At 34.1% G+C, this 144,179-nt stretch overlaps 2 protein-coding genes and 3 pseudogenes across 2 annotated transcripts; all 5 read left to right on the forward strand.

Moving 5' to 3' along the window:
* Positions 1 to 8,427: 8,427 nt before the first annotated feature.
* LOC149570502 (chaperone protein ClpB1-like) lies at positions 8,428 to 11,390 on the forward strand. The gene is made up of 8 exons (XM_089817203.1): positions 8,428 to 8,571; positions 8,797 to 8,847; positions 8,936 to 9,132; positions 9,823 to 9,910; positions 10,115 to 10,256; positions 10,438 to 10,613; positions 10,913 to 11,047; positions 11,112 to 11,390. The coding sequence occupies exons 1-8, from the start codon at positions 8,428 to 8,430 to the stop codon at positions 11,388 to 11,390; spliced, it is 1,212 nt and encodes a 403-aa protein (XP_089673329.1).
* Positions 11,391 to 25,379: 13,989 nt separating this feature from the next.
* On the forward strand, positions 25,380 to 35,720 carry LOC149570503 (chaperone protein ClpB1-like; annotated as a pseudogene).
* Positions 35,721 to 43,557: 7,837 nt separating this feature from the next.
* Positions 43,558 to 107,866, forward strand: LOC149570504 (chaperone protein ClpB1-like; annotated as a pseudogene).
* A 1,310-nt stretch (positions 107,867 to 109,176) lies between these two features.
* Positions 109,177 to 110,052, forward strand: LOC149570505 (chaperone protein ClpB1 pseudogene; annotated as a pseudogene).
* An 821-nt stretch (positions 110,053 to 110,873) lies between these two features.
* LOC149570506 (chaperone protein ClpB1-like) lies at positions 110,874 to 117,096 on the forward strand. Its single transcript, XM_089817205.1, has 3 exons — positions 110,874 to 110,898; positions 115,786 to 115,982; positions 116,836 to 117,096. Exons 1-3 carry the CDS (start codon positions 110,874 to 110,876, stop codon positions 117,094 to 117,096), a joined length of 483 nt encoding a protein of 160 aa, XP_089673331.1.
* Positions 117,097 to 144,179: the final 27,083 nt, after the last annotated feature.

Raw genomic sequence — 144,179 nt, forward strand, 5'->3', positions numbered from 1 at the left:
ATTAGTTGTGAAGAGGGAAAAAAATTGATAGATACAGTTAGAAGATGACCGTACTGTATTGTTCTATTTAGTGAAGTAGAGAAGGCATGTATCTATACTGGACATCATTCTTTAGATGCTTGCTAATTGGTAGATTGACAGATGGACATAGTCGAACGGTTGACTTCTCTAGCGCAATCATTATAATGACAACCATCCTCGAATTAGAGAACTTGTTTGCAGGATATGGACGCAGATTACAAGCTGGCCAGGTGGGATTGATGCAACAAGTATGTAAAATTGAAGAGAACTTGCTTATTATTCTTTCTTGTACCACCACCCGAAGTGATCTTCTTATGCTTAAAGAAAAGATTTGGTGATAAATTATCTTTGAACTTCATTGCAAGTGAGAAAGCACATCAGGCCACAGCTGTTAGAAAGTCTTGATGAGATACTTATTTTTAATCCTCTTCAAACTGAGGAGCTAACAGAAGTTGTCAGATCCCATATAAAAGATGCAACTGAACTGCTTGCAAGGATGGGAGTCACCTTGATAGTCTCTGATGCAGCTCTAGATCTTGTTCTCGACGAAGTCTATGGTCATGTATGTCTATTTTTGAGAGTTATTTTTCCTCTTCATATAAATTTGTGTTACATGGTTCGATGCCTGTCCAAACTATTATTCAATAGGTGAAAAATGAAGCCTAGCTACTTTTATTGAGAGATTGAATTGTGGGCCTTACATTAGAAGGGTCCTCTAAAAAATTAGAGTCACATAAATACCTTAATCTAAGCTAGCTTAGCTTCCATTGATCTTCAACAAAAAGTTGAGGATCGATAATGAAAATTATACTACCTTTTATTAGTAGATGCAAGCGTACCACACTACACAAATTTCGATAAACGAATTGACTTGCTTGCAAAATATTTAGACCATCAGTAATCTAGGACATGCTAAAATAGCTTAAACAAAGTAATCTAAAAATATATAAAAACTCCTTTTTTATTATGCCTGCAAGTAATCAAATAATTGGCAAATTTTACTTAGAATCCATTGCCGTTGTGACCATTTACTTCTTTAGCTCCTCTGTTATTTGATTATGGAAATTCATAAAAGTTTCTAATTTTTCCGCAACTTCCAAAAAGTTTGATAGAAGTGAAAATAGGCTTTCCTGAGTAGCTGGGGTGACATGCATAGGTGACATTGATGCTCGATTTAATTATTTATGGAAGGAGGTGGAATTTTTTTTTTTGATTATTGATGAACTACATTTGGTTTTTCGTGATGATGAGTGACTTTTCTGATTTTTGTTTTTTAAATTCATATCTTTATGTTTAATGCCAAGTGGTTTTTAATATAATTGGTTGGCTTCAAATTGAAAAAGGGGTTTGTTTATTTAAACTAAATTGATGTTGCTAGTTTATTTAAAGGGTTGAATAAATGTTGCTAGTTTATTTAAAGTAATGTTGGTTGAATCACTGTGGTTTTGCAAGGAAGTTTTCTATGAAATACATAAGGAGATTGGTGATTTGACAGAGAATATGATCCCTTTAAAAATGAAATTCTTGAAAGAAGAGTGCATGAAATCAGTTAGCAAAGTGAAGGATTGATCCATAGTTTTTAGGATGTGGCAATAATTGGCAAGATGGAGCAAAATAGCTATCTGAAGGATGATTCAAGACTTATCGGTGCTCCACTTGGGTATGTCTAGTGTAATATCAAGTTGTAGTAGATGGTAGATGTTGGTGCAACAAAATTTCAATTTATGTGTTTTGGTAAGTCAAGTTTAATAGAGAAAAAAATATAAGGCAGGTCATAGCTAAATAATTTTAGTGATGAAGGCATGAATAACTTTCAAGATTTCAATTTTTTTTTCTTTTTTAAAAGCTCAATTAACTTCCTATGTCATAAGTGAGTGATAGCCTCTATACATATTGAATTTGCTAACCAAATTATCACACGTTATGCCATGCTATAGAGGGAAAACATTAAATGGAGATAATGTAGTCTATAATCTCACCAACATTAGAGCACCCTTAACTTCAGAATTATTTACTAAGTTTCACAGAGTTCATAGTTTAGATGATATTTCATTTGATGGAAATTAAGTTCACTTTCTGCATTGTCTTATTCTAGATGGGTATCATTATTTCCTTCACGCTGTAGCCTTAGAGAAATTCCCTAATACCCAATATCATGAATCTGGAGAGGTGTTCCAACAAAACAAATGAAGGTATAGCAGCAAGTGTGGAGCTGGCTTGTACAATTGGCCATGCACAAGTTACAATAGTTCACCTGGCCATTGCCCTCATCAAGGATAACTGTGGACTGCTAAGATAGTTAATCTTATTAAGTACTCCTAGTGGAGACGAAGCAGTGGAGTTGGTCAAGAGATTTCTGTATCACTACCTAGATGTTTACCTATTAATGGCTCCAGCTCTACTACGCAGGAAATCCCTTGAAGCGCTATTGTTACAAATTGTATCTGAAGTGCACAAAGTGTGAGGAAGAAAAATGATTACCATATTTTGGTGGTGCACAACCTAGTTGTTGGTCTATTGCAAGACCTACAAATTATTGAGTGCTTCAAGGAAGCAGGCGTGGACCCTGCCAATGTAAAATTTCAAGTGGAGAGGGAGGGGGACCATAAGAATGTACTAGATGACCTCTTTTCGAATGTAAAAAATTTCCCTGCCCTCAAGGCATATGGTCACAACCTTCTAGAAGACACAGAGAAGCTTGGTCCAGTGATTGGCAAAGATGAAGAAATAGAGCATATCATTAGAATTCTTTGCCAGAAGACAAAGAATAGTCCCTTGCTGATTTGAGAGGATGGTGTTGGTAAGACATCAGTGGTAGAGGGGCTGGCCAAATGGATTGTGAGAGGGAATTTGCCAAAGTAAGTTGTCCAAGTTGAGATTTAATTTCTAGATTAAATGTAGCTATTCAGCTCATTTTTTCTACTTGGAATTGCTCATCTTTTTGTGGTTAGATTTGTTGAGGATAATGTTTGTTTGTAGGAAAATTTATAGATATTATTTTTAAAACAATTTTTAATTTTTTTTTTAGCAAATATATAATTTCAATAAGTAGTTGCTGCTTATTTCCAACCCTTTATTTTTCCACAATTTATTTTAATCTTTTATTAAATATATGTTTCATAAAAGTAGGAAAAGATTTTAAATTATCTTTTTATCAACATTTTAGAAAACAAATTTAAATAGCCACATAAAGACATGACATAAAAGTGCGGACTATGACATAAAAGTACAGACTTTTTCTTTCCTTTTTCTTAATGTTTGATATATAAAAGGTGACCCATAAATTGCAACTCTTTTAATTGGTTTAGGAAGTAATGAACTTGCATTGGGAGAAATTTGAGATTGATGGAATTTCTTTGGGATGTTGCAATAATTTGATGGAGGTTAGATTGATAGCGTTGGACATGGGAACCTTAGTAGCTGGAGTGGGTTGCATGGGTAACTTTGAGGACCATGTTAAGTCTGTATGTGAGGACTTAGAGAAAACTCAATGAAGAGTAATATTGTTTATAGATAAATTGCACTTGGTTCTTGGATCCCGTGCATTATTCTTGTTATTGTTGTTTTGCATTTTCTTAATGATTATAAAGTTAAAACTCATGATAAGAAGCTGTCACTATAACTAGTTGACCAAGAGATTTTTTTAATCTTTAGTAGATGTTGATAATTTATTTACACAAATGCTTGCTCACGGTCAATTGAAGTGTGTCAGTGTAACTGTATTTGATGAGTATAACAAATGTGTAGAGAAGAATTTTGAGTTTAGGCATCATTTCCAGTAGGTTGTTCAATTTATAACTTCTATTTTAGTGCTTCCTTTTCATTCTATGATCATGGATAGCTTAACTATCACATACAAAATCTCATTTGAAGACTAAAAATGTTAAAACAGACTTATTTTTTCCTAACGTAATTGTGTCATGTCATGGCCATATGCCACTTTGTGAATAGTTTACCGTATTGACTATTTTTTGTAGGTGTTCGTGGTTGAACCCAGTGTGCCTGATGCCATCAACATTTTGCACAGTTCAAGAGAAACATACGAAGGGCACTATAGTGTGAGGATCATGGATAGTGCATTAGTGATTGCTGCCCAATTATCCAGTTGTCATATAACTGGTAAGTTCACAAATATATGAGATTTGATCAGATAATTTTGTAAACTTATTGTCTTCATTTTAAATTCTAGACTCTTGATGAGGCTTGAGACCTTAATTTTACTTCAAGAAGAATGCATGCATTTTTTGTGCGCTTTCATGTAAAAGTGTTTCGTTATTCTTTCCATGTTTGGATTCTGAGCAGGTCGATATCTTCCTGGCAAAGCAATTGATCTTCTTGATGGAGCATGCATAAATTTGAGAGCGTGGTTAGATAGTACACAAAAAGAAATTTGTATTCTTGAAAAAAAAAATACTCAACTGGAAGTTGAGCTGCATGCGCCTGAAAAGGAGAAAGATAAAGAAAGGCAGGCTAGGCTGGTGGAGGTTGGTACTAATATTTACTCTCCTTTTCTTTTTTTAATAGTTCAATTTTGATTCTATCTCACTTGAGCATTATGTTTGTAATCAGGAAGGAAACCTTGTGTGGTTTGCAAGGGGGCTTTCTATTGGATTTATGGGAACTTACTATCACATTTTACCAATCGTATAGGTTTGAAAAGAGATTACAAATCTGAGGGATGCGATCATCCCTCTCAAAATACAGTTGGAGAGTGCCAAAGAAAGAGGAAATGAGATCCGCAGGTTAAGGCAAAAATGGGAAGAGTTGATGTCTACCCTACAGGTGGCAGAAAGCCAGATGGATGTGGCGACAATCATCGATTTGAGATACAGGACACTTGAAATTGCAGAGGTATGTGTAATCATGCGAGAGTTCTACTACTTATAATTGGTACTCATGGATATATTGCTATGTCATATAGGTGGTAAGTCGTTGGACGGGTATTCCTGTTAACAGGCTTATGCAAACTGATAAGGAACAACTCCTGGGCTTGGCTGAATGCTTCCATGAAATAGTCGTTGGGCAAGGAAAAGAAATCAAGGTAGTTACAGATGCCTTGGTCAGATCAAAGACATGACTTGGGAGAGCACATAAAACTACTGGATCATTTCTATTCTTGGGACCCATTGGAGTGGGCCAAATAGAGCTTGCAAAGGCTCTTGCAAAATAATTGTTTAATGACAAAAACCAGCTAGTGCAGATTGACATGTCTAAATACATGGAACATAATTTTGTTTCCAGGCTTATCAGTGCTCCGTCTAGGTATGTCGTCTATCATTGCAATAGGTTTCTATCAGATTGTTCTTTTTCCAATTGATTTTCCATGTTTTAGGTAATCAAAATAAGCATTATTTCAATTGAGTTTTAACCAATTACTACAGATATATTAGTTATGAAGAGGGCAAAAAATTGATAGATACAGTTAGAAGATGACTGTACTGTGTTGTTCTATTTAGTGAAGTAGAGAAGGCACATGTATCTGTACTGGACATCATTCTTCAGATGCTTGCTAATGTTAGATTGACAGATGGACATGGTTAAATGGTTGACTTCTCTAGCATATTCATTATAATGAAAACCATCCTCAGATCAAAGAACTTGTTTGCAAGACCTAGACGCAGATTACAAGTTGGCCAGGTGACATTGATGCAACAAGTATGTACAATTGAAGAGAACTTGCTTCTTATTGTTTCTTGTACCACTACCCGAAGTGATCTACTTATGCTTAAAGAAAAGTGTTGGTGATATATTATCTTTTGAATTCATTGCAGGTGAGAAAGCACATCAAGCCACAACTATTAGAAAGTCTTGATGAGATAGTTATTTTTAATCCTCTTTAAACTGAGGAGCTGACATAAGTTGTCAGATCCCATATGAAAGATGCAACTGAAATGCTTGCAAGGATGTGAGTCACCTTGAGAGTCTCTGATGCAGCTCTAGATCTTGTTCTTGCCAGAGATTGTGGTCCTATATGTCTATTTTTGAGAGTTATTTTTCCTCTTCATATAAATTTGTGTTACGTGGTTCGATGCTTGTCCAAACTATTATTCAATAGGTGAAAAATGAAGCCTAGCTACTTTTATTGAGAGATTGAATTTTGGGCCTTACATTAGAAGGGTCCTCATCAAAAAGTAGAGTCACATAAATACCTTAATCTAAGCTAGCTTAGCTTCCATTGACCTTCAACAAAAACTTGAGGATCAATAATGAAAATTATACTACCATATATTAGTAGATGTAAGCGTACCACACTTCACAAATCCTAATAAATGCATTGACTTTCTTGCACAAAATTTAGACCATCAGTAATCTAGGATGTTCTAAAATACCTTAAATGAAGTAATCTAAAAATATATAAAAAATCCTTTTTTATTACACCTGCAAGTAATAGAATAATAAGCGAAGTTTACCTATAATCCATTGCTGCTGCGACTATTAACTTCTTTAGCTCCTCTGTTATTTGATTATGGAAATTCATAAAAGTTCCTAACTTTTCCGCAACTGCCAAAATTTTTGATAGAAGTGAAAATAGGCTTGTTAGACTAGCTAGGGTGACATGCATAGGTGATGTTGATGTTCAATTTAATTATTTATGGAAGGAGGTGGAATTTTTTGTTTCGATTATTGATGAACTAAATTTGGTTTTTCATGTTGATGAGTGATTTTTCTGATTGTTGTTTGTTTCATTCATATCTTTATGTTTAATGCCGAGTGGTTGTTAATATAATTAGTTGACTTCAAATTGACAAAGATGTTTGTTTATTTAAACTAAATTGATGTTATAAGGGTTCAATAGATGCTGCTAGTTTATTTAAAGTAATGCTGGTTGAATCATTGTGATTTTGCAAGGGAGTTTTCTATGAAATACATAAGGAGATTGGTGATTTCATGGAGAAGATGATCCCTTTAAAAATTAAATTCTTGAAAGAAGAGTGCATAAAATCAGTTAGCAAAGTGAAGGAATGATTCATAGTCTTTAGGGTGTGGCAATAATTGGCAAGATGGAGCAGAATAGCTATCCAAATGATGATTCAAGACTTATTAGTGCTCCACTTGGGTATGTCTAGTGTAGTACCAAATTATCACACGTTATGCCATGCTATAGAGGGAAAACTTTAAATGGAGATAATTTAGTCTATAATCTCACCAACATTAGAGCACCCTTAACTTTAGAATTATTTACTACGTTTCACAAAGTTCATAGTTTAGATGATATTTCATTTGATTGAAATTATGTTCACTTTTTGCATTGTCTTATTCTAGATGGGTATCAAAGGCAAGAAAAAGAAGGCATTAATTCAATTGATCAATTGGAAACATTTTGAGCTATAGGATGCTCTAAGTTGTATAAATTATGACACTCATGTGATAAAATTAGAGAATAAGTAATACATAAATCTCTTTTTAAATTTGAGTAGTATGTTTTCGGATATTTTCAGTGAATGGTTTTTTTATTAGTATTTGATATTTTAATGTGTTCATTTTTTTATTTGTGTGAGATGGATGTTCAATAAGAAGTCTAGAGTTTAAAATTATAGTAGATGAATAATAGTTTTTCCAAGAATGGGTTTAAATGATATAGATTCTAAGAATGAATGGAATTGATACAGAGCATTCATCTTTTCTTGTTTTTGTCTAAATAATTATTCTGTATGTAATTTTTTTATAATTATATAAATAATTTAACTTTTATAAATTTTAATTTGATTTAATTAATTCTTCATAACGCCCCCTCCCCTTATAGATTTTCATTTCAGTAACCAATCATGAAACAATCATTTTGACATGCAATAGTTGAAAAGGCCGTGACACACATTTTGGTTAAAGAGAGTAGTGGATGTAATGCAAAACGATGGCTGCTAGCCACCAATTGTTTGAAACTTTGCAATGACATGATAGAGATTTTGATAAGAAGGAATATATCCAACGTTTATATGATTGTATTCAGTAATTACATAGTGTGATGCACAACATGCGTTCAGTAATTCCATAAATGGCTAAGTATTATTTGAGACAGTGCATATTTGATCTGGACTATTTCAAGTGAAAAAACTCTAAATAGATCCTCTATTAAAGTGTGAGGATATTAGAGAGTGAATTCTGACAGTTTGGATAATTTGAATCCTAGCAATTTACTAAGCACCCATAATTTGTCAAAATTTGCAATGGATTCTATGAAATCAATTTATTTTAGCAAAAAAATCTTGTCCATGAAGGAAATTGCAGAGGCAAACTCTTTGTCCAGAATGTCGTATACATATATTATTGTCACCATTAACAAGGCCATATATACATATATTGGTATTGGCGTCTGCAGAAGCAGAAGCTCTCTCAAGAAGCCTGTATACCTATATCATTATTTGCTTCACCCTGTAGCTGTAGAGAAATTCCCTAAAACCCAATATCATGAATCTGGAGAGATGTTCCAACAAAAAAAATGAAGCTATAGCAGCAAGTGTGGAGCCAGCAAGTACAATTGGCCATGAACAGGTTACAATAGTTCACCTGGACATTGCCCTCATCGAGGATAAGCGTGGACTGCTAATACAGGTAATCTTGTCAAGTACTCCTAGTGGAGATGAAGTAGTGGAGTCAGTCAAGAGAGTTCTGTATCACTACCTAGAATGTTTACCTATTAATGGCTCTGGCTCTACTATACACAAGATCCCTCGAAGAACTATTGTTACAAATTGTATCTGAAGCACGCAAAGCGCGAGGAAGAAATATGATGACCATATTTTTGCGGTGCACCACATGGTTGTTGGTCTATTGCAGGACCTACAAATTATTGAGTGCTTCAAGGAAGCAGGCGTGGACCTTGCCAATGTAAAAATTTTAAGTGGAGAGGGAGGGAGACCCTAAGAATGTACCAGAGGACCTCTTTTTGAATATAAAAAATTTCCCTACCCTAAAGGCATATGGTTGTGACCTTCTAGAAGATAGAATGAAGCTTGGTCCAGTGATCGGTAGAGATGAAGAAATAGACCATATCATTAGAATTCTTTGCCGGAAGACAAAGAACAATCCCCTGCTGATTGGAGAGGATGGTGTTGGTAAGACATCAGTGGTAGAGGGGCTTGCCCAATGGATTGTGAGAGGGGATTTTCAAAAGTTAGTTGTCTATGTTGAGATTTAATTTCTAGATTAAATGTAGTTGTTTAGCTTATTTTTGCTACTAGGAACTGCTTATTTCCAACCCTTTCTTTTTCCATAGTTTATTTTCATTTTTTATAAAATTGATGTTTCATAAAAGTAGGAAAAGATTTTAAATTATCTTTTTATCAATATTTTTGAAAACTAATTTAAATAGCCACAGAAATACATGACATAAAAGTACAAACTTTTTCTTTCCTTTTTCTTAATGTTTGATGTATAAAAGCTGACCCATAAATTGCAACTCTTTTAATTGATTTAGGAAGTAATGAACTTGCATTAGGAGAACTTTGAGATTGATGGAATTTCTTGGGGATGTTGCAGTAATTTGATAGAGGTTAGATTGATGGCATTGGACATGGGAGCCTTAGTAGCTGGAGTGGGTTGCATGGGTAACTTTGAGGACTGTGTTAAGTCTGTATGCGAGGACTTAGAAAAAACTCAAGGAAGAGTAATATTATATATAGATAAATTGCACTTGGTTCTTGGATCCAGTGAGTTATTCTTGTTATTATTGTTTTGCATTTTCTTCGTGATTATAAAGTTAAAACTCATGATCAGAAGCTGTCACTATAATTGGTTAACCAAGAGATTTGTTTTATGTTCAGTAGATGTTGATAATTTATTTGCACAAATGCTTGCTTGCAGTCAACTGAAGTGTGTCAAAGTAACTACATTTGATGAGTATAAAAAATGTGTACAGAAGAATTCTGAGTTCAGGCATCATTTCCAGCAGGTTGGCCAATTTATAACTTCTGTTTTAGTGCTTCCTTTTCATTGTATGATCATGGATAGCTTAAATATCACATACGAAATCTCATTTGAAGACTAAAAATGTTAAAATTGTTAAAATTGACTTATTTTTTCCAAATGTAACTGTGTCGTGTCATGGCCATACACCACTTTGTGAATAGTTTACCTTATTGACTGTTTCTTGTAGGTGTTCATGGCTAAACCTAGTGTGACTGACGCCATCAACATTTTGCACAATTTGAGAGAAACATACAAAGGGCACTATAGTGTGAGGATCATGGACAATGCATTAGTGGTTGCTGCCCAATTATCCTATTGTCATATAACTGGTAAGTTCACAAATATATGAGATTTGATCAGATAATTTTGTAAAGTTATTGTCTTGATTTTAAATTCGTACACTCTTGATGAGGCTTGAGACCATAATTTTACTTCAGGCAGAATGCATGAATTTTTTGTGCACTTTCATGTAAAAGAGATTCATTATTGTTTCCATGTTTGGACTCTAAGCAAGTCACCATCTTCCTAGCAAAGCAATTGATTTTCTTGATGGAGCATGCATAAATTTGAGAGCGCGGTTAGATAGTATAGAAAAAGAAATTCATTGTTTTGAAAAAAAAATTACTCAATTGGAAGTTGAGCTGAATGCGCCCAAAAAGGAGAAAGATAAAGCTAGGCTGGTGGAGGTTGGTACTGATATTTATGCTCCTTTTCCATTTTTAATAGTTCAATTTTAATTCTATCTCGCTTGAGTATTTTGTTTGCAATGAGGAAGGAAATCTTGTGTGGTTTGCAAGGGGGCTTTCCATGGGATTTATGGGAACTTACTACTCACATTTTATCAATTGTATAGGTTCGGAAAGAGATTACAAATTTGAGGGATGCAATCATCCCACTCAAAATATAGTTGGAGAGTGCCAAAGAAAGAGGAAATGAGATCTCTCGGTTAAGGCAAAAATGAGAAGAGTTGATGTCTACCCTGCAGGTGGCAAAAAACCAGATAAATGTTGCAACAATCACCGATTTGAGATACGGGGCACTTGAAGAGATAGATGCGATGATAGCTCATTGTGAAAAAAATGCAAAGCTTTTCGGGCCACATCAAATTGCTGACGTATCTGTAATCATGCGAGAGTTTTACTACTTGTAATTGGTACTCATGGATATATTGCTATGTCATACAGGTGGTAAGTCATTGGATGGGTATTCTTGTTAACAGGATTATGCGAACTCATAAGGAACGCCTCCTAGGCTTGGCTGAATGCTTGCATGAAACAATCATTGGGCAAGGCGAAGTAGTCAAGACAATTGCAGATGCCTTGGTCAGATCAAAGATAGGACTTGGGAGAGCACATAAAACTACTGGACCCTTTCTATTCTTGGGACCCACTGGAGTCGGCCAAATAGAGCTTGCAAAGGCTCTTGCAGAACAACTGTTTGATGACAAAAACCTGCTAGTGTAGATTGACATGTCTGAATACAAAGAACAACATTTTGTTTGTAGGCTTATCGGTGCTTTGCCTAGGTATGTCGTCTATCACTGCAATAGGATTCTCTCAGATTTCTCTTTTTCCAATTGATTTTCCCTTTTTTAGGTAATTAAAAGAAGCATTATTTCAGCTGAGTTTTAACCAATTACTATAGATATACTAGTTATGAAGAGGGCGGAAAATTGACAGATACAGTTAGAAGATGACCGTAGTGTGTTGTTCTATTTAGTGAAGTAGAGAAGGTGCACGTATCTATATGGGACATCATTCTTCAGATGCTTGCTAATGTTAGATTGACCTATGGACATGGTCGAATGATTGAATTCTCCAGCAAAGTCATTATAATGACAACCATCCTCTTATCAGAGAACTTGTTTGCAGGACCTGGATGCAGATTACAAGCTGGCCAAGCGAGACTGATGCAACAAGTATGTACAATTGAAGAGAACTTGCTTCTTATTATTTCTTGTACCACTACCAAAAGTGATCTATTTATGCTTAAAGAAAAGATTTCATGATAAATTATCTTTTAACTTGATTGTAGGTGAGAAAGCACATCAAGCCACCGCTATTAGAAAGTCTTGATGAGATAGTTATTTTTAATCCTCTTCAAACTGAGGAGTTGACAAAAGTTGTCAGATCCCATATGAAAGATGCAACTGAACTGCTTGCAAGGAGGGGAGTCACCTTGAGAGTCTTTGATGAAGCTCTAGATCTTGTTCTTGCCGAAGACTGTGATCCTATATGTCTATTTTTGAGAGTTGTTTTTCCTCTTCATATAAATTTGTGTTACATGGTTCGATGCTTGTCCAAACTATTATTCAATAGGTGAAAAATGAAGCCTAGCTAATTTTATTGAGAGATTGAATTTTGGGCCTTACATTAGAAGGGTCCTCATCCAAAAATAGAGTCACATAAATACCTTTATCTAAGCTAGCTTAGCTTCCATTGACCTTCAACAAAAAGTTGAGGATCGATAATGAAAATTATACTACTATTTATTAGTAGATGTAAGTGTAGCACACGACACACATACTGATAAACACATTGACTTGTTTGCACAAAAATTAGACCATCAGTAATCTAGGATGTGCTAAAATAGCTTAAACAAAGTAATCTAAAAATATATAAAAATTCCATTTTATTACACCTGCAAGTAATCGAATAATAGGCAAAGTTTACCTAGAATCCATTGCTGCTACGACTATTTAGTTCTTTAGCTCCTCTGTTATTTGATTATGGAAATTCATAAAAGTTTATAATTTTTCCACAACTTCCAAAAAGCTTGATAGAAGTGAAAATAGGCTTGCCTGAGTAGTTGGGGTGACATGCATAGGTGACGTTGATGTTCGATTTAATTATTTATGGAAGGAGGTGGAATTTTTATTTCAATTATTGATGAATGTTAGAAATAATAACATTGAAATGAACTAAAATAAAATAATTAACAATTAATCCAAGAGAGTTACCATAAACTCATATCCAAGTGAAAATAGTTACCATAAACTCAAATGCAAGAGAGAGTGAAAGAATGAACAACCACCAATGAATCAACAAGAGGAGACAAAGATTTGAAAGGGGAAAGCAAAGAAAACCCCTTGTGAATAATATGAATGAGACAAATGCCTAAAGAATGAAAGAAGGAGAGAGAAGAGAGAAAATGGAGCCATTGGCTCAATACAAGAACTAAATAGTGATTGTATGTTAAGAATGAGAAAGAAGCATCTCTTATTAAGAGATGAGAGTAGGAGTCATTTGTAACTCCCATGTGAATGATTTCCACATTCATAAGTGTGTGCATAACAATTGTCATAATCCTCTTATGGAGGAATAAACTATTTTCCTTAATAAAGAAATTAAAAAAAAGGACTTGTCCTCACATGTGGACTAGAGGACAAACAACTTAAGGGATACCTTGGTTTATCCCATTTAATAAATACAACCAAGGATAGATTATAAATTCTAACACCCCCCTTTAATCTTTACTTGGGGAAATTAGATCAAAGGGTATTAAACCCAAATTTTTACAATGAAAATAGCAGCAAATTGATTTTTGACAATGATTTTTTTAATGCAAAAGGTCTCTTGTGAGTGTAGGTAGATCTTCGTATAGTCGAGAGAGAAGTGGATAGGTACACCAAATCTTGTAAGTGCTGAATGGATTACGTGAAAAATATAGACACAAGAAAAAAGACAACTATCCACAAGAAGTAGTTCATCTTATATTCAAATTAGAAATTATTTTGAATAAAGATAAGAAAATTTTCATGGACAAATAGAGAAGAATAAAACATGTTACCACAAAACAATGGAGATAACCTGATATCAAGTTAAGTTATATGCTAAAAAAAAATTGTCAACAAAGACAAATTGAGTAAAAAGCTTGATCAATGCTCTCATGAAAAATATATTATACTAATGCACAAATGACCATAGACAAGGTCAACTAATGATACTTGCATCAATATTGCATCAATCACGTGGATATAGACAATCCACTTAATGAATCATCCCACTGCAAGTCAATGGGTGATCAATTCATAACATGCATGACTCATGATCTAAGCAATAAAGTATGCAGATCATTATCACATTAATATATGAAAATAAAGTAAAAAGAGAGACATGCTGATCAAATTAGTATTATCATGATTTGTTAGGATACTCAAACGAATGGATTATGAGGGTGTAATAACATAATGCCTTCAAATTGGAATCCATCACGGACAAGCAACTTCATTACCATGAAAAATCATCATGGGTCAAAACAAATTTCTCAAATTGAGTCTCCAATATTGGAGTGCTCCAAGATATGGTAGCCTCGTCACCTATACACTAAAAAATGAGCAAGGTGTAGGAAGTCATACCATGACTAAATCAAAACTAGGGGCACACACCAAGGAGATAAAGAGATAGAAATGGGAAATCCCCATAAAATATCATCCTCGCATTGAGGAACAAAATGGAACAACATGGAGAGAAACTCCATAAATATCAACCTTTCAAAGTAGAGCATATAGAATCAAATGGAGGGAAACTCCATATAAATATTAATCTTTCAAAGTGGAACCAATAGAACCAAATGGAGGGAAACTCCATATAAAATGAGTGCACACCAATATAGGATGAAGGTATACTCCATGGGCTAGATAAGGAAACTATGTATCAGTTATACTGAGGGGACCTACATAGTTATCCTTGAAAAAATTGGCTCCCTATGCAACTCAAAAAAAATGTCACATAAATCATGTATATCAAAGGTATAAAACCATAAAGTGCCAACATGGGCATAGAATGATCAAAATATCACAATAAAGTCGAAGGCAAATGTGTAAGATAACTCATAATCCACTCAAAATGAATTAAACTTAATTTTCAAAATGTAGAGATCCAAGGATGCTCAAAATAAAAAAAATATGTATATCAGGTATAAAACTCCATTGAAGGTAGACATGAGTACTTAATTCATTTTGTCAAGGTATAAATCAAATTCTGTATTATTATAGTCATAAAATTATATATTTATCCAGGTATATATGTGTGCACCCATATATACTTAAATAAATATATGATAAGTCACAATATTGAAAGGATCCTCAATATATATATATATATATATATATATATATATATATATATATATATATATATATATATATATATATATATATATATATATATATATATATCAAGTAGAATGAACAATTTGAATAAAGAAAAAATTTTCTTAAATAGTACTTTTAGATAACAGAATCTAATCACAATTATTAGGAATGATTTCCAAAATAGAGTTCTTTTTTGTATAAAAAAATTGAATTTTCAGAATGATAAAAGTCAAAAAAGCATCTTACATGAACAGATAACGTTGATAATTAGCAACAACCCTTTTTTTTTAGCAATGATTTCTCTTTATCATGTAATGCTACAAATGGAAGACTAAGAATAATATTCTAAACATAATAATCAAGAGTTATAAAAACTTGTCAGAGAATATCTTAGAATAGATGTTGTAACAGGTGAATAATGATGCAGACCTACAGAAAACGTTAGAGGAATAATTCTTCTGCAAATATAGAAATTGTATCTGCCAATGTTTTGTTCAAACATTACTAAAGAATCTACAAATATCCTTAAAATAGAAACTTAAAAATAGATTTTTCAGATGTATCTAAATAATACAAATTATAATTATTAAAACCAAACATACAAGTTATAAATGAATTTCACAACGTAATAATTTATAACTATATAAAAAAAATTAAACTACAGTAGATAACCAAACTTGTAAATTTATAATAGAGTTCTAAATGATGAAAGGGCAAGTATAAAGGTTATAAATTAGTGTTATAACTTATAGTATGATAATAATAATAAGTTTGAAAAAAAAAATTAATGACAAACAAAGAATATAACGAAATAATAATAAAACTATATAACTAAACTGATAGCTTGAAATTATATAAGAAACCACAAAAAGCTTAGAATGATGAAGATAAAAGGCAAAGAACATGGGTGTGATAAACAACAAACCAAAAAAATAGAAAAGAACAAGAGTGAAAAAACAATAACTCAAAGAAAACCTAATTACAAGACAATATGAACATAGTTATAATAAATCTTGCCAAGGACAAATAAAGCATTAAAAAACTTAGCTGGACAAAATACAACAATGAAGGAGGCAACACACAGGTGATAGGAATGATCAAGCCGAAAGGTGAAGGATGATAGTCATCAAATGAAAGTGTGTGCATGGAAAGAAGGGATAAATAGCTTTTCAAAAAAACCAAATGCCTTGGCAAGGAATGGAAGCAGGCGCAAAAGCTAGCCCAGGCAAGCAGCAGAAGCTGGCGTAGAATGAGTTGAAGGAAAACCCATCCGCATTTTTCTCTCTTGTATGGGATAACTTTTCACCGTTGTCCTTTTTGCGTCGTCAGACATCATTTTAGGCAGGTTTTGGACGTGATCATAACCTGTTGGCCAAATGACCCCAAACACTTTACCTTTGATGTAAAGGAGAAGAAAACCAAATCTTCGCAGGGTAAGAGAAATCCATCAAAACACGTGAAAATTTGGGCTGAGGCGCCCTTAATTTTTTTTCATATTATTAGTTTTTAAAAATGTAATTCAAGAGAAAACCCATCCAACACCTTGTTAATGTAAAGATTACAAACCAAACACATGAATAAAATAGTTAAAATTGTATAGAAATGATAAATTTCTTCAACAATGCATAAAATACAGTTGGTTTACAGAAGGCACACTCCTGTGTAGAGTATGAACACACTGCATGACTGTTATATCCTTCAATGAATCAAAAAGATACTCAAAACAAACAGGATAGTTGTGATGCATAGTGAAGGAAATCAAATAAAGTAAATAGCATTTAGCATTTAGTTTGCAAAAAAAAAGATAAATCAAGCTTAAAGGAAAGTTTCTAAAACAAAAGAGAACATATAAAGAAATTTCTAAAAAAAAACTAGAGAGCTAACATAAGTTCTTTTTAGAAATTGTTCATATTAAAAAAAAAAATTAAATATTTCTAGAAGAACTAGAATATTTTAACTATTAAAAAAGAGTTAAAGATTATATATATGAAAAAAAATTGAAATAGGTTTGGCATATAAATTAAGATATAAATAATATTTTAAAATAAAAATTCACATAAGTTGTAATAATAATTTTTTTAAATAATAATATGAATGAAAATCCTAATTAATATTATTTAAATGTTGCCTCCAATCAAATGTTAGGAAAAAATAATTATATATATAAAACTAATAAAAAATAATAATAATAAATACTATTAAACTAAAATTACTAAATGCTACTTGTTAAAACAAAAAAAATTAACAATTTTTTAATAGAGATACCAAGGTAGAGATTATTCAATATGATGTGCTTCCAATGAATGATAACCTTCATCACACTAAAACTCAAAACAAGGATTAGATGTTGTGATACCATGTTAGAAATAATAACATTGAAATAAACTAGAATAAAAGAATTAACAATTAATCCAAGTGAGTTTGTGAAAATAGTTACCATAAACTCAGATCCAAGAGAGAGTGAAAGAATGAACAACCACCAATGAATCAACAAGAGGAGACAAAGATTTGAAAAGGGAAAGCAAAGACAACCCCTTGTGAATAATATGAATGAGGCAAATGCCTAAATAATGAAAGAAGGAGAGAGAAGAGAGAAAATGGAGCCATTGGCTCATTACAAGAACTGCATAGTGATTGTTTCTTAAGAATGAGAGAGAAGCATCTCTTATAAAGAGATGAGAGGAGGAGTCATGTGTAACTCCCATGTGAATGATTGCCACATTCATAAGTGTGTGCATAACAAGTGTGATAATCCTCTCAAGGAGGAATAAACTAGTTTCCTGAATAAAGGAATTACAAAAAAGACTTGTCCTCACATGTGGACTAGAGGACAAACAACTTAAGGGATACCTTGGTTTATCCCATTTAATAAATAAAACCAAGGAAAGATTATAAATTCTAACAATGAACTACATTTGGTTTTTCGTGTTGATGAGTGACTTTTCTAATTGTTGTTTGTTTCATTCATATCTTTATGTTTAACACCGAGTGGTTGTTAATATAATTGGTTGACTTCAAATTGACAAAGGGGTTTGTTTATTTAAACTAAATTTATGTTATAAGGGTTCAATAGATGCTGCTAGTTTATTTAAAGTAATGTTGGTTGAATCATTGTGGTTTTGCAAGGGAGTTTTCTATGAAATACATAAGGAGATTGGTGATTTGATGGAGAAGATGATCACTTTAAAAATGAAATTCTTGAAAGAAGAGTGCATGAAATCAATTAGCAAAGTGAATGATTGATCCATAGTCTGTAGGGTGTGGCAATATTTAGCAAGATGGAGCAGAATAGCTATCCAAGCGATGATTCAAGACTTATCCGTGCTCCACTTGGGTATGTCTAGTGTAATATCAAGTTGTAGTAGATGGTAGATGTTGATGCAACAAAATTTCAATTTATGTGTTTTGGTAAGTCAAGTTTAATAGAGAAAAAAATATAAGGTACGTCATAGCTAAATAATTTTAGTGATGAAGGGATGAATAACTTTAAAGATTTCCAATTTTTTTTTTTTTTAAAAGCTCAATTGACTTCCTATGTCATAAGTGAGTGATAGCCTCTACACATATTGAATTTGCTAACCAAATTATCACACATTATGCCATGCTACAGAGAGAAAACTTTCAATGGAGATAATGTAGTCTATAATCTCACCAACATAGAGCACCCTTAACTTCATAATTATTTACTAAGTTTCATAGAGTTCATAGTTTAGATGATATTTCATTTGATTGAAATTAAGTTCACTTTTTGCATTGTCTTATTCTAGATGGGTATCAAAGGCAAGAAAAAGAAGGGATTAATTCAATTGATCAATTGGAAACATTTTGAGCTATAGGATTCTCTAAGTTGTATAAATTATGACACTCATGTGATAAAATTAGAGAATAAGTAATACATAAATTTCTTTTGAAATTTGAGTAGTATGTTTTCGGATATTTTTAGTGAATTGTTTTCTGATTAGTATTTGATATTTTAATGTGTTCATTTTTTTATTTGTATGAGATGGATGTTCAATAAGAAGTCTAGACTCTAAAAGTATAATAGATGAATAATTGTTTTTCTGAGAATGGGTTGAATTGATATAGATTCAAAGAATGAATGGAATTGATATAGAGCATTCATCTTTTCTTATTTTTGTCTAAAGAATTATTTTGTATGTAATTTTTTTATAATTATATAAATAATTTAATTTTTATACTTTTTAATTTGATTTAATTAATTCTTCATAATGCCCCCTCCCCTTATAGATCTTCATTTCAATAACCAATCGTGAAACAATCATTTTGACATGCTATAGTTGAAAAGGCCGTGACACACATTTTGGTGAAAGAGAGTATTGGATGTATTGCAAAAGGAAGGCTACTAGCCTATAGTTGTTTGAAACTTTGCAATGACATGAAGGAGATTTCGATAAGAAGGAATATGTCCAATAGTTATATGATTGTATTTAGTAATTACATAGTGTGATGCACGATATGCATTCAGTAATTCCATAAACGACTAAGTATTATTTGAAACGGTGCATATTTGATTTGGACTATTTCAGGTGAATTTTTTTTGAATAGATCCTCTATTAAAGTGTGAAGATATTAGAGAGTGAATTCTGACAGTTTGGATAATTTGAATTCTAGCAATTTACTAAGCACCCATAATTTGTCAGAATTTGCAATGGATTCTGTAAAATCAACTAATTTTAGCAAAAAAATCTTATCGAGGAAGGAAATTGCAGAGGCAAAATCTCTGTCTAGAATTTCGTATACATATATTGTTATCACGGTCAAGGAGGCCATATATACCTATATTGGTATTGGCGTCTGCAGAAGTAGAAGCTCTCTCAAGAGGTCTGTATACCTATATCATTATTTCCTTCACCCTGTAGCCTTAGAGAAATTCCCTAAAAGCCAATATAATGAATCTTGAGAGATTTTTCGACAAAACAAACGAAGCTATAGCAGCAAGTGTAGAGCTGGCTCATACAATTGGCCATGCACAAGTTACAATAGTTCACCTAGCCATTGCCCTCATTGAGGATAAGCGTGGACTGCTAAGACAGGTAATCTTGTCAAGTACTCCTAGTGGAGACAAAGCAATGGAGTCAGTCAAGAGAGTTCTGTATCACTACCTAGAATGTTTACCTATTAATGGCTCTGGCTCTACCGCACACAAAATCCCTCGTAGCACTATTGTTACAAATTGTATCCAAAGAGCACAAAGCGCGAGGAAGAAAAATGATGACCATATTTTGGCGGTGCACCACTTGGTTGTTTGTCTATTGCAGGGCCTGCAAATTATTGAGTGCTTCAAGGAAGCAAGCGTGGACCTTGCCAATGTAAAATTTCTAGTGGAGCGGGAGGGGGACCCTAAGAATGTACTAGAGGACCTCTTTTCGAATGTAAACAATTTCCCTGCCCTCAAGGCATATGGTCACGACCTTCTAGAAGATAGAGCGAAGCTTGGTCCAGTGATTGGCAGAGATTAAGAAATAGAGCATATCATTAGAATTGTGAAGGTATAAATCAAATTCTGTATTATTATAGTCATAAAATTATATATTTATCTGGGTATATATGTGTGCACCCATATATACTTAAATAAATATATGATAAGTCACAATATTGAAAGTATCCTTAATATATATATATATATATATATATAGATCAAGTAGAATGAACATTTTGAATAAAGACAAAATCTTCTTAAATAGTACTTTTGGATAACAGAATCTAATCACAATTATTAGGAATGCTTTCCAAAATAGTGTGCTTTTTTGTCAAAAAAAATTGAATTTTCAGAATTATAAAAGTCGAACAAGCATTTTACATGAATAGATAACATGGTTAGTTAGCAACAACCCTTTTTTTTTAGCAATGATTTCTCTTTATCATGTAACGCTACAAATGGAAGACTAAGAATAATATACTGAAAATAATAATCAAGAGTTATAAAACATTGTCAGAGAATATCTTAGAATAGATGTTGTAACAGGTGAATAATGATGCAGACCTGCAAAAAACATTAGAGGAATAATTCTTCTGCAAATATAGAAACTGTATCTGCCAATGTTTTGTTCAAACATTACTAAAGAATTTGCAAATATCCTTAAAATAGAAACTTAAAAATAGATTTTTCAGATGTATCTAAATAATACAAATTATAATTATTAAATCCAAACGTACAAGTTATAAATTAATTTCACAACGTAATAATTTATAACTATATAAAAAATATTAAACTAAAGTAGATAACCAAACTTATAAATTTATAATAGAGTTCTAAATGATCAAAGGTCAAGTATAGAGGTTATAAATTAGTGTTATAACCTACAGTATGATAATAATAACAAGTTTGAAAAAAATAATAATGACAAACAAAGAATATAACGAAATAATAATAAAACTATATAACTAAAGTGATAGCTTGAAATTATATAAGAAACCACAAAAAGCTTAGAATGATGAAGATATAAGGCAAAGAACATGGGTGTGATAAACCACAAACCAAAAAAATAGAGAAGAACAAGAGTTAAAAAACAATAACTCAAACAAAATCTAATTACAAGACAATATGAACATAGTTATATTAAATGTTTCCAAGGACAAATAAAGCATTAAAAAACTTAGCTAGACAAAATACAACAATGAAGGAGGCAACACACAGGTGATAGGAATGATCAAGCCGAAAGGTGAAGGACGACAGTCAGCAAATGAAAGTGTGTGCATGGCAAGAAGGGATAAATAGCTTTTCAGAAAAACCAAATGCCTTGGCAAGGAATGGAAGCAGACGCAAAGGCTAGCCCAGGCAAGGAGCAGAAGCTGGCGTAGAATGAGTTGAAGGAAAACCCATCCGCATTTTTCTCTCTTGTATGGGACAACTTTTCACCATTGTCCTTTTGGCGGCGTTAGACATCATTTTAGGAAGGTTTTGGATGTGCTCATAACCTGTTGGCCAAATGACCCCAAACACTTTACCTTTGACGTAAAGGAGAAGAAAACCAAATCTTCGCAGGGTAAGAGAAATCCATCAAAACATGTGAAAATTTGGGCTAAGGTGCCTTTAATTTTTATTCATATTATTATTTTTAAAAATTTAATTCAAGAGAAAACCTATCCAACACTTTGTTCATGTAAAGGTTACAAACCAAACACATGAATAAAATAGTTAAAATTGTATAGAAATGATAAATTTCTTCAACAATACATAAAATACAGTTGGTTTGCAGAAGGCACACTCCTATGTAGAGTATGAACACACTGCATGACTGTTATATCCTTGAATGAATCAAAAAGATACTCAAAACAAACAGGACAGTTGTGATGCATAGTGAAGGAAATCAAATAGAGTAAATAGCATGTAGCATTTAGTTTGCAAAAAAAAGATAAATCAAGCTTAAAGGAAAGTTTCTAAAATAAAAGAGAAGAACATATAAAGAAATTTCTAAAAAAAAGTAGAGAGCTAACATAAGTTCCTTTTAGAAATTGTTCATATTAAAAATAAAATAAATATTTCTAGAAGAACTAGAATATTTTAATTATTAAAAAAGAGTTAAAGATTATATATATGAAAAAAAATTGAAATAGGTTTGGCATATAAATTAAGATATAAATAATATTTTAAAATAAAAATTCACATAAATTCTAATAATAATTTTTTAAAATAATAATATGAATGAAAATCCTAATTAATATTATTTAAATGTTGCCTCCAATCAAATGTTAGGAAAAAATAATTATAAATACAAAACTAATAAAAAATAATAATAATAAATACTCAAAAGTCAAAACAAGGATTAGATGCTCTGATACCATGTTAGAAATAATAACATTGACATGAAGTAAAATAAAAGAATTAACAATTAATCCAGGAGAGTTTGTGAAAATAGTTACCGTAAACTCAGATCCAAGAGAGAGTGAAAGAATGAACAACCACCAATGAATCAACAAGAGGAGACAAAGATTTGAAAGGGGAAACCAAAGAAAACCCCTTGTGTATAATATGAATGAGGCAAATGCCTAAAGAATGAAAGAAGGAGAGATAAGAGACAAAATGGAGCCATTGGCTAATTACAAGAACTACATAGTGATTGTGTGTTAAGAATGAGAGAGAAGCATCTCTTATAAAGAGATGAGTGCAGGAGTAATTTGTAACTCCCATGTGAATGATTGCCACATTCATAAGTGTGTGCATAACAAGTGTGATAATCCTCTTAAGGAGGAATAAACAATTTTCCTTAATAAAGGAATTACAAAAAAGACCTGTCCTCACATGTGGACTAGAGCACAAACAACTTAAAGGATACCTTGGTTATCCCATTTAATAAATACAACCAAGGAAAGATTATAAATTCTAACAATGAGCTACATTTGGTTTTTCATGTTGATGAGTGACTTTTCTGATTGTTGTTTGTTTCATTCATATCTTTATGTTTAACACCGAGTGGTTGTTAATATAATTGGTTGACTTCAAATTGACAAAGGGGTTTGTTTATTTAAACTAAATTGATGTTATAAGGGTTCAATAGGTGTTCCTAGTTTATTTAATGTAATGCTCGTTGAATCACTGTGATTTTGCAAGGGAGTTTTCTATTAAATACATAAGGAGATTGGTGATTTGATGGAGAAGATGATCCCTTTAAAAATGAAAATCTTGAAAGAAGAGTGCATGAAATCAATTAGAAAAGTGAAGAATTGATCCATAGTCTATAGGTTGTTGCAATAATTAGCAAGATGGAGTATAATAGCTATCCAAACGATGATTCAAGACTTATCAGTGCTCCACTTGGGTATGTCTACTGTAATATCAAGTTGTAGTAGATGGTAGATGTCGGTGCAACAAAATTTCAATTTATGTGTTTTTGTAAGTCAAGTTTAATAGAGAAAAAAATATAAAGTAGGTCATAGCTAATAATTTTAGTGATGAAGGCATGAATAACTTTAAATATTTCCAATCTTTAAAAAAAAAAAAAGCTCAATTGACTTCCTATGTCATAAGTGAGTGATAGCCTCTACGCATATTGAATTTGCTAAACAAATTATCACACATTATGCCATGCTATAGAGGGAAAACTTTAAATTGAGATAATGTAGTCTATAATCTCACCAACATTAGAGCACCCTTAACTTCAGAATTATTTACTAAGTTTCACAGAGTTCATAGTTTAGATGATATTTCATTTGATTGAAATTAAGTTCACTTTTTGCATTGTCTTATTCTAGATGGGTATCAAAGGCAAGAAAAGGAAGGCATTAAGTCAATTGATCTATTGGAAACATTTTGAGCTATAGGATTCTCTAAGTTGTATAAATTATGACACTCATGTGATCAAATTAGAGAATAAGTAATAAATAAATTTCTTTTGAAATTTGAGTAGTATGTTTTCGGATATTTTTAGTGAATGGTTTTCTGATTAGTATTTGATATTTTAATGTGTTTATTTTTTTATTTTTGTGGGATGGATGTTCAATAAGAAGTCTAGACTCTAAAAGTATAATAGATGAATAATTGTTTTTCTAAGAATGGGTTGAATTGATATAGATTCGATTAATGAATGGAATTGATATAGACCATTCATCTTTTCTTGTTTTTGTCTAAGGAATTATTCTGTATGTAATTTTTTTATAATTATATCAATAATTTAATTTTTATACATTTTAATTTGATTTAATTAATTCTTCATAATGCCCCCTCCCCTTATAGATCTTCATTTCAGTAAACAATCTTGAAACAATCATTTGGACATGAAATAGTTGAAAAGGCCATGGCACACATTTTGGTGAAAGAGAGTAGTGGATGTATTGCAAAATAAAGGCTGCTAGCCACCAGTTGTTTGAAACTTTGCAATGACATGACAGAGATTTCAATAAGAACGAAGATATTGAACGGTTATACGATTGTATTCAGTAATTACATAGTGTGATGCACGATATGCGTTAAGTAATTCCATAAATGACTAAGTATTATTTCAAACAGTACATATTTGATCTGGACTATTTCAAGTGAAAAAATTCTGAATAGATCCTCTATTAAAGTGTGAAGATATTAGAGAGTGAATTCTGACAGTTTGGATAATTTGAATCCTAGCAATTTACTAAGCACCCATAATTTGTCAAAATTTGCAATGGATTCTGTAAAATCAATTTATTTTAGCAAAAAAATGTTTTCTAGGAAGGAAATTGCAGAGGCAAAAATCTTTGTCTAGAATGTCATATACATATATTGTTATCACAGTCAAGAAGGCCATATATACCTATATTGGTATTGGCGTCTACAGAAGTAGAAGCTCTGTCAAGAAGTCTGTATACCTATATCATTGTTTCCTTCACCCTATACCCTTAGAGAAATTCCCTAAAATCCAATATCATGAATCTTGAGAGATTTTTCGACAAAAAAAATGAAGCTATAGCAGTAAGTGTGGTGCTGGCTCATACAATTGGCCATGCACAAGTTACAATAGTTCACCTAGCCATTGCCCTCATCGAGGATAAGCGTGGACTGCTAAGATGGGTAATCTTGTCAAGTACTCCTAGTGGAGACAAAGCAATGGAGTCAGTCAAGAGAGTTTTGTATCACTACCTAGAATGTTTACTTGTTAATGGCTCCGACTCTACTGCACACGTAATCCCTCAAAGCACTGTTGTTACAAATTGTATCCAAAAAGCACAAAGAGTGAGGAAGAAAAATGATGACCATATTTTGGCTGTGCAACACCTGGTTCTTGGTCTATTATAGGACTTGCTAATTATCGAGTGCTTCAAGGAAGCAAGCATGGACCTTTCCAATGTAAAATTTCAAGTGGAGAGGGAGGGGTACCCTAAGAATGTACTAGAGGACCTCTTTTCAAATGTAAACAATTAAACTGCCCTCAAGGCATATAGTCTCGACCTTCCAGAAGACAGAGCCAAGCTTGGTCCAGTGATTGGAAGAGATGAAGAAATAGAGCATATCATTAGAATCATTTGCTGGAAGACAAAGAACAATCCCCTGTTGATTGGAGAGGACGGTGTCGGTAAGACATCAGTGGTAGAGGGGTTGGTTGAACGGATTGTGAGAGGGGATTTGCTAAAGTAAGTTGTCTAGGTTAAGATTTAATTTCTAGATTAAATGTAGCTGTTCAGCTTATTTTTGCTACTAGGAACTGCTCATCTTTTTGTGGTTAGATTTGTTGAGGATAACGTTTGTTTGTAGGAAGATTTATAGATATTATTTTTAAAATAATTTTTTATTTTTTTTTATAGCAAATATCCAATTTCAATAAGTAGTTGTTGCTCATTTCCAACCCTTTCTTTTTCCATAGTTTATATTCATTAGTTATAAAATATATGTTTCATAAATGTAGAAAAAAAATTTTAATTAAATTTTTATCAATATTTTTGAAAACTGATTTAAATAGCCGCATAAAGACATGACATAAAAGTACGGACTATGACATAAAAGTATGGACTTTTTCTTTCCTTTTTCTTAATGTTTGTTGTATAAAAGGTGACCCATAAATTGCAACTCTTTTAATTAATTTAGGAAGTAATGATCTTGCATTGGGAGAACTTTGAGATTGATGGACTTTCTTTGGGATGTTGCAGTAATTTGATGGAGGTTAGATTGATAGCATTGGACATGGGAGCCTTAGTAGCTAGAGTGGGTTGCATGGGTAACTTTGAGAACCATGTTAAGTCTGTATCCGAGGACTCAGAGAAAAATCAAGGAAGAGTAATATTGTTTATAGATAAATTGCACTTGGTTCTTGGATCCCATGAGTTATTCTTGTTAATGTTGTTTTCCGTTTTCTTCGTGATTATAAAAATAAAACTCATGATCAGAAGCTGTCACTATAACTAGTTGACCAAGAGATTTGTTTTATGTTCAGTAGATGTTGATAATTTATTTACACAAATGCTTGCTCTCGGTCAACTGAAGTGTGTCGGAGTAACTACATTTCATGAGTATAACAAATGTGTAGAGAAGAATTCTAAGTTTAGGCATCATTTCTAGCAGGTTGGCCAATTTATAACTTCTACTTTAGTGCTTCCTTTTCATTGTATGATCATGGATAGCTTAAATATCACATACGAAATCTCATTTGATGACTAAAAATGTTAAAATAGTTTAAATTGACTTATTTTTTCCAAACGTAATTGTATCGTATCATGGCAATATGCCACTTTGTGAATAGTTTACCTTATTGATTGTTTCTTGTGGGTGTTTGTGGCTGAACCCAGTGTGCCTGATACCATCAACATTTTGCGCAGTTTGAGAGAAACGTACAAAGGGCACTATACTGTGAGGATCATGGATAGTGCATTAGTGCTTGCTGCCCAATTATCCAGTTGTCATATAATTGTAAGTTCACAAATATATGAGATTTGATCAGATAATTTTGTAAACTTATTGTCTTCATTTTAAATTCTTAGACTCTTGATGAGGCTTCAGACCTTAATTTTATTTCAAGCAGAATGCATGCATTTTCTGTGTGCTTTCATGTAAAAGCATTTCATTATTGTTTCCGTGTTTGGATTCTAAGAAAGTCGCCATCTTCTTGGCAAAGCAATTGATCTGCTTGATGGAGCATGCATAAATGTGAGAGCACAGTTAGATAGTACACAAAAAGAAATTCGTAGTCTTGAAAAACAAATTACTCAACTGGAAGTTGAGCTACATGCACCCAAAAAGGAGAAAGATAAAGCAAGGCAGGCTAGGCTGGTGGAGGTTGGTACTAATATTTACGCTCCTTTTCTTTTTTTAATAGTTCAATTTTAATTCTGTCTCGCTTGAGCATTATGTTTGCAATTAGGAAGGAAACCTTGTGTGGTTTGCAAGGGGGCTTTCCATGGGATTTATGGGAACTTACTGCTCACATTTTACCAATCGTATAGGTTCGGAAAGAGATTATGAATTTGAGGGATGCGATCATCCCTATCAAAATACAGCTGGAGAGTGCCAAAGAAAGAGCAAATGAGATCTGCCGAATAAGGCAATAGCAGGAGGAGTTGATCTCTACCCTACATGTGGCACAAAGCCAGATGGATGTGGCGACAATCACCGATTTGAGATACGGGGCACTTGAAGAGATAGATGAGGTGATAGCTCATTGTGAAACAACTGTAGAGTTTGTTGGGCCATATCAAATTACAGAGGTATCTGTAATCATGCGAGTGTTTTACTACTTGTAATTTTTACTCATGGATATATTGCTAAGTCATAGAGGTGGTAAGTCATTGAATGGGTATTCCTATTAATAAGCTTATGCGAACTGATAAGGAACGGCTCCTAGGATTTGTTGAACGCTTTCAGGAAATAATCGTTGGGCAAGGCAAAGCAGTCAGGGCAGTTGTGGATGCCTTGGTCAGATCAAAGACAGGACTTGGGAGAGCGCATAAATCTACTGGGTCCTATCTATTCTTGGGACCCACTGGAGTCGGCGAAACAGAGCTTGCAAAGGCTCTTGCGAAACAACTATTTCATGACAAAAACTTGCTAGTGCAGATTGACATGTCTGAATACACGAAACAACATTCTATTTCCAGGCTTATCAGTGCTCTACTTGGGTATGTCGTAAATCACTGCAATAGGTTTCTCTTAGATTGCTCTTTTTCCAATTGATTTTCCCTTTTTTAGGTAATCAAAATAAGCATTATTTCAGTTGAGTTTTAACCAATTACTACCGATATATTAGTTATGAAGAGGGCAAAAAATTGACAGATATAGTTAGAAGACAACTTTACTGTGTTGTTGTATTTAGTGAAGTAGAGAAGGTGCACGTATCTGTACTGGACATCATACTTCAGATGCTTGCTAATGGTAGATTGACAGATGGACATGGTTGAATGGTTGACTTCTCCAGCACAGTCATTATAATGAAAACCGTCCTCGAATCAGAGAACTTGTTTGCAGGACCTGGATGCACATTACAAGCTGTCCAGGCGAGACTGATGCAACAAGTATGTACAATTGAAGAGAACTTGCTTCTTATTCTTTCTTGTACCACTACCTGAAGTGATCTGCTTATGCTTAAAGAAAAGGTTTTGTGATAAATTATCTTTTAACTTCATTGTAGGTGAGAAAGCACATCAGGCCACAACTATTAGAAAGTCTTGATGAGATATTTATTTTTAATCCTCTTCAAACTGAGGAGCTGACAGAAGTTGTCAGATCCCATATGAAAGATGCAATTGAACTGCTTGCAAGGAGGGGAGTCACCTTGATAGTCTCTGATGCAGCTCTAGATCTTGTTCTTGCCGAAGACTGTGGTCCTGTATGTCTATTTTTGAGAGTTATTTTTCCTCTTCATATAAATTTGTGTTACATGGTTCGATGCTTGTCCAAACTATTATTCAATAGGTGAAAAATGAAGCCTAGCTACTTTTATTGAGAGATTGAATTTTGGGCCTTACATTAGAGGGTTCCTCATCCAAAAGTATAGTCACATAAATACCTTAATCTAAGCTAGCTTAGCTTCCAGTGACCTCCAACAAAAACTTGAGGATCGATAATGAAAATTATACTACCATTTATTAGTAGATGTAAGCGTACTACACTAAACAAATCCTGATAAACGCATTGACTTGCCTGCACAAAATTTAGACCATTAGTAATCTAGGATGTACTAAAATAGCTCAAATGAAGTAATCTAAAAGTATATAAAATCTCCTTTTTAATTACGCCTGCAAGTAATTGAATAATTGGAAAAGTTTACCTAGAATCCATTACTGCTGTGACTATTTACTTCTTTAGCTCCTCTATTATTTGATTATGGAGATTCATAAAAGTTTCTAGTTTTGCCGTAACTTCCAAGAACTTTGATAGAAGTGAAAATAGGCTTTCTTGAGTAGCTGTGGTGACATGCATAGGTGACGTTGATGTTCGATTTAATTATTTATTGAAGGAGGCGGAATTTTTTGTTTCGATTATTGATGAACTACATTTGGTTTTTCGTGTTGACGAGTGACTTTTCTGATTGTTGTTTGTTTCATTCATATCTTTATGTTTAACGCCGAGTGGTTCTTAATATAATTGGTTGACTTCAAATTGACAAAGGGGTTTGTTTATTTAAACTAAATTTATGTTATAAGGGTTCAATAGATGCTGCTAGTTTATTTAAAGTAATGTTGGTTGAATCATTGTGGTTTTGCAAGGGAGTTTTCTATGAAATACATAAGGAGATTGGTGATTTGATGGAGAAGATGATCCCTTTAAAAATGAAATTCTTGAAAGAAGAGTGCATGAAATCAGTTAGCAAAGTGAATGATTGATCCATAGTCTGTAGGGTGTGGCAATAATTAGCAAGATGGAGTAGAATAGCTATCCAAGCGATGATTCAAGACTTATCCGTGCTCCACTTGGGTATGTCTAGTGTAATATCAAGTTGTAGTAGATGGTAGATGTTGGTGCAACAAAATTTCAATTTATGTGTTTTGGTAAGTCAAGTTTAATAGAGAAAAAAATATAAGGTAGGTCATAGCTAAATAATTTTAGAGATGACGACATGAATAACTTTAAAGATTTCCAATTTTTTTTTTAAAAAACAAGCTCAGTTGACTTCCTATGTCATAAGTGAGTGATAGCCTCTACACATATTGAATTTTCTAACCAAATTATCACACGTTATGCCATGCTATAGAGGGAAAACTTTAAATGGAGATAATCTAGTCTATAATCTCACCAACATTAGAGTACCCTTAACTTCTAAATTATTTACTAAGTTTCATAGAGTTTATAGTTTAGATGATATTTCATTTGATTGTAATTAAGTTCACTTTTTGCATTGTCTTATTCTAGATGGGTATCAAAGGCAAGAAAAAGAAGGCATTAGTTCAATTGATCAATTGGAAACATTTTGAGCTATAGGATTCTCTAAGTTGTATAAATTATGACACTCATGTGATAAAATTAGAGAATAAGTAATACATAAATTTCTTTTGAAATTTGTGTAGCATGTTTTCGGATATTTTCAGTGAATGGTTTTCTGATTAGTATTTGATATTTTAATGTGTTCATTTTTTTATTTGTGTGAGATGGATGTTCAATAAGAAGTCTAGACTCTAAAAGTATAATAGATGAATAATTTTTTTTCTAAGAATGGGTTGGATTGATATAGATTCTAAGAATGAATGGAATTGATATAGAGCATTCATCTTTTCTTTTTTTTGTCTAAAGAATTATTCTGTATGTATTTTTTTTATAATTATATAAATAATTTAATTTTTATACTTTTTAATTTGATTTAATTAATTCTTCATAATGCCCCTTCCCCTTATAGATTTTCATTTCAGTAACCAATCATGAAACAATCATTTTTACATGCAATAGTTGAAAAGGCCGTGACACACATTTTGGTGAAAGGGAGTAGTGGATGTATTGCAAAATGATGCTTGCTAGCCACTAGTTGTTTGAAACTTTGCAACGACATGACAGAGATTTTGATAAGAAGGAATATATCCAATGGTTATACGATTGTATTCAGTATTTACATAGTGTGATGCATGATATGCGTTCAGTAATTCCATAACTGACTAAGTATTATTTGAAACTCTGCATATTTGGTCTAGACTATTTCAAGTGAAATTTTTTTGAATAGATACTCTATTAAAGTGTGAAGATATTAGAGAGTGAATTCTGATAGTTTGGATAATTTGAATCCTAGCAATTTACTAAGCACCCATAATTTGTTAGAATGTGCAATGGATTCTATAAAATCAATTTATTTTAGCAAAAAAATCTTGTCCAATAAGAAAATTGCAGAGGCAATATCTCTGTCCGAAATGTCATATACATATATTGTTATCACCGTTAGGAAGGCCATATATACATATATCGGTATTGGAATCTACAGAAGTAGAAGCTCTCTAAAGAAGCCTGTATACCAATATAATTATTTCCTTCACCCTATAGCCTTAGAGAAATTCCCTAAAACCCAATATCATGAATCTGGAGAGATGTTCCAACAAAAGAAACGAAGCTATAGCAACAAGTGTCGAGCTGTCTCGTACAATTGGCCATGTACAAGTTACAATAGTTCACCTGGCCATTTCCCTCATCGAGGATATGCATGGAATGCTAAGATAGGTAATCTTATCAAGTACTATTGGTTGAGATGAAGTAGTGGAGTCATTCAAGAGAGTTCTGTATCACTACCTAGAATGTTTACCTATTAATGGATCCGACTCTACTCCACATGAAATCCCTTGAAGCACTATTGTTACAAATTGTATCCGAAGTGCACAAAGTGCAAGGAAGAAAAATGATGACCATATTTTGGTGGTGCACCACCTGGTTGTTGGTCTATTGCAGGACCTGCAAATTATCGAGTGCTTCAAGGAACCAGGCGTGGACCTTGCCAATGTAAAATTTCAAGTGGAGAGGGAGGGGGACCCTAAGAATGTACCAGAGGACCTCTTTTTGAATGTAAACAATCTCTCTGCCCTCAAGGCATATGGTTGCAACCTTCTAGAAGACACAGCGAAGTTTGGTCTAGTGATCGACAGAGATGAAGAAATAGAGCATATCATTAGAATTCTTTGGCAGAAGATAAACAACAATCCCCTGCTGATTGGAGAGGATGGTTTTGGTAAGACATCAGTGGTAGAGGGGCTAGCCCAACAGATTGTGAGAGGGGATTCGCCAAAGTAAGTATTCCAGGTTGAGATTTAATTTCTAGATTGAATGTAGCTGTTCAGCTTATTTTTGCTACTAGGAACTGCTCATCTTTTTGTGGTTAGATTTGTTGAGGATAATGTTTGTTTCTAAGAATATTTATAGATATTATTTTTAAAACAATTTTTAATTATTTTTTATAGCAAACATCCAATTTAAATAAGTAGTTGTTGCTTATTTCCAAACTTTTCTTTTTGCACAGTTTATTTCCATTTGTTATAAAATATATGTTTCATAAAAGTAGGGAAAGATTTTAAATTATCTTTTTATCAATATTTTTGAAAACTGATTTAAATAGCCACATAAAGACATCACATAAAAGTACAGATTATTTCTTTCCTTTTTCTTAATTTTTGATTTATAAAAGGTGACCCATAAATTGCAACTCTTTTAATTGATTTAGGAAGTAATGAACTTCCATTGGGAGAACTTTGAGATTGATGGAATTTCTTTGGGATGTTATAGTAATTTGATGGAGGTTAGATTGATGGCATTGGTCATGGGAGCCTTAGTAGGTGGAGTGGGTTGCATGGGTAACTTTGAGGACTGTGTTAAGTCTGTATGCGAGGACTTAGAGAAAACTCAAGGAAGAGTAATATTGTTTATAGATAAATTGCACTTAGTTCTTGGATCCCGTGAGTTATTCTTCTTATTTTTGTTTTACATTTTCTTCGTGATTATAAAGTTAAAACTCCTGATCAAAATTGGTCACTATAATTGGTTGAACAAGAGATTTGTTTTATGTTCAGTAGATGTTGATAGTTAATTTACACAAATGCTTGCTTGCAGTCACCTAAAGTGTGTCAGAGTAACTACATTTGATGAGTATAAAAAATGTGTAGAGAAGAATTCTGAGTTCAGGCATCATTTCTAGCAGGTTGGCCAATTTATAACTTCTATTTTAGTGCTTCCTTTTCATTGTATGATCATGGATAGCTTAAATATCACATACGAAATCTCATTTGAACACTAAAAATGTTAAAATAGTTAAAATTGACTTTTTTGTTCCAAACGTAATTGTGTCGTGTCATGGCCATATGCCACTTTGTGAATAGTTTACCTTATTGACTATTTCTTGTAGGTGTTTGTGGCTGAACCCATTGTGCCTGACTCCATCAACATTTTGCATAGTTTAAGAGAAACGTACATAGGGCACTATAGTGTGAGGATCATGGATAGTGCATTAGTGGTTGCTGCCCAATTATCCAGTTGTCATATAATTGGTAAGTTCACAAATATATGAGATTTGATCAGATAATTTTGTAAACTTATTGTGTTGATTTTAAATTCTTAGACTCTTGATGAGGCTTGAGACCTTAATTTTACATCAAGAAGAATGCATGCATTTTTTGTGCACTTTCATGTAAAAGAGTTTCATTATTGTTTCCATGTTTGGATTCTGAGCAAGTCACCATCTTCCTGGAAAAGCAATTGATCTACTTGATGGAGCATGCATAAATGTGAGAGCACGGTTAAATAGTACACAAAAAGAAATTTTTAGTCTTGAAAAACAAATTATTCAACTGGATGTTGAGCTGCATGCACCCAAAAAGGAGAAAGATAAAGCAAGGCAGGCTAGGCTGGTGGAGGTTGGTACTGATATTTATGCTCCTTTTCCTTTTTTAATAGTTCAATTTTAATTCTATCTCACTTGAGCATTATGTTTGCAATGAGGAAGGAAACCTTGTGTGGTTTGCAAGGGGGCTTTCCATGGGATTTATGGGAACTTACTACTCACATTTTATCAATCATATAGATTCGGAAATAGATTACAAATTTCAGGGATGCAATCATCCCTCTCAAAATATAGTTGGAGAGTGCCAAAGAAAGAGGAAATGAGATCTATCAGTTAAGGCAACAATAGGAAGAGTTGATGTCTACCCTGCAGGTGGTAGAAAGCTAGATAAATGTGGCGACAATCACCGATTTGAGATACGGGGCACTTGAAGAGATAGATGCAATGATAGCTCGTTGTGAAACAAATGTAGAGTTTGTCGGGCCACATTAAATTGCAGAGGTATCTATAATCATGCAAGAGTTTTACTACTTGTAATTGGTACTCATGGATATATTGCTATGTCATACAGGTGGTAAGTCGTTGGATGGGTATTGCTATTAACAGGCTTATGTGAACTAATAAGGAACGGCTCCTAGGCTTGGCTGAATGCTTGCATGAAATAGTCGTTGGGCAAGGCGAAGCAGTCGAGGTAGTTGCGGATGCCTTGGTCAGATCAAAGACAGGACTTTGGAGAGCACATTAAACTACTGGACCCTTTCTATTCTTGGGACCCACTAGAGTTGGCCAAACAGAGCTTGCAAATGCTCTTGCGGAACAACTGTTTGACGACAAAAACTTGCTAGTGCAGATTGACATGTCTGAATACACGGACCAACATTCTGTTTCAAGGCTTATCGATGCTTTGCCTGGGTATGTCATCTATCACTACAATAGGTTTCTCTCAGATTGCTCTTTTTCCAATTGATTTTCCCTTTTTTAGGTAATCAAACTAAGCATTATTTCAGCTGAGATTTAACCAATTACTGTCGATATATTAGTTATGAAGATGGCAAAAAATTGACAAATATAGTTAGAAGATGACTATACTATGTTGTTCTATTTAGTGAAGTAGAGAAGGCGCACATATCTGTACTGGACATCATTCTTCAGATGCTTGCTAATGGTAGATTGATAGATGGACATGGTCAAATGGTTGACTTCTCCAGCATAGTCATTTTAATGACAACCATCCTCAGATCAGAAAACTTGTTTGTAGGACCTGGATGAAGATTAGAAGCTGGCCAGGCGAGACTGATGCAACAAGTATGTACAATTGAAGAGAACTTGCTTCTTATTCTTTCTTGTACCACTAGCCGAAGTGATCTTCTTATGCTTAAAGAAAAGATTTGGTGATAAATTATCTTTTAACTTCATTGCAGGTAAGAAAGCACATTAGGCCAAAGCTATTAGAAAGTCTTGATGAGATAGTTATTTTTAATCCTCTTCAAACTGAGGAGCTGATGGAACTTGTCAGATCCCATATGAAAGATACAACATAACTGCTTGCAAGGAGGGGTCACCTTTATAGTCACTGATGCAACTCTAGATCTTGTTCTTGCCATAGACTGTGGTCGTGTATGTCTATTTTTGAGAGTTATTTTTCCTCTTCATATAATTTTTTTTTACATGGTCCGATGCTTGTCCAAACTATTATTCAATAGGTGAAAAATGAAGCCTAGCTAGTTTTATTGAGAGATTGAATTTTGGGCCTTACATTAGAAGGGTCCTCATCCTAAAGTAGAGTCACATAAATACCTTAATCTAAGCTAGCTTAGCTTCCATTGACCTTCAAAAAAAAGTTGAGGATCGATAATGAAAATTATACTATTGTTTATTAGTAGATGCAAGCATACCACACTACACAAATCTTGATGAATGCATTGACTTGCTTGCAAAAAATTTAGACCATCAGTAATCTAGGATGTGCTAAAATAGCTTAAACGAAGTAATCTAAAAATATATAAAAACTCCTTTTTTATTACACCTACAAGTAATCGAATAATAGGCAAAGTTTACCTAGAATCCATTGCTGCTGTGACTATTTACTTCTTTAGCTCCTCTGTTATTTGATTATGTAAATTCATAAAAGTTTCTAATTTTTTCGTAACTTCCAAAAAGTTTGATAGAAGTAAAAATAGGCTTTCCTGAGTAGCTGGGGTGACATGCATAGGTGACATTGATGTTCGATTTAATTATTTATGGAAGGAGGTGGAATTTTTTGTTTTGATTATTGATTAATGTTAGAAATAATAACATTGAAATGAACTAAAATAAAAGAATTAACAATTAATCCAAGAGAGTTTGTGAAAATAGTTACCATAAAGTTAGATCCAAGAGAGAGTAAAAGAATGAAAAACCACCAATGAATCAACAAGAGGAGACAAAGATTTGAAGGGGGAAAGCAAAGAAAACCCCTTGTGAATAATATGAATGAGGCGAATGCCTAAAGAATGAAAATGGAGCCATTGTCTCATTACAAGAACTACATACTAATTGTTTGTTAAGAATGAGAGAGAAGCATCTCTTATAAAGAGATGAGAGGAGGAGTCATTTGTAACTCCCATGTGAATGATTGCCACATTCATAAGTGTGTGCATAACAAGTGTCATAATCCTCTTAAGGAGGAATAAACTATTTTCCTTAATAAAGGAATCACAAAAATGACTTGTCCTCACATGTGGACTAGAGGAAAAACAACTTAAGGGATACCTTGGTTTATCCCTTAAAATAAATACGTCCAAGGAAAGATTATAAATTCTAACACCCCCCTTTAATCTTTACTTGGGGAAATTAGATCAAAGGGTATTAAACCCAAAATTTTACAATGAAAATAGCAGGAAATTGATCTTTGACAATGAGTTTTTTAATGCAAAAGGTCTCTTGTGAGTGTAGGTAGATCTTCATACAGCCGAGAGAGAAGTGGATAGATACACCAAATCTTGTATGTGCTGGATGGATTACCTTAAAAACATAGACACAAGAAACACGACAACTATCCACAAGAAGTAGTTCATCTTATATTAAAATTAGAAATCCTTTTGAATAAAGATAAGAAAATTTTCATAGAGAAATAGAGGAAAATAAAATATGTTACCACAAAACAATGAAGATAACCTGATATCAAGTTAAATTATATGCTCAAAAAAAATTGTCAACAAAGACAAATTGAGTAAAAAGCTTGATCAATGTTCTCATGAAAAGTATATTATACTAATGCACAAATGAGCATAGACAAGGTCAACTAATGATACTTGCATCAATATTGCATCAATCACGTGGATATAGACAGTCGACTTAATAAATCATCCCACTGCAAGTTAATGGGTGATCAATCCATAACATGCATGACTCATGATCTAAGCAATAAAGTATGTAGATCATTATCACATTAGTATATGAAAATAAAGTAAAAAGAGAGAGATGTTGATCAAATTAGTATTATCATGATTTGTTAGGATACTCAAACGAATGGATTATGAGGGTGTAACAACATATTGGCTTCAAATTGGAATCCATCATGGACAAGCAACTTCATTGCCACGAAAAATCATCATGGGTCAAAACAACTTTCTCAAATAGAGTCTCCAATATTGGAGTGCTCCAAGATATGGTAGCCTCGTCACCTATACACTAAAAAATGAGCAAGGTGCAGGAAGTCATACCATGACTAAATCAAAACTAGGAGCATACACGAAGGAGATAAAGAGATAGAAATGGGAAATCCCCATAAAATATCATCCTTGCATTGAGGAACAAAATGGAACAACATGGAGAGAAAATCCATAAATATCAACCATTCAAAGTAGAGCATATAGAATCAAATGTAGGGAAAATCCATATAAATATTAATCTTTCAAGGTGGAACCAATAGAACCAAATGGAGGGAAACTCCATATAAAATGAGTGCACACCAATATAGGATGATGGTATACTCCATGGGCCAGATAAGGAAACTATGTCTCAGTTATACTGAGGGGACCTACATAGTTATCCTTGAAAAAATTGGCTCCCTATGTAACTCAAAACAAATGTCATATAAATCATGTATATCAATGTTATAAAACCATAAAATGCCAACATGGGCATAGAATGATCAAAATATCACAATAAAGTCAAAGGCAAATGTGTAAGATAACTCATAATCCACTCAAAATGAATTAAACTTTATTTTCAAAATGTAGAGATCCAAGGATGATCAAAATAAACAAAATATTTATATCAGGTATAAAACTCCACTGAAGGTAGACATGAGTACTTAATTCATTTTGTGAAGGTATAAATCAAATTTTGTATTATTATAGTCATAAAATTATATATTTATCTGGGTATATATTTGTGCACCCATATATACTTAAATAAATATATGATAAGTCGCAATATTGAAAGGATCTTTAAAATAAAAAAATAAATAAATAAATATATATATATATATATATATATCAAGTAGAATGAACATTTTGAATAAAGACAAAATCTTCTTAAATAGTACTTTTAGATAACAGAATCTAATCACAATTATTAGGAATGATTTCCAAAATAGAGTGCTTTTTAAAATTAAAAAAATTGAATATTCAAAATGATAAAAGTCGAAAAAGCATCTTACATGAACATATAACGTGGTTAATTAGAAACAACCCTTTGTTTTTAGCAATGATTTCTCTTTATCATGTAATGCTACAAATGGAAGACTTAGAATAGTATTCTAAAAATAATAATCAAGAGTTATAAAAAGTTGTCAGAGAATATCTTAGAATAGATGTTGTAACAGGTGAATCTTGATGCAGACCTACAAAAAACGTTAGAGGAATAATTCTTCTGCAAATATAGAAACTGCATCTGCCAATGTTTTGTTCAAACATTACTAAAAAATCTGCAAATATCCTTAAAATAGAAACTTAAAAATAGATTTTTTAGATGTATCTAAATAATAAAAATTATAATTATTAAAGCCAAACGTACAAGTTATAAATGAATTTCACAACGTAATAATTTATAACTATATAAAAAAAAATTAAACTACAGTAGATAACCACACTTATAAATTTATAATAGAGTTCTAAATGATCAAAGGTCAAGTATAAAGGTTATAAATTAGTTTTATAACCTACAGTATGATAATAATAATAAGTTTGAAAAAAAAATTTAATGACAAACAAAGAATATAACGAAATAATAATAAAACTATATAACTAAAGTGATAGCTTGAAATTATATAAGAAACCACAAAAGGCTTAGAATGATGAAGATAGAAGGCAAAGAACATGGGTGTGATAAACTACAAACCAAAAAGATAGAAAAGAACAAGAGTTAAAAAACAATAACTCAAACAAAACCTAATTACAAGACAATATGAACATAGTTATATTAAATCTTGCCAAGGACAAATAAAGCATTAAAAAACTTAGTTGGACAAAATACAACAATGAAGGAGGCAACACGTGGGTGATAGGAATGATCAAGCCGAAAAGTGAAGGACGACAGTTAGCAAATGAAAGTGTGTGCATGGAAAGAAGGGATAAATAGCTTTTCAAAAAAACCAAATGCCATGGAAAGGAATGGAAGGAGGTGCAAAAGCTAGCCCAGGCAAGCAGCAGAAGCTGGCATAGAACGAGTTGAAGGAAAACCTAGCCGCATGTTTCTCTCTTGTATGGGACAACTTTTCACCATTGTCCTTTTGGCGGTGTCAGACATCATTTCAGGAAGGTTTTAGATGTGATCATAACCTGTTGGCCAAATGACCCCAAACACTTTACCTTTGACGTAAAGGAGAAGAAAACCCATCCAACACCTTGTTAATGTAAAGATTACAAACCAAACACATGAATAAAATAGTTAAAATTGTATAGAAATGATAAATTTCTTCAACAATGCATAAAATACAGTTGGTTTACAGAAGGCACACTCCTGTGTAGAGTATGAACACACTGCATGACTATTATATCCTTCAATGAATCAAAAAGATACTCAAAACAAACAGGATAGTTGTGATGCATAGTGAAGGAAATCAAATAAAGTAAATAGCATTTAGCATTTAGTTTGCAAAAAAAAAAGATAAATCGAGCTTAAAGGAAAGTTTCTAAAACAAAAGAGAAGAACATATAAAGAAATTTCTAAAAAAAAACTAGAGAGCTAACATAAGTTCTTTTTAGAAATTGTTCATATTAAAAAAAAAATTAAATATTTCTAGAAGAACTAGAATATTTTAACTATTAAAAAAGAGTTAAAGATTATATATATGAAAAAAAATTGAAATAGGTTTGCCATATAAATTAAGATATAAATAATATTTTAAAATAAAAATTCACATAAGTTCTAATAATATTTTTTTAAAATAATAATATGAATGAAAATCCTAATTAATATTATTTAAATGTTGCATCCAATCAAATGTTAGGAAAAATTAATTATATATATAAAAATAATAAAAAATAATAATAATAAATATTATTAAACTAAAATTACTAAATGCTACTTGTTAAAACAAAAAAAAATTAATAATTTTTTAATAGAGATACCAAGGTAGAGATTATTCGATACGATGCACTTCCAATGAATGATAACCTTCATTACATTAAAACTCAAAACAAGGATTAGATGATCTGATACCATGTTAGAAATAATAACATTGAAATGAACTAAAATAACAGAAATAACAATTAATCCAAGAGAGTTTGTGAAAATAGTTACCATAAAATAAGATACAAGAGAGAGTGAAAGAATGGACAACCATCAATGAATCAACAAGAGGAGACAAATATTTGAAAGGGGAAAGCAAAGAAAACCCCTTGTGAATAATATGAATAAGGCAAATGCCTAAAGAATGAAAGAAGGAGAGAGAAGAGAGAAAATGGAGCCATTGGCTCATTACAAGAACTAAATACTGATTGTGTGTTAAGAATGAGAGAGAAGCATCTCTTATAAAGAGATGAGAGGAGGAGTCATTTGTAACTCCCATGTGAATGATTGCCACATTCATAAGTGTGTGCATAACAAGTGTGATAATCCTCTTAAGGAGGAATAAACTATTTTCCTTAATAAAGGAATTACAAAAAAGACTTGTCCTCACATGTGGACTAGAGGACAAACAACTTAAGGGATACCTTGGTTTATCCCATTTAATAAATACAACCCAAGAAATATTATAAATTCTAACAATGAACTACATTTGGTTTTTCATGTTGATGAGTGACTTTTTTGACTGTTGTTTGTTTCATTCATATCTTTATGTTTAACACTGAGTGGTTGTTAATATAATTGGTTGACTTCAAATTGACAAAGGGGCGTGTTTATTTAAACTAAATTGATGTTATAAGGGTTCAATAGATGCTGCTAGTTTATTTAAAGTAATGCTGGTTGAATCACTGTGGTTTTGCAAGGGAGTTTTCTATGAAATACATAAGGAGATTGGTGATTTCACGGAGAAGATGATCCCTTTAAAAATGAAAATCTTGAAAGAAGAGTGCATGAAATCAATTAGAAAAGTGAAGGATTGATCCATAGTCTATAGGTTGTTGCAATAATTAGCAAGATGGAGTAGAATAGCTATCCAAACAATGATTCAAGACTTATCAGTGCTCCACTTGGGTATGTCTAGTGTAATATCAAGTTGCAGTAGATGGTAGATGTGGGTGCAACAAAATTTCAATTTATGTGTTTTCGTAAGTCAAGTTTAATAGAGAAAAAAATATAAAGTAGGTCATAGCTAAATAATTTTAGTGATGAAGGCATGAATAACTTTAAAGATTTCCATTTTTTTTTTATAAAAAAAAGGCTCAATTGACTTCCTATGTCATAAGTGAGTGATAGCCTCTACGCATATTGAATTTTCTAACCAAATTATCACACATTATGCCATGCTATAGAGGGAAAACTTTAAATTGAGATAATGTAGTTTATAATCTCACCAACATTAGAGCATCCTTAACTTCAGAATTATTTACTAAGTTTCACAGAGTTCATAGTTTAGATGATATTTCATTTGATTGTAATTAAGTTCACTTTTTCCATTGTCTTATTCTAGATGGGTATCAAAGGCAAGAAAAAGAAGGCATTAATTCAATTGATCAATTGGAAACATTTTGAGCTATAGGATTCTCTAAGTTGTATAAATTATGACACTCATGTGATAAAATTAGAGAATAAGTAATACATAAATTTCTTTTTAAATTTGGGTAGTATGTTTTCGGATATTTTTAGTGAATGGTTTTCTGATTAGTATTTGATATTTTAATGTGTTCATTTTTTTATTTGTGTGAGATGGATGTTCAATAAGAAGTCTAGACTCTAAAAGTATAATAGATGAATAATTGTTTTTCTAAGAATGGGTTGAATTGATATAGATTTCAAGAATGAATGGAATTGATATAGAGCATTCATCTTTTCTTATTTTTGTCTAAAGAATTATTCTGTATGTAATTTTTTTATAATTATATAAATAATTTAATTTTTATAATTTTAATTTGATTTAATTAATTCTTCAGAATGCCCCCTCCCCTTATAGATTTTCATTTTAATAACCAATCGTGAAACAATCATTTTGACATGCAATAGTTGAAAAGGCCATGACACACATTTCGGTGAAAGAGAGTAGTGGATGTATTGCAAAATGATGGCTGCTAGCCACTAATTGTTTGAAACTTTGCAACGACATGACAGAGATTTTGATAAGAAGGAATATATCCAACAGTTATACGATTGTATTCAGTAATTAGATAGTGCATATTTGATCTGGACTATTTCAAGTCAAAAAATTCTGAATAGATCCTCTATTAAAGTGTGAAGATATTAGAGATTGAATTCTGATAGTTTGGATAATTTGAATCCTAGCAATTTACTAAGCACCCATAATTTGTCAAAATTTGCAATGGATTCTGTAAAATCAATTTATTTTAGCAAAAAAATCTTGTCCAGGAAGGAAATTGCAGAGGCAAAATCTCTATCCAGAATGTCGTATACATATATTGTTATCACCATGAAGAAGGCCATATATACCTATATCAGTATTGGCATTTGCAGAAGCATAAGCTCTCTCAAGAAGCCTATATACCTATATAATTATTTCCTTCACCCTATAGCCTTAGAGAAATTCCCTAAAACCCAATATCATGAATCTAGAGAGATGTTCCAACAAAAAAAATGAAGCTATAGCAGCAAGTGTGGAGCTGGCTCGTACAATTGGCCATGCACAAGTTACAACAGTTCACCTGGCCATTGCCCTCATCGAGGATAAGCGTGGACTACCAAGATAGGTAATCTTGTCAAGTATCCCTAGTGGAGATGAAGCAGTGGAGTTAGTCAAGAGAGTTCTATATCACTACCTAGAATGTTTACCTGTTAATGGCTCTAGCTCTAGTGCACACGAAATCCCTCGAAGCACTATTGTTAAAAATTGTATCCGTAGCGCACAAAGCGCAAGGAAGAAAAATTGATGACCATATTTTGGTGGTGCACCACCTGGTTGTTGGTCTATTGTAGGACCTACAAATTATCGAATGCTTCAAGGAAGCAGGCGTGGACCTTGCGAATGTAAAATTTCAAGTGGAGAGGGAGGGGGACCCTAGGAATGTACCAGAGGACCTCACTTTGAATGTAAACAATTTCCCTTCCCTCAAGGCATATAGTCACAAAATTCTAAAAGACATAGCGAAGCTTGGTCCAGTGATCGGCAGAGATGAAGAAATAGAGCATATCATTAGAATTCTTTGCCAGAAGACAAAGAACAATCCCCTGCTAATTGGAGAGGACGGTGTTGGTAAGACATCAGTGGTAGAGGGTCTAGCCCAACGGATTGTGAGAGGGGATTTACCAAAGTAAGTTGTCTAGGTTGAGATTTAATTTCTAGATTAAATGTAGCTGTTCAGCTTATCTTTGCTACTAGGAACTGCTCATCTTTTTGTGGTTAGATTTGTTGAGGATAATGTTTTTTTGTAGGAAGATTTATATATATTATTTTTAAAACAAATTTTAATTTTTTTTTATAGAAAATATCCAATTTCAATAAGTAGTTGCTTCTTATTTCCAACCCTTTCTTTTTCCACAGTTTATTTTCATTTGTTATAAAATATATGTTTCATAAAAGTAGGAAAAGATTTTAAATTATCTTTTTAGCAATATTTTTGAAAACTAATTTAAATAGCCACATAAAGACATGCCATAAAAGTACAGACTTTTTCTTTCCCTTTTCTTAATATTTTTTATATAAAAGGTGACCCATAAATTGCAACTCTTGTAATTGATCTAGGAAGTAATTAACTTGCATTGGGAGAACTTTGAGATTGCTAAAGAATTATTCTGTATGTAATTTTTTTATAATTATATAAATAATTTAATTTTTATAATTTTAATTTGATTTAATTAATTCTTCATAATGCCCCCTCCCCCTATAGATTTTCATTTTAGTAACCAATCGTGAAACAATCATTTTGACATGCAATAGTTGAAAAGGCCATGACACACATTTTGGTGAAAGAGAGTAGTGGATGTATTGCAAAACGATGGCTGCTAGCCACCAATTGTTTGAAACTTTGCAACAACATGACAGAGATTTTGATAAGAAGGAATATATCCAATGGTTATACGATTGTATTCAGTAATTACATAGTGCATATTTGATCTAGACTATTTCAAGTGAAAAAATTCTGAATAGATCCTCTATTAAAGTGTGAAGATATTATAGAGTGAATTCTGACAGTTTGGATAATTTGAATCCTAGCAATTTACTAAGCACCCATAATTTGTCAAAATTTGCAATGGATTCTGTAAAATCAATTTATTTTAGCAAAAAAATCTTGTCCAGGAAGGAAATTGTAGAGGCAAAATCTCTGTCCAGAATGTCGTATACATATATTGTTATCACCATCAAGAAGGCCATATATACCTATATCAGCATTGGCATTTGCAGAAGCATAAGCTCTCTCAAGAAGCCTGTATACCTATATCATTATTTCCTTCACCCTATAGCCTTAGAGAAATTCCCTAAAACCCAATATCATGAATCTAGAGAGATGTTCCAACAAAAAAAATGAAGCTATAGCAGCAAGTGTGGAGCTGGCTCGTACAATTGGCCATGCACAAGTTACAACAGTTCACCTGGCCATTGCCCTCATCGAGGATAAGCATGGACTGCCAAGATAGGTAATCTTGTCAAGTATCCCTAGTGGAGATGAAGCAGTGGAGTTAGTCAAGAGAGTTCTATATCACTACCTAGAATGTTTACCTGTTAATGGCTCCAGCTCTAGTGCACACAAAATCCCTCGAAGCACTATTGTTAAAAATTGTATCCGTAGCACACAAAGCGCAAGGAAGAAAAATTGATGACCATATTTTGGTGGTGCACCACCTGGTTGTTGGTCTATTGCAGGACCTACAAATTATCGAATGCTTCAAGGAAGCAGGCGTGGACCTTGCGAATGTAAAATTTCAAGTGGAGAGGGAGGGGGACCCTAGGAATGTACCGGAGAACCTCACTTTGAATGTAAACAATTTCCTTTCCCTCAAGGCATATAGTGACGAACTTCTAGAAGACATAGCGAAGCTTGGTCCAGTGATCGACAGAGATGAAGAAATAGAGAATATCATTAGAATTCTTTGCCAGAAGACAAAGAACAATCCCCTGCTAATTGGAGAGGATGATGTTGGTAAGACATCAGTGGTAGAGGGTCTGGCCCAATGGATTGTGAGAGGGGATTTACCAAAGTAAGTTGTCTAGGTTGAGATTTAATTTCTAGATTAAATGTAGCTGTTCAGCTTATTTTTGCTACTAGGAACTGCTCATCTTTTTGTGGTTAGATTTGTTGAGGATAGTGTTTTTTTGTAGGAAGATTTATAGATATTATTTTTAAAACAATTTTTAATTTTTTTTTATAGAAAATATCCAATTTCAATAAGTAGTTGCTACTTATTTCCAACCCTTTCTTTTTCCACAGTTTATTTTCATTTGTTATAAAATATATGTTTCATAAAAGTAGGAAAGATTTTAAATTATCTTTTTAGCAATATTTTTGAAAACTAATTTAAATAGCCACATAAAGACATGACATAAAAGTACAGACTTTTTCTTTCCCTTTTCTTAATGTTTTTTATATAAAAGGTGACCCATAAATTGCAACTCTTGTAATTGATCTAGGAAGTAATTAACTTGCATTGGGAGAACTTTGAGATTGAGTGAATTTCTTTGGGATGTTGCAGTAATTTGATGTAGGTTAGATTGATAGCATTGGACATGAGAGTCTTAGTAGCTAGAGTGGGTTGAGTGGGTAACTTTGAGGACCATGTTAAGTCTGTATGTGAGGACTTAGAGAAAACTCAAGGAAGAGTAATATTGTTTATAGATAAATTGCACTTGGTTCTTGGATCCCGTGAGTTATTCTTGTTATTGTTGTTTTGCATTTTCTTCATGATTATAAAGTTAAAACTCATGATCAGAAGCTATCGCTATAACTGGTTGCCCAAGAGATTTGTGTTATGTTTAGTAGATGTTGATAATTTATTTACACAAATTCTTGCTCGTGATCAACTGAAGTGTGTCGGAGTAACTACATTTGATGAGTATAACAAATGTGTAGAGAAGAATTCTGAGTTCAGGCATCATTTCCAGTAGGTTGGCCAATTTATAACTTTTATTTTAGTGCTTCCTTTTCATTGTATGATCGTGGATAGCTTAAATATCACATACAAAATCTCATTTGAAGACTAAAAACGATAAAATAGTTAAAATAAACTTATTTTTTCCAAAAGTAATTGTGTCATGCCATGGCCATATGCCACTTTGTGAATAGTTTACCGTATTGACTGTTTCTTGTAGGTGTTCGTGGATGAACCCAGTGTACTTGATGCCATCAACATTTTGCACAGTTTGAGAGAAACGTACAAAGGGCACTATAGTGTGAGGATCATGGACAGTGCATTAGTGGTTGTTTCCCAATTATCTAGTTGTCATATAACTGGTAAGTTCACAAATATATGAGATTTGATCAGATAATTTTGTAAACTTATTGTCTTGATTTTAAATTCTTAGACTCTTGACGAGGCTTGAGAGGTTAATTTTACTTCAAGAAGAATGCATGCATTTTTTGTGCGCTTTCATGTAAAAGTGTTTCATTATTGTTCCCATGTTTGGATTCTGAGCAAGTCACCATCTTCCTGGCAAAGCAATTGATCTGCTTGATGTAGCATGCATAAATGTGAGACCGTGGTTAGATAGTACACAAAAAGAAATTCATAGTCTTGAAAAACAAATTACTCAACTGGAAGTTGAGCTGCATGCGCCCGAAAAGGAGAAAGATAAAGAAAGGAAGGCTAGGCTGGTGGAGGTTGGTACTGATATTTACGCTCCTTTTCTTTTTTCAATAGTTCAATTTTAATTCTATCTCGCTTGAGCATTATGTTTGCAATGAGGAAGGAAACCTTGTGTGGTTTGCAAGGGGGCTTTACATGGGATTTATTGGAACTTACTACTCACATTTTACCAATCATATAGGTTCAAAAAGAGATTATGAATTTGAGGGATGCGATCATCCCTCTCAAAATACAGTTGGAGAGTGGCAAAGAAAGAGGAAATGAGATCTGCCAATTAAGGCAACAGTGGGAAGAGTTGATGTCTACCTTGCAGGTGGCAGAAAGCCAGATGGATGTGGCGACAATCACTTATTTGAGATGCAAGGCACTTGAAGAGATAGATGCAACGATAGCTCATTGTGAAACAAATGTAGAGTTTGTCGGGCCACATCAAATTTTAAAGGTATGTGTAATCATGCAAGATTTTTACTACTTGTAATTGGTACTCATGGATATATTGCTCTATCATACAGGTGGTAAGTCATTGGACGAGTATTCGTATTAACAAGCTTATGCGAAATGATAAGGAACGGTTCCTGGGCTTGGCTGAATGCTTGCATGAAACAGTCGCTGGGCAAGAAGAAGCAGTCAAGGCAGTTGTCAATGCCTTGGTCAGATCAAAGAAAGGACATGGGAGAGCACATAAAACCACTGGATCCTTTCTATTCTTTGGACCCACTGGAGTCGACCAAACAGAGCTTGCAAAGGCTCTTGTAGAACAACTGTTTGATGACAAAAACCTGCTAGTACAGATTAACATGCATGAATACACGGAACAACATTCTGTTTCAAGGCTTATCGGTCCTCTGCCTGGGTATGTCATCTATCACTCCAATAGGTTTCTCTCATATTGCTCTTTTTCTAATTGATTTTCCCTTTTTTAGTTAATCAAAATAAGCATTATTTCAGCTATTTTTTAACCAATTACTGCCGATATATTAGCTATGAAGAGGGCAAAAAATTGATAGATAAAGTTAGAAGATGACCATACTGTGTTGTTCTATTTAGTGAAGTAGAGAAGGTGCACGTATTGGTACTGGATATCATTCTTTAGATGATTGCTAATGGTAGATTGACAGATGGACATTGTCGAACGGTTGACTTCTCTAGCACAGTCATTATAATGACAACCATCCTCTGATTAGAGAACTTGTTTGCAAGACCTGGACGCCAATTACAAGCTAGCCAGGTGAGACTGATGCAACAAGTATGTACAATTGAAGAGAACTTGCTTCTTATTCTTTCTTGTACCACTACCCAAAGTGATCTACTTATGCTGAAAGAAAAGATTTGGTGATAAATTATCTTTTAACTTCATTGCAACTGAGAAAGCACATCAGGCCACGGCTATTAGAAAGTCTTGATGAGATAGTTATTTTTAATCCTCAACAAACTAGGGAGCTGACGGAAGTTGTCAGATCCCATATGAAAGATGCAACTGAATTTCTTGCAAGGAGGGGAGTCACCTTGATAGCCTTTGATGCAGCTCTAGATCTTGTTCTCATCGAAGACTATGGTCCTGTATGTCTATTTTTGAGAATTATTTTTCCTCTTCATATAAATTTGTGTTACATGGTTCGATGCTTGTCCAAACTATTATTCAATAGGTGAAAACTAAAGCCTAGCTACTTTTATTGAGAGATTGAGTTTTGGGCCTTACATTAGAAGGGTCCTCATCCAAAAGTAGAGTTACATAAATACCTTAATCTAAGCTAGCTTAGCTTCCATTGACCTTCAATAAAATGTTGAGGATTGATAGTGAAAATTATACTACCGTTTATTAGTAGATGTAAGCATACCACACTACACAAATCCTGATAAACGCATTGACTTGCTTGCACAAAATTTAGACCATTAGTAATCTAGGACGTGCTAAAATAACTTAAATGAAGTAATCTAAAAATATATCAAAACTCCTTTTTTATTATGCCTACAAGTAATCGAATAATAGTAAAATTTTACCTAGAATCCATTGCTGCTGCGACTATTTACTTCTTTAGCTCCTCTGTTATTGGATTATGGAAATTCATAAAAGTTTCTAATTTTGCTGCAACTTCCAAAAAGTTTGATAGAAGTGAAAATAGGCTTACCTGAGTAGCTGGGGTGACATGCATAGGTGACGTTGATATTCGATTTAATTATTTATGGAAGGAGGTGGAATTTTTTGTTTTGATTATTGATGAACTACATTTGGTTTTTCGTGTTGATGAGTGACATTTCTAATTTTTATTTGTTTGATTCATATCTTTATGTTTAAATCTGAGTGGTTGTTAATATAATTGGTTGACTTCAAATTGACAAAGGGGTATGTTTATTTAAACTAAATTGATGTTATAAGGGTTAAATAGATGTTGCTAGTTTATTTAAAGTAATGTTGGTTGAATCATAGTGGTTTTGCAAGGGAGTTTTCTATGAAATACATAAGGAGATTGGTGATTTGATGGAGAAGATGATCCCTTTAAAAATGAAATTCTTGAAAGAAAAGTGCATGAAATTAGTTAGCAAACTGAAGGATTGATCCATAGTCTGTAGGGTGTGGCAATAATTAGCAAGATGGAGTAGAATAGCTATCCAAGCGATGATTCAAGACTTATCCATGCTCCACTTGGGTATATCTAGTGTAATATCAAGTTGTAGTAGATGGTAGATGTTGGTGCAACAAAATTTCAATTTATGTGTTTTGGTAAGTCAAGTTTAATAGAGAAAAAAATATAAGGTAGGTCATAGCTAAATAATTTTAGTGATGAAGGCATGAATAACTTTAAAGATTTGCAAATTTGTTTTTAAAAAAAAGCTCACTTGACTTCCTATGTCATAAGGGAGTGATAGCCTCTACACATCTGGAATTTGCTAACCAAATTATCACACGTTATGCCATGCTATAGAGGGAAAAGTTTAAATGGAGATAATGTAGTCTATAATCTCAGCAACATTAGAGCACCCTTACCTTCAGAATTATTTACTAAGTTTCACAGAGTTCATAGTTTAGATGATATTTCATTTGATTGAAATTAAGTACACTTTCTACATTGTCTTATTCTAGATGGGTATCAAAGGCAAGAAAAAGAATTCATTAATTCAATTGATCAACTAGAAACATTTTGAGCTATAGGATTCTCTAAGTTTTATAAATTACGACACTCATGTGATAAAATTAGAGAATAAGTAATACATAAATTTCTTTTGAAATTTGAGTAGTATGTTTTCGTATATTTTCAGTGAATGGTTTTCTGATTAGTATTTGATATTTTAATGTGCTCATTTTTTTATTTGTGTGAGATGGATGTTCAATAAGAAGTCTACACTCTAAAAGTATAGTAGATGAATAATTGTTTTTCTAAGATGGGTTGAATTGATATAGATTCTAAGAACGAATGGAATTGATATAGAGCATTCATCTTTTCTTGTTTTTGTCTAAAGAGTTATTCTGTATGTAATTTTTTTATAATTATATAAATAATTTAACTTTTAGACTTTTTAATTTGATTTAATTAATTCTTCATAATGCCCCCTCCCCTTATAGATTTTCATTTCAGTAACCAATTGTGAAACAATCATTTTGACATGCAATAGTTGAAAGGGCCGTGACACACATTTTGGTGAAAGAGAGTAGTGGATGTATTGCAAAATGATGGCTGCTAGCCACTAGTTGTTTGAAACTATGCAATGACATGATAGAGATTACGATAAGAAGGAATATATCCAATGGTTATACGACTCTATTCATTAATTACATAGTGTGATGCACGATACGCATTTGATAGTAATTCCATAAATGACTAAGTATTATTTGAAATAGTGCATATTTGATCTGGACTATTTCAAGTGAAAAAATTCCGCATAGATCCTCTATAAAAGTGTGAAATTATTAGAGAGTGAATTCTGATAGTTTGGATAATTTGAATCCTGGTAATTTACTAAGCACCCATAATTTGTCAGAATTTGAAATGGATTTTGTAAAATCAATTTATTTTAGCAAAAAAATCTTGTCTAGGAAGGAAATTGCAGAGGCAAAATCTTTGTCCAGAATGTTGTATACATATATTACTATCACCGTCAAGAAGGCCATATATACCTATATCGGTATTGGTGTTTGTAGAACCAGAAGCTCTCTCAAGAAGCCTATATACCTATATCATTATTTCTTTCACCCTGTAGCCTTAGAGAAATTCTCTAAAACCCAATATCATGAATCTAGAAAGATGTTCCAACAAAACAAACGAAGCTATAGCAGCAAGTGTGGAGTTGGCTCGTACAATTGGCCATGCACAAGTTACAATAGTTCACCTGGCCATTGCCCTTAGCAAGGATAAGCGTGGACTACTAAGACAGGTAATCTTGTCAAGTACTCTTGGTGGAGACGAAGTAGTCGAGTCGGTCAAGAGAGTTCTATATCACTACCTACAATGTTTACCTATTAATTGCTCCGGCTCCACTACACATGAAATCCCTCGAAGCACTATTGTTACAAATTGTATCCGAAGTGTACAAAGCATGAGGAAGAAAAATGATGACCATATTTTTATAGTGCACCACCTGGTTGTTGGTCTATTACAAGACCTACAAATTATCGGGTGCTTCAAGGAAGTAGGTGTGGACCCTGCGAATGTAAAATTTAAAGTGAAGAGGGAGGGGGACCCTATGAATATACCAGAGGACCTCTTTTCAAATGTAAACAATTTTTCTGCCCTCAAGGCATATTGTCGTGACCTTCTAGAGGACACAGGGAAGCTTGGTCCAGTGATCGGTAGAGATGATGAAATAGAGCATATCATTAAAATTCTTTGTTGGGAGACGAAGAACAATCCCCTGCTGATTGGAGAGGATGGTGTTGGTAAGACATCAGTGGTAGATGGGCTGGCCCAATGAATTGTGAGAGGGGACTTGCCAAAGTAAGTTGTCCAGGTTGAGATTTAACTTCTAGATTAAATGTAGTTGTTTAGCTTATTTTTGCTACTAGGAACTGCTCACCTTTTTGTGGTTAGATTTGTTGAGGATAATGTTTGTTTGTAGGAAGATTTATAAATATTCTTTTAAAAATAATTTTTAATTTTTTTTATAGAAAAGATCCAATTTCAATAAGTAGTTGCTGCTTATTTCCAACCCTTTCCTTTTCCACAGTTTATTTTCATTTGTTATAAATTATATGTTTCATAAAAGTAGGAAAAGATTTTAAATTGTCTTTTTGTCGATATTTTTGAAAACTGATTTAAATAGCCACATAAAGACATGACATAAAAGTACGGACTATGACATAAAAGTAAAAACCTTTTCTTTCCTTTTTCTTAATGTTTGATGTATAAAAGGTAACCCATAAATTGCAACTCTTTTAATTTATTTAGGAAGTAATGAACTTGCATTTTGAGAACTTTGAGATTGATGGAATTTCTTTGGGATGTTGCAATAATTTGATGGAGGTTAGATTGATAGCGTTGGACATGGGAGCCTTAGTAGCTAGAGTGGGTTGCATGGGTAACTTTGAGGATAGTGTTAAGTCTGCATGTGAGGACTTAGAGAAAACTCAAGGAAGAATAATATTGTTTATAGATAAATTACACTTGTTTCTTAGATCTTGTGAGTTATTCTTGGTATTGTTGTTTTGCATTTTCTTTGTGATTAAAAAGTTAAAACTCATGATCAAAAGCTATCACTATAACTAGTTGACCAAGAGATTTGTTTTATGTTCAGTAGATGCTGATAATTTATTTTCACAAATGCTTGCTCGCGGTCAACTGAAGTGCATCGAAGTAACTACATTTGATGACTATAACAAATGTGTAAAGAAGAATTATGAGTTCAGGCATCATTTCCAGTAGGTTGGCCAATTTATAACTTCTGTTTTAGTGCTTCCTTTTAATTGTAAGATCATGGATAGCTTAAATATCACATACAAAATCTCATTTGAAGACTAAAAATGTTAAAATAGTTAAAATAGGCTTATTTTTTGTGAACATAATTGTGTTGTGTCATTGCCATATGCCACTTTGTGAATAGTTTACCTTATTGGCTGTTTCTTCTAGGTGTTTGTGGCTGAACTCAGTGTGCCTGACGCCATCAACATTTTTTACAATTTTAGAGAAATGTACGAAGGGCACTATAGTGTGAGGATCATGGACAGCGCATTAGAGGTTGTTGCCCAATTATCCAGTTGTCATATAACTAGTGAGTTCATAATTATATGAGATTTGATCAGATAATCTTGTAAACTTATTGTCTTGATTTTAAATTCTTAGACTCTTGATGAGGCTTGAGACCTTAATTTTACTTCGAGTAGAATGCATGCATGATTTGTGCACTTTCATGTAAAAGTGTTTCATTATTGTTTCCATGTTTGGATTCTGAGTAGGTCACCATCTTCTTGGCAAAGCAATTGATCTGCTTGATGGAGCATGCATAAATGTGAGAGCGCAGTTAGATAGTGCACAAAAATAAATTTGTAGTCTTGAAAAACAAATTACTCAACTAGAAGTGAAGCTGCATGCACCCGAAAAGGAGAAAGATAAAGCACGGCAGGCTAGGCTGGTGGAGGTTGGTACTGATATTTATGCTCCTTTTCTTTTTTTTAATAGTTCAATTTTAATTCTATGTCACTTGAGAATTATGTTTGTAATGAGGAAGGAAACCTTATGTTTTTCGCAAGGGGGCTTTCCATGGGATTTATGGGAACTTACTACTCACATTTTACCAATTGTAAAGGTTTGAAAAGAGATTAAAAATTTGAGGGATGTGATTATCCCTCTCAAAATATAGTTGGAGAGTGCCAAAGAAAGATGCAATGAGATCCATCAGTTAAGGAAACAGAAGGAAGAGTTGATGTCTACCCTGGAAGTGGTAGAAAGCCAGATGGATGTGGTGACAATCATCGATTTGAGATACAGGGCACTTGAAGAGATAGATGTGGCAATAGCTCCTTGTGAAACAAATGCAAATTTTTTCGGGCCACATCAAATTGCAAAGGTACGTGTAATCATGCGAGAGTTTTACTACTTGTAATTGGTACTCATGTATATATTGTTGTTTCATATAGGTGGTAAGTCATTGGATGGGTATTCCTATTAACAGGCTTATGCGAACTAATAAGGAATGGCTCCTGGGCTTGGCTGAATGATTGCATGAAACAGTCATTGGGCAAGGCAAAGTGGTCAAGGCAGTTGCGGATGCCTTGGTCACATCAAAGACATGACTTGGGAGAGTGCATAAAACTACTGGATCCTTTCTATTCTTTTGACCCACTGGAGTTGGCCAAACAAAGCTTGCAAAGGCTCTTGCGGAACAACTATTTGTTGACAAAATGCTACTAGTGTAGATTGACATGTCTAAATACATGGAACAAAATTCTATTTCTAGGCTTATTGGTGCTCTGCCTAGGTATGTCGTCTATCACTGCAATAGGTTTCTCTCAGATTGTTCTTTTTCCAATTGATTTTTCCTTTTTTAGGTAGTCAAAATAAGCATTATTTCAGCTGAGTTTTAACCAATTACTACTGAAATATTAGCTATGAAGAGGGCATAAAATTGACATATACAATTAGAAGACGACCGTACTATGTTGTTCTATTTAGTGAAGTAGAGAAGGTGCACGTATCTGTACTGGACATCATTCTTCAGATGCTTGCTAATGGTAGATTGACAGATAGACATGGTTGAACGGTTGACTTCTCCAGCACAGTCATTATAATGACAACCATCCTCGGATTAGAGAACTTGTTTGCAAGACCTGGATGCAGATTACAAGTTGGCCAGGCGAGACTGATGCAACAAATATGTACAATTAAAGAGAAGTTGCTTCTTATTAATTCTTGTACCTCTACCTGAAGTGATCTGCTTATGCTTAAAGAAAAGATTTGGTGATAAATTATCTTTTAACTTCATTGCAAGTGAGAAAGCACATTAGGACACAACTATTAGAAAGTCTTGATGAGATAGTTATTTTTAATCCTCTTCAAACTAAGGAGCTGACGAAAGTTGTCAGATCCCATATGAAAGATGCAACTGAACTACTTGGAAGGAGGGGATTCACGTTGATACTCTCCGATGCAGCTCTAGATCTTGTTGTCGCTGAAGATTGTGGTCCTGTATGTCTATTTTTGAGGGTTATTTTTCCTCTTCATATAAATTTGTGTTACATGGTTTGATGCTTGTCCAAACTATTATTCAATAGGTGAAAAATGAAGCCTAGCTACTTTTATTCAGAGATTGATTTTTTGGCCTTACATTAGAAGGGTCCTCATCCAAAAGTAGCGTCACATAAATACCTTAATCTAAGCTAGCTTAGCTTCCATTGACCTTCAATAAAATGTTGAGGATCGATAATGAAAATTATACTACCGTTTATTAGTAGATGTAAGCGTACCACACCACACAAATCTCGATAAATGCATTGACTTGCTTGCACAAAATTTAGACCATCAGTAATGTAGGACATGCTAAAATAGCTTAAACAAAGTAATCTAAAAATATATAATAACTCCTTTTTTATTATGCCTACAAGTAATCAAAAAATAGGAAAAGTCACCTTTCATTGACACCAAGGACCTAGTTTACATCATGGCTTCTTGGCTATTATAGAATGTAAGCTAGTTTTCTTCCAAATTTTCAAAGTTAGAAATTACCAAACATTCCAGAGAACGTGTATCAAATGATAATTGTTGGAAATTTCTTCCAAGATTTATATTCTAAATATGATTATAATATATTTCATTCGAGCATGTGCATCAGCGTTGAGTTGTTATTGGAGTAGTGGCTAGTTATCCCAACTAGCTGAAGTGGTTACCTTTGTAGGAAAAGTTAAATGAATTTAGTATATACCATTTATAAGTTCCTGGTCTCTTATATATAAAATTCAAGCACTGCAATATTACATTTGTGCAATGACTACTCTCAAGATTTAGTTTTTGGCTGACAAAACCTCTGATTTGGCTTTTGTAGGTTCATGGTTCTAGACCCCTAAGTCACTAGGTCGAAAGGAAAATTGTTAGCCCGTTGTCACAAATGCTCCTAACAGGAGAAATTGATGAAAAGTCCATAGTATTTATTGATGCACTGCCTAGGAGTCAAGTTTATCTTATCGTGTTGAGCACTGGAGGACTGGAAAATCGAGTCACTTCATAGAAATTAGGACCCGAATAATGGAGAAAAAGAGAACTAAATAAGTCAAAGAGGACATGTCCATTGAAGAAAATGTATAATTTTTCAAGGATGACCTAGACCTGGTACATTGTATGATTCAGTACATACTTTAATAGTGGGGAATATATCAAACTGGACAGTCGATTAAAAAATCCATCTCTCTGTGTTGAAACTCTTTATTCCCTTATGAAACAAAAATATTGCCTTAGTCAAACTCAAAGGAGAAGGATTAATTGTTGACAACTGATACTCAAGTCACAGTTCCACCATCGTAACTACAGTTCTCCACCGGTTTACATGCACCCCCAAACTTTTCATGCATAATTTTGTAATTTGGATATTTGATATTGTTAAAGTTTGATATATGTCAAGAAGAGTCAATTTATGATCAATGTGTTTGACAAAGTCTTTTGAAGGTTGTAAACTCGAAAAAAAAGTAAAAATGTATTATTTCAACAAGCTGCGGAATTGAGAGTGGAGAAGTTTGTACTATGTAATCAAATTTAGAGATAAATAAAAATATTTTGTTTTTGTATAACATATTTGATAGATTGAGAAATCACCTAGCTATCTTTTCTATTAACAAAGAAAGGATCAAGAGAATTAATTGATTCATCTTGAGTGGGCACTTGCTGGAATGATAGGACATATTGTCGTGTTCCTTATGCATGCTATTCTGGTGCTTGGGCATAGCCAAAAATTATGTTGACTAATATTATTCTGTAGTATGATTCTCAATATTCCTTTCCTACTCTATCTAACAATACTTATGTTTTTAAATGTACAAAAGACAAAGAGTACAAAAACTTTACACACAAACAATGATTTTTTGTCCAATTGCTTTCAAATACATATTACCTCTATCATGAGCTCTTACACAATGGCTGCCACACTTTCTTTTGCAGCATAATAAACTCAATAAACTAAGATCACTATAATATAGAGATGATAACTCCTAAAAATAGCCAACTATTTTTGTTTACATCTCATACTTTCAACATGCATCTCATAATCATAACATAATTGTCTATTTTATATTTCATACATTATTTAATGCATTATCTAATTTCAATCAACTAATTGAGAATCAATGTATGTAATTTTTTTTTATATGGATCGTTTGCTTTGTTTCAATTCTAACACTAAACTGGGATTTGACAATGGAACTGAGTCTCGACCAACAGTTCCCTACGTATCCCCCCTTGATGTCAAAACTCATAGTTTGGTCTCAAGGCACTTAGCCTAACTGCCAAATGACAAACAAAATCACTGCATGATCTTTTTATCTTGTCAACATCGTAATAGCATCAAATTTTGCATAAATGATGGATTTGGGAGTGAGGCATCAGTTCTCTAGATACCCCCCTTGATGTCAAAACTCATAGTTTGATCTCCATGTAGTGAAACTGGTCCATGCAACTCACAATACAACCTTTTATCACTAAAGTCTTATAAACTCACATGGTACTTCTAATAGAAGTCAACCATCTCTTTATCAATTTCTCTCTTTCCTTGTTACTAGAGTATTATAGACTCACATAGAAATTCTAGTAGAAGTCAAATATCTATTCTCACTTGCTTTCTTTCATGAGGGATCATAAGGCTTAGTCTTCACCTCCTTTCTCTTATATAGAGAAGATGCATGACACTTCCATGTGCTAATCAAAACAAGTAGCCATCAACCAATTCACTCAAATATTTGAACCTTGATATGTCACTATCACTTTTGACATGCAAACTTGGAGGTTTGTACAAACTTCTCAACATCCTTGTCACCCTTTGCCAATAGGATCCATCGATCCATCCATAATCAATCTTCATACAATTTTTCATAGATTGTCCATCACAATCTCTATTCCAACATGACTTTCCATTATGAATCTTCAACCCACAAATGTTACAAGGGTGAAGATCCCAACATGTATCTTCTTTATGTCCTTCCCTTCTACAATGGGAACATGAAATGCATCCTTTACTTTGAATTGTTTTATTTAAACCTTTTGTACTACAAGTGTCACATCCATTACAAGCACCATTACATCTCTATCTTTTACCAAATCTTAGGTCTTCATACATTGGCCTTCAAATGGGTTGAATGGGCTCCTTCATGCCTTGCTCATGCTTTCCAAATCTACTTCCTTTGACTCCCATTTTATTCATAATCGTCAAATTTTTATTATTCTTAAAACTCCCATTGTTATGAACATACTAATTTCTGTATACACCTATAAAATATTTATTACCTTCATCTTCAACATCTTTCTCTAAAGAAACTTTGTCTATATATATATTGTTAGGGTCCATTGGCCTTAGGTATTAAGTTTGAATGTCTAAAGCCTTCTCAGGCAGCATAAAATTACCTATTTAAGAAAGACCCAAACATTGTCTAGAATAGCTTTGGGTGGTATTTCACAACCTAGTTTGGAGCCTATAGATCAGGAGCTGACATTTCTGAAAAGTGGCTATAATAGCCAATCGAAGCGATGGTTTGAGAGTTATGGCCTTCCAAAGTTGGGCTGCCCAAAATTTCTAAAATAAATGTCAAAGATATACTTGGCTGACTCTATGTGTATTGTTAGGGTCTATTGGTGTTAGGTATTAGGAATGAATGTCTAGAACCTTCTCAGGCAACATAAAATTGTCTATTTAAGAAATTCTTGAACAATGTCTAGAACAACTTTGGGTGGTCGTTCACAACTTAATCTCACAGATTACTATAATGAAGGCCCCAATATGGGGTAGCATATTGTACATGTGAATTTTGTAACTATACATTTACGAAAATAATAAGAAGTCCATTTTTTTTCTCACATTTTCTATTGTTTCTATGTTTATGGTAGTAAGGGGAGCATCCTTCAAGAGTTTGTCATTGATGACAACATAGTATGGTTTCTATGAAGACTTATGAAGTAGAAAATATATATTGTGGTCATACAAACAACTTTTTGATGGTTCAGTCACACGAAGTTAAGGACGTGTTCTAAACTGTGTCCTGATGACGAGGTCAAATGTGCATAATGTAAGTCCAAGAGATATGAAAGATATACATGATTTAAAGAGAACAATGCAAAACTAGAGTACCTAAGAAATAATTTTTGATGATTGTATTATATATTCTAACAAAGATATAATCCTAAGATGCAAAGTTAGAAAGTGATAGATGACAGTCACATGATGATGTCAGAGAGTGCACAAATCTTGAAGTCATATGTGTGAGAAGTTGTATAGACTATAAGTCAAAATTACTATTGTGATTGTGAATTAATTAATTATCTTATTGTGGTCCTATTATAATTAACTAGGAAAGCCTCAAGGATGACTCAAGAAATATTTTGAAAGACTTGGTATAAAGGAAAGTGTTTTCCTTTATTGTAAAGTGTATGAGTATGTGAAGTGTTCAAGGAAGTGCAAACAATAGTAGAGTATTTGGTAAGTATGTGTAAGAAATCCAAGGGATTATTGGATGTAAATTTGTGATCTGGTATCAGCATCAGAAGGAGAAGAAATCTGGTTAACAAGATAGAGAAAAATGAAGGAGTGGTACAGTTCAATTCTATTATTCAGCAAGGAATAATACATAGATATTTGGAAAGTGGGTTCATTGGTCTTTCCCTTGAATTTGTTTGGACAGTGGGTCCATGTGCCTTCTATAACACCTAAATAGGTTCACACAACTCCTAATAGGGTTGAAATCTTCAAACATTTATTCAAGTTCTCCTAATAGGAACTAATAAGTACTAAATATTTTCTTAGACTCTTAATAGGGTCCATCCTCTAACAAGTAATATTTATATTAGTACATCATCTTGTGGCTACCATCCCCAATAGGGTTTTCCTTCTAATCAAGGGTTTCCCTAGTTAACATATCTAGTTTTATTGTGCATGATTATCGTATTGTAATTTTTTATTATATTTTGCATATGATTAAGATATAATAAGGTCAATAATTGTGATAATAGTTGGATAGTTGATTCACCCCACCTCTTAGTTATATTGGTAGACTATATATTATAGCAATTGGTATCAGAGCATCAGTCCTTGAAGAAAATACTTAATATCTTTGGGAGATCAATGATGACTCATTTCAAAAAGGATAGTTCTAAGTTTGATGGAGTCAACTATGATAGTTTGAAAGAGAAGATGAAGACTTGTCTACTATGAATGGGTCCAGGTTATTGGATTTTGACAAAAGGTAACAAGGAAAGTGTGAAAGAAGAGAAGCTTGAAGAATGCAATGAAGTAGAGAGAGATCTATTCTTGTGTAATATGTGACCAAGAGAAACCTTACTATCATCTCTTCCTAAAAATGAATACAGTTAGGTAAAATCTTTAGCAACATCTCATCAAATTTTGAAAGCATTAGAATCTACTTTTGAAGAAGATAAACATACAAAAAGGATAAGATTGTAGAATTGGATTTTTTTTTTCAAGATGCAAAAATGATGGAAGATGAATGTATAAGAAGCTATGTTGGTAGGATATCTAAGATTATTACATGAACCAAATCATATGGTGGAACCAAGGAAGAATATGAGGTTCTATGGATCACCTTGAAAACTTTGACACTACCATTCAAAAAAGTAACACAGATGATTTGACTAGTAATACCCTATACTGCGAAATCTTCCAGGAATTTTTTTTTGAAAAGATTGGAAGTAGCAGAAGCTAGTTTGAGATAGTCTAGAGAATCAACAAGAGTTGAGAGAGCTTTCAGTGTCTTAAGTGTTCGTCCATGTCTATATAGAAGTGCAAGCACTCATGGAGATTTTGCTAGTAGTAATAGAACCCGATCTGATGAAGATAGGAAAATTGAAGAAGGTATAGCTCTTCTTGTAAGAAGACAACTCGATGGTAAGGATATCTTTAAATGTTGAAATTATAATGAAATTGGTCATATGCATCTAAATCTCCTATAAGAGAGAATATGTATAAGAGAAAGTTTAATCCTAGAAGACCTACAAATTATTTGTATGCAAATAAAGATCAGGATTTTGATGAAAGAGTTCAAAGTGAAAGTGATGACGAGTTAGCATTTGTAACCATAAAAGAAGATGATCTTGATAAAGAAAATAGAGAAGAAAAGACTCTAGTTTCCCCAGTTGAAAATAAATCAAATTCGATAATAGAGAGTGGATGTTGACATCACATGACTAGTGATATGAGAAACTTTGTTCAATTCAGGAATCATGATGCAAGTAGTGTTAGAATTGGTAACAATGCAACGTGTCACATTACAGGGACAGGATCTATTACTCTTGATCAAAAAACTAATGTTCATTGATGATGTTCACTTTGTTGATGGTTTAAATCATAACTTATTGAGTATTGGATAGTTGGTTGATAAGGGTTATCAATTGAAATTCACATAAAATACCTACATTATAAAAAGATAAAAATGGTAAGCTAGTTGGAATAGGTACAAGATCCAGAGCTAATGTATTTCAATTGAATCCCACTGAGATGACATGTTTGGTTACTAAAGTGGATAAGATTTGGTTATAGAATAGGAATTTTTTACATATAAACTTTGATAACATTATAAAGGTTAGTAGAACGTTTGCAGTTAGATATTTTCCTAAGTTAATGAAGCCTACTAATATTGTTTTCAAAGAATGTATCATGGCTAAGTAGAAGAAGGTATCATTTCCCAACAAGAAATTTACTACTATAGAGAAGCTAGAGATTGTTCATACATATTTGAGTGGCCCTAAGGAGAGAAGAGGATTCTATGGAGAAAGGTATGTTAACATGAATGCTAAGGATATTCATTTAGGGGAATATCCTAAGCACTGGAGAGTATTGACATGTTGTATTCATGACTGCTTTTGTCACAGATGTCAACATATTAGTAAGTCTATGAAGATCAATAGAGTAGCAGACATAGATCTTAGTTGTATGGATAATATTTTGATTGTCTAGTGATGCGTGTTCATGGAAATGTTCCTCACTATGTCCTAATGACATGGTTCAATGCACAACAAGAAATTCTAAGATGTATATAAGTTGTACTTGATTTATAGAGTAGTAAAAAGAAAAAGCACCTAACAAGCAAGTATTGATGTTTGTATTATATCTTCTAATAGAGATATAATCTATTGATTCATAGTCATCTAGTGACTTATGACATTCTAGTGATGATGTTAGCAGATATTCAAGCCCTAATATCACATGTGTGAGACAATGCATAGACTGTGAGTCGATAGTGTTATTTTAATTGTAAATTAGTTAATTCTCTTATTATAATTAACTGGGAAAGGCTCAAGGTTGATTCAAGGAATTAGTTTGAAGATAAGGTATAAGGGAGAGATGTTTTCCTTGTTTGTGAGAAGTATCAATTATGGTAATCATTGTATCAAATGTGAAGTGTGAAAAGGAGTAGATTGTTTACTGAATGCATGTAAACATTCCAAGAGATTATTGAATGTGAATTATGTGATCTAGTTACAAGATTATATGGAGTAGAAGTCCAGTTGATAGGATAGAGAAAGATGATGGAGAAGTACTATTCATTTCTATTATTCTATAAGGAATAATATACAAATCATTTGGACAGTGGTTTCATTGGCCTTGCACCCGAAGTTATTTAGGTGGTGGGACTAGTTGTCTTCTACAACTCCTAATAGGATAGATATAACTCCTAATAGGGTTAGAATCTCCCAATAGGGATTCGAAGTCTCCTAATAGGGATTTAAATGTATTAAATGTTGTTATAGACTCCTACCAAGGTCCATCCTCTAAAAAAGAATATTTATATTAGTACATGATCTTGTGATACCATCCCCACCAAGGTTTTTGTAACACCCCAACAAGGAACCCAAAAGAAATTAACCAAAATTTCACTAAGTTCGTCAAACAATTTTTATTTTATTTCTAAATATAAAAATTAAAAAATAGGTGAAGTATAGCATCTAAGCAATCACTCACATACATACAACCATCAAAATAGATTACCTCTCTTAAGGGTCCCATGACATTAAATTACATTTATATAAGTTTTATTAATACTAAGTCCAATACACAAAAATCCCACATCATAGGATAACTACAATTATGAATCCTATTAAATATACAATTATATAAGATGCCACTTGGCAAGAATCAAAATGTATAAGCATTCACTATACAAATCATAAGGTGTGAAAAGTTGAAAGAATATACATCATAAATAAAATACATCATCTCATAAGATCTCTAATAATTAAATATAATATAATAAATTATAACCATCCAATAGAGATATAAGATCAAAAAGGAAGGAAATACAATACATGGAACTCCAATAATTACATCCAACTATCAAATCTCAATGGTATAAGAAAAATGCACTACCAGCCAACCTCGTGTAACCTAAATGGCCCACTCCCACTGTGTTAAGGAGATAGTCTCAAGTCCCACACATATATCAATTCCAAAAGTCAAATCTTACATCTAGGTCAATGAAAAAGTGAAAACAATATATCTCAAAGGTACCAAGACATAAATGACATCTAAACCCAAAGGTGACAAAGACACGTAGGAAATCTACTATGTAAGTGGGCAAGTGTCATTGCATGAGCCAACTCTAAGGTTACCCTAGTAGCCACTCTAGACTCTAACCCCCTAGTGTCTTTATCTGGTACTAGTATCCTCTCATATATACAACGCATACTAATGAAGAAAGGTCAAAACCAAACATCCTCTCTCTCCCCTCCTATATTGTACTAGCACTCGAGGCATGGGCGAGGAAAAGCAATGACTCTTATTAATTCATTTTACTCTCATTTAATGAAATTTTATCAGTTATTAAAACACCTTTTAATGGGTTACCTAGGTAACCACTTGTTGGTAAATAGTTTTTCTTCCTTGATATATTGGTTTATAATACCTAATGGCTTATGGAAAATAAAGAAGTTAACAATAGAATGGGTCAGTGTTGTACTCTATCAAAGACCCTTGAATTGAAAGGTACAAATCTCTTATGAGTTGAAGATATGCAATGAATTTGTCTTTCAGGTTTTGGAGGTATGCTCTTAACCAGAGAGTAGAAGATACAAAAACCAAGTTGATCAACTCTTTAAAAAACCTAGGTAAATAAGAGGGATTAACTCACAAAATACCATCTATTACAACCTAGAGGCAAGAAAGGAAACATGCAAAACTAACTAACTATGACAATAGAAAGAAAGGAAAAGATAGTGAAATAAGTAATTCCCTAATTACATAGTTAGCTGATGTTTTAACAATACCTAGATTGTCTATCCCTCATCTACTGCACACACTAATTTTTGGCTTCCTTATGTGATGAACTAAACTAGACATACAAACTATGACAAAAAACATAGAGAAAATAAGACATACTTATGGTGAAGAGAATAAGATATAAAATCTATTGAATGAAAGAAATAAAACAAAGTTCTCTCACATTCATTCAAATTTCAATGTTAACACATTCATTCCATATACTCCATTCTAAACTAAATGAACAACAAAACTAAAAATGAACTCAGAGTCACACACAATAATCCCAGCTATAGGGATTTTACCAAAGAAAATTTTAACTTCATCAAAGATTAAATTTATAGGACTTCTCAAAATGGCTAGTTACATTGGATGATTTCCTTTGCAAAGAACCTTTTAACAGAAAGACTAAAAATAGGACAAGCTTGAATCATTGTCCGTTATAGAGATTAGCAAAATGTCAAGAATGGCTAAAATTAGAAAAGAGAAGAAGGAGAATGACATACGTCTGGAAAAGAATTAGAACATCATTTCTTCTTAGAAGTATCTAACTTAGCTCTATGAGATTTCATGGCTTCAATTACTTTATCTAGCTCTTTGACACTTTGAATGAGGATATTATCATCTCAAGTCATCCAGTAGTCATGCATTTCCATCAGTTCATCAATTCTAGCCACCCTTGATTGGAACTTCTCCATTTCTCTCCTTATAACTATATCCGTTGTTGATAGTTCCTAGATCTTGGAAACTTGGAAGTTGAGGGGGTCAATGGCTTTGTCGACAAATGCTAGGAAGTTGGACTTTATCCTCTCAATGTCCATGAGCTTTCCATTAGTTGACACAAAGAAATTTATGTGTAAGATCTTCAAATGTTGAACAAAATTTCAATAATCTTTTGCACCAACTCATGCACATCCTTGAGTTCATTTGCAGATCTCATGGATCTTTCTATGCCAAACCCAAAGGATTTCTTCTAGTGAAATAATGACTCTTTTCTAGCCTTTAGAATCACATGAGCAATGGCTACATTAGTCCTCAAGTCTTTCACTTCCTGTAGAAGAGGCTAATTGCTCTCTCAACTTGTCGACTTCCTTTCATATAGATGTTTGATGATTTGAAGCCACTTCCCTGAGCTTGTGCACATTCAACACTAGGCTTCCCAAATTTTCACCTAATGGGGAACCTTAAGCCTTTATTTGATCTACCCATTCCTGACCTATCTACCCAAATGTTCTTTCTTGTTGCATCTTGAGAAATAAGTTATTGTTCTCCTCTACATTTGGGTCGAATTGACTAGAAGACGTACTTCTGAGTGTAGACCTTATATACTCCACTAGCTCTTTTTTTGAAGCCTTCAATGTCTCCTTATCTACTCTAAGCTCTTCCAACTTATCCTCAATTTTCTCATTAGTTGACTTTCACATATTTTCCATGGAGTCATGAACTGGAATGACAAGATCCAATGTGCTAATTTGGAAGTCATCCTTTGATTGCTCATGAAATCTTCCTTGTTTCTGAGGATCAACAATCTCAACTAGTATTTGGCTAGTCATTAAATCCATAGCCAGTGTTGCAATGGTCTTTTGATTCTTTATTTTCTTTGATGGTTGGGAGGAGGTAACTTGTGTGATCAATTCCTTCAATGGGGTTGCATCCTGATCTAGACATACATTGGGGCAAATAATTAATAATTTATTCAATGAAGTTAGGCTAGTCTATACGTGTCAATCTAAGAGCATAAGCTTTCAAAAGGCATCAAAACAATATGTTATCAAGGGATGCTAGTTGTGATTTGAAAAATTATAGATAAAACTAAAACACATGAAAATGAACCTATGGAAAATTGAAACAATAATATGATAGGAACTGCCACTTCCTATGAAATGAGCTTGATTAAAACCTATTGAGATAATTTGGACAATAAAAACATTAGAAATGAAATTGTCTTTCTAGCAACAATAAAAATATAATTATTTCTATTCATAAAACATTTGTAATTAAAATGATAAGGAAACAATAATCATATTATTTCAATTCAAATCATATCACAAACTGATACATAAACAACAAGCATATCATATAAATACATATCAAATTACCTATAATACCCCAAAATTGGCTCATTGCCATGACAACCAATTCTGGTCTATTTTGATCAACCTTGAAGTCCTATTTTAATAGGAAATTATATTTCTAATTTTTACCGCTTGACTTAATTGTCAAATTCCAAAAACCCTAATTTGCATTAATCATATTACTCATTAATTCCTAAAGTATTGACTCAAGTTAGCTGCATTAAACTCAATGACTAGATTTAATTTAAATATAAAGTGCTTAAACTTTAATTAAATAAAATTATCTCTTAAGACTAATGTAATCGAGAATTAAATTTATTTAATTTAATAGTGTGGTTATTTTAATTAATTGAATGTGATTATTCAATTAATTGAAATGTGCATTTAATGAGGTCAAATCTCATCTTATTAAATAAATTAATCTCTTTAAAATCTTCTCTTCAGTTCCAAAATGGAAACTCTGAGTAAACTATCTCTTGAATTGGAATTAATTTAGTTAACTTGGTGTCACACTCATGAAAAGCTTAGTTAACTACTCATCACACTGAAATCTAAAATAGTTAACGCACCTACACAAGGAAGTTTCCATTTCAACTAAATCTTTTCTTTGATCTTAACCATTCATTTTAATCAATCTTGACCATTGATGGATTTTGGGATTCCTATATAAGAGGCTTCTAAATCCTCATTATAGAGGTTGGAATTTGAATTGTATTGAATTTTTGTCAAAGTGATTACTCATTTAAGTTCTACCTTTCATACTTGGCTTAGCATTTGATATCATTTTAGAGTAAACATGTATACATTTAGCTTAATATCTTTTATTTCTTAGATTAATGCTTGCACTTCATCTAGATTAATTTCATAAGCATATACTTGCATAAAAATCCTTCATTCTAGAAAGGTTTTTTTGCTTCCTTCTTGGTCTGAGAGCATATAGGCATAATCCTTCTAGTTAGAAGGCAACAGGTTGCATTGTTGGGCCTCTTGGATAAATGACTCCATGTTTATTCGAGGATGACTCTGCATCTAATGACCATGTTGAAGTGTATGTGAGGTTCAGAGGCCCACAATATACACATACATTTCTGGTGCCCACTGTGGGTCCAAGAAAAATATTTTTTTTGGCATCATCTATCTGGTTTTCTAATATTTTCATCATTCTGTCATACCTATCTGTATAGTCTTCTAGATTTTTGCACAAATACTTGAGAGTTTTTCCCATTTATCTCCACTTTTTCACATGAAAAAGTGTCTTATTACACAAATTCTCATGCGGAACCTCATTTTCTCTTGCATGTAAGTGAAAGAGTTTGCATAGACCTATGCAGGATTTCGCACAAAATGTTCAAACAACATATTTAAGATGTAATTTTTCCGTATGTTTTTTATCATTTTTCACTAACGTGTTTTCTCTTAAGCATCTTTATTTTTATTTTCTTGGTTTTTTGTAGCCTAACAATTATCTATAGGATGTTTGATGAAGACTCCTTTACACAATTTTTCTAAACATGAACTGACTGTGTGTTTGTAGGATGTTGTCAAAGATATGATTGTCGAAGACCAATTTTAAAACCCACTAAAACAATGTGTCTTTTTCTTGCTCTCCAAACATAGTCTAATTAGGGCTTGTAAACTTCATAGGGTGCAAAATAGAGGAATAGGAGACTATGCTCTTCACCACCTAGAAGTCATGACCAAGGGTGAATCAAAAACCTAGAATCCTTTGAAAGATGACATCCGAGGGAGGCAAGGAACTTAGTTTTTCTCTATTGTGAATCTTCTTCTATGATGGGATGATGATTTCCTATTAGGGGATTAGAATCTTTAGAAAGGATAAGTCTAGATTGATTGAGCTAAGTTAGTGATTAATGTGTTTTTCATGTTTGGGTGAGGAAATAAGGTAGAGGAGTATGCTCTTTCCCCTTGAGAGAAATTAGAAACTTTGATGCTTAAATTCAAACCACTAGTCTAAGTCAATCCTTTAGAGGGCCTATTAGAGTGATCCAACCTCCAGGAATGACGCAAGTGAGTACACTCCTTTTGCTAGAGATTCCAACTCAATATAATAATAAAAATATTTGTAGAGTGAAAGATTCCAAAGCCATATTAATTTCCTCTCCTTCATTATTGATATCACATATCAAGGAGAGGCTCTGTCTATTGCACTAGTTGGTGTTGGCCCTAGTCTTGCTAAGAAAGTATGTATACTTTTAGATGCTGGTGTGGGCTGCTAGTCTCAACTCTGCTTGGAGAGCCACTAGGGATTAATATGAATGGAACCCAAGTAAAAAAAACCTTTAGTTAGAGGCTACCCATTTCATCTCCGAAAGGGGGCATAATCTTTGTGCAAGGAGGGGTAAGAATCTCTCCTATAGAACTCACCATAAGCATGCTATTGGGCATTGGAAGCTGGTATATGCACTTGACCCCTACCACAAGGGTGTTCATTCAACGTATATGTTATTGATCCCTTTGAATATACCAAAAACATGAGTGCCCTCTATGGGGTGACATGGCTGTGTGAGGTGCATGCATGTGCATAAGTTGTGGGACAAAGGTTTTGCCTTCTCTACCATTTTTTGGTTTTTAGGGATAAAGTGTGCTTGTTATCGAGTCTTAAACATGTACAAGCCTGTCTAAACAAATTGAATGTCAAAAATCCCTTGTCCCTCTGAGTTGCTTTGTCCTCAGTTGAATTTTATTGGACTATTGCTTGCTTTCCATGTCTTGTTGAAAATACCTTGTCTTATTTGAAACCCAATACTATTTCACAATTTGAAAGCCAACCTTGTTGTTTGTCTAAAATCTATCAAACTAACAAAAAATCTTTTTGGAATAGTCTAAAATTTTCAAAATCCACTTTAGTTTTCAGTTTGGTCTCAATTTTCATGCACAATTTAAAAAAATTCCATGTGAGTACCTTTTGTCCTATCATTTCTTCATGTAGTTCTGTCCAAGTCATGCAAGTACTTGCACATCCCCACATGAGATCTTGTTGTCAATATTATGTCTTGTTTACCAAATCTTAGCACTTCTTAGTGTGGCTTGTAGGACATCCTCATGCGAGTTTAGATTTTTTTTCTGAGACTTTGCTTGTGCCTTTGTACTTTCTCACACACCTCCCAAAGGGTCTTTGCATAGGATCTTGATTGGAAACTATCAAATCAATTTGTTAGAGCTATATGCACTTTGTGTCTAATCTATTTCCTACATTAGTTTACCTCTTCTCTATCTATAAATAGTCTCGAATAGTGGCATCTTGCTTGGTTGATGACTCATGATCTATACTTTAACTAGTCTCATCTCTTAGTTGTGTTGTTCTCATCCTCTAGTGTTTGTTATACTCTGTGTCATAATAGTCATAATATTTGGCTATTCTAGCCTTCACTCGGACTACTCGTACCTTAGTATACAACACTCTTCTCCTACTTTTTGAGACTACATTTTAGTGTGATCCTTGTCTTGGTCTTTGCTCCTTGTCCTTGTCTATGACTATCACAACAAGAAGTGGAAATGTGTTTTATCCCCTTAGACTTAGGTGAGGTCAAGCTAGGCATCATAATTGTGATAGAGGTTACCATCCATTTTATACATGGTCTGTGTCTAGTTCATCTAGTGAGGAATCTTCATGATTTCCTTCACATGTTAGATCACCTCAACTCCAGTAAATGTTCTCCATAAACTTACAATAAACTAGGAACCCCTTGTATCAAGAGGATCCTGAGACTAGCAAAGGTCCCACATCTCTAAACAACACTTCTGAATTATTTTTCAAAGGACCTTTCCAATCACAAAATTTTGAAACTAAACATGTTCAAAGGACCTTTCCAATCACAACAATGGCTAATTACAAACTCGAACATGGTAATCATAGAAAACACCAAGAGCAACCTAGGAATGACAAAGAGAAAGACCATGAAACTGATGAGGAGTAGGAAGAGGTGGAAATACTTTTTGAACACATAGCAAAGTGTCATAAAGACAAAAAATTTCAAAAGGTCATGGAAATCCTACTCAAGAAAGAGAAAGAAGAATATTTTCTCAAACTTTCCCAAGAGGGAGCTAAGCTACCCCATCATTTCAATGTGAAAACTATCATCACACATGAAGAGAAAATTGAGACTTCCAAACTCCAAAAACAATTGAAAATCATGTAAGACAAACTAGCTCAAATGATGCATGATAAAGACAAACCTATGAAAACATACACCATAGATGTTCTTTGTCCATTTCCATTTGACAAGAGCATAGACATGCCTCCTTTTCCAAGAGGAGTAGAGCTACCTAAGTATGATAAATATTTTGGAACTATCGATCCCCAAGATCATTTGTGGGAATTTGGTGCCTTGTCTATGGAATTTATGCATAATCAGACATATCTCATGTGTTCATTCCCAATAAGTCTACATGGTCAGGCTATGGAGTGATTTTCACACTTGCCTCCTGGTATCAAAAAATTTGATGAAATCGCCAACTTACTTGTCCAACAGTATTCTCATAACATTCAACACCCTATTAATATTTGAGATTTGTGTAACCTTAAGAAAAAGGTTGGGGAACCTTTTCTCATATTCCTTCAAAGGTGGAGACAACTCTATACTAAATATTCATGCAAGATTCCTGAAATGGAAAAGCTTGACATCTTCACTGATAATCTCCTACCTAATTTTGGGTACAAAGTCCAACTTCAAAGCCCACACACCTTCAAAGAAATGGTCACACAAGCTATGCATAGAGGAATTCATGGTCAAGAAGGGTGGACTTACCCTTTAGAAGGACACAAAACAAGAATCCACCTCTAACAAGGACAAACCCAAGTATGTCAACAAAAATCAATAAATTGTACATGATGAGCTTGTTGACAATGTCACAACAAAACCTGCTAAGGAAACCTTTAATCTCACAAATGGTCTCAATGAAGCCATGAATGTTGAGAAACCTCCTCTTGACAACAAGATATCCATAAATAAATTGAGAGACTCATGGGCTACACACCCCAAAGAAGAGTATATGCCTCTGGCTGAACCTTTAGATGTGGTTTACAAGACCTTGATACAAAACAAGTTCATTTCACCATTGGACAAATCTCACCCTTATGATCTACAACCATGCCCACCATGGTGGAATGAAGTTGCATTCTACAAGTACCTCCAAAATAAGGGACACAAACTAGCAACTGCATAAACATGCATCACAAAGTCTAGGACATGATTGATGATGGTGACATTGTGGTAGATGAACATAACAAGAACTCATATCTTACGTAAAAGGAGAGAGCTCAAAACCAAAACCTTACAACAAGGTCAGCTATACATACTCTAATGAAAACAATGTGATCAACACGGTTAAACCTATGGATTTTGAGTACTGTTATGTTATTACCATTGAGGGCAAGCAAGATAACAATAAACCCAAGACATCATTTGTCTTGAGGGGCCCTACTTCCAATACAACTGAAAATACATCTTCATAATACTATGCCAAAGCTATTACACATTCTCACACTAAGTTGGTGCTTAAAGACCCTATGCCTTCTACTCCTGATCTTGAACAACACAAACATAAAACCCTTACTAGTCCATTTTTTAGAGGTGCAAAACTCGAAACAAATTTGTAGCCACTAACTACAGTTTTCTCGATCAATTAAAATGAACTAATGCTCAAATCACAATGTTTGAGCTACTTAAAATTATGCTTGCCCTTAGGAAATTTTTTGGCAAAGCCCTCAGTAAGGTAAATGTTCCTCAAGATCTTGATCTTGAGAGATTTTAATCTATGGTAGGTCATCTGACCTCACCTTACTATATGTCCTTCCCTAAGGAGGATGATAATTCATTGAGTCACCCACACAATCAACTTGTAGGACCAAAAAAATGGGTTAAAAGCATAACATACTATGAGAAAATCACAAAACTCAATAATCATATGTTAGCACCCACTAGTCTACCATGAAAGCCAAACTAATAGAGAAAGCAATAGAAACCCCCTTTTTCATTTGTAACTCCCATGTTCTTCTTTCTTCTACAAATGATTGTAGCTCCAATTTTCCTATAATGCACACAAAATTGAAGCCAAAGCCTATGATGTGGATAATTCCATGAGAATACTTGAAGTGTGATTTTATGTGAGAGAGAGAATGCAACATGCAAAGAAGTGGAGACTCAAAAGATTTAAGGATTCAAGGACCCAAGGTGAGAGAAAGAGTGTTCATTTTATAATCAACACTCAAAGTGAGGGCATTGTATTTGTCACCCATAGATGTGAGATGTGGCAAGAGATTCCTATGATGCATATGATAGAATATGCCAATTGTGAGGTTCTATGACACATGCAAGTCAAACTTGGCTAAATGTGGAGGAGAATCTATGACATATCATAAGACACCTCAACCCACTTAAAGCCAAGAATCTATGACAAAGAGGTCAAATAGAGACATGCATAAGAGGTAATAATATTTGATTATGACAAATCTCAGCCAAGTGTCAAAGGAGAATCCACAAGGTGTCATATCCAAGTGTCATGATGATGGAGTATTTTATGGAATATTTGAATTAAAAATCCTCTTATTCCACAAAATAAGAATTAGTAGAAAATGGAATTAATGATGGAAAATGGAACTTAGGAAATTAAAAATTTCCATGGTTTGTAGATAATGAATCAATTAATTAATAAAATAAATTAATTGAGGATGATAATTGGGAAGAATAATTAGAAAGAATAGGATTAAATTATGGGTTATTTAATCCTATAGAGAAAATTAGCAGATGATTGGCCAAATTGGTTAAATGAATGCGACTGTATCCTTTGATGAAAATGAAATGATGATGGATATCAAATAAGATGATGAAGGGGTAGACCAAAACCATGGTCAAATTAATTGATAGATCAAAATTGATAACATGCCAAGGACACATGACATGAATAAATTGATATGTAACATTTAACCGACATTATAAATGCTACAGGATTGAAATTGATTGATAAGGTTCGATCATAATAACACTGACGGACATTGTCAATATTATTAAAATGGTTGATGATGCCATGATATGGAATTGAAATCCTCAACAATGTCAAATATTAAATGACATGAATGATAGTTTGACCTAGCACTAAGAGCCATGACAGTACTAAGGTTAGATTGATAAGATTGATAGGTTGATAGGTATCCAAGGCACTGAAAGCCACAACAATACCTAGGATAAGATGAATGATAATTGATTTGGGATGTTTGATAAATTTCAAGTTGATTAGGACTGATTTTGAGTGATTCTAGGTTGATTTGGGGTGATCCCAAGTTGATTTGATATGATTTTGAGTTGATTTGATATGATTATGAGTTGATATGAAATTGATTTGAAGATACAAATGATGAAATATGGTCAATCTGGCCAAAAGATCAAAGTTAGTAGAATGAGAAAATTGGAATAATTAGTATGAAGAAGTGATGAGGTCATATATGTGAACCATTTTTGAGCGTCTACATTTTTCCCCTCTTTGATACAATGTGATTTAGAGCATTGTATCAAAGAATAACTGATGAGAAAGCCACAACATGCCCCAATAGGGATGATATATATGGGTGCCCCATCAAGAAATTGAAAAATATAAGCATATGATAATTCAATTTATTGACAAAAAGAAGACAAAACCATAGCAATTGACAGATCGCAAATCAGAGCTAAGATGTGAAAGTTATGAGGTCTAGAGTGTAAAACAGGGTCACTTCAGAGCCCGAGAATGATTGCATGGGTTACAACTCAAGAAAAACACAAAATGATGAAAATGATATTTCAAATTTTTTTTAATGAAGATTTGAATCCAATGCAACTGACAGATTGCAAATCCGAGTTAAAATGCAAAAGTTATGGGCTCTGGAGTGCAACATAGGGGCTCCGGGAGCAGTTCTGGGTATCCTAGGTCCCCAGCTGCACCCAAAACTCAACCAAGTGCGTCATTGATGCACTTGGTAAGCCCAAGTGCATGATGATAGTACCAAGTGTGTCAATGATGCACTTGGGAAGCCCAAGTGGTCTCAAAAAGTGCCAAATGTGCCCAAGAAGGCTCCTGGGCCCAGAATCAACCCGATTGGACTCGAAATGACATGAAAGTGTGTGTGCATGCCCAAGATGATGGAAAGATGTCATAACATGAGCGAAATCATCAAAAATGGTTGTATTTGGTCAAAGATGATGAGAAAAATGTTATACTAAGGTTGAACCAGGTGGAAAGCCATAGAAAGTTGATCGACAGCGTAGGATGATGCAAGAATGCATAAATGCAAGATGAAGATGATTTGGTGAATCAGAAGACATGATCATTGTGATGGAGAATGAGATGATGAAGAAAGATGAGATGAGGAGATGTTAGTATGATGGAAAGACTTTTGTTTCTAGAAAGTGCACTATATGTCAAATGGAGCTCTATTTTAATATGGAAAATGGAATTAAATGCATCATGGCATAAAGGGCCAGAGCGTAAATGCAAGCCTTTTGCATAAACAAGGACAATGCAAACAGAGAATGACCTTCTCCTTCCTAAGGCATATGTACATGCCCCAAACTCTCAAAGGTACATTGTAACAAACAAAAATGGAAAAAGATGACCATGAACCATCCTGGCCACTCTCATAGATCAATTTATATCATCGAGTAGCATAGGGACATGATCAAAGAAAAAATAAATCACTTACTAAATAGCATGAGCCAACAGCTATTGTTGTCCATTATTATGTTCTTGTTAATGTTTTAGCTGTGTAGATAGTGTTCGACATGTTGATTATGTGATAGTTCATGTTATGGATTCAGTTGATAAGTTCATAGTGATCTGTTGGATTGATTGTTGGTTCCTATTGTACAGATATTGTGATTGGAATTGAAGCGTAGTGCTTTGATGTTTAGTCTGCAAAGTGCAAGTGTTTACACAAAAGGGGTGGTTATCAACAATGAGTATGTATAAGCTTTATTGCAAATTTTTGATAGGTTTTGTGATTTTTAGGGTTTTGTGGGGATATTTGATGTTTTTACATGACTAGTTTCTTCAGGACATTTTATAATTTTTAGTGCTTTTTTCAAGACATGTTATGGTTTTTAGTGATTTTTTCAGGATCATATTTGAATGTTTAGGATTTTTTTTTTAGGACATTATGTGATTTTTAGTGATTTTCTCAAGACATTTTATGATTTTTAGGGATTTTTTTAGGACATTTTATGATTTTTAGGTTTTTTTTCAGGATCATATAAGCATAAACAAGTGTTAGCTCCAATCCGTTATGCAATAGGTCTAATGGATAAAAAGAACTTAGGGATATTCCCCCAGTTCAAATTCAAACTCATGCACCATGTAGGTAATATGCCCCCAAACATGACGCAAACTATGTACAAAGGCCAATGACAGAGTGTGTGTGTAGACTAGTGATGCTTAGGCAAGGTAACAAAGGATATTAACCGGTTCATGATAGAGGGGGAAAAGACCAGATGGAATCTTGATAGATGGAGGAGCAATAATTGATTACACATGGTGCCTGTTTGCCAGGTTTTCACCATGGTACTTGCCCAAAGCACCTGTTTGCCAGGTTTTCACTTTTGGACGAAATTTTTCTCTTGACTCAAATTTTCATGCCAAAATGCTTGTTTGCCAGGTTTTCATCAAGGCATCCATTTTTTTCATGACTTTTTTCACTTTTTTCTTTACTTTTTTCATGACTTTTTGCTATTTTTTGGATATTTTTTAAGACTTTTTGCTATTTTTTTGGTATTTTTTTAGGACTTTTAGATGGAATCAAGAATGTCACTGAAAAATGCTAAGAAGATATCTATTGTTGATGCTGCTAGCTGATGAGCTCTAAATCCATGATTGACCATAACTACATAGGATTTGTTCTGAGTCTGTAGCTAAAATAAAACCACTAGAAAGGTCTTGAGAGATACCATCATGTACCATATGTAAGACAATGTCTATCTTTTGTGAATCAAGGTATTTGAGGATAATTTGGTCAATAGAAATTGCATGTGGGATGTTATTGATGATGACATATGCAAAGGCTTGTTGGACAAAGGATTGATTTTGGTTATTGGAAAAAGTAGGTAGCTGCTTTTGGGGATAAACAAAGGGATATAAGGGAGGGTTGGGAGGGTTGAGACCAATGACCTTCCACATGAATGCTAATTTAGAGAGCTCCAAAAGACTTTGTGGCATGTTGAACACTGAAACACTGATATTCATGTCATCATATTTTTCATTTTGTATCATTGGGAGCTGCTTAGCTTTTGATTTGTTATGGTCTAATGGTGCCTTTCGATTTTCACCAAGAGACCTATGCTTGCTATCTTTTTCTCTTTTTGCTTTGTAACTAGAAAGTGGAGTTGGCTCCCTAAAATATGCCAATGTGTTCTCTTTAGGAGAAACTAATTCTTTATGATCTTCAGTCATAATGCCTTCGAAGTCCATTATGAGAGTGTCATCATTATCGAATCAATCAAAAATTGGTGGTCCACGTTGGTCCCAATCCAAAGGTTCAGGATAACTTGAGGAGATGTCATCATCAATGTTGAATGGGCTTTGGTTGAAGGTAGATATATGGGTAACTGATTCAACTAGGTCATTGTGGTTATGTTTAGAGGCTAGGGGATTGTTGGTTTCAAGTGGGATATCCTCAGATGCCTTTTCATCATTTAAAACATCCATAGTCTTACACATAAGTACCGTAGTACTAGGAGGACCTATTCATAATGGTTTAAATCCAAGCCCCAAACTAGGAGGTTGTCCTTCTATAGTGATAGGTTCAATGATTCCTTATTTCTGAGATCCAAGACCACTATAGCCATCATAGCCTTGTTTTTGCATGATGGTAAACCCAAGTCCATACTTGCTAGGAGATATCAAAGTGGGTTCTTGTTCTACTTTTTCTTTCTCAATACATACGGATGTGTTCTCATTGATAGGAGTATCATTCTTTGTACTGATGGGAGAAAGTGGTGACTCCCTAATGTGAGAGACTTGAGACATAAAGTACCCTCCACACCCATTGTCTTCAATATTCATCTTTTCCTTGGCTTTACTAAGCAGTATATCAGCATCCACATACTTAGAGGAATTTTTGGGTTGTGCTTCATTGTTTGTTGGGATTTGGAATGTAGTAGCATCTCTTAGATTAGCAAAACACTTGAAAGGATCTGGATCGCCAGGGATGGTAACCTCTATGTTGTGATAGGAAAACTTCAAACAATGATGATATCTAGAAGGGACTACTTTCATAGCATGAAGCCAAGGGTGTCCTAGTATCATGTTTCAATTGATTTCAATGTCTAGGACATGGAACAATGTGTCTTCAGTAGTTGGACCAACTTTGACAGGTAATGTGATGATGCCCCTACAGAAGTGTTCACCATCATTATAAGCTTTTATTATGATTCTTTAAGAGGGATCCACATCATCTTCAAAATAACCCAAATTTTTGACAACCTTAAGAGTAAAGATGTTCAGTCCTGCTCCTCCATCTATTAAGACACATCTTACTTTGGCATTATGGATGAAGACTTTGAGATAAAGGGGATCATTATGGTTAGGTTTGTCCTTAGGAATATCTCGAGGGGAAAAGGTGATATGCTGTGACAAAGATAGGTTCCCAACCATGGCTTGGAACTGGGCAACATCAATGTTATCTAGGACTATTGACTCTTTAAGGGCTTGCTCCAAAATCTTTTGGTGTTTGGGGGATGCACGCAGTAGGTCCAAAATGGATATTTGTCTAGGGATTTTTTTGATTTGTTCAACAAGGCTATAATCAGATGAAGTAGGAGCAGTAGGTCTACTTGGAGGTATAGGTCTAGTAGAAGTAGTAGGTCTAGCTGGGGCTCTAGGTAGGGTGATCTTGCTATGACATGTAGTGATAGCACAACGAGGGTCTTCAGGCTTCAATGTGAATGTGGATATGCAAAATTCAGACTCATTAAAGCAATTGATGGTGTAGTCATAGCCGGTGCATGTGTAACTCACATTACCTTGTGAGTTTGAGTTTGAACTTGAGGGTTTCTCTTTTTCATGATTACCCAAAGGATCTTCGAAAATAAAATGATCAGAGTTGGATGCTAATAGTGATGGATCAATTTTGATTACACCATCATTAATAAGATCTTGTATTGCATGTTTCAATTGTAAGCATGATGAATTCTTGTGTCCTTTGGTGCGATGGTAATCAAAATACTTTTTGTCATCCCACCAATCGACTTTAGTTAATGGTTCATCTTTGATTGGGGGTAGCTGCAGGAAGTTATTACTTAGTAACTGTTGTAATGTAGTCTCAAGTGGTATTCCCAATGATGTGAATTTCCTATCTTTGGTTCTAGGATGTCTTTTGTCTTGTGTGGAAGTCTTAGTTTTCTATTGTTGAGGTGTTGTTTGATTAGGAGTTTGTGAATTTGTAGGATTTACACCTTTCAAAGTTAGTTGAGGTTGTGTTGTGCTAATCGTGTGGGCGTCTACAATGCCATCATTAGTCACATTCTTGTTTTTTGATAAAATTTTTGCCTTGTCATTAGATGAGTTGGTGTTTGTGTTTTCTTTGTTTATCTTGAGGATTCCCTTACGGATAAGAGAATTTTCAATACTAGCCCCTTTTTCATTAGTTTAGAAATGGTACTTGGACTCTTGATTTTGAGTTCATAGATTAAGTCTGGGACTAAGTTTTCAATGCACATGTTTACTTGTTGCTCTTCAGGAATGTCTAGTGAGCATTGACTAACTAAGCTTCTCCAACGTAGTAAGAATGTGATGAATGATTCTCCTATCTTTTGTTTAGTTGAGCACAAATTAGAAAGTGTTACCTCATTTGTAATGTTAAAGGCAAAGTGGGAGATAAACTTGTCTGTTAGCTCTAACCAAGATTTCATATTACCAGGAAGTTTGGAGTACCATTCAAGTGCAGACCCACCTAGAGAATGAGGGAACAATCTCATAAGACAAGTGGGCCCATCACTAATTTTGGTACATGAAGCACAAAAATCTCGGATGTGATCAACAAGGTTTCCTTTTCCTCGGTATTTTTCAAACCTTGTAGCCTCAAAATGTCTTGGAAATAGGGTCATATACAAACTTTTATCGAATGGGTTAGGACGTAGGTTCGTTTCTATATATAGAGCCTATTTCTTTTGGACTCCCAATGCCTCGACTTGTTTGGAAAGTTGTTTGAATTGTTGTAATAGTTCTTCATTGGGGTTTTGCATAATGGTCTTTCCTTCAAGTCTTTTGTGTCTGTGAGTAGACCATTTGCTATGGTGAGAACTATGTCTACTTGATTCTAACATTTCTCTGTCTAATGAATCTAATTAAGTGTTTCTAGGTGGTGGAGGTATGTTGGCACCTCGAAGACATAAAGGTCCTTTTTGTTGGGGTACTTGTTGTGGTATTTGATGTGGTACTTGTTGTGGGATTGACTGTGATTGTTGTGCCATGTGTTGTGGTTGTTGTTGGGATACCTCTATTGGTTTTATTTGAGACCATGTGCGTGCTTGTTGTTGTAGAGGTATTTTTTGAGGTTGTTGTGGCACATGTTTTTGTTGTAACAAATGTTCCTAGTATGCGATCTGTTGCTCAAGGCACCTTTGGTATTCCAACTGTTGCTTAAGTTTCTCTTGTTGTTTAGCAAACGTCATTTTTTGTTGTTTGAATTGCTGCTGAAATTTTTGTTGATAAATTGTGTGTAAGTCAAGTGGGTCCATATGGAATTGCATGTTAGGAATGTTGGATATTTGCCTCACTTGTGATTTTTGTTGTTGAGTTTGATGTTATTGTTGATATGTGGGATGCGTGTCAAGCAGATGTAGACTTGGTTGTGCCTTGGAAGTGTTGGGTCCTTGTACCATTGTAGGTTGTTGTTTTTGTGGGGGTTGACTAAGTCCTTGAGAATTGAACATCATGTTTGTATTGTTATTTTGGTACCTTTGTGTTTTAGATGTTCCTGCTTGCGACATCATATTGACTTGACTATGAGATACATTTCTATTGGGAATGGGTGTAATGTCAATAAGAATTTTCCTTTCTGTGTCCATAGGGATGGTTGTGCTTGATGTTTCACATGTTGTTCTTATGAGAGGTTCTATAGTGTTTGATGTCGTAGCACTTGGTAAAGTTAGGAGCAAAGGTGTACTTTTTCTATTTGCCTCCAAAGAAGGTATTTTTGGCATTCCTAGAGCACAAGTCCCTTTAGGTGCATCTTTTTGTTGCATCATGTAACTAAAATCAAGTCTTAATGTCCTTTTGGGGTGTTTAGGGATTGGTGGTATTTCATCAAACAAGGGGTTAACATTGATGTGTTCAAATGTACTTTGGAGGATTTCAATTGTTGGTTCTTGATGGGACCTTATAGGTGCCATTATTGTGTTTGAAAACTCCAAAGGTTTTTTTCCCTTGTCTAAGTCCAAATTTATCATGGGTTGGACGTTTTCAATTGTTGTGTTGGTTTGATTTTTGGACCTAGGACCTTCCAAGTTTGGGTTAAATTTGACAATTTCTTGGGTTGCCAAACGTTTGAAGTTCTTGCAAAAACTTTTGTCTTGACATGACCTAGCCATTTCTTAATTAGTGATGCCATAATCAGTGTTAGAGTCATAACTTAGGTGTATAGTATCTTTTTGTATGTTTGATGTGTTAGGTTGTCTGAATTCAAAGGAATGTGATTGTTCATCTTTAGGTGAGGTTGGTACACTTCCTCCTCCTGGTGGCATTGGCACAAATATAGGTTCAAAGTCAGGACTCCATTGAACCATCCCATGTTTGGGGGAAGTTTTTGGAGGAAATATCATGGTAGGTGCATTGTTTAAGGTTTTTTGGGCAATAGCCTGATTATGAGGATCTTGCGGATACATGTTCAAGGGGTTTTCTAGTAATGGTTGTGATGCCTCGATTTGGTCTTCATCAAAGGTTTGTTGGATTTTCTTGCTCTTTCTTTTTCTTGGATGAGGTTTGGTTGTGTTTGTGCCTAAGAAAACAAAGGTTGATAGAGTTCCTTAGGTCTTTGAGCTGATTGTGTCCATGTAAGTGCTAGCATGATACCTAAGAGTGCAAATGCAATGGAATTTTTGAGTGTTTTGGGTGATTTTAGAGTGGTGCGTATGCAAGATATGAGTGTTTTTGGGATTTTTAAATTGTTTAGGAATGTTATGAAATGTGAGGAAATTTTAAATGAATTATGGTTTTGATGTGCAAAGTGAAAATGTCCTAGGAATACTATGCAAATGCAAAATGCAAGGTGATGTTTTGAAGTTTGACTAGAGGGGATGAAAATGACTCTAAGGTATGCAAAATGAAAATTAGGGTTATGTTTTGGACTTGGTAATGATACTAAAGCTAGGTGTATGAAAGGTAGGCTATGCAAAGGATGGTGTTCTAGGGTTTGTAATGATGTTTGGGACATGCAAAATGAGGGTAAATGCTCAAGAAGGTAATTTGGTTGATGGACAATTTGATAGGGTTTGGTAGTGAAAATGATGCTAAGGATTGTGATCAATGCAATATGAAGGGGATATATTGCTAGGGTAAGTAAAAATGACATTTGGGGATGATAGGGATATGATTATGCTATGAAAAGGGTATATGGAAAGTTTTGAACTTAGATAAAATCTTTTAGAAAGTATTTTCTCTAGGAGTTTAACCTTGTGATAAAGGACTTTGGATCTTGACCAAAAACTGATAAAAGATGAAAAGATCAAATTGATAAAAGATGACAAGGTCAAATATATCAAGACATAGATAGATTTTGACAAAATAAAATGATAAGAAAATATAAAAAGAGTAGTCAAGATCCATTATCCGTCAACACTAGGAGATACTCTAAGACTCATACTTTGTTTATATTTTTGACTAAATTCAAAGGTTTTGGGGGTTCAAAATTATGTTTAGAGGACTTGAAATGGTGGTGATGCTGAGAAGATATGTGATACAAATAATTCCTATGATGCAAAAGGGGATTTTCGGTGCAAGATGTAGTTTTGGGTCAAGTGCAGAACAAGGAGGTCTAGAGGCTCCTAGATGCAGTTTTGGGGTCCTAAAGTGCAGTTCGGAGGCCAAAAATGGTCATGCAGGTACCCAAGTGTACCCTAATAGTTCCAAGTGAAACTTAATAGTACCAAATACATCATTGATGCACTTGGAGCCAGTTTGGGTGCAGTTGGAGGTTTCTAGGCACAATTGGTAAGCTAGGAAGAATGTTTGCTGATTCTGAGGGGTATGGTTACCAAACGGACATGCCAGGAAGCCAGGATGCTAGGGTTGATGTTAGGATGGTTTGGGAGATGCAAAATTAAAGTTATGATTTATAGAATGATGTATTAAGTGAAGGCGATGACGATTAGGTGCTATAGAATGTAGATCTTGGCAAGCTAGTGCAAGGGGAGCTAACCAGGTACCTAAGGACACTGTTGAAGCCCCAAAATGTTATCTGGGACCCAAAACTAGATCTCAAGACCACCAAGTGCACCTAGACATTGTAGACTATGTCAATGATGTAGTTGGGACCCATTTGGGCATAGTTGGTAGTTTATGGGTGCAGTTGGTAAGCTGGGCTGAAAATGAGGCAATTCTGGAAGCTATGGTTTCAGGATTGATATCACAAAGAGGTAAATGGTAGATGACAGTGTTAGGGCTAGTTTGGATGCTCAAAATGATGATTAGGACACCTAGAATGATGGATAAAGTGGTCAATATGATGAATAGGTATGCAAAGATGCAAGGTATTGAATGCAAAGTGTTGATTCTAAGATGGGGATGCAAAAACTAAGGAAAGTGAAATTGAACCTAAATGGATGCAATATGAAAAGTAATAGATACTAAATGAGGACTAAAAGGTACAATATGAAGTCTATATGATGGAAGAATGAAGCTTGGACTAGGGTGAATGAAGGAGAAATCTATGCAAGTGTGAGATCTATGTTTTTCCAAGCACGTTTAGGAGCACAAGTCACCTTGTTTTCCAAGGTTCGAGTGTGTTGAATCAATGTTTGAAAAGTTTGATAAAAGTTGAAATATTTTTGGAATCTGTGATGTTTTGATAAGTTCAAATGATATCCAAGGTGTAAATTTAAAAGTTTTTCTTTTATCTTGATTATGTTTTACACACACGCAAGACACATTAAGACAAGAATTGTTGTTGTAAATGTTAACAAACACACCACAACATAGGCTTTTGGGACTGTATCCACTGAATTGCTACTTGGACCAAAGTTTAGCCACACTTATCTAGAGTGGAAAATCTAAGATCTTGGCACCACAGGCTCCCCCTTACTACGCACTCACTTCTCAGGGCTACCAAGATCCGCTTCCCAAGGGGCATGACTTCCCAAGGGTCTGTTGCCTCTACTAAGGACCACGAGAATGTAGGATGTCTTCACGAGCATGGGTGATCCCTTGAGCTAGTGGATAGAAAGGATTTTGGCCACTAAAACATGGTTTTTAGTAAGGGCATTCCATTCGGCAAGTTAATGATAAACTTTCGTAGAAGGTCTCCTAGCGCCGAGAATTGGGTTTGATGCACCACAAGGGTACTGGAGGAGAGCTATCACGTAGCAATACTTCTCACACAGCTTTCACCGTAATCAAATTTTATATAGTAACTGGAATGTTGACCTGGCTTTGGCCCATTACCGCTCTGAGGTCATCCCCTGGCATACCCAATATCGAGTATCTTGGTCCAAGGCAGGCCTCCTATAGAAGTTACACAGATTTCTCTTACACCCAAGATCCACAAATGGCGAGGGGAGAGGATACATCTAATGAAACTCCTAGAGATTTAACACTGTAGACATGCCAGGCAAAAAAGAAAAAGGTTCTTTTTAAGCACCAAATGAAATGTTATCTAATCTAAGAAATCCACACACATAGTTTTGAAAGACACACAAATTCTTCGACAACATCTTGCAAAGCACACATTAGTAGTTTCTTATGATCACGTCTTCATCCAACAATATCCACATGCTATAAATAGACCATCAATAACACAAAATCACCTAATCTATGTCCTAGAGAGTGATGGAGCTTGAAATGCAAATTTTGATTGATGCATGTGCTTACTATGAACCCAGGTGTGCTCTGACAGAGCAGATTGGACCCTAGAAGGAAAAAATGGCTTAAAACACTCCCAAGTGTGCCTAGATAGTGCCAAATACATCAACGATGCAGTTGGGGCCCAGTTGGGCATAGTTGGTAGTTTTAGGGTGTAGTTGGGAAGTCAAGTGCAGAGTGTGGAGAAATGGTGCCTAAAAAAGACCCAAAAATTCAAATTTTCAAAGCTACACTCCCAAGTGTGCCCACCAGTTATGGCACACTTGGGCTTACCAAGTGCATCAATGATGCACTTGGTTGATTTTTTGGTGCAGTTAGGGACCTAAGATACCTAGAACTACTCTTGGAGCCCTTATGTTGCACTCCAGAGCCCATAACTTTTGCATTTTAACTCATATTTGCAATCTGTCAGTTGCATTAGATTTATATCTTTGTTACAAACAACATGAAATATCATTTTCATAATTTTGTGTTTTTCTTGAGTGGTAACCCATGCAATCATTCTTGGGCTCCAAAGTGACCCTGTTTTACACTCTAGACCTCATAACTTTCACATCTTAGCTCTGATTTGTGATCTGCCAATTGCTATGGTTTTGTCTTCTCTTTATTGATAAATTGACTTATCATATGCTTATATTCATCAATTTCTCTAGGGGGAACCCATATATATCATCCCTATTGGGGCATGTTGTGGCTTTCTCATCAGTTATTCTTTGATACAACAGTCTAAATCACATTGTATCAAGGAGGGGCAAAATGTCCTCTACACATTAAGGTTATGATACATCAAACACATGTTTGTCGGGTACTCATTGATAATGGTTCTAAGCTAAACATTATCTTTGCTACTCTGCTTAGACAATTAAATTATTCTAAGGAATCTATTGATCCTTGTTGGAAGATGACTATCAAATCATATGATGAAGTTGAGTGAAAGTCTCTAGGTCTTGTGGTATTGCCCCTCTGTGTTGGTCCTGTAGAAAGGGATGTCACTTGTCAAGTCCTCAACATTCCTTTGGTTTACAACACTCTGCTAGGAAGGCCATGGATACATGAGATGCACATTGTGCCATCCACATACCATCAATGCATAAAATTTCCATTTCATGGCTCTGAAGTCACTATCCCTATAAGTACTAGCTATACCTATAATATGTTGAAACCTGCTAAGAAATTTTTTCCCGCTAATAAGGAATCTATTGATTATCATGAAAATAAATTAAAGCAACTTGACCAATCATTCAAGCTAAAAGAAACTAGCATGGGTGAATACCACATTGAACTAGTGTTGTCATTAACATCTCTTCCTAATCTCCTTGTCATTATGGGAGACCATTTGAGGCAAAGAAGACATTTGTGTTGACATCTCAAACCAAGTATAATGAAACTTTTGTCAAGGCTACAGTCCCCTTGGAGTATGAAAGTGAAAACAAATCCATTTCTATGTGGCTTTACAAAGAGGAGACTCTAGTTGATCTCATAGAACAAGCAAGCTCATGAGATCACTCTTGAGAAATATGGCCCTAGTCTTAGACTCATGAAGCACTTTGTCTATAAGGGAACTAGTCCTATTGGATGCAATAACAATAGTCTAGTTGATCCTATCAAAGAAATAGCTCAAAGAAATAGAGATACATTTGGTCTAGGCTTTAAGAAGGTTCCCTTCCATTTAGGGGTTAAAAACTTCATACCAGACCCTAAGGGTTCATTTGGAAATTAGTCACTGGTTAAGTCAGATACTCAAGAAGATAATTATGATGATGAGGACCCTTATACTTATCCTACTCCTCACAATCTTGCTAAATTCTTTGTTGATCTAAATGACTTTGTGTCACGTGTTAGCACTATGGATGGTACTAGTGATTCTTTTGAGGATAATATTGATCAACACCATGCCCATTCAAAATAGGGAGAGTCTAGTTAGGCATTACATGTTGAGTACTTATGTAAAAATCCAAATGATGGAGAGTATGTCCCTATCACTATTGGGGAACTCTACAGCCTGTCGCCATGGAGCACTGATTCTAAGGAATATGAATTTGACTCCCTTTTATAAGCAACTATAGATAAAGACATTGACCAAGTTCATGCCTATGAAAACCAACTTGAAGTGGGTGAAGAATCTAGGGTTAGGTTGGATGGTTATGATCCAACTAGTGTCCTTGAGTCTTAAGTTGATGATGTTAGTGCTCGAAGGCATTCAAACACACTTGTGGATGAAGCTATTCTAGGTATCAAATTGCTGGTCCAAGCATTTAATAACCATATTGTGAACGCAATTGAACCCATCACTACTCTTTTACTCACATATCCTTAGCTTATATACTAGAATTCTATTACATCTAGTGAATTCTCCACATTCCAGAATGACTATGCTCTTGCTTGCTACGTGAATGCTATCAAACTAATAACATCTTCAACTACTGAACAAAGAATCAACATGATTTAAGCTAACATCAAATATCTTAGTCATACAATTAAAAAGAAAAAAATAGAAGGTCTGATGGTGAAAACCATAGTGTGGCAGTATTCAAACCTAAAAAAATAAAAATAAATGACATATCTAAAGGTGAAAACCTCTCTGAGGCACTTGTAGATGAGATATTTGATACATTTCCTTATCACTTTTAGGAGAGATCATTAGTATTGATAGAGCTAACACAACTAATCAACTTGGGCACAGGAGAACATCATCACATGATACATCTAGCATAATCATTGTATCCAAAAGAAAAAGAGTAATTCATTGCCTTCTTTTGAGAGAAAAAGATAAAATTTTCTTGGACATATTATGACATGCCAAGACTAGATCTTGATCTCATTATGCATCATTTTTCCATCACACTAGGCATTAAAGTAGTTTTAAAAAAACTTCAAAAAATGCATCCTCATGTTGCATTACTCAACAAAGCTAAAGTGGAGAAGCTTCTGAAAGTTGGTTTCATCTATGCTATTGATTATGCTGAATGGATATCCAACATTGTTCCAGTCTCCAAACACAAAAAATCTATTAGAGTTTCTACTAACTTTCATGATCTCAACTTAGCATGTCGTAAGGATGATTTTCCACTTCCCAACATTGATATGATAGTGGACTTTATAGTAGGAAATGAGATGTTATCACTCATGGATGGGTTTTCTAGTTATAATTAGATCAAAATTGTACCAAAAGATTAGGAAAAGACTACTTTTACATGTGCATGCAGAACCTTTTATTGGAACATAATGTCATTTACCTTGAAAAATGCCGGTGCTACCAATTAGAGAGAAGTTACTACAATTGTTCATGATATGATGCATAAGACCATGGAGGACTACGTGGATGATACCTTGGTCAAGAGCACAAAACACAATACTCTTCTACAAGATCTAGGACCTATCCTAGATTGCATGGAAAAATTTAGTCTCAGGCTTAATCCCAAGAAATTCACATTTGGTGTCATGTTAGGGAAACTACTATGATATATTGTGTCTGCAAAAGGAATCGAGGTGGATCTAGAGAAAGTTCAACCAATTATGGATATGACTCCACCCCATGATATCAACCAGATGAGAGGTTTACAAGGAACACTCAAGTCTATTCACAGGTTCATCTCATCGCTAGTAGATAGATCACAACCTTTTACAAAGACTCTACATAATGGAGTGAAATATAACTGGAGTTCAGATTGTGAACAAAGCTTGATATATATTAAAACAATATCTTGCTAAGCTGCCAATATTAACACACTAATCTCTTATGGGATGAGTTAAAACATCATTGAGAAAACTTACTTGGTGGTTGTCTTTGCTTCGCAAAAGTTGAGAAACTACATGCTTGCTCACACTACATGACTAGTGACTAAAATTGATCCATTAAAGTACTTGCTTAGGAAGGTGGCTCTAACAGAAAGATTGGCTAAGTGGGTCATGATATTCAATGAGTTTGAAATTTAGTAGTTGAACAAAAGGCTATCAAGGGACAAGCGATTGTGGATTAGCTAGTAGATGCACTGATGCAAAGTCTTCTCCCACTGAACATTGATTTTTTGGATGAGTCAATTCTAATTCTCATACACCAAATGTGGGTGATGTTCTTCGACAGTTCCTTCACACAATAGGGATCTAGTGTTGGATTACTCTTCATAATGCCACAAAGATATTCATTGCCCAAAACATACAATATTTTGTTTCCTTGTACAAACAACACTATAGAATATGAGGTTCTGATTAATGGCATGAAGATTGTGGTTGAATGGAGAGTGAATTAATTAAATATCTTTGGGGACTCTCATCTCATAATCAACCAGGTTAATGATGTGTATTAGAAAAAGGATGAGAAATTTTTCCCTTACAAATGCATGGTTGATGACATGAATAAATATTTTGCTCACATCACCTTCCAAAAAACTCTTTGAGCAAATAACAAAGTGGCTAATACCATTGCTACGCTAGCCTCCTTGCTACAAATTCCCAAAAATGATCTTTGACATGAGTTCTTGGTGGAAGTGTTACTCTACCCTGCATATGACACCTCTGATTCTAGGATGATCTATTCTATTGTCACTACCACCACATCTACTCCTATCTATGTGACCAAACCATTATGGATAGTCTAACCTAGAATGAAAAGTGTCACTTATCTACAATGCTTCACGGTACATTATTATTGTTGAAATTTTTTTTAGGAGAGGTCTTGATAGAACACTCCTTAGGTGTCTAGAACCTAGAGAGTCCAAACATTCATTGATTGATGTTCATGAGAGAATTTGTGGATCTCACTCAAATAGCTTGAAACTAGCTCTTAAACTCATTAGAGCTAGTTACTATTGGCAAAAAATGGAGCAAGAGGTAGTCAAGTACACCATGTCTTGCAAGTAGTCCCAACTCCAAGGGAATCTAATTCATGCTCTAACTAGGGAGTTGATTCCATCTACCATACTATGGCCATTCCAGCAATGGGCATTTGATCTTGTGGGTCAAATTCACCCATCTTCTTCTAATGGACATAAGCTCATTATTACAGATATAGAATACTTCATGAAGTGGGTAGAGGTAATACTTGTCACAATAGAAAATGGAAAAATTGTAGCTCTTTTTATTACAAATTACATCATATTTAGGTATGGTGTACCATCCTCCATCATTATTGACAATTGAGGATAGTTTAAAAACAAAGACCTTAAGGAGCTATACAAAATATTCAAAATCACACAACATTGGTCTTCTATCTACTACCCCCAGGGTAATGGCTAAGTAGAGGCATCTAAAAAGGAAATCCTCAAGATCCTATAATCTTCTAATTCCTTTTTGCTTTCTTCTTCAATCCTTTCTAAAAACTCATCAACTTTCACATGTGCACTTTCTATGACTTTGTGAGTAGACAAATTCAAACATCTATATGCCTTACTCTTGCAAGAATATCCCAAAAATATGCCTTCATCACCTTTCACATCAAATTTTTCTTTTCTACATTCTTTCAAGAAAAAAAATTTACTTCCAAATACTTTTAGGTAACTTACATTGGGTTTATAACCATACCATAACTCATAGGGGGTTTTGAATGAGTTCTTCAACTATACTCAGTTCAAGGTATGAATTGTAGTGCTGATAGCTTCCTTCCAGTATTTGATAGCAATGTTATTTTCAATCATTAAATTCCTTACACAATCCATTATAGATTTATTCCTCCTTTGAGCTATTCCATTCTGCTTGGGAGTTTCAAGAGCTGATACCTATCTTTTTATTCCTCTTTCAATGCAAAAGTTATTGAATTCATGAGAGATGGATTCACCACCTCTATTTGATCTCAAACATTTTAGTCTTTTCCCTATTTCCTTTTCTACTCTGGCCAAATATTATTTGAACTTCTAAAATTATTTTGACTTCTCTCCCAAATACATGACAATCATAATTCTAGAGTAGTCATCAACAAAAAGAATGAAGAACTTTTCTCTAGTATACCTCTCAATTCCAATAGGTCCACACAAATTAGTATGCACAATTTTTAGAATATCTTCAAACTGATAGTTTTTACTTTTAAAGCTAGTCTTTCCCATCTTACCAATCTGACAATTCTTACATAAACCAACATTAGGTTTCTTTATACTAGGAATGCCTCTTACTTTCCTATATTTTCTTATTTTCACTAGGTTATCAAAATTCACATGACATAACCTTTTGTGCCATAACCAACTTTCTTCAACTTGAGTTATAAAACATGAGCATTCACCAAGTTCAAGATAAAACAAGTTACCTTTTGTTTGTATGCCTGATCCAATCAGCTTTCCTTTGTCATCCAATAGTCTTGCCTTTCCATGAATGAATTCCCCCTCAAATCCAATATTGATTAGCTATGACACACTCAATATATTATCATTTAGTCCTTCAACCCAATAGAAATTATCACATACAATTTCTTTAGTTAATGAAATTCTTCCTCTTCCTTTTATGCAATAAGGTTCATTATTACCAAACCTCACACTACCACCATCATAGTCTTCAAAATGTTCAAACTTTTTTTGTCACTGGTCATATGATGAGAGCAACCACTATCTATGATCCATGTATCATTTTTTATTACATGAGAAATAAGCGCCATCTTATCTTCCTCATCATTATCAGATTCATCTTTCACAACAATGTAAACAATTTTATCTTCACTATTATCAGAATCCTTAGAGTCTTTAGCCATAAAACATGTCTCCTTACCTTTTTCCTTGAATGATTTGAGGACTTTCTTTCCATTTCACTTATGACCTTTCTTCTCATCCTTTCTTTTCTTGTTTGTATTTTCCCATTCCTCTAGAATATTCCCTTGCAAGTAGAGCTTCAACCACCTCAAGATCACTATTAGATCTTTTTTATGATTCTTCTTCACTTTTTGACTTAGAGTCCTCTACCTTCTTGCCCTTTTTTTTGAGTGAAATCTTAGCTTCAAATGTTAATTTAATGTTCTTGGAAGCTAGAACATAATTGTCATAGTTATCTAGCTCAAATGCAGTCAATCTTCCTACTATAGCATCCAAATTTATCTTATGATTTGCTTCACATTTTCTTTCTTAAATTACAGATACTCTAATTTCATAAATGGGAAGCAATGTTCTAAGAACTTTACTTACTATTATTTCCTCCTTGATATCTCCTCTAGAAGCTTTGATTGCATTGACACTTGCTTTGACTCTTTCAACATATTGGCAATGTTTTCATCCTCTCTCATCCTCATCTGATCAAATTTTCCTCATGGACTTTCTACTTTGGCTCTCCTCACATTGTCATCACCTCCATAGATATCCTTAAGCTTGTTCTTCATAGCTTACAGTAGATATGATGTCTATCATCATGGTGATATGAGTCTTCTTCTTAGCAATGTCATTGTTAGATAATGTACCATAATGAGTTGTATATTCTTCATCAAGATATTTAAATCCTATATCTCCAATAGAACCTAGATGGAGTCTCATGAGACCTTGCTATGTTGAAAAGTTATCCATGTCAAGTCTTGGAATTTCCCTCTTGTAAGACATCCTAATCTTTACCTTAGAGCCTTGAAATCCTTCCCGCAAACACCAAAATCTCTAATACCAATTGTTGGAAATATAGATTAAGTAACTAAGAGTGGGGGTGAATCAATTACCACAAAGACAAATCCATAGATCCCTTAGATGTCTGATAAAACTAGTTACTATTGTCACTCAATAAACATATAGAAAAATGTTGTAACTTAGTAGATGTAGTGTATGTTACCTTTAACTGATCCTAAGCATTCACAATGATTAACATTTAAGCATGAAAGAAATAACATGAACACATGAGATACTAGATTTAATGTGGAAACCCAATATGGGAAAAAACACCAAGTAACTGGCTAATGATTTTCACTCTTCTAAAGTGAGCCCTATTAGGATCCAACTTGGTTAAAGGTTAAAAAACACACTATTAGGTGTGACCTTCTTAGAGGATTTAATCATCCTACTAGGAGTAGCCTTGCAAAAGGTCTTTAGAACGATTCAATGGAACTATCACCTTGTTAGAGGATTTATGAATGGTTGTTAAACCATCTCTATTAAGAGATTTAGGAATCACTGCTACAATGGTGAGAAAGTAACAATGAAGTGACCTAAATGAGATGCAACTAAATTGTTGATACAAATCTCTATTCTGCTTCACTAGATTCTCTCTTATCGAATACAACTTTGCTGCTCCTCAAAGATATTTGACCATCCTTCAAAGTGCTCTCATACTTTCCTCATCAAACAATCAACACACTTGCATGCTCACTTATTGAACTTTTGAATTCTCAACTTGACCTTTTATATATACCTTACAAATTATCAAATCAGCTCATTTACAAGTTACATTTACCAAAAATCATTACCTCAATTGGCTACAATCATTACATAAAATAATTAAACTTTATTTCCCAAATTAACAAAATCCTTCTTTAGCTGACCGTACTTGGTAAACACTGTCCCTGAACGAATTTCTAGTGTTAACCAATAGAAGCTCGGTTAACACTGCAAACCCTAAAAAATTCTTTAGAGACCAAGTTAACTTGGTAAACACTGAATTTCCTTTGGTAACCTTGTGAGCTCAATTACCACTGACTTTTGTCACAAAATTCTTCAATGCTCAAGTGACCTCGGTAGACACTGAAATTTTTTTTGCTGACCAACTGAGCTCAGTAAGCACTATCTGCCAACTAATATGATATTTGTGTAACATCAAAGACAACACAAAATTAAATAGTTGTATCCAACACCTTCAGCCTATAGCCTAAGAGAAATTCCATAAAACCCATGAATATCATGAATTTGGTGAGATGAACCAGCAAAACGAATGAAGCTATAGCAGCAAGTGTGGAGCTAGCTCATACAATTGGATATGCACAAGTTACAATAGTTCACTTGGTCATTTCCCTCATCAAGGATGGGCATGGACTACTAAGATAGTTAATCTTATCAAGTACTCCTAGTGGAAATGAAGCAGTGGATTCAGTCAAGAGAGTTTTGTATCACTACCTAGAATGTTTACCTGTTAATGGATCCAACTCTACTACACATGAAATCCCTCGAAGCACTATTGTTACAAATTTTATCTAACATGCACAAAGCATGAGGAAGAAAAATGATGACCATATTTTGGTGGCGCACCACCTGATTGTTGGTCTGTTGCAGGACCTACAACTTATCGAGTGCTTTAGGGAAGCAGGCATGGACCCTGCCATATAAAATTTCAAGTGGACCAGAGGACCTCCTTTTGAATGTAAAAAATTTCCCTACCCTAGAGGAATAATTAATAATATCTAGTTGTGGGAAAAAAATATTGAAAATACTAATTGAACCCACCTCCCCCCCCCTACCAAGTATTATCTATTTCTAATAATTGGTATCAAATCTTAGTTATTCAAAAGAGGCTTAACAACTTGAAAAAAATCCCTATGGATATGGAACAGTTGAACAAAAATCTTGAAGAAGCTCTTGAGCAAATTGATCTCCTTACTAATGAAAGAGATGACCTGAAGGATAGATATGAAGATGCAAAAGCTTATATTGGTAAACTAAAGAACAAGATGGATAATCTGAAGCAAAATGGACCTAGTGAGTAGATTAGTGATGATGATATTAAAGATCTAAAGAAAGAAAATGAGATTTTGAAACATCAGTTAAAAATAGTATAACTTGAGCTAACTCTTAAGAAAAATGGAGGTAAGAATTATTTTAAAATAAAAGTTGAAAATGCACATCTAAGATCCTAGTTAAGAAAAATAACATCTGAGTTAGAATCGATCAAGGTTGAACATGTCAAATTAGAGAAATATAAAACTATTGTGAATGGTAAATTGGTGCAAACTAAACAAAAAGTTGAGAAATTTTATACCAGCAGTAAAAAGATTGAAGAACAAATGTTTGTACAAAGACCCATTTATGATAAGATTGGACTTGAATTCTTTCTTAGACAATCCACCAAGAAATCTATTGATAGAAAAGAAATTAATCCTCTTGAAGTCAAGAAAGATCTACAATGAGAAAATCTAATGATACATCTAAAGACAAAGAGAATGTTATTCACTTAAAGAAATCTAAAGAATCTGATTAAGATGAGAAAAATAGAAAAAAAAGAAAAAAATCTCATGTTAGATGCTTTACATGTGATGAACCTAAACATATTGAAGATGATTGCAAAGGTAAGTCTTTTAAACCTATTTCAAATTTTTATTGTCATAATTGTCATTGATATGGACATTATGTAGTAGATTGTAAGAAACCTAAATTTGATAATTATAATGAAAATAGTAGAATGTTTGGGAAAACTAACCCTATAGGAAACAAAAGAAGATCTCACGGCAATGAAAGTGAAGAAAGAAGACAAATTTTTTGTTACAAATTTAATAATCTTGGACACATTGCAAGGAATTGCAGAGCACCTAATAACTAGTATAAGGGAAAAAGAAGGAATGTATTTGTATGTCACTTATGTAATAACTTTGGATACACAACAAGATTCTACAAAATGGATAGAAGAAACCTGAATAGGAATCAGAATTATAGAAGGAAGAACAGAAGAAATGATTATAGTCTAAAGGAAGAAATGAAGGAATAGATAGAAGATTTCAAGGAAACATTTGTAAAGGCAAAAGAACCTAGAATTAATCATATAGTTATTGAAGAAGTACATCTTAATGTACCTAATAAGATAGTAAAGTCACTTATTATCTATGACTCATCCTACCTAGATTGAGAATTCTCAGTAAGACAGTGTGTCAGTTGAATGAAATCTGGTGTTAGAAAGAATACGAAAAGTTGTGCAGTTAGTAGTATATACTAGACACTGATAGAAGTTTATAGTAAAGTGCACATTGCTTGATATGATGAGTATGAGGTTATGCAAAAAATGATCTCTCTATTACATAGAGTTAGTATTTTAAATTTTTTGTAGATATGCATTCAATTCAAAGTATAGATTGTAAAAGATTTAAATGATGTAAATAGGTTTACAAGCATCATTTGCTTGTCTAAAATCTTAAATTCTATATTGAGGAGTGATTTGATAACTTTTTGAAGTGCTTTACAGATATACGTGATCGTTGAAAGCCATAAACATGAAGTTGAGGTATTTTTTGAATTTTTTGGGCATATTTCAATAAAATCAACTATGGTAACACAAGAAGTGTTTGATATTAGTGATATACCTAGATATATTCATTGTTAGATAGAAAGCATAGGAGATGCTAACATCCATAAACAGTTGGAGAAAATATGCAATAATGATTTATCATTGAAACTAGAATATAAAAACCTAGAACCACTTAACCTAGTTAAGTACATGTTCTATAAAGAATTTGAAAGCCACGAGTGGACAAGAGTTATTTTGAGAAGAGTTCATGATGACCTTCTATGGTTAGGAGATTCACTTATATCCATTGATAATGACCTAATTCACAAGGTCATTGGTTTGAGCAATGAAGGAAGCAATCTCATGAACATAAAGAAATGTGCAGTTAGGGGAAACAAGCCCCACTATGGCAAAAATCAATCCTTCTCATAGCTTTGAGCAACTAGCTGAAGCTTGAATTTCAAGTGATTCACCACCACACATTATTATTGATAATGAATTCATGCAAGTGGCTAGTGCTAATGTAATAGTAGATAGAACTAAAGATCCATTCAAATATTTTGACTCTAACATTGTTGGAAATATTGTTGACTATAGAAGCTCTATTGATGAAGACAAAGAGAAAGATGAGGAGCAAAAGAAAGAAGATATATTTGCTGAGAAGAAATTTGAAGCTGTGTCATCTAGAACTGACATAGCTACTACAAGTACACCTATAGCCATAGTGAAAGTAACACCCTTTACACCACCTACATAGGCAATAGTGGTCACAATAGTAGTACAATCAAATGATGAATTTAAGGAAAAAAACCTTATATCTTCTTTAAGCAATTTCTTTGAAAAGAAGAAACTAGTAAAGTCAATTGAGAAGACTTTAACTTCAGTTTTGGATAGATTAGAAAAGACAGTAACTTCTATGGATACATCTGTAGGCATTCAGCAAAGAGTATGAATTTTGTGCTAAAATTTTGACAATGAGTTTACAATGCTTACTAATTTTTCTCTAGTGCAAGCACAGACTAAGCATGATCCTAGTCTTCTTAATACTATATGTACAAATATAAGGATTGATATAGAAACATTAAATATATGTATTAAGGTATTAATATAGAGTATGGAGGAAGGTAAGAAGATTTATGCTAAGTGCAACTTGGCATACCTTCAGGTCCATAGTTTTGATGAATAGATCAAAGGAAAGATGACTGTGTTACAAACTGTTACTAATAACTTTATGAACCAAGATCAAAAGTTAGAGAACTTTGAGCATACAGTGGAAGTAATTCATAATACCATCTAGTATATACAAGAAGAAAAAGATAAAGCCCTAAAAAGGTTTTCACTTTTGAGGGACCACTTATCCCCACAAATTACATTGTTACAAAACCAATTGGAGGAATACTTGGCAACTAAAACTTCATATGATAAGTTTTTGTTTATAGACTTGAATGCAGTAGAGCTAATCACATATGCCCTATGTGCACTAATTAGTGTGTCACATGCACTGAAAGGTAGTTGGAAGAAACACCTTACATAGTTGGAGATTGACTTCAATGATTGCTTTTCCATATTTTGATGTAGCTTTCAGATTTTGATAAGATTTTCCTTTTGTTGACACCTTTGTCATTGATGTCAAAGGGGGAGTGAAAAGGAAAATTATAATTGTAAACTTTATAGTTGTATTTTGAAGTATAGCAGTAAGCTTTGCTTAAAGAAAGCTTTGTAATCAAAGTTATAAGGGATGCAATATTTTTAGCATATTTTGTGTTATGTATGTTTATTTACTTTGATTGGTATGAAAACATTTTTGGGACTTAGCCAATTTTTCCAAAATGTTGCCATCAATGCCAAAGGGGGAGATTGTCAGCAATATGGTCAATCAGTCAAATAAGATGAGATTTGTGGGGGTCATTTATTACAACATATGTTTACAGTTCAGTTATGATTATTTGTGATGGAAAATTGTCTAAGTATTGGACAATGATATAGTAGCACAATGAGTTCTATTGATAGTAGAATATTCTCTTGTGCAGTTGACTAGTGATGCATGATGTCATCTTGATGATGTATATCAATGCACATGTATGTGTATATAACCGAGTTCAAGTTATGAAGAAATATCTATGTAGATAATTTAGACTAAATAATAGAGCATGTCAACAAATTGAGTTGTATGACTTAAAGAATTATTTTGATTATTAAGTCTTGATGAGCCAACTCTAAGGATGATATGAGAGTCAACTAAGGAAGGAATTATCAATATGTTTGATATAAGTAAAGAACTTCATTTGCAAAGTTATTAGAGATATGATGTTATATGATGTGATGTAATATGATAATTCAAGATAGGGTGCAAGCTAATAAAAGCGTAGTTACTCCTTGTTTATGACATTAAGCAAACTAGAGGGAAAATTGTTTATAAGATACTAAAGGCTTGTATGAAGAAAGATCTGATATATCTAATTAGAAGAACTAAAAAGCATAGAAAGTGATCCAGTATTGTATGTATATCTATTCTTTTGAAGAACATAACTGTATAGTTGCATGTTAGGGTAGTGACTCTTCTTGCACACATTTGTATATGAACTACCAACTTGTAATAGGGTTGAAGTAACTCCTAACAGGGTTGAGGCTTCTAACAAGGCCTAGTCTCCTAATAGAGACTTGAGACACTATACATTCTTCATAGAATCCTAATAGGGTCAAGATCCTTAATAAGTTCTTTACATAGTGAATCATCTTGTAGGTTTCATTCCCACCAGGGTTTTCCCTTGGCCAAGGCTTCCCTAGTTTAAAAAAAATGGCATTACGAGCTCTCTTTTTGTATGGTTGTTTATACTATTCAACGTTATTGGTTTACTTTCTTAAATGCATGTGAATAAGTAATTAATAATATCTAGTTGTGGGCAAAAAGATTGAAAATACTAATTCACCCCCACTCTCAATATTATCTATTTCTAATAATTGGGGCATATAATTCTTACTTCTTCCTAAATATTATATCTTAGGCTAGTTGGATATCTAGCCACTTTAACACTCTTTGGTTTTATCATCCTTGACCTTATACACAACCTATGGAATTCTTCAGTTTACAAGCTCACACTCAGTTCCTTTTGCCTCATGTTTTTTCTTCTTATGCATAATTGGACCTCATAGTCCTTAGGAACATAGGTGTCTCTAATCATGTTTGACATTACCTTCCATGATGCAATTTTGCTCTTTTGTTCTCTTACTCTTTCTTCCTGAATGAAGTTCCACCCGATGAGGGCTCCTCCCTTCATTCTTGATTGTGATAGGCTCACCTTATTTCCCTCTATCATCACATGGAATTCAAAGTGACTCTCAAGATCCACCATCCAATCTATTATAGCATCATTATCCATCTTCCCCCAAAAATTGGACTGCCAATTGATTTTCTACCAAAGGATTCTAGGGCTTTTATGAAGGTTTCCTTGTGTGCAGGCATTATTTCATGCTCATTATCCACATATTATCCTTCCTTCACTTCAATCTCTCCTTATCTTTTATTGATATATTTGTCAATCTTATATGTAGTCTTCTCTACTACCCCAAGTTTGTTTTCCAACTATTCAAGCCTCTTTTTCAACAATCTATTTTCATATTTTTGTTCTTGTTACTCATTTTCTAGCTTTGTCTTCATCACCATATTTTCCTTCTTTGATGTAGGACAATGATCAATTCCAAACATTTAGTCTTCAAGCTCCAAGCTAAGCTCTGATACCACTTATGATACAAGTAGTCAGTGCAAATACAAAATACTCCCTTTATTCCTTCCTTTAGCTTCTCCTAAGCTCTACCAATACTTCTTCAAGTCCCTTAGGACCTATCCTTGGCTAGAGATGTGGTGAATGACCTTTCTAACCCTCCTCATTCACCTTTCCAAACTCACCTCTACCTTCTAGGTACACAATGTGCATTCAAAAGGCGTCCAAACCTCAAATTACACTTTACTCCCTTGCACCCTCTTGGATCTCAAGCATCCCTGCACTTCCTTATACTAATTTCCATCTCTCCATAAATTTTCAACAACAAAAAAAAGGTTTTGAGCACTCTACTAAGCTCAAACAACAAATTGCACTAGGAGACCTAATTGGGGCTCTTCCTTGTAGCCCTATCTCACTGTCTTACCCCTAAACTTCAAAAAAAATGCAAAGTAGCTACCAAAACAATTTAGGAATCTTTCATAAGTCATTTTTCCCTAACAAAATCCAAAAGATGGAACTTTGGTTTTTCTTCCTTACCCATCAACTAGCAAGCCCTAATTTAGGCCTAATAAGGTCTAATACCATAGTTTGTTCTAAAACTTTCCTAAATCCATAACCTACTTCAAAAATGACCATTCCAACACCTAGGAAGTCTCAAATCATCTCCAAATCTATGGTTTCAAGAATCTATGCCTTTCCCATTAACCTCTGAAATATTTTCATTGACTATCTACTCGCTAAGCACATGAAGATGCTTAGCCTAATAAGCTCCAAGGAACTCCCAGATGGTGGTTAGTGGAAAAATAAACTAATCAAAATTTAACTCAATCCTATACCCCTTCTACACACCAAGTTTTTTGATTTTCTACCATGGGGTTCAGGAGGGAGATTCCATTTAGCTTCAAACCCTAGTTACAAGTTAGGGTAACTAGTGAACACAAATAAATCTATTACATTATGCAAAACTTTTTCACAATAACTAAATGATTTGGTGCATTCTCTGGAAATAAAAAATGAAAATATCTGGGTTGGAATACATCAAGATATAGGGCATATCATTGGACCTTTCATATTCTTACATATTTGATCAATCATTCAATGGCCATGATTGTTGGCCTTCCAAAACTTGTCAAAAAAGTTGCTAAAATTGCTTAGTAACAAAAATTATTGCTTGAAAATTTTTTATTTTGTATTGCTTCTAACCTCTAAATACCTTCAAATGGATTTAGATGCATGCTAAAACATAAAAGACTTATTACAAACACGAAAATGCATGCTTTTCATCAAATCCAAGTGTCGACCAATGTTGACTGACCCAGACCTTGAACATAGGCCTTATTACAAATATGAGCAAAAATTTTTGAATTGAACACAAAAGATTTTTGAAACCTAACATATTTCTTTATGTCAATCTTAGATAGTTATTACCATCCTAATAGCTCAAAATTATTGTTTCAAGTAACTAGTCAGGACCTTGGGCCCTTGCACCAGTTATGAAGCACGTTTGAAATTTAAATAATTGTATCACTAATTAGTTCTATCTTTTTAACATCTATTTAAATATCCTTATAGTATGGCTAATCTTTGATTTTATATTATAATGTGGTCTACAACTTCTATTTACACATCAATCATAATAGTTTTTGTGTGTATGGAGTATTTGAACTATTAGGATATCCAAATTTCTTATTCTACATAGGAGATATTCTATTATTGTAATATCTTATGGGAAGACAATTGTCTTCCCATAATATTTGTACTATTTTCCATGAGTGCAGGTCACTTGCACTTTGTATATGCTCACGCTTTTAGCATCTCTTCAATTTGGGTTATATTTTTAAATCTATCTATCTATCTCCCTGGGTCCAAATTATTACACATAAATAATCAAATCCTTCCTTTTTCATGAGCACATATAGCACAAACTATACCACACTCCATTGAATTTGTATTCATCTAAAGGTAGAACTCATTGCATACATACATGTTTTCATGTTTGAGAATATATTTGTCCTTGTGTAGAATTCCTTAGAATCTATTGCAAATTTTGTATTTATTTGGGGTACAAGGTGGTTTGAATGAATAGTTAGTATCTAAGTACTCGTCTAGATTTTTGTGGAGATTTCTTTGTAAATATTTTAAGACCATCATCGATATTCCAACATTTTTTGTACATAATATTTAAGGAAGTTCCAACTATATATCAATCCTATATCTCTAATAAAATGATAAAGTTTTAATTTTAAAGTGGAGAATGAGTATATGAGAACTATATAAAAGTGGAATGTAATAAAGACTAAAAGGATGAATACTATTGAGGTTGTGGGTGAACATTCAATAGTGTTTCTCACTTATGGGATGCTTAATTTCTATACTTCTTTGAATAATGTTCTACATGAATTTCTTTCTCACATCCTAAAAATTTTGCTAAGATATTTTTGAATTCAAGAACTTATGCACTAGATATGCATATGGATAAGAACAAAACTTAACATTAAGTCACTAAGAATCTAGCTTAAATTCCACTATTTGATATTCATTGGAATACAATCACAACTATGACTAAAAATGATACTATAATATGTTCTTGGGCATTATAACTAATGACAAAGTGATCATTTCTAGTAGTTTCACCATCATTCATAAAGAACCACATAAAGTTAATGATAGTGGGAATTGACTTTGGAATTGTGTAGGGGTAGTAGATTAATATAATGGAGGTTGTTATTGCATAAATGAAGTAGATATGCACATCAATATATACAATGGAGTTATAGTTAAAAAAGACATCACAGTTGACATGAAGGCATGCACATGTCCATAAAATAGTAAACTGCATCTACAAATCTATTTATGTCACAATGATTAAGTCACCACTATATTAGTCAATATACATCAAATAAAAATCCCATTGTTGATTTTTGTAGCAAAATTCTGAAATTGTCTAGAATATAAGCTTTTCTTTAGCAAGATTTTCTTGACCATAAATATGCACTAGTGGTCAACTATTGTAAAAAGAATAAAAAGCTACACACTTGGTCAAAATTTATATTTTACTATATTAATTTATGTTATATACATTGGTATGGAATTTTCATACTATACATTATTTAGATAATTTTAAAATTCAACTTTGATAGTAGGAGCACAAACAAGGGCACGTAGGAAGTTATAAAACCCAATTAGCATTTTTTCATGTTGCATGAAATGCTAGTTTTATTTCCTCAATAATATAAAATCAATGAGTCTGTCATGAAATATCACTAAACATGTTTCCTTTGCATGTTGTAGTGTGTTATAGTATCTAAGAGTAAAGTAAGTTCAATAACATGAAAGCATATTGGTCAAAAATCCAATCTAATTGATTGATGGGGTTGACTGATTAGGTACCATTGCAGGGTATTGCTAGTTCTTATCGCAATAAGATGTACTGCAAAGTGAAAAGACACATTTGCATATATTGTGTTTATAGGTATGTACTTTAGTTAAAGGTAGTGCATCACACAAGTACACTAAATCTAAACCTAACCCTAACTCTAACTCTAACTACAACTCTAATCCTGACCCTAACTCTAACCCTAACCCTAACCCTAACTCTAGCACTAATTCTAACCCTGACCCTAATGCTAACCCTAACTCTAACTGTATTTCCAATCCTAATCCTAACTCTATCTATAATTGTAACCCTAATGGCCCTAACCCTAAGTTTAATCTTAATGCTAAACCTAACTCTAATTCTAACCCTAACCTTAACTCTAACCCTAACCATAACTCTAGTCCTCATTATAACATTTTATGTAACAATATTCTCAAAATAAAAATGAATTAAAGTGATACAAATAAACACAATAGATAGAAATAAAAAATAAAATATTGAAGAATAATTTTATGGTAAGTTTATACAACTATAATTATATAGTAACTTTGTACAACTATATTTAAAAATAAATAAATAATTCAACACTAACCTTATCAAAAATAGAAATATTAAAAAATAATTTTCCTATTGATTGCCACTAGCTTACATATATCTATATATATTACACCAAGAGTAATCATTCTTGAGGCACCCATTTCCATAAATCCCAACTACGATTAAAATAAACTTAAGATTAAATGATATGTATGTATGTATGTATGTATGTATATATATACATATATACATACATATATACATACATATATACATATATATATGTATATGTGTATGTATATATGTATATACATACATATATACATATACATATACATACATACATATATACATATACATATACATATATACATATATATATACATAAACATATATATATATATACACACACACACACACACATATATATATGTATATATGTATATACTATGCAAAAACCATTTTGTTTCATGGTCAATAAATTTTATATAAATAATTGTTTATATTTATTTTATGAATAATTATTTAAATGTTTTGTAATGGTAAAAAATATTATATTTTGTACATAAAATATTTTAAATTAAAGTAATGTATATTTTATGTAAAGTTAACATATAATTTTATATAGATATAACCTTGTGCCTCCTTAGGGCACAAGCACTAGTAGTTATTAATTGGGATAAATATTACTCCAAATGTACAAATTTTGTCTCTTTTTTTATATAACTTCCCATTTTTATCCTCTAACTTTTCAAACTTCAAGTATGCATTTTTGTCTCAACCTCAAGAACTTATCTTTATTCCTCCATAATCACTATAGCATTTCTTCTTCTTTCCTAAAATCAATGACCTAATCAACCAACCATAGTTCAAAAGATCATCCTCCTTTGTATTTCTCTTAAACAGATCCGATCCTTTTTAATCTTTAGAGACCAATTATTCCTCTTTAAACAATCATATAGTACTAAAAAATAGTAAAAAATTGAAATTAAAAAAAAAATGTATTTTGTCTTATAATTAAAATATAATGCATTTAGACTATTTGACTTTAATTGGGCTTGGTGTACATTAAGTTATATGAATTCACATTTAGAAATTCATAAAATATCTCTCTATATTGCCGCAAGTCCCTTGAGGTTGCATTGATCCCATTAAGTTATGGTTTTAGTTGCAGCAAATCCATTGCTGCTACGACTATTTACTTCTTTAGCTCCTCTATTATTTGATGATCGAAATTCATAAAAGTTTCTAATTTTGATGCAACATACAAAAAGTTTGATAGAAGTGAAAATAGGCTTGCCTGAGTAGCTGGGGTGACATGCATAGGTGACGTTGATCTTCGATTTAATTATTTATGGAAGGAGGTGGAATTTTTTATTTCAATTATTGATGAACTACATTTGGTTTTTCGTGTTGATGAGTGACTTTCTTTTATTGTTGTTTGTTTCATTCATATCTTTATGTTTAATGCCCAATGGTTGTTAATATAATTGGTTGAATTCAAATTGACAAAGGGGTTTTCTTATTTAAACTAAATTGACGTTATAAGGGTTCAATAGATGTTGCTAGTTTATTTAAAGTAATGCCGGTTGAATCACTGTGGTATTGCAAGTGAGTTTTCTATGAATTACATAAGGAGATTGGTGATTTGATGGAGAAGATGATCCCTTTAAAAATGAAATTCTTGAAAGAAGAGTGCATGAAATTAGTTAGCAAAGTGAAGGATTGATCTATGGTTTGTAGGGTGTGGCAATAATTGGCAAGATGGAGTAGAATAGCTATCCAAATGATGATTCAAGACTTATCGGTGCTCCACTTGGGTATGTGTAGTGTAATATCAATTTGTAGTAGTTGGTAGATGTTGGCGCAACAAAATTTCAATTTATATGTTTTGGTAAGTCAAGTTTAATAGAGAAAAAAATATAAGTCAGGTCATAGCTAAATAATTTTAGTGATGAAGGCATGAATAACTTTAAAGATTTCCAAATTTTTTTTTTATAAAAAAGCTCAATTGACTTCCTACGTAATAAGTGAGTGATAGCCTCTACACATATTGAATTTTCTAACCAAATTATCACATGTTATGCCATGCTATAGAGGGAAAACTTTAAATGGAGATAATGTAGTCTATAATCTCACCAACATTAGAGCACCCTTAACTTCAGAATTATTTACTAAGTTTCACAGAGTTCATAGTTTAGATGATATTTCATTTGATTGAAATTAAGTTCACTTTCTACATTGTCTTATTCTAGATGGGTATCAAAGGCAAGAAAAAGAAGGCATTAATTCAATTGATCAATTGGAAACATTTTGAGCTATAGGATTCTCTAAGTTGTATAAACTATGGCACTCATGTGATAAAATTAGAGAATAAGTAATTCATAAATTTCTTTTCAAATTTGAGTAGTATCTTTTCGGATATTTTCAGTGAATGGTTTTTTGATTAGTACTTGATATTTTAATGTGTTCACTTTTTTATTTGTGTGAGATGGATGTTCAATAAGAAGTCTAGACTCTAAAAGTATAGTAGATGAATAATTGTTTTTCTAAGAATGGGTTGAATTGATATAGATTCCAAGAATGAATGGAATTGATATAGAGCATTCATCTTTTCTTGTTTTTGTCTAAAGAATTATTCTGTATGTAATTTTTTTATAATTATATAAATAATTTAATTTTTATACTTTTTAATTTGATTTAATTAATTTTTCATAATGTCCCCTCCCCTTATACATTTTCATTTCAGTAACCAATCATGAAATAGTCATTTTGACATGCAATAGTTGAAAAGGCCGTGGCACACATTTTGGTGAAAGAGGTAGTGGATGTATTGCAAAATGATGGCTGCTAGGCACTAGTTGTTTGAACTTTGCAATGACATGATAGAGATTTCAATAAAGAGGAATATATGCAACAATTATATGATTGTATTCGGTAATTACATAGTGTGATGCACGATATGCATTCAGTAATTCCATAAATGACTAAGTATTATTTGAAATAGTGCATATTTGATCTGGATTGTTTCAAGTGAAAAAATTCTGAATAGATCCTCTATTAAAGTGTGAAGATATTAGAGAGTGAATTCTGACATTTTTGATCATTTGAATCCTAGCAATTTACTACGCACCCATAATTTGTTAGAATTTGCAATGGATTCTATAAAATCAATTTCTTTTAGCAAAAAAATCTTGTCCAGGAAGGAAATTTCAGAGTCACAATCTGTGTCCATAATGTCATATACATATATTGTTATCACTGTCAAGAAGGCCATATATACCTATATCAGTATTGGCATCTACAAAAGTAGAAGCTCTCTCAAGAAGCCTATATACCTATATCATTATTTCCTTCACCCTGTAGCCTTAGAGAAATTCTCTAAAACCCAATATCATGAATCTAGAGAGATGTTCCAACAAAACAAATAAAGTTATAGCAACAAGTGTGGAGCTGGCTCGTACAATTGGCCATGCACAAGTTATAATAGTTCACCTGGCCATTACCCTCATCGAGGATAAGCGTGGATTGCTAAGACAAGTAATCTTGTCAAGTACTCCTAGTGGAGACGAAGCAGTGGAGTCTATCAAGAGAGTTCTATATCACTACCTAGAATGTTTACCTGTTAATGGCTCCGGCTCTATTGCACACGAAATCCCTCGAAGCACTATTGTTACAAATTGTATCTAAAGTGTACAAAGCGTAGGAAGAAAAATGATAACCATATTTTGGCGGTGCACCACTTGGATGTTGTTCTATTGTAGGACCTGCAAATTATTGAGTGCTTCAAGGAAGCAGGCATGGACCCTGCCAATGTAAAATTTCAAGTGGAGAGGGAGGGAGACCCTAAGAATGTACTAGAGGACCTCTTTTCGAATGTAATCAATTTCCCTACGCTCAAGACTTATGGTCACGACCTTTTAGAAGACACAATGAAGATTGGTCCAATGATCAGTAGAGATAAAGAAATAGAGCATATCATTAGAATTCTTTTCCGAAAGACGAAGAAAAATCCCCTACTGATTGGAGAGGACGGTGTTGGTAAGACATCAGTGGTAGAGGGGCTGGCCCAACAGATTCTGAGAGGGGATTTGCCAAAGTAAGTTGTCCAAGTTCAGATTTAATTTCTAGATTAAATGTAGCTATTCAGCTTATTTTTGCTACTACGAATTGCTCATCTTTTTGTGGTTAGATTTGTTGAGGATAATGTTTGTTTGTAGGAAGATTTATAAATATTATTTTTAAAATAATTTTTAAATTTTTTTTATAGCAAATATCTATTTTGGCTCGTGATCAACTGAAGTGTGTTGGAGTAACTACATTTGATTAGTATAACAAATGTGTAGAGAAGAATTTTGAGTTTAGGAATTATTTCCAACAGGTTAGCTAATTTATAACTTTTGTTTTAGTGCTTCCTTTTCATTGTATGATCATGGATAGCTTAAAAATCACATACAAAATCTCATTTGAAGACTAAAAATGTTGAAATAGTTAAAATTGACTTATTTTTTCCAAATGTAATTGTGTCGTGTCATGGCCGTTGGCCGTATGCCACTTTGTGAATAGTTTACCTTATTGACTATTTCTTGTAGGTGTTCATGGTTGAACCTAGTGTGCTTGATCCCATCAACATTTTGTGCAGTTTGAGAGAAACGTATGAAGGGCACTATAGTGTGAGGATCATGGACAGTGCATTAGTGGTTGCTTCCCAATTATCTAGTTGTCATATAACTGATAAGTTCACAAATATATGAGATTTGATCAAATAATTTTGTAAACTTATTGTCTTGATTTTAAATTATTAGACTCTTGATGAGGCTTGAGACCTTAATTTTAGTTCAAGTAGAATGCATGCATTTTTTTTGTGCTTTCATGTAAAAGCATTTCATTATTGTTTCCATGTTTGGATTCTAAGCAGGTCACCATCTTCCTGGCAAAGCAATTGATTTTCTTGATGGAGCATGCATAAATGTGAGAGCATGGTTAGATAGTACACAAAAAGAAATTCATGGTCATGAAAAAAAATTAATCAACTGGAAGTTGAGCTGCATGCACCCGAAAAAGAGAAAGATAAAGCAATGCAAGCTAGGATGGTGGAGGTTGGTACTGATATTTACGTTCCTTTTCTTTTTTTAATAGTTCAATTTTAATTCTATCTCGCTTGAGCATTATGTTTGCAATGGGGAAAGAAACCTGGTGTGGTTTGCAAGGGGGCTTTCCATGGGATTTATGGGAACTTACTACTCACATTTTACCAATCATATAGGTTCAGAAAGAGATTACGAATTTGAGGGATGCGATCATCCCTCTCAAAATACAGTTGGAGAGTGCCAAAGAAAGAGGAAATGAGATCCATCAGTTAAGGCAATAGTGGGAAGAGTTGATGTCTACCCTGCAAATGGTAGAAAGCTAGATGGATGTGGTGACAATCATCGATTTGAGATACGGTGCACTTGAAGAGATAGATGTGGTGATAGCTCATTGTGAAACAAATCCAGAGTTTTTCGGGCCATATCAAATTGCAGAGGTATGTGTAATCATGTGAGAGTTTTACTACTTTTAATTGGTACTCATGGATATATTGCTATGTCATATAGGTGGCAAGTCATTGGACAGGTATTCCTGTTAACAAGCTTATGTGAACTGATAAGGAATGCCTCTTGGGCTTGGCTGAACACTTGCATGAAATAGTCGTTGGGCAAGGCAAAGTATTCAAGGCAGTTGCAGATGCCTTGGTCAGATCAAAGAGAAGACTTGGGAGAGCACATAAAACTACTGGATCCTTTCTATTCTTGGGACCCACTGGAGATGGCCAAACAAAGCTTGTAAATGCTCTTGTGGAACAACTGTTTGATTACGAAAACCTGCTAGTGTAGGTTGACATGTCTAAATACATGGAACAACATTCTACTTCTAGGCTTATCGGTGCTCCGGTTGGGTATGTCATCTATCACTGCAATAGGTTTCTCTCAGATTGCTCTTTTTCCAATTGATTTTCCCTTTTTTAGGTAATCAAAATAAGCATTATTTCAGCTGATTTTTAACCAATTACTGCCGATATATTAGTTATGAAGAGGGTAGAAAATTGACAAATATAGTTAGAAGATGACCGTACTGTGTTGTTCTATTTAGTGAAGTAGAGAAGGCACATGTATCTGTACTGGGCATCATTCTTCAGACGGTTGCTAATGGTAGATTGATAGATGGAAATGGTCGAATGGTTGACTTCTCCAGCATAGTCATTATAATGACAACCATCCTTAGATCAGAGAACTTGTTTGCAGTGTGAAAAATCTAACTATTGTAGTCACTGATTATTAATCTCCTATCATAAATGATTATTAAACTGCTGAAAATAAATTCTCAGCTAATATCAACAAATAACACAACTACAAATTTACTTATAAAATATGAAAAGAAATGCGCAACACAATGAACACAATATTTTCAAACAAATTGTCCCTAGAAAAACCCCCTAAGGGAAAACTAGTTCTACAAATGAGGAATTATATTAAACTTCAGCAAATCAAGAGATAAAAATTTCCTTGCCTCTTACTAGAAAAACTTCGGCAACCTCCTAATTTCTCCCATTGATATTCCCCACTGCTATCCCCACACTAAAATTGCACCCTTGCTAACATTGCAAGACTGTTTGCTAACACTACAAATGTTTTTCCAAAACTTGTATCTCCAAATGACCCAATGACCCCTTTTTATGCTACTCCTATTGGTAAACCAATGACTGAGATAAAATCAAACCAACGGCTGAGATTAAGACAACTCAACAGCCAATAATGGAATTGGTTGCAAGGTGTCTAAAATGGAATCACTAAAATTAGTAAATAATTATCCTTGCAATAACCATTTACTAATTTTTAGAAAGTGGACAAACAGCTGTCCAAACTACCCATAACTAATGCTGCTATACATAGATAAGGACAAACAACTATCCAAGGTACCCATAAATACTACTGCTATTTCTGGGTCAGAAATAATAGCTGTCCAACTAACAATAATTAACACTCCCTCTTAGCAAGGAAGTTGTTCTGCATGACACCCATCTTATCTCTAAAGAAAATAAATTTTTCCTTCCCCAATGCCTTAGTCAGAATGTCTGCTACCTGCTCATCTGAATGTATGTATTGTAGTCAAACAACTCCCCTTTGTACACAATCTCTGATGAAGTGATATCTGATATCTATATGTTTAGACCTATCATAAAATATTGGCTTCTCAGACAACTTGATGCAACTCTGATTGTCACAATGTATCATAGTAGTCTCAACCTTCTGACCAAACAAGGCTACTAACAACTTTCAAAGCCATATAACTTTGCATGTCGCCATGCTAGCTACTATGTATTCTGCTTCTGCTGAACTTAGAGCCATAGACTTCTGCTTCCTGCTAAACCAAGATACAGCTCCTGATCCCAAGCTGAAACAACACCCTGAAGTGCTCCTTTTGTCTATTGTACTTCCTACCCAATCTGCATTAGTATAGCCTATCAACCTAATAACTTCACCTTGAACATATCTGATCCAATACTCGACTGTACTATGCAAGTAATGTAGCACATCCTTAGTCGCTATCCAATGAATTCTCTTTGGTTCAACCATGAACTGACTAAGAGAGTTTACTGCAAATGCTATATATGGTCTAGTGTTGACCAAATACATAAGTGAACCAATCAACTATCTATATAAAGTGGGATCTACATCTTTCTCCTTAGTTGTATCTACCTTCCTCAAATTCATGATCATGGGTGTAGACATGGCTTTGTAATCCTCCATCCCAAATTTCTTCAAGATTTCAATGCAATATTTCCTTTGACCAAGGAAAATCTCCCCATCTGTCTATCATACTTCCATGCCTAGAAATTAGTGCATAAGTCCTAAATCTGTCATCTTGAACTCTTCTGCAAGGTTCCTCTTACAATCCACTATGAGCCCTAGTGAACTTGTAAGAAATAGGTTGTCCACATAAAGAACAAGAATGTTAATCTCACCCCCAACCATCAAGTAGTAGAGGTTAGCATCTACTTCACTCTTCACAAAGCCCATTTTTTGCAAGTATGTATCAATGCGCTCATACCACGCTCTAGGAGCCTGCTTGAGTCTATAAAATGCTTTCTTCAATCTGCACACGTGAGTCTCTTTGTTATGTTCTAAAAAGCCTTTTGGTTGTTCTATGTATACCTCCTCCTTCAACTTACCATTAAGGAATGTTGTCTTGACATCCATTTGATGGATTTTCCATCCCATCTATGCTACAAGTGAGATTATAGCTCTTATAGAAGTATACCTGGCAATAGGATAAAATGTCACCTCATAGTCTATTCCCTCCTTATGAGAGAACCCCTTTTCCACAAACCTCGCCTTGTATTTCTCGATGCTACCATCTGCATCGTATTTTATCTTATAGATCCAATGTGATCCAACTACAACCCTATTTGTTGGTCTAGGTACTACCTCCCACACATCATTTTGCATTATTGAAGAATATTCCTCAACCATAGCATCTTTCCATACCTGATGTTCTATAGCTTCTTGATAGCTAGAAGGCTCACTATCTACCAACTGACTATCTAATGCCACATAGACATTGAACTTGGCTGATTGTCTTCACTATCTAGTACTCTTCCTAAGAGCTCCCACAAACTCCTGAATATCCAGGCTTTGTGTATCTGGAACCATATGGTTCCCACTGCAAACTATAGAGGATGAAATTTCCATCTCTAAGTCTTTTAGATGCATTTCCTACTACACCTATTGCTCCATACTCTGTGAATATTCACTAACTGAGTCTACACTTGTACTGGTAACTATACTTGAGCTTTGTTGCTCTTGACTTGGTCTTGGAGCTTCTATTGGCTACTCACTCTGATCATCTACTAGCAAATCTCTGGATCTCCTGAATGCCTTGTCCTCCATGAACTTGACATCTCATCTAACGATAATTCTTTTAGTCCTTAGAATGAAAATCTTGTATGCCTTTGAGGTCTCACTGTACCCAAAAAAGTACCCCCTCTCTGTAGTCTGATCTAACTTTGTACGTGTATGTCCAGGTATATGACAATATGCCAACCTCTTGAATATCTTGAAGTGACTAACATCTGGCTTCTTCCCTATGAAAGCCTCCTCTGGTGTCATCTTCCCTAGCACCTTGTGTGGAACTCTATTCTAAATGTAGACTACTGTATTACACGCCTCTACCCATAAGTAACGGGGCATGTCTTGGTCATGTAGCATAGCTCTTGCTACCTCTGATATAGAATGGTTCTTCCGCTTAGCAACTCCATTCTGCTAAGGATTGTAAAGAATAGTCCATTCTCTCTTGATTCTTTCTCTGGTGCAGAACTCCTGGAAGACATTTCCTTTGTACTCGCCTCCATGTCTGTCGAATTCTCCACAAAATCCTTGAACTCTTGGAATCGATTGAAAACATCATCCTTAGTCTTCAAGAAATATATCTTGGTCTTTCTAGAGAAATCGCCAACAAAAGTAACATAGTACTCATATCCTCTGAGAGATTTTGTGAATGTCGTTCCACAAAAATCTAAATGTACTAGATCAAGAACACCCTTAGATCTGGTTTCACTCCTTGGAAAAGATGCTTTCACAAACTTCTCCAACACACATTCCTTACATACATTGTCATGCTCTGTGCTCACCTCTGGAACACCTGTCATGATCTCATGAAGTAATCTAAGTGCTCCATGATGAATATGGCCCATCCTCCTATGCCATAGCTCTCCAAGATCTCTAGGATTATTGTTGCTCATAAGTGCCTTAGGAGTATCAAACTACAATCTATAAAGGTGACCACTCCTAACTCCAATAGTTATGGGTGATTTCCAATCCTTGTGCTTAATCAACACATGTGTCCCTCTAAAGAGTACAATATACCCCCTATCTAAAGAACAGATATAGAAATCAAATTCATACCTAAGCTTGGCACATATAACACATCATGAAGTGGAATTATCTTTCCATTCTCCTTTTGAAACTGAACAATCCCTTTCCCAATAGGCTTGAGTTTGGACAATTTTCCCATAGAGATCCGGATGTTGGTGTCCTCCTCCTTGTAACTAGAGAAGTGCTCTCTAAATCCTATCATATGAAATGATGCCCCACTATCTATATACCAAACACACTATGAGGTTGAGCTAACCATGCAAGCTATGAGTGCAAACTCATCTTCCATTCTACTGGAGAGTTCTTTCGCACTTGCTGAAGTTGCCACCTACTTCTTACCCTTCTTCCTCTCTGGGAAATCACTGACATAGTGGCCAAACTCATGACATCCAAAGCACTTGACCTTAGAAAGGTCCTTCTTGTTCTTCTTACTTTTTGAATTTGATCCTTTACTAGATCCCTTCTTTGCTTTCCCTTTACCCACTAGGGCAACGTTCTCTTGTTCCACCTCATTTTTTTGACTCTTGTTGGCCCCATTGACAAGACTTAGTCTAAACTCCTCCTAAGTGAAATCAGTCCATAATCAATCCCAACTCAATAAAGTATCTCATCCATTGACATCTTGAACAGAGACACTCCATTTTTTGGTAAACCCATTTAGGGTTGTTCTCACTAGCTTGTCATCACTAGGGCTATCTCCAACAACTGCTAACTCATCCTTGACAAGTTTGAGTCTAGTGAGGTAACTTGTGACATCTTCTCCCTGATTCATCCAGGTATTCTTTAACTTCTCTCTAAGTATCAACTTCCTATTGGTGGTAGCATTCTGGTATAGATTTAGAATGGCGTCCCACATCTTCTTCGTTTTATCTAGCTTCAAGATATGTGGAACAATATGATCCTTGACACCATCAAGGATTATCCTCCTTGACTTGGCATCATCCTTTCTATATGCTACAAGTTGTGTTGCATTCATTGGTACAGGTACAACACTGGTAGCATAATCCTTGATACCATTCTCTTCCAACAATAAAGAAATTCTGGCCTTCTAAACACCAAAATTGGAGGCACCATCCAATCTATCCTGATCCCTCAAACAAGCTGAAGCCATCTCAAGGGTTTAAAGCAATAATAAATCTAAAGAGATCAAAATTTCTTTCCTAGGGAAAAACTCTTCTACCCTTAACAATGCTCTGATACCATGTGAAAAATCTAACTATTGCAGTCACTGATTATTAATCTCCTATCATAAATGATTACTAAACTGCTGAAAATAAATTCTCAGTTAATATCGAAAAATAATACAACTACAACTTCATTTATAAAATATGAAAAGAAATGCACAACACAATGAACACAATATTTTTGGACAAGTTGTCCTTGGAAAAACCCCCTAAGGGAAAACCAGTTCTACATATGAGGAATTATATTAAACTTCAGCAAATCAAGAGATACAAAATTCCTTGCCTCTTGCTGGCATAACTTTGACAACCTCCTAATTTCTCCCGCTGATATTCCCCACTACTATCCCCATGCTAACATTGTGCCCTTGCTAACACTGCAAGACTATTTGCTAACACTGCAAATATTTTTCCAAAACTTGTATCTCCAAATGACCCAATGACCCCTTTTTATACTAATCCTATTGGCAAACCAACCGTCAAGATTAAATCAAACCAACGGCTAAGATTAAGACAACTTAACAGCCAATAATAGAATTAGTCGCAAGTTGTCCAAAAGGGAATCACTAAAATTAGTAAATAATTATCCTTGCAATAACCATTTACTAATTCTTGGCAAGTGAAAAAATAGCTGTCCAAACTACCCATAACTAATGCTGCTATACATAGATAAGGATGAACAGTTGTCCAAGCTACCCATAAATACTATTGCTATTTCTGGGTCAGAAATTATAGATGTCCAACTAACAATAATTAACATGCAGGACCTGGAAGTAGATTACAAGCTGGCTAGGCAAGACTGATGCAACAAGTATGTACAATTGAAGAGAACTTGCTTCTTATTATTTCTTGTACCACTACCCGAAGTGATCTGCTTATGCTTAAAGAAAAGATTGGTGATAAATTATCTTTTAACTTCATTGCAAGTGAGAAAGCACATTAAGCCACAGCTATTAGAAAGTCTTGATGAGATAGTTATTTTTAATCCTCTTCAAACTAAGGAGCTGATGAAAGTTGTCAGATCCCATATGAAAGATGCAACTGTACTGCTTGCAAGGAGGGGAGTCACCTTGATAGTCTCTAATGCAACTCTGCATCTTGTTCTTATCGAAGACTATGGTCCTGTATGTCTATTTTTGAGAATTATTTTTCCTCTTCATATAAAGTTGTGTTACATGGTTTGATGCTTGTCCAAACTATTGTCCAATAGGTGAAAAATGAAGCCTAGCTACTTTTATTGAGAGATTGAATTTTGGGCCTTACATTAGAAGGGTCCTCATCCAAAGGTAGAGTCACATAAATACCTTAATCTAAGCTAGCTTAGCTTCCATTGACCTTCAACAAAATGTTGAGGATTGATAATGAAAATTATACTACCATTTATTAGTAGATGTAAGCGTACCACACTACACAAATCCTGATAAATGCATTGACTTGCTTGCACAAAATTTAGAACATTAGTAATCTAGGACATGCTAAAATAGCTTAAATGAAGTAATCTAAAAATATATAAAAACTCCTTTTTTATTACGCCTGCAAGTAATCGAATAATAGGCAAAGTCACCTTTCAATGATGCCAAGGAACCAGTTTACATCATGGCTTCTTGGCTACGATAGAATGTAAGCTGGTTGCCTTCCAAATTTTCAAAGTTAGAAAGTACCAAAAATTCTAGAGAGCATGTATCAAATTTTAATTATTGGAAATTTCTTGCAGGATTTATATTCTAAATATGATTACAATATACTCCGTTCGAGCATGTGCATCAGCCTTGTGTTGTTATTGGAGTAGTGGCTGGTTATCCCAACTAGCTGAAGTGGTTACCTTTGCAGGAAAAATTAAATGAATTTAGTATATACCATTTATAAGTTCCTGGTCTCTTATATATATAATTCAAGTGCTGCAATATTACATTTGTGCAATGACTACTCTTGGGATTTAGTTTCTGGCTGACAGAATCTCTAATTTGGCTTTTGTAGGTTTATGGTTCTAGACACCTCAGTCACTGGGTTGACAGGAAAATTGTTAGCCCATTGTTGCAAATGCTCCTAACAGGAGAAATCAATGAAAAGTCCATAGTATTTATTGATGCACTGCTTGGGGAGTCAAGTTTATCTTATCGTGTTGAGCAATGGAGGACTGGTAAATTGAGTCACTTCATAGAAATAAGGTTCCAAATAATGGAGAAAAAGAGAACTGAAGAAGTCAAAGAGGACATGACCATTGAAGAAAATGTGTAATTTTTCGAGGATGACCTAGACTTGATACATTGTATGATTCAGTACATACTTTAATAGTGGGGAATATATAAAATTGGACAGTCGATTAACAAATCCATCTCTCTATGTTGAAACTCTTTATTCCATTATGAAACCAAAATATTGCCTTAGTCAAACTCAGAGGAGAAGGATTAATTATTGACAACTGATACTGAAGTCATAGTTCCACCGTCCTAACTGCATTCTCCACTAGTTTACATGCACCCCCAAACTTGTCATGCATAAATTTGATAGAGTTTTTCATTTGGATAGTTGATATTGTTATAGTTTAATATATGTCAAGAAGAGTCAATTTATGATCAATGTGTTTGAGGAAGTCTTTTGAAGGTTGTAAACTCGAAAAAAAAGTAAAAATGTATTATTTCATCAAGCTGCAGAATTGAGAGTGGAGAAGTTTGTAATATGTAATCAAATTTAGAGATAAATAAAAATATTTTGTTTTTGTGTAACATATTTGATAGATTGAGAAATCACATAGCTATCTTTTCTGTAAACAAAGAAAGGATCAAGAGAATTACTTGATTCATCTTGAGTGGGCACTTGCTAGAATGATAGGACATATTGCCATGTTCCTTATGCATGCTATTCTGGTGCTTGGGCATAGCCAAAAATTGTGTTGATTAATATTATTCTGTAGTATGATTCTCAGTATTCCTTTCCTACTCTATCTAATTGTACTCTTTTTTAAAAATCCTGGGTAACTTTGGTGAGAGCCAATTAGCAAAATTTTGGATTTGATGTCTCTAAATTTTCTTTCTTGTAGTAGAAAACATACGAATGAAACCTATCTTCCTTTTCTATTCTACACTTATACTCACATGATTACAGAGACACCTTAGATCCTAAACAATATTAATGATAAAACATTATATGTTCATGGTGGATTCCGAAGAAAAATAGTATAGGTTATCATAGTTTACACATTGTAGTTTTTAGTGCACTATTGACAACAGAAACAACCGAATTGCTTTGAGTATAATTTTCTTCCCCAATTTAGATTGCATAGAGATTTCTAAGCAATGTAAACAACAATTGTAGATTCTAAATAGGAGCACAGAACAAAAGGAGAGCCCTGATATCAAATGTAGAATATGAAACACCTGCAACAAAAATCTAAAAGATAGAGAAAGAATAGAATAGCAGAGAACATGAAGAGTACAAAAACTTTACACACAAACAATGATTTTTTATCCAATTGCTTTCAAATACATATTACCTCTATCATGAGGTCTTACACAATGGCTGCCATGCTTTCTTTTGTAGCATAATAAAATCAATAAACTAAGATCACTATAATATAGAGATGATAACTCCTAAAAATAGCCAACTGTTTTTGTTTACATCTCATGCATTCAACATGCATCTCATAATCATAACATAATTGTCTATTTTATATTTCATACATTATTAAAAGCATTATCTAACTTCAATCAACTAATTGAGAATCAATGTATGTAATTTTATTTTATATGGACCATTTGCTTTGTTTCAATTCTAACACTAAACTGGGATTTGACAATGGAACTGAGTCTTGAGAACCAATTCCCTACATATCCCCCCTTGATGTCAAGACTCATAGTTTGATCTCAAGGCACTCAACCTAACTGCCAAATGACAAAAAAAATCATTGCATGATCTTTTTATCTTGTCAAAATCGTAATAGCATCAAGTTTTGCATAAACAATGGAACTCGGAGTGAGGCATCAATTCTCTACATACCCCCCTTGATGTCAAAACTCATAGTTTGATCCATGCAACTCACAATACAACCTTTTATCACTAAAGTCTTATAAACCCGCATGGTACTTCTAATAGAATTCAACCATCTCTTTATCGATTTCTCTCTTTCCTTGTTACTAGAGTATTATAGACTCACATAGAAATTCTAGTAGAAGTCAAATATCTATTCTCAATTGCTTTCTTTCATGAGGGATCATAAGGCTTAGCCTTCACCTCCTTTCTCTTATATAGAGAAGATGCATGACACTTCCATGTGCTAATCAAAACAAGTAGCCATCAACCAATTCACTCAAATATTTGAACCTTGATCCATCACTATCACTTTTGACATGCAAACTTGGAGGTTTGTACAACCTTCTAAACATCCTTGTCACCCTTTGCCAATAGGATCCATCGATCCATCCATAATCAATCTTCATACAATTTTTCATAGATTGTCCATCACAATCTCTTTTCCAAAATGACTTTCCATTATGACTCTTCAACCCAAAAATGTTACAAGGGTGAAGATCCCAACATGTATCTTCTTTATGTCCTTCCCTTCTACAATGGGAACATGAAATGCATCCTTTACTTTGAATTGGTTTATTTAAACCTTTCATACTATAAGTGTCACATCCATCACAAGCACCATCACATCTTTATCTTTTACCAAATCTTAGGACTTCATACATTGGCCTTCAAATGGGTTGAATGGGCTCCTTCATGCCTTGCTCATGCTTTCCAAATCTGCTTCCTTTGAATCCCATTTTATTCATAATCTTCAAATTTTTATTATTCTTAAAACACCCATTGTTATGAACATAACAATTTCCATATAAACCTACAAAATATTTATTACTGTCATCTTCAACATCTTTCTCTAAAGAAACTTTGTCTATATATATATTGTTAGGGTCCATTGGCCTTAGGTATTAAGTTTGAATGTCTAGAACCTTCTCGGGCAGCATAAAATTACCTATTTAAGAAAGACTCAAACATTTTCTAGAATAGCTTTGGGTGGTAGTTCACAACGTAGTTTGGATCCTATAGATCAGGAGCTGGCATTTCTGAAAAGTGGCTATAATAGCCAATCGAAGCGATGGTTTTAGAGTTATGGCCTTCCAAAGTTGGGCTGCCCAAAATTTCTAAAATAAATGCCAAAGATATACTTGGCTGACTCTATGTGTATTGTTAGGGTCTATTGGCCTTAGGTATTAGGAATGAATATCTAGAACCTTCTCAGGCAACATAAAATTGCCTATTTAAGAAATTCTTGAACAATGTCTAGAACAACTTTGGGTGGTCGTTCACAACTTAATCTCGTAGATTACTATAATGAAGGCCCCCATATGGGGTAGAATGTTGTACATGTGAATTTTTTAATTATGCATTTACGAAAATAATAAGAAGTCGATTTTTTTTCTCACATTCGCTATTGTTTCTATGTTTCTATTCTATCTTATTGTGGTCCTATTATAATTAATTGGGAAAGCCTCAAGGATGACTCAAGAAATATTTTGAAAGACTTGGTATAAAGGAAAGTATTTTCCTTTATTATAAAGTGTATGAGTATGTGAAGTGTTCAAGGAAGTGCAAACAAGAGCAGAGTATTTGGTAAGTATGTGTAAGAAATCCAAGGGATTATTGGATGTGAAGTTGTGATCTTGTATAAGGATCAGATGGAGCAAAAATCTAGTTAACAAGATAGAGAAAGAGGAAGGAGTGGTACAGTTCAATTCTATTATTCATCAAGGAATAATACATAGATATTTGAAAAGTGGGTTCATTGGTCTTTCCCTTGAATTTTTTTGGACAGTGGGTCCATATGCCTTCTATAACACCTAAATAGGTTTGCAGAGCTCCTAATAGGGTTGAAATCTTCAAACATTTATTCAAGTTCTCCTAATAGGAACTAATATGTTCTAAATATTTTCTTAGACTCTTAATAGGGTCCATCCTCTAACAAGTAATATTTATATTAGTACATCATCTTGTGGCTACCATCCCCAATAGGGTTTTCCCTTTGATCAAGGGTTTCCCTAGTTAACATATCTAGTGTTATTGTGCATGATTATCTTATTGTAATTTTTTATTATATTTTGCATATGATTAAGATATAATAAGGTCAATAATTGTGATAATAGTTTGATAGTTGATTCACCCCACCTCTTAGTTAAATTGGTAGACTATATATTATAGCAATTGGTATCAGAGCATCAGTCCTTGAAGAAAATACTTAATATCTTTGGGAGATCAATGATGAGTCATATCAAAATGGATAGTTCTAAGTTTGATGGAGTCAACTATGATAGTTTGAAAGAGAAGATGAAGACTCGTCTGCTATGAATGGGTCCAGGTTATTAGATTTTGACAAAAGCTAACAAGGAAAGTGTGTGTTGGTGTGTGAAAACATTACCCATTTTTCAATTACCCTGATGAGAACAAAATGCATCTAGGGGCAGCTAACTCCCATTATCAACACCTCCATTCAAACACCAGGCCAACTATAAGGCTATACTCCTTCTGCACTTCAGGCTCTGCAAAACCTAGGTGGGTGAACCTCTAGATTCCTTATATGGTACTAGTTGTCAAAGCATACACTAAATCTAATATGAAGCAAATAGAAACCCTTATTTCTCCTAATAACTTATGAAATAACGTATATTTGTAGTAGATAGATGCAAAAAAATGAAATTCATAAGCTGAGTGAGGGCATTCTGTTTAGAGCTCTTCAACATGAAAGGGAAATTTATTTGATTAAAGATGTTGATTCAACAAAACCTCAAAAATGCAACAGTATAACCAGTTATCCTATAACTGATTAGTGCCTAATCCATTGGGCAATTCCATGAATTCAAAACATACATCTGTGACATCAGGGCATATCTTATATACCCAGACATCAGATCTATCCAACCACCTTGTTATTCAGACATCAATGTTCATTCAGGTCTCATTCTCACAAAATATCCTTCTCAAACAACCAGTAACCTTGCTTAAACATATCAAGCATTTACTTGGCCCTTTGGTCCAATAGCAAGATACATTAAACATACAACTTGAAAGGGATGCAAATGGGTCTCAAATCTTTGTTCCAAAACCCATAAGACTTACAGATTTCTGAGATAGGAGACAAGGACCAGAACAAAACTAGTGAAAATATTGCTCATATGTATTCATTTCCTTGAAACTATACATTCATATGCATAAGATTAAAACATAAAACAACCTAATATCTAAGAACTATCTATATTATCTCTACAATGCTGTTCACATGAGAGTTCTGCTAAAGAAAATGGTGTCACAGTCATGGAAACATATCAAAATACTGGAACCAATGGTCTCACAGTGCAAAAATTGGAATCCCTAATGGTATCACAGAAATGAACTCCTTCTTCCTAGAAATTGGAACCAACTGGTTTCTCAGTGACAAAAACTGGAACCTCTACAAATGAAGAAAGAAAGATATAGCAAGAAATGAATTCCCGAATCTGATATGCAATTGCCAGGTGTCCACTTGAAATCCAATCCTCTGTAACTAAAAAACTTCTTTCTTCCATCTCCCATTCTTATCTGATCTTGTTTCATCATTTCTATTACTGACTTGCACAATATCTCTACTGAAATGATGAAACCTTGCTGAGTCACCAGAATATCTGATTTACCCATTGAAATGCTTGGCAAAAATCGGGTTAAATTGGGTGAATGCAAGAAAAGTGAACTCCAACTGCATTCTTTCCAAGTTTTACTGATCCCCTAACTAGATTTTTGGTTTTTTACCCATTCCATTGAGAAAACCCCAAAATTAACATTTCTAGCTATAGCTCAAACCAGGAAGCACCTGTGCAAAAACTGTCTTCAAAAATAGAAAATTTTGATTCTCACGATTCCAGCGGTATATGATAAGGCATATCTAGCCTCTCGAAAATGCCTGAAATCTTCATTTGAAAAATAGTCCTCTGGTAGAGACATCAGGTATGGACATCTTTGAATTTAAAATCCAATTTTTTTTTATAATCTAATGTCTTAACATTAGAATTAAAGCCCTGTTTGATTTTAAAAACTGACGTGCATTTTCAACAAAAATAATAATAAAATATTATTATTTTTAACTCTGCAAATTTTCCTGATCCTTTGAATTCTGGGTGAACCTTGAGTTGACCGACTGCTACGTGTCACATTCTGATTGGACACCTGATCTGCATCATCTGCCACGTGTTGTCTCCTAGCTACTTTGCCATGCTTAACCGGTGAACAACTTCGGTTAGCGAAGTAACACGAACTGTCGGATCTACCACATGGCGCAATCTAGTGCGCTCTTGCTGGTTGCTCGCCACATCATAATCTAGTCACTCTGTCACTGCCACTTGTCAATATTCAATTGGTTGTTGCTCTTGCATGAATTTTTTGGCCATTCACTATGTTGCTAGATGAAATTTCTTAAATTTTCTGCCTAGCGCCATGGCGACTAGCCGAATTTTCGCTTTTTCGATGGGTTTCAAATTAATGACATCATCATCTGGGCATGCTTTTTCATTTAAAATATTGCGTTGGCTTTCTCCTCCAAACATCATCACTAGGCCCCACGTGCATGAACTTAGCTTTTCAAAAGCTTCCATCTAGTTCACACTAATGGTGAGTGTGCAAATGCATTTAAACACTTGATATTATCACCCCACAGGAAATGTGGGATATTTATTTTTAACTGCTATTTCCCCTCTGCCAACGAATTTCTTTTGTTTTGGACTGATTCTTCAATTCACTAGCGTGAAACAACTTCCTTTACTTCAAGGCGAGGCGCTTCTTTAAATGCATGAGCTTTTGCAAGCAACAGCTCTGCCCTTTGTAGCGTGAGTTTTTTTTTGTATGCTCTTGCGGCTTCTTTGACTGGTGATGCCCCTATTTTTCATGGCCTCTCCTCTCATTGTTTTGCCGATGACTGTTGGTTTTACAAGGACATAAATGCCTAATATTCTTACAAATTCCATATGCAAAAGACTAAGAATTTAGTAGTCCCCTCGAAACCCTGTGGAGGTTGTGGATATTCCATGGTAAGTGAGGAGAAGGATGCAATGACATTCCAGCTATTAGATCCACGCCCATTTACTTCTTCAATCATGGCTGAAACATTTTCTCACAAGATTTCTTCTTCATAAGTCCTGGTATCCAATCTCTTACTCATGCGTGGAATGCTCTCTACATTTGCTGAGTTTACCTAATCATAGCTGAAGTGGAGGGAGATTGTAATACTTGCTGCCGCCTCCTACTTTCATTGGTGTGTTCTTATGCCTTTCATTCACACATTTTCCTCTTAATCTGGGCTCTTTGATTAGAGCAGGGTTATGGGCCTTCTCATGGTTGCTAACATTTTTCTTCACTTAAAACGTGAGGCTTCACCCTCTTTCATGCCATGAAATGGGATAAAAAGATGTCGCCCCTGCCCTCTTTTTTTCAAGACTGGATGAAAATAGTGATTTTGTCTCTTTAAAAGCGTGATGTCCTTTATAAGACGTGTGCTATTGCTGTGAGATGCCTCCCTCAAACATGGATCTCCTTTCATTTTTCTGAGGCTTTTCTCTCCATTGTTAGGCATGAACAATTTTTTACAAGTGGTGGGTGGCTTCTTTCCAATGTACTGTGGGTTTTGTGGCTTGGCTAAGTTTCTTTTATGCCTGGACATGGATCTTCATGGCATGGGCTATTCTGATGGCGTCCTCAAACTTTGACACCTTCCTCTATTTTAGACATGTCTTCCTTGTCCCTTGGTGGCTTTTTCTTTTAATGTCGTGACCTCATTTTTTATGTGCCTCTATCCACAAAATTAATAGCAATATTCCACACTTTACCTGTTACGTATTCACTCCTTTTCATTGCATGTGGCTCTGCTATTTGCCCCATATCTATGTTCCATTGGACAAACTTTTCACCTGGCAGTATATCTTTACACAATCCTGTAAGAAAAATGGCTCCTTAGTTTTAAAATTTCTCTGCAAACGTTTCTCTAAGATTCTCCTGATGAAAAACAATTTTGCTGTCAATTTTGATGTTGCACGAGGGTAGAGTTTGCTTCACATCTCCTTCCTTTGCCCTATCTAAAACTTTTTTGACCCCCATTGAAAATACCACCTCACTGCACTCAAAGCCCTTTCTGCAAAATTCATGGCTAGCTTAGATGCTATAATAGATGCTAAATTTGAATGTCTTTTCAGGTTGTAGTATGCATCATGTATTTGTAGTAAATTCTGAAACTATTTTTTATGCAGGTCTGGTTGGCTTTGAAGCATGCAAGCAGACAACAAAATTCTTAACATATCATATTGGCTCACTGAAGTCAGTCAGACCCCATAGCGGGTCCAGCTAAAAAATTTTCATTTTCACATGACTAACACCTTAAACTAATCCATTAAGATCTTCAAAGTATCTGGCATCAAATTGGATCACAATTTGATCATTTAAAATTCATTTTATCACTTTTTGCCAACTGTTGAATTCGTGCCAGGAGGTCCATTGGTTGGCCTTAAAAAATGACCCAAACAACTAACAATGCTCTGAAATCTGGCACACGAAATCCTTGTTCCACATACTTTTACCTCGCCGAATCTTGTCTCACAACGAACTTCAGGTCAAAAGATATTGACCATCAAAGTTGCTTTCTAGGATTTATCTACAAGCAAACACATCAGAAAGCAATAAATTGGTTTTGGATTCGGCTCAGAAAATTGGACAAGTTAACACTTGGGAAGACGAAAACTGGGGCATTGATTCTCTATCATGAGGACAATATGAATCTATAATTTGAGCTCATGAAGAATCACATGATGCAAATTGTGGACGTTCAAAGTAGGCTACTCAGAAATTTGCAACTAAGAACAGTGATTGAAGGTGATTTTAGCGAACAAAATTGGCTTGGAAAAGTGTGCAAACAGATTCGCCATGACCTGAAAACTGGCATACTTGGAGTATTTTTAGAGGACAACACAATGGTACAATCCATTTGATCTCACCAATCATGGATTAGGAGTTATAATGCCACGAATAGGGGTACTGACAAATCTGTGAATGCTGACACCTGTTAAAAGTTACAAATTGCATTTGGAATCGTGCTCGAAAACATATCAAATGGATTCTTCAAGACTTAAAAATTGAAACATAGGAAGTCTCTGACATCTAAAACACAACCCAAAAGCAATTTTAGTATTTTGGTCAACTAGTCAAAAGTTATTACTCATCAAACAGGTCCTCCCAGAATTATGCGCAATGTGCATCAGCAGAAAAATTAGAAATCGCCAACTTTGAGGGATTCAAAACCTAGTTAAATGGACTCAAAATGACTCAAAATATGAAACATAAGTTCTTAGATATGGACACTAGATGATCTCAAAGTGGCAAGTCATGATGCACCTCTGGGTGTAAAATATTTAGATGCAAACATACCCTCTTGTCGCTATTTGACACGTGGTAAAAAAAATGCAAATTTGAAAATGCTTGAAACAGGACTTCGTCAAATGACTCAGGAACTCGATCTAACTTCACGAAACACTTAGGCATGCTGAATGAAAGGTGCCAAAAGCGTTAAACACCTTAGGGGTCTCTAATGGATAGCCAGGTACAACCAAGCACATTCATTTTTAAAGCGTTTAAGGGCTTGATTATTTCAAAATTTTTGAGATGTGACTAAAAATGAAGCATGCAATTTTTAGTCCCAACAGTGGCTCTGTCTATGGATGCATGTCCCTTGCAGGCATGGCAAGGATTCGAGTCTCTGGGAGAAGCAGACCACACACCTAAATGGAAAAACTTTCTCTCGAATAGCTTTATTGAAAACAGGAAACTACTCTTAACTATGTGCAAGTGATGGCTGCAGGCCACCGAAAAAAATTGAGAACTTTTTATCTCTGTCATATACCTTATTTTCCTTCACATTCTCCTGAGGCAAACTGAAACTCTCTTTCCCATTTGTTTTACCCAACGTATCAACATTTGCAATTAGCTCAATAGGCAAAACAAAACTATCATCATCTTCATAGTGCGTATAAAAATCAGACATACTTTCTTCATCTTGCCCACTATGAAAAAATGGATCAGCATTACCATGACAACTGATATCAAACTGAAACTGATCACTACTGACTAAATAATGGATTATTCCAACTGGAAAGACAAAGTTCTCATATTCAACTTTAAATAACAAGTTATATGGAGTAGATTGTAACTCACCTTGTTCTTCCATAAATGAAGAGTATGTGAGATCTAATCGTTGCCTACTTGCAACCATGTTACTCTTTGAATCAGATTTATCCTTTGCTGAAACCTCTTCACACTCAAAACATTGATTAGTCACCATACATGAAAACTCATTCTGAAAATGCTGATCCAAACTATGTTGATCACTATCATCTTCTTCATCAAACTGAAACTCAGAATACACCTTGAGCTTATCTTTACACAACTTATCAACATATGAATAAAATTTATAATCGGATTGACAATACTCACTATTTTCCACTTCACTACATGAAACATCAAAATAATGTTCAGCAAGATCAACATAAAAAGAATCTGAAACAACATTAACCTTCCCTTCATTAACATTCCCTATATCCAACAAATCATCATGTGCAAAGACATTTGAGGAACTGTCACCTACACCTCCAAAGTCTAACAAAGATTGTTCAGATTCTACCTCTTTTTCCACATCAAACTTTGGGGAATTGATTTGACTAAATGAGAAAGTACTATGAGAGAACATATGAAGATCTTTAGAAGTAATTACGTGCTTCTCAAACTCACGAGCCAACAAAACAGAGATTTCATCAGAACTCAAGAAGACTGCCTCACAAATCTTCTCATGGTTGTGATTGTCATCTGGACAATATGAAGAACTTACAACAGTAGGATCCTTAGTGTAACAATATGGAAAATCAGAATTATTACAACATTCTTTCTTATCATGGCAGTCACTAGATCTACTGTTGTTACAACTTTCTTCAACTTCATATGTACTGTAACAAAATTTGTTTTCTCTTTTATATCCATCTTTTTCATGTTGATTTCTATTATCTGATTCATTAACATTTGAAGCCAACTCTTCACATTCGGAAGACAAATTATCTTGCTCTACGGATTCATTATATTCATTGCTACCTTGGCTTTCAGCACACTCATTATCATTAGAAGACATGTCATGAAATCTATAATCACCACTTTCCATCTCCTTAATGAATTTTTCAAATTGCAAAATTATTCGTAACCTTATAGGTGCTGGCCAATCGACTAAATTGGGTACTAGAACATCAAGGAAAATACTAGGCAGAGAAGATTCCTAAGGTCTACAATGAAAAGGCATCTTACTGATTATTGATTTAAGCCTTAAATAACATTGTTCGACACTTAGACCTTGAGTACCACCTACCTCAATTCTTATAAGATTTACAATCCTTTTGTAAACCATTGTATTCAACATAGTAATGTTATTACTCATAGTTTTTAAACTGTTAGAATTTGGTAAACTAATCTTAGATCTAAGATTTGACTCCATCTTACAAAAAAAATTTCTACCTCTTCTTTCTAGTGCTAAAAATCACTTAATAGAGGCACTGATTCTAACATTTGACTTCCATGAAAAGAAAACATGAAAACCAAAATACCTTAAGTGCTGATGCAAAACTTCAACCTGCTAATCTGGCATAGGTGCAATACTGAAATTCCTTCACACCACTAGTCAAAAATTTGTAGAGCCGCCACCTCTTTGCAAGAGGAATATAACAATCACTGCTATGATTCACTTTTATATTTCAATTTCTTTATAATAGCAGATTTCAAAAAACACTTTAAAACTTATCAAGAATTTAAAACTTCTTTTCCAAGATCTATCAACAGTTTCAGATCTGGCCATACAACTGAAAGTCTTTCAAAATTTCATAATAAAATCAACTAGGAACAAACTAGTACAGATATTTGAGAGTCACCACTCACACTTGGTGAGAAATAAAACATAATTTGTCACCTGACAAATCTAAACCAGGCCTTCAATGTAGGAGAAACTTGCAGATCACTGACATCTTGAAAATAAAATATACTTTATAAATGAATTCTTGACTCTGAAACTTTCTCAATAGTATTTGTAAAAACTAAACGGATTGAAGATAGACCTATGATAGTCATAGAACACAATTTTCATCCAGTTTCAACATGTTGATGATAATGAATAAAGCTTAACTGGGGAACATGAAACTTCAGCAAGGAAAAGGAGCACATCTTGCTACATATTTTCTATATCCAATCTGTTTCATGGCAAAGATTTTTATTCTTTCTATATGCAACTCCCCAACAGAGTCGCCATCTTGTCGGTGTGTGAAAACGTTACCGATTTTTCAATTACCCTGATGAGAAAAAAATGCATCTAGGGGTAGCTAACTCCCATTATCAACACCTCCATTCAGACACCAGGCCAACTATAAGGCTATACTCCTTCTGCACTTCAGGCTCTGCAAAACCTAGGCGGGTGAACCTCTAGATTCCTTATATGGTACCAGTTGTCAAAGCATACACTGAATCTAATATGAAGCAGATAGAAACTCTTATTTCTCCTAATAACTTATGAAATAACGTATATCTGCAGTAGCTAGATGCAAAACAATGAAATTCATAAGCTGAGTGAGGGCATTCTATTTAGAGCTCTTCAACATGAAAGGGAAATTCATTTGATTAAAGATGTTGATTCAACAAAACCTCAAAAATGCAACAATATAACCAGTGATCCTATAACTGATCAGTGCCTAATCCATTGGGCAATTCCATGAATTCAAAACATACATCTGTGACATCAAGGCGTATCTTATATACCCAGACATCAGATCTATCCAACCACCTTTTGATTTAGACATCAATGTTCATTCAGGTCTCATTCTCACAAAATATCCTTCTCAAACAACCAGTAACCTTGTTTAAACATATCAAGCATTTACTTGGCCCTTTGGTCCAACAGCAAGATACATTAAACATACAACCTGAAAGGGATGCAAATGGGTATCAAATCTTTGTTCCAAAACCCATAAGACTTACACATTGCTGAGATAGGAGACAAGAACCAGAACAAAACTAGTGAAAATATTGCTCATATGTATTCATTTCCTTGAAACTATACATTCAGATGCATAAAATTAAAACATGAAAAGACCTAATATCTCAGAACTATCTATATTATCTCTACAATGCTATTCACATGAGAGTTCTGTTGAAGAAAATGGTGTCACAGTCATGGAAACATGTCAAAATACTAGAACCAATGGTCTCATAGTACAAAAACTGGAATCCCTAATGGTATCACAGCAATGAACTTCTTCTTCCCAGAAATTGGAACCAACTGGTTTCTCAGTGACAAAAACTGGAACCTCTACAAATGAAGAAAGAAAGAAAGATATAGCAAGAAATGAATTCCCAGATCTGATATGCAATTGCCAGGTGTCCACTTCAAATCCAATCCTCTGTAACTAAAAAACTTCTTTCTTCCATCTCCCATTCTGATATGATCTTGGCTCATCATTTCTGTTACTGACTTGCACAATATCTCTGCTAAAATGATGAAACCTTGCTTAGTCACCAAAATATCTGATTTACCCATTGAAATGCTTGGCAAAAATTGGGTTAAATTGGGTGAATGCAAGAAAAGTGAACTCCAACTGCATTCTTTCCAAGTTTTATTGATCCCCTAACTGGATTTTCGATTTTTTACCCATTCCATTGAGAAAACCCCAAAATTCATGTTTCTAGCTATAGCCCAAACCAAGAAGCACCTGTCCAAAAACTAACTTCAAAAATGGAAAATTTGGATTCTCACAATTCCAGCGGTATATGATAAGGCATATCTAGCCTCTTGAAAATGCCTGAAATCTTTATTTGAAAAATAGGTCTCTGGTAGAGACATCAGGTCTACACATCTTTGAATTTAAAATGCAAATTTTTTTTATAATCTAATGTCTTAACATTAGAATTAAAGCCCTATTTGATTTTAAAAACTAACATGCATTTTGAACAAAAATAATAATAAAATATTATTATTTTTAACTCTGCAAATTTTCCTGACCCTTTGAATCTGGGGTCAACCTTCAGGTGACCGACTGCCACATGTCACATTCTGATTGGACACTTGATTTGCATAATCTGCCACATGTTGTCTCCTAGCTTCTTTGCCATGTTTAATCGGTGAACAACTTCAGTTAGCGAGGTAACGCAAACTGTCGGATCTGCCACATGGCGCAATCTAGTGCGCTCCTGTCGGTTGCTCACCACATCATAATCCAGTCACTCTGTCACTACCACTTGTCAATATTCAATTGGTTGTTGCTCCTGCATGAATTTTTTGGCCATTCGCTATGTCGCTAACCAAAATTTCTTAAATTTTCTGGCTAGCGCCATGGCAACTAGCCAGATTTTTGCTTTTTCGACGGGTTTCAAATTGATGACATCATCATCTGGGCATGCTTTTTCGTTTAAAATATTGCATTGGCTTTCTCCTCAAAACATCATCACTAGGCCCCACGCGCACGGACTTAGCTTTTCAAAAGCTTCCATCTAGTTCACACTAATTGTGAGTGTGCAAATGCATTTAAACACTTAATATTATCACCCCGCAAGAAATGTGGGATATTTGTTTTTAACTGCTATTTCCCCTCTGCCAGCGAATTTCTTTTGTTTTTGACTGATTCTTCCATTGACTGGCATGAAACAACTTCCTTTACTTCAGGGCGAGGCGCTTCTTTAAATGTGTGAGCTTTTGCAAGCAGCAGCTCTTCCCTTTGTGGCGTGAGTTTTTTTTTGTATGCTCTTGCAACTTCTTTGACTGGTGATGCCCTTGTTTTTCATGGCCTCTCCTCTCAACGTTTTGCTGCTAACTATTGGTTTTACAAGGACATAAATGCCTAATATTCTTACAAATGCCATATGCAAAAGACTAAGAATTTAGTAGTCCCCTTGAAACCCTGTGGAGGTTGTGGATATTCTGTGGTAAGTGAGGAGAAGGATGCAAAGACATCCCAGCTATTAGATCCACGCCCATTTACTTCTTCAATCTTGGCTGAAACATTTTCTCACAAGATTTATTCTTCAGAAGTCTTGGTATCCAATCTCTTACTCATGTGTGGAATGCTCTCTACATTTGCTGAGTTTACCTAATCACAGCTGAAATGGAGGGAGACTGTAATACTTGTTGCCACCTCCTACTTTCATTGGTGTGTTCTTATGCCTTTCATTCACACATTTTCCTCTTAATTTGAGCTCTTTGATTAGCGTAGGGTTATGGGCCTTCTCATGGTTGCTAGTGTTTTTCTTCACTTAAAACATGAGGCTTCATCCTCTTTCATGGCATGAAATGGGCTGAAAAGATGTCACCCCTGCCCTCTTTTTTTCAGGACTGGATGAAAATAGCGATTTTCTCTCTTTAAAAGCATGATGTTCTTTATAAGACGTGTGCTCTTGCTGTGAGATGCCTCCCTCAAACATGGATCTCCTTTCATTTTTCTGAGCCTGTTCTCTCCATTGCTAGGCATGAACGATTTTTTACAAGTGGTGGGTGGCTTCTTTCCAATGTACTGTGGGTTTTGTGACTTGGCTAAGTTTCTTTTATGCCTGGACGTGGATCTTCATGGCATGGGTTGTTCTGATGGTGTCCTCAAACTTTGACACGTTCCTCTATTTTAGACATGACTTCCTTGTCCCTTGGTGGCTTTTTCTTTTAATGTCGTGACCTCATTTTTTATGTGCCTTTATCCACAAAATTAATAGCAATATTCCACACTTTACCTGTTACGTATTCACTCCTTTTCATTGCATGTGGATTTACTATTTGCCCCATATCTATGGTCCATTGGATAAACTTTTCACCTGGCAGTATATCTTTACACAACCCTAAAAGAAAAATGGCTCCTTAGTTTTAAAATTTCTCTACAAACGTTTCTCTGAGATTCTCTTGATGAAAAACAATTTTGCTGTCAATTTTGATGTTGCACAAGGGTAGAGTTTGCTTCACATCTCCTTCCTTTGCCCTATCTAAAAATTTTTTGACCCCCATTGAAAATACCACCTCACTGCACTCAAAGCCCTTTCTGCACAATTCATGGCTAGCTTAGATGCTATAATAGATGCTAAATTTGAATGTCTTTTTAGGTTGCAGTATGCATCGTGTATTTGTAGTAAATTCTGAAACTATTTTTTATGTAGGTTTGGTTGGCTTCGAAGCATGCAAGCAGACAACAAAATTCTTAACATATCATATTAGCTCACTGAAGTCAGTTGGACCCCACAGTGGGTCCAGCTAAAAAATTTACATTTTCACACAACTGACACCTTTTTTTTATCCATTAAGATCTTCAAAGTATCTGGCATCAAATTGGATCACAATTTGATCATTTAAAATTCATTTTATACTTTCTGCCAACTGTCAAATTCATGCCAGGAAGTCCGTTGGCTGGCCTTAAAAAATGACCCAAACAACTGACAATGCTCTGAAATCTAGCACACTAAATCTTTGTGCCACATACTTTTACCTCGTTGAATCTTGTTTGACGAAAAACTTTAGGTCAAAAGATATTGACCATCAAAGTTGCTTTCTCGGATTTATCTACAAGCAAACACATCAGAAAGCAATAAATTGGGTTTGGATTCAGCTTAGAAAATTGGACAAGTTAACACTTGGGAAGACGAAAACTGGGGCATTGATTCTCTATCATGAGGACAATATGAATCTATAATTTGAGCTCATGACGAATCACAGGATGCAAATGGTGGACGTTTAAAGTAGGCTACTCAAAAATTTTCAACTAAGAACAGTGATTGAAGGTGATTTTAGCGAATAGAATTAGCTTGGAAAAGTGTGCAAACGGATTTTCCATGACCTGAAAACTGGCATACATGGAGTATTTTCAGAGGAAAACACAATGGTACAATCCATTCAATCTCACCAATCATGGATTAGGAGTTATAATGCCATGAACAGGGGTACTAAAAAATCTGTGAATGCTGACACCTGTTAAAAGTTACAAATTGTGTTTGGAATCGCGCTCAAAAACATATCAAATGGATTGATCAAGACTTAAGAATTTAAACATGGCAAGTATTTGACATGTACAACACAACCCAAAAGGAATTTCAGTATTTTGGTCAACTGGTCAAAAGTTATTACTCATCAAACATGGCCTCCTAGAATTATGCGCAATGTGGATCAACAAAAAAATATTAAATTGCCAACTTTGAGGGATTCAAAACCTAGTTAAACGGACTCAAAATGACTCAAAATCTGAAAAATTAGTTCTCAGATATGGACACTAGATAATCTCAAAGTGGCAAGTCATGATGCACTTCTGGGTGCAAAATATTCAGATGCAAACATATCCGCTTGTCGCTATTTGACACGTGGTAAAAAAATGCAAATTTGAAAATGCTTAAAACAAGGCTTTGTCAAATGACTCAGGAACTCAATCTAACTTCACTAAACACTTAGGCATGCTGAATGAAAGGTGCCAAAAGCATTAAACACCTTAGGGGTCTCAAATGGATAGCCGGGTACAACCAAGCACATTCATTTTTAAAGCGTTTAAGGGCTTGATTATTTCAAAATTTTCAAGATGTGACTAAAAATGAAGCATGCAATTTTTAGTCCCAACAGTGTGAAAAAAGAGAAGCTTGAAGAATGCAATGAAGTAGAGAGAGATCTATTCTTGTGTAATACTTGACCAAGAGAAACCTTACTATCATCTCTTCCTAAAAATGAATACAGTTAGGTAAAATCTTTAGTAACATCTCATCAAATTTTGAAAGCATTAGAATCTACTTTTGAAGAAGATAAACATACAAAAAATGATAAGATTGTAGAATTGGATTTTTTTTTTCAAGATGTGAAAATGATGGAAGATGAATCTATAAGAAGCTATGTCAGTAGGATATCTAAGATTATTACATGAATCAAATCATATGGTGGAATCAAGGAAGAATATGAGGTTCTATGGATGGCCTTGAAAACTTTGATACTACCATTCAAAAAAGTAACACAGATTATTTGACTACTAATACCCTATAATGGGAAGTTTTCCAGGAATTTTTTTTTGAAAAGATTGGAAGTAGCAAAAGCTGGTTTGAGATAGCCTAGAGAATCCACATGAGTTGAGAGAGCTTTTAGTGTCTTAAGTGTTCGTCCATGTCTATATAGAAGTGCAAGCACTCATGGAGATTTTTCTAGTAGTAGTAGAACCAGATCTGATGAAGATAGAAAAATTGAAGAAGGTATAGCTCTTCTTGTAAGAAGAGAACTCGATGGTAAGAATATCTTTAAATGTTGAAATTATAATGAAATTGGTCATATGCATATAAATTTCATAAAAGAGAGAAGAAGTATAATAGAAAGTTTAATCCTAGAAGACCTACAAATTATTTGTATGCAAATAAAGATGAGGAATTTCCTGAAAGAGTTCAGAGTGAAAGTGATGATGAGTTAGGATTTGTAGCCATAAAAGAAGATGATCTTGATAAAGAAATTAGAGAAGAAAAGGCTCTAGTTTCCCCAGTTGAAAATAAATCAAATTCAATAATAGAGAGTGGATGTTGACATCACATGACTAGTGATATGAAAAACTTTGTTCAATTCAAGAATCATGATGCAAGTAGTGTTAGAATTGGTAACAATGCAACCTGTCACATTACAGGGATAGGATCTATTACTCTTGATCAAAAAACTAATGTTCATTGATGATGTTCACTTTGTTGATGGTTCAAATCATAACTTATTGAGTATTGGATATTTGGTTGATAAGGGTTATCAATTGAAATTCACATAAAATACCTGCATTATAAAAAGATAAAAATGGTAAGCTAGTTGGAATAGGTACAAGATCTAGAGGTAATGCATTTCAATTGAATCCCACTGAGATGACATGTTTGGTTACTAAAGTGGATAAGAGTTGGTTATAGAATAGGATGTTTTGTCATATAAACTTTGATAACATTGTAAAGATTAGTAGAACATTTGTAGTTAGATATTTTCCTAAGTTAATGAAGCCTACTAATGTTGTTTTCAAAGAATGTATCATGGCTAAGTAGAAGAAGGTATCATTTCCCAACAAGAAATTTACTACTATAGAGAAGCTAGAGATTGTTCACACATATTTGAGTGGCCCTAAGGAGAGAAGAGGATTCTATGGAGAAAGGTATGTTAACATGAATGCTAATGATATTCATTTAGGGAAATATCCTAAGCACTAGAGATTATTGACATGTTGTATTCATGACTACTTTTGTCACTAATGTCAACATATCAGTAAGTCTATGAAGATCAATAGAGTAGCAGACATAGATCTTAGTTGTATGGATAATATTTTGATTGTCCAATGATGCGTGTTCATGGAAATGTTCCTCATTATGTCCTAATGACATGGTTCAATGCACAACAAGAAAGTCTAGGATGTATAGAAGTTGTACTTGATTTATAGAGTAGTAAAAAGAAAAAGCACCTAACAAGCAAGTATTGATGTTTGTATTATATCTTCTAATAGAGATATAATCTGCTGATGCAAAATCATCTAGTGACTTATGACATTCTAATGATGATATTAGCAAATATTCAAGCCCTAATATCACATGTGTGAGACAATGCATAGACTATGAGTCGATAGTGTTATTGTAATTGTAAATTAGTTAATTATCTGATTATAATTAACTAGGAAAGGCTCAAGGATGAGTCAAGGAATTAGTTTGAAGATAAGGTATAAGGGAAAGATGTTTTCCTTGTTTGTAAGAAGTATCAATTATGGTAATCATTGTATCAAATGCGAAGTGTGAAAAGGAGAATATTGTTTATTGAATGCATGCAAACATTCCAAGAGATTATTGAATGTGAATTATGTGATCTAGTTACAAGATTATAAGGAGTAGAAGTCCAGTTGATAGGATAGAGAAAGATGAAGGAGAAGTACTATTCATTTCTCTTATTCTATAAGGAATAATATACAAATCATTTGGACAGTGGTTTCATTGGCCTTGCACCTGAAGTTATTTGGGTGGTGGGCCTAGTTGTCTTCTACAACTCCTAATAGGATAGACATAACTCCTAATAGGGTTAGAATCTCCCAACAGGGATTCAAAGTTTCCTAATAGGGACTGAAATGTATTAAATGTTGTTATAGACTCCTACCATGGTCCATCCTCTAAAAAAGATTATTTATATTAGTACATGATCTTGTGATACCATCCCCGCCAAGGTTTTTGTAACACCCCAATAGGGAACCCAAAAGAAATTAACCAAAATTTCACTAAGTTCGTCAAAAAAAATTTATTTTATTTTTAAATATAAAAATTAAAAAATAGATATAGTATAGCATCTAAGAAATCACTCACATACATACAAGCATCAAAATAGATTACCTCTCTTAAGGGTCCCGTGACATTAAATTTCATTTATATAAGTTTTATTAATACTAAATCCAATACACAAAAATCCCACATCATAGGATAACTACAAGTATGAATCCAATTAAATATACAATTATATAAGATGCCACTTGGAAATAACTAACCTTATTATCTACAACTATGCCCACCATGGTGGAATGAAATTGCATTCCACAAGTACCTCCAAAATAAGGGACAAAAACTACCAACTGCATAAAAATGCATCAGAAAGTCTAGGACATGATCGATGATGGTGACATTGTGGTAGATGAACATAACAAGAACTCAGATCACAAGGCTTTCAAGGAGCCCTTCCCATGTTACAAAAAAGGGGAGAGCTCAAAACCAAAACCTTACAACAAGGTCAGCTATACATACTCTAATGACAACAATGTGATCAACATGGTTAAACCTATGGATTTTGAGTACTGTTATGTTATTACCATCAAGGGCAAGCAAGATAACAATAAACCCAAGACATCATTTGTCTTGAGGGTCCCTACTTCCAATAAAACTAAAAATACATCTTCATAATACTATGCCAAAGCTATTACAAATTCTCACACCAAGTTGGTGCTTAAAGGCCCTAGGCCTTCTACTCCTGATCTTGAACAACACAAACATAAAATCCTTGTTAATCTATTTTGTAGAGGTGCAAACCTTGCAACAAATTTGTAGCCACTAACTACAATTTTCTCGATCAATTAAAATGAACTAATGCTCAAATCACAATCTTTGAGCTACTTAAAATTATGCTTGCCCATAGGAAATTTTTTGGCAAAGCCCTCACTAAGGTAAATGTTCCTCAAGATCTTGATCTTAAGAGATTTTAATCTATGGTAGGTCATTTGACCTCACCTTACTATATGTCCTTCTCTAAGGAGGATGATAACTCATTGAGTCATCCACACAATCAACCGCTAGACATTGAGGTCATGATACATCAGACACATTTCCATTGGGTACTCATCAATAATTGTGCTAAGCTAAACATTGTCTTTGCTACTCTACTTAGACAATTAAATTATTTTGAGGACTCTATTGATCCTTGTTTCAAGATCACTATCAAATCATATGATGAAGTTGAGTGAAAGTCTCTAGGTCTTGTGGTATTGCCCCTCTATGTTGGTCCTGTAGAAAGGGATGTCACTTGTCAAGTTCTCGACATTCCTTTGGTTTACAATATTCTACTAGGAAGGTCATGGATACTTGAGATGCACATTGTGCCATCCACATACCATCAATGCATAAAATTTTCATTTCATGGCTCTGAAGTCACTATCCCTATAAATACTAGCTATACCTGTTATATGTTGAAAGCTGCTAAGAATTTTTTTCCCGCTAATAGGGAATCTATTGATTATCATGAAAACAAATTAAAGGAACTTGAGAAATCATTCAAGCTAAAAGAAACTAGCATGGGTGAATACCACATTGAACTAGTGTTGTCATTAACATCTCTTCTTAATCTCCTTGTCATTATGGGAGACCATTTAAGGCAAAGAATCCATTTGTGCTGACATCTCAAACTAAGTATAATGACACTTTTGTCAAGGCTATAGTCCCCTTAGAGTATGAAAGTGAAAACAAAGCCATTTCTATGTGGCTTTACAAAGAGGAGACTCTAGTTGATCTCATAGAACAAGCAAGCTCATGAGATCACTCTTGAGAAATATGGCCCTAGTCTTAGACTCATGAAGGACTTTGTCTATAAGCGAACTAGTTCTATTGGATGCAATAACAATAGTCTAGTTGATCCTATCAAAGAAATAGCTCAAAGAAATAGAGATACATCTGGTCTAGGCTTTAAGAAGGTTCCCTTCAATTTAGAGGTTAACAAATTCATACCAGAGCCTAAGGGTTCATTTGGAAATCAGTCACAGGCTTAGTCAGATACTCAAGAAGATAATTATGATGATGAGTATCCTTATCCTTATCCTATTCCTCATAATCTTGCTAAATTCTTTGTTGAGCTAAATGACTTTGTGCCACATGTTAGCACTATGTATGGTACTAGTGATTCTTTTGAGGACAATATTGATCCACACCATGCCCATTCAAAATAGGGAGAGTCTAGTTAGGCATTACATGTTGAGTACCTATGTAAAAATCCAAATGATGGAGAGTATGTCCCTACCACTATTGGGGAATTCTACAACCTGTCGCTATGTAGCACTGATTCTAAGGAATATGAATTTGACTCCCTTTTAGAAGCAACTACAGATAAAGACATTGACCAAGTTCATGTCTATGAAAACCAACTCGAAGAGGGTGAAGAATCTAGGGTTAGGTTTGATGGGTATGATCCAACTAGTGTCCTTGAGTCTTTAGTTGATGACGTTAGTGCTCAAAGGCATTCAAACACACTTGTGGATGAAGCTACTCTAGGTCTCAAATTGCTGGTCCAAGAATTTAATAACCATATTGTGAATGCAATTGAACCTATCACTACTCTTTTACTCACATATCCTTAGCTTATAGACTAGAATTATATTACATCTAGTGAATTCTCCACATTCCAGAATGACTATGCTCTTGCCTGCTACTTGAATGCTATCGAACCAATAAAATCTTCAACTAGTGAACAAAGCATCAACATGACTGAAGCTAACATCAAATATCTCAGTCACACAATTAAAAAGATGAAAATAAAAGGTCCGATGGTGAAAATCGCATTGTGGTAGTATTCCAACCTAAAAAATAAAAATAAAAGACATATCTAAAGGTGAAAACCTCTCTAAGGCACCTATAGATGAGATATTTGATGCATTTCCTAGTCACTTTTAGGAGAGATCATTAGTATTTATAGCTCGCTAACACAATTGATCAACTTGGACATAGAAGAACATCCTCACATGATACATTTGGAATAATCATTGTATCCAAAAGAAAAAGAGTAATTCATTGCCTTCTTTTGAGAGAAAAAGATAAACTTTTCTTGGACATATTATGACATGCCAAGACTAGATCTTGATCTCATTATGCATCATTTGTCCATTGCACTAGGCATTAAACTAGTTTTAAAAAAATTTCAAAAAATGCATCCTCATGTTGCATTACTCAACAAAGCTGAACTGGAGAAGCTTCTAAAAGTTGGTTTCATCTATGCTATTGATTATGCTTAATGGATATCCAACACTGTTCCAGTCTCCAAACACAAAAAATCTATTAGAGTTTTTACTGACTTTCATGATCTCAACTTAGCATGTTGCAAGGATGATTTTCCACTTCCAAACATTGATATGATAGTGGACTTTACAGTAGGAAATGAGATGTACTCACTCATGGATGGGTTTTCTAGTTATAATTAGATCAAAATTGCACCAAAATATTAGGAAAAGACTACTTTTACATGTGCATGGGGAACCATTTATTGATAATAATGCCATTTAGCTTGAAAAATGCTAGTGCTACCAATTAGAGAGTAGTCACTACAATTTTTCATGGTATGATGCATAAGACCATGGAGGACTATGTGGATGATACCTTGGTCAAGAGGAAAAAACATAATACTCTTCTACAAGATTTGGGACCTATCCTAGATCGCATGGAAAAATTTAGTCTCAAGCTTAATCTTAAGAAATGCACATTTTGTGTCATGTTAGGGAAACTACTATGATATATTGTGTCTACAAAAGGAATCGAGGTGGATCTAGAGAAAGTTCAACCAATTATGGATATGAATCCACCCCATGATGTCAGCCAGATAACAGGTTTACAAGGAACACTTCAGTCTATTCACAAGTTCATCTCATAGCTAGTAGACAGATCACAACCTTTTACAAAGACTCTACATAATGGAGTGAAATATAACTGGAGTTCAGATTGTGAACAAAGCTTGACATATATTAAAAGAATATCTTGCTAAGCTACCAATATTGATGTCTCCTATCTATGGGAAGCCTTTGATTTTGTACATCTTAGCAAATGAAACATCTCTAGGTATCTTATTATCTCAAGTGGACAACAATAACAAGGAAAGAGCTATTTACTATTTAAGTCACACGTTGATCTCTTATGGGATGATTTACAACATCATTGAGAAAGCTTACTTGGTGGTTTTCTTTGCTTCACAAAATTTGATAAACTACATGCTTGCTCACACTATGTGACTAGTGGCTAAAATTGATCCATTGAAGTACTTGCTCAGCAAGGTGGCTCTAACAGAAAGATTGGCTAAGTGGGTCATGATATTGAATGATTTTGACATTTAGTAGTCAAACAAAAGGCTATCAAGGGACAAGTGATTTCAGATCAGCTAGTAGATGCACTGATGCAAAGTCTTCTCCCACGGAACATTGATTTTTTGGATGATTCAATTCTAATTCTCACACACCAAATGTGGGTGCTGTTCTCCGTCGGTTCCTTCACACAATAGGGATCTAGTGTTGGGTTACTCTTCATAATGCCACAAAGCTATTCATTGCCCAAAACATACAAGATTTTGTTTCCTTGTACAAACAACACTATAGAATATGAGGCTCTAATTAATGGCATGAAGATTGTGGTTGAATGGAGAGTGAATCAATTAAATATCTTTGGGGACTCTCATCTCATAATCAACCAGGTTAATGATGTGTATTAGACAAAGGATGAGAAATTGATCCCTTACAAATGCATGGTTGATGACATGAAGAAATATTTTGCTCACATCACCTTCCAAAAAATACTTTGAGAAAATAACAAAGTGGCTGATACCATGGCTACTCTAGCCTCCTTGCTACAAATGCCCAAAAATGATCTTTGACATGAGTTCTTGCTGGAACCGTTACTCTACCCTACATATGACACCCCTGATTCTAGGATGATCTATTCTATTGTAGGGCAAGACTCATCTCACTACCACCACATCTATTCCTATCTATGTGACCAAACCATTATGGATAGTCTAACCTAGAATGAAAAGTGTCACTTATCTACATGCTTCATGGTACATTATTATTGCTGACAACTTATTTAGGAGAGGTCTTCACAGAATACTCCTTAGGTGTCCAGAACTTGGAGTGTCCAAACATACATTAATTGACATTCATGAGAGAATTTGTGGATCTCACTCAAATAGCTTGACACTAGCTCTTAAACTCATTAGATCTAATTACTATTGGCCAAAAATGGAGCAAGAGGTAGTCACGTACACCAAGTCTTGAAAATAGTGCCAACTCCATGGGAATCTAATTCATGCTCTAACTAGGGAGTTCATTCCATCTACCATACTGTGGCCATTCCAACAATGGGCCTTCGATCTTGTGGGTCAAATTCACCCATCTTCTTCTAATGGACATAAGTTCATTATTACAGCTATAGACTACTTCATGAAGTGGGTAGAGGTAGTATCTCTCACAATAGAAAATGGAAAAATTGTAGCTCTTTTTATCACAAATTACATCATATGTAGGTATGGTGTACCATCCTCCATCATTATTGACAATGGAGGATAGTTTAAAAATAAAGACCTCAAGGAGCTATACAAAATATTCAAAATCGCACAACATTGGTATTCTATCTACTACCCCCAGGGTAATGGCTAGGTAGAGGCATCCAACAAAGCAATCCTCAAGATCCTCCATCACACAGTCAATAAATATTGGAGGGATTGGCACCTCCAGATTAATCCAACTTTATGGGCATATAGAAAAAGTATCAAATCTCCAATAGATACAATGCCCTTTGCTTTGGTTTATAGAGTAGATGATGTGCTTCCAATAGAGGTTGAGATTCCTACTCTAAAAATCTCTATGAAAGGCCTTATCATAGATGAAGATTATAGAATATCTTAGCTTCAAAAGTTAGTACTATTAGATGAATGTTGACAAGTGGTGTGCGATCATCGTCAAGCTTATTAGGAGTGAATGTCCAAAAGCTAGAATAAGAAGGTTAAGCCATGTGACTTCCAACTGGGTGATCTTGTCCTGAGATAAAATCCCAAGAATCAATAACAATGGGTCCAAAAATGGAAGTTTGAACCATATTGACTTAGTCCTTATATCGTCACTACAATGTTTGGATCTAGTGCTTACTAGTTTTCTATAATCGAGGGAGAAGTGAGCTCAAGGAGCCTATCAACACTCTTCACCTAAAGGGGTTCTATAGATGATCTAATCTTAGAAGCTCTCCCTACATATCTAAATATCCTAAAAAAATCTAAAAATTGCAAAAAGCCCTAAAAAAATTTATTACCCTAGTGAAAATCTTGCAATAGGCACCTTGGTAATACCAAAAAAATCAAAAAATGGAGAAAAATGCAACAAAAAAATAGAAAAACAAGAAAAGTGCCATTGATGAAAACCTAGAAATAGGAATCATGGTAGCAAAAAAAATAGAAGCTCTACCAAGAAGATGAAAACCTACAAATCAAGTGCCTCTTGTTCTCAATGATCCATCTTGCAATGCATCTTCTGGCTTCTTGTACAGTTGCTTTCCTACTTTAGTTTCCTACTTTTTTTCTCATGTATCTATGGACTGAATCTTATCAAAACTTGGGGGAACTTCCCTTCAATGTTATAGGATCTCTTTTGTGACAATCACCAATTTTTCTAACTACATCTACCTACTATCACTAGTGTCACTCTTTGTCAAGATTCTCCTCATAGAATCTATTTTGCAATAATCATGAGTTGTTTTAGCTATGTCTGCCTACTGTTTCTTGTGTCACTTTTCAAGATTCCCTTATGGAAGATCTCTCTTGCATCAGTCACCAATCATTCTGGCTATGTCTATCTACTATTACTTAGTTCTACTTAGGTTTTTCACCTTGAATATTCCTCTTTGACTTTAGTCACTAGTCATTCTGACTACATATTTCTACTATCGTCACCCTACTCAAGAGATTTCTTTCATCCATATTCTAGACATTAACACTTGCAATAAATCCTATAACACAAAAACTC

This window comes from Cupressus sempervirens, chromosome 3 (genome assembly GCF_028749045.1).
Source record: "Cupressus sempervirens isolate cs-2001-9-10 chromosome 3, ASM2874904v1, whole genome shotgun sequence".
Lineage (NCBI taxonomy): Eukaryota > Viridiplantae > Streptophyta > Pinopsida > Cupressales > Cupressaceae > Cupressus > Cupressus sempervirens.

Bases quoted from the DNA above. Each gene is read 5' to 3' on its own strand.
- LOC149570502 (XM_089817203.1), top strand. From the start codon at position 8,428: ATGAATCTGGAGAGATGTTCCAACAAAAAAAATGAAGCTATAGCAGCA. The intron at 10,614-10,912 runs GTTGGTACTGAT...TCTACCCTGCAG, and splicing joins ATAAAGCTAGGCTGGTGGAG to GTGGCAAAAAACCAGATAAA. The intron at 11,048-11,111 runs GTAATCATGCGA...TATGTCATACAG, and splicing joins ATCAAATTGCTGACGTATCT to GTGGTAAGTCATTGGATGGG.
- LOC149570506 (XM_089817205.1), top strand. From the start codon at position 110,874: ATGTCTGCTACCTGCTCATCTGAAT. The intron at 110,899-115,785 runs GTATGTATTGTA...CTTCATTGCAAG, and splicing joins TGCTACCTGCTCATCTGAAT to TGAGAAAGCACATTAAGCCA. The intron at 115,983-116,835 runs GTATGTCTATTT...TGGCTTTTGTAG, and splicing joins TTATCGAAGACTATGGTCCT to GTTTATGGTTCTAGACACCT.